The sequence below is a fragment of the Cygnus atratus genome, chromosome 1, assembly GCF_013377495.2.
Source record: "Cygnus atratus isolate AKBS03 ecotype Queensland, Australia chromosome 1, CAtr_DNAZoo_HiC_assembly, whole genome shotgun sequence".
Classification (NCBI taxonomy): Eukaryota; Metazoa; Chordata; class Aves; order Anseriformes; family Anatidae; genus Cygnus; species Cygnus atratus.
The window spans coordinates 109745288-109869008 of record NC_066362.1 but is presented as its reverse complement, the minus strand read 5'-3'; the positions used below and the strand labels follow the sequence as shown (position 1 = coordinate 109869008).

The window sequence follows — 123721 nt, the reverse complement described above, 5'->3', positions numbered from 1 at the left end:
TAGTTTATTTAAGCACTCACTTTTTCTTAGACTAACTGAAGTCATAATTTGCATGCAAAGTGAGGTAAAGTCCTTTGTATATCAGGGTTCAGTTTCTGCCATTTTCAAGGGGAAAAAAAAGGACTTATGAATTAACCAGATTTATAATAATAATCACTGGTTTAGGTTCAGAGCAGGGAACCTGCATGATTTTAGTGAATGTTGTCAGTCAGCATCGTATGACTATAATGAGATGTTGGGGGAAGAGTGATTCTGACCGTATCTTTTTCTGCTTCCCTATCACCTTCAAGATCATTATGGCAAAACCAGCAGGTGGCCCTAAACCTCCATCAGGAAAGAAAGACTGGGATGAAGACCAAAATGACTGAACAATTTAACTGTGCTTTTTAAGTTACGTGATTGAGAGTTTTGTAAGATTCCGGGTGGGGCCTGTCATGATGTTTTGGTCCCTTTAAGTTATGAACTGTCCACTAGGGTGAAGAACTTTGAACACTTCAATAAATGTACTTACTGTTAAAATGTTAACTCTCGTTTTATTTGGACTTGGTATAACATGTTTACTCCCAGTATGTGAATGTGCAGGGATGTGCTGCGTTGGGGTGAAAGTGTGTGGGTGTGGTGGGGTGACCTTGGCTGGCTGCTAGCCACCCACCCAGTTGCTCTCTCCTTCCCCCTTCCTCCACAAGATAGGGGGAGAAAAGATAAAAAGCTTGTGGGGACATCACTTACAGTTACAGTCGTGGGAATTATGTGATGCGGGGGGTGGTGAAAAACAAACTAAAACACCTTTCCCCTACCCTGTCTCTCTTCTTCCTGGGCTCAACTTCATATCATTCCCACCTCTTCTGCCTACCCTCAGTGGAGAGGATGAGGATGGGAGGCTGAGGTCATAGAATCATAGAATGGCTTGGGGTGGAAGGGATGTTAAAGCTCATCTAGTTTCAACCCCCGTGCCATAGGCAGGGATGCCACCCAGTGGATCAGGTTGGTCAAGGCCCCATTCAGCCTGGCCTTGACACCCCCAGGGATGGGGCATCCACAGCTTCTCTGGGCAGCCTGTGCCAGTGCCTCAGTACCCTCATGGTAAAGAATTTCCTCCTTGTATCTAATCTAAATCTACCCTTTTTTAGTTTAAGACCATTCTCCCTTGACCTCTCATTATCTACCACAGTAAAGAGTCCTCCATCTTTTTTTATAAGACCCTTTTAACTACCGAAAGGTTGCAATGAGGCTTCTCCAGAGCCTTCTCCAGGCTGAACAGCCCCAGCTCTCAGCCTTTCTTCACAGGAGAGGTGCTCCAGCCCTCCGATCATCTTTGTGGCCCTCCTCTGGACCTGTTCTAACAGCTCCACATCCTTCTTGTGCTGCGGGCTCCAGACCTGGACACAGTACTCCAAGTGGAGCCTCACAAGGGCAGAGCAGAGGCGGACAATCACCTCCCTTGACCTCGTGGCCTCTCCTCTGTTGATGCAGCCCAGGATGCAGTTGCCCTTCTGGGCTGCAAGCACGCACTGCTTGCTCATGTTGAGCTTTCTGTCCACCAGAGCCCCCAAGTCCTTCTCCACCAAGCTGCTCTCAGTGAGTTCTTCTCCCAGTCTGTGCTCATGTCTGGGATTGCCCTGACCCAGCTGCAGCACCTTGCACTTGGACTTGTTCAACCTCATTAGGTTCACATGGGCACACTTCTTCAGCCTGTCCAGGTCCCTTTGAATGGCATCTCTTCCTTGGGTCAGTTCCTAACATTTATTCTTCTGTTACTCCCCCTTTTGTACCCTTTTTCCCTGCTCTAAGATCCCTCCCATGGTTAACAGCTGTCCAGGAGCTGTTCCAGAGGTTATGGACCTTGGTGAAAAATTGCTCCAGCATAGGTTCCTCTCCATTGAGGGCAGTTCCTTCAGGGCACCTCCATCTGCTCTAGAGCCTGGGCACCTCCTTTCCCTGGGGTGTCCATAGGACTGCTCCTCACACTGCTCCCCTCACTGCCCCTGCTGTGCGGTGTTTGCCCTCCCTTCCCCAGGCTGCCCCCAAGGCACTGCCATCTTGGTGCCCTGTGGTGGGGCCCTTGGGGCCAGCGCGGGGCAGCCCTGGCATCACCTCACGCAGCGGCCCCTGCTACCTGAGCTGGGTACAAGAGGTGAGTGACCGTAAGCTTGTTGCAGGGAACAGGTAACTTCTGAAAGCATCATCTATAAACACTGTACCTCATTGGGGTCCTTACCAGTATTTGAGTGTAAAAAGTCAAATGAGGTTTGAGGTAATTAAGAACAGCAGCCAGTACGAGTCTGTAGTCTATACCTAAGTTCAGTGTTACATCATGCATCTGTTGCATCCTCACACTTTAAGAGGCTCCGTACTCTCAAAATTTTTGTCAGTCTGACAGTGGTGAAATGCTTCTCATCCTAATAGCCTTAAAAATAAGAGCAGAAAATGTTAGCTGTTGAGAACTGTCAAGCACACCACTTGCAGAGCACTAGAACTCTTGCGTGCACTTAAGGGGAAAAGCTGAAGCCCTGTGTTAAGATTCCTTGTGGAAAATAAACAGCTCACGTATCTCAGTCATTTTAAAGAAGAACTGTGCTTGAAATTCAAGCCACCTAATTAATCCTTTTATTACTTGCCAGTACTACTCTATTTCAGAGCCAGGAGGGAGTGGAAGGCTAAATCAAGTCTTGAAGTATCGTATGCCTAAATAAGGCTGCTGTACAACATCTACAATAGTGCTTGCTTTATGGCCTGTAGCTGGCATGGTTGAAAAACTCAGCAAGTTTTCTGAAGGATTGGCATACTGATTAGTCAGCTGCACAAGTGCTGCTGCTGCTGACTTTAAGGGTAACAAGAACACATAAGGATACTCATTTTCTTTGTAAGGGTGTTGTGAAAAATTCTTTGAATGAAAACAGCTGCTGCTTTAGCACAAGTAGCCAGAATTTTATTTATGTGAAGCATCGCGTGAAGCCTAGCCTGTGGAGAGGAGAACTTAAAAACCTCTAAGTCAGTGGAGGACCAGCTTTCTTAACTCTCCAGCACAAAAAGGCTGAACTGGAACACCTGTACTGAGAGGGAGAGAGAGACAAGTTCTTAGCCCCATCAAAATATCACAGTAAGATTCCTATGCCACAGAATTCCTAGAGTTTGCAAATTGAGGGTTTCCATATAGGAAATAAACCAAGAGCAGAAAGATGGCCGATACTGCATTTGTCTCAGCTCTGTGAGGTGAAGAAAGAAAGAAAGAAGTGGGGTCTAAGTGTAAGAGGCTCTAAAATACATACAGATGTAACTGAGATAACTAGTTCAAAATTATTGCTGGTCACTGTAAAGTGAAAGAATTGCTAAAACGTATGGCACTTGCAAGAGACTAGGAAAGCAGCAGTTGCTTGTCTGTAACAACACACACCTTACTCACTAGAAACTTGAAGCTGTAATTTTGAAAAAAAGACTTTTATTTAAAAGTAGTGAAAACACTGGAAAAAGTATAAGTTAACCATTTGTCAGTGTGTCTAAGAAGCACAAAGTATATTCTTGCAGTTGTATACAGTAGCTCCAACATGTTAACATGATTTGTAAGTTCCTGCCTTCTTTCAGGCTGCTTAAGATGGGTACAAGAAGGCTTCTCAGATGATTTACAGCAGTCGCTCATAGAACAGGAGATAGGCTTGTGAACTCAGCACTTTTGATACGGACACAGCTTGTACATGGGTATCACTGATGTGGAACCACTGTCCTTTTACTGGTTCAGTTTCTAAAGCTGTCAAAGTAAGAATTTAGGAGCTAAAGTTATTACAAAGTTATTACAAAGAACTGAAGTACTTAATCCTGTTACTGTTTGGCAGTAAGAAGTAATTGGTAAAGATACTTGTAATTATTTACCTTGAGGAGATTGTCCTTTAAGGACAAGATCAGAAAGACGTTTGTTCATATTTCTTGTTTTAGCATAAGCAGTGTAGTGCCCAGACCTCATTGTTCCACTGTGCTCAACAACTCCATAGAGAGAGTATAATACTTTTGTACTCCCTTCAGCCACATTCTGTAAAAGTGAAAGTTAAGGTATGTCAGTCAGGCACTGGATTTTAAACATCCTAGAATATAAACACTTCCATTTGTTTGCCAGTGAAAGGGAAGTTGTCATTACACCTTCATGCGAGGTGCTACAACTATGATCAGTGGAAATACACTGACAGGCTCAAGTACAAGTTGCACTTAGAAGTTAAATTGTATTATCACACAATAATGTGATAAGCATTCTACACAGATTCCGCTAAGCAGCTTAACTGTGAAAGCATATTAAAACACGGGAAAGGAAAATCTGACTGTTTTTCCACTTACTTTACATTTAACTGTACAGAAAGGAGCCAAGTCTATCACTTCTGGAAACTTGATATGCCTGTTAACCTTCCGTAGATTAAAGCCAGCCTTAAACAGACAAAGTAGAGGAAAAATCCATAATGTTAAGTGTAGCACATTAAAACCATTTTTGCTTAATAAATATTTCAGGTTAATTTTTTAACACTGCAAAGTTAGTTTTACATTAGTCAAAACTGCAAAGAAACAACACTGGTTTTTCCTCAAATGCCCGAGGTCTCCTGGCAATACCTCCTTGCCCCTAGATGCTGCCCCAGTTAAGATGGCTCTTCAACTCACTCTTAAGGTAACTTCATGGTAGCAGATTTGGAAGAAGAATCAGGTCTACATACTCATGTAATTATGAAGACATCTCTTGCTTTTCGGATACTGTAGTATGCGTGATCTAATTTTAGATTGTCAAAACTGACAAAACTTCTACTCCCACCTTATTCAAATAATCTTCCAGTAACAAACTGGAAAAGCAAAGTAAGAGATGACAAATGTTTTTCCTTAATTGTATTATAGTCTCTTGGAATATTCTACACATTTCCATTTTCCCTGTGGAATGCTTTTCATCTACTGAATTACCTCCCTTATTTATTTATTTTAAGCATTTCAGTCAAAATACTTAATGACTTTAAACTGAGAAACGGCAATGCTGTCTCCAACCTTATTTATTTCCTCTTTTTCTTCTTGAGGAGTTAAAGCCCTAAATTTAAAGTTTTCCAAGAACTTGAGGAAAAAGGTAAGTCACTTTACTTTGGTGTCTATAAACAGGACTTCAGTTGTATTGTTTTCCATTCAACTAGCCTATTTGTTAAATTCATTTAGTAACGAATCCTATTCTATCTGCATGGAAATATAAGAGGTTATGAACTGCTGTAGTTGCAGGAAACAATGCTAACATACTACTTAATACAATAAGTAGTAACCACGGTGAAGGAATACATTGCAAGTAAGCTCACAAAAACTGTTGCCTCAATTACTACTAGACTGTGTTTTTTCCTGGAAAAAAATCACCCCAGTCCCTCCCACCACAAAAACCCACCAAACAAAAACAACCCTGCACACAACTACCTCCCAAATGCTGAGAAAATAAACAAACAAACAAAAAAAACAGGTTATAGGAAAATGGAAATATACTAACATTAGATCTAAGTTAAGTTAGTACTACATGCATATATACATATTAAACACACACATTTTTGTAAAAACAACCTGTTTGTTACCTGTTGAAATCTCTTTAAGTGAAGAGTTAAAATTGGAGGAGCAAGAGAGATTAGCATTTGCTTCTTAGCATTAGTATAAACATACTTCTTTTCACCTGCAGAACAGAAAAACCATCAATTGATTAACATCTAAAGAAATGTTACAACAAGAATTTGATTATTTTCACTATTTATACTGTTACAATGCCATCCTCTACAACGAGTGTGAAACTGAACATTCCCCTTTAACATGATGAACTGTGAAACTGCCATCCTGCAGCTCCCATATCACAAAAGTAGCTGCTCACACTATGTCTAAGCATCATCAGCAAAAGCAGCATGAATTCTCGCATGCTCTCTACGATTCAGAAATTGCACATAGCTTTCATTGGTCTTCAACATGATTTCCCTATGACTGTTACAACAGAATTTTCATATTTGAGAAAGGAACAAAAGTCATCTGGTAAATAACCACTTCCTACTTTCATCCACATAATGAATTTCTAGATTGCAATGACCGTGCTACCCCAAAACCCAACCCAAACCCACTCCTCTTTGACCACTCTTCTTTTCTAGTCCTCCATTATTCTGTACGCAAGCTTGTGAGCCCATTATTCTGCTCAATTAAGAACTTGTATTAGTTTGTGTGAAAGAGGTTCTCACAATCTGCACAATAAATACTGATGCAAGCTAAGTTTGAAGTTACATAAATACTGTTTTAGGAACAGCCCCGCCAACCACCCAAGCACTAGACAGGAACCCATATAGGAGTCGATTATGAAATTTGTTAAAAATAAAAAATGATAATTTATCATACTTCTCATGTTCTTCGGTCCACAATGTCTTTGTGTACACACATCACAGAGTAGTTTATTCTTCTCACTAAGTTTCTCATTATGGGTAAATTGATACAAACAGTGATGTATTGAACCTTCTTCTGGGTTCAGGTCTTCCCTGTTTGCAAGAGTACAAAATGCCATTTCGGGATCTTCAGTCAGTACTTCACATGTCTTGGCTGGAACAGTTTGAAGGTCATCTAAGATGCTCGTATCAGATTCAACATTATCACTCAAGTGTATTTTTGAAAAGTCAGTAGCAAGCCCTTCCTCATCTTCATTTTCATCATCCTCATCTTTCAAAGATAGGTTGTCAAGGCCATTGACAAGCTTCATAGGAGAATCTAAAACTTCTGTAGGGAGATCCATGAGAGACTCCTTTTCTACACACTCTTGTTCTGGTTTTCCTGTATTTTCGAGCATGTTCTGAACTTCTCTTTCAGTTCCCTCTATACTTAAGTCTTCATGAGTTAAGCGGTGATCTTTGCAATCATTTGATGATTCCTCTTCTTGCTTCACATCAGGAGTTTCAGAGTTAATTTCTCCCTCTCTTTCCTGGTTATATTCTACAGCTTTTTCTGACTGTTCAGTAGCACAGATATCTCTCAACTGAAGTACCTTTCCTTGGAGCTTCTGCTGGCGGCGCTGGCTCTGCAAATTGGTAGAAATAATGTATAAGCATATAAAAAGTTTCAATGATATTTAGCATTTCTAGCCATTTCTTTATCAAATTCTGTGCTGTACGTCATAGGTGTCAAAGGGGGAAGTTATCTATGATTTAGTAATCTGAGGTCAACAGTTTAACTAATATTGAATTTATCCTATATCTAAACTAAGGAAGCAAAAAGAATTTTTTTTTTTTACCATAAGTTGCAAGTGCTTCATAAATAAAAGTGAAATATTTATCAAAACCAACCTTGGCTTGTTTTTTGGCCAGTTTCTTTGTTTTTTTCTGAAGGTGCTTACTTGTACCAAGGGGCTCATCTCTCTGTTTAATGTAACAGCCATCATTTTTATCTTCTTCTTCATCTTCAGATTCCTTTTCTTTGTTTTTTTTAGCATTTCTCTCATTTGTGTTTTTTATTTTCTACAAACAAACAAAAAACCAAATAACAATAATAAAAAAAATCAAAGAACACATAGCCACAGAAGTAGATATGTTACTGTCCTGAATAACACACAGAATTTCAGAGAAAACTGCAGGGATGTTATCTGAGTTTTCAGCTCAAAATATGACATTTCATTGACTCTAACATACGACTAACACATTGATGCCAGCCACCCTAATGCTTACAAAAGAGGCATCTCACTCCAGAAGGAGTCCATGTGAAACAAGGACTTGCAGAATGAAACAGTATCAAAAAGTACGTCTATCAAGGCTGAATTCTGAACATATAAAAGGACATTACCTTTGCCTCTAACAGACATAAATCTAATTAAATTCACTAAGGAGTAGTATTTCACTCAAGTGGAGACATTTTCAGTTGAACTGTGTGCCGCACTATTTGTAGTATTATCCTTTATTTGCTTCTGTTAAAGCAAAATTTGTTCACTGCAGACAACGTGAGGGGTTGAATTTGAGGGGATTTCATTTCAAAAAGCATTCCTTAGTTCTTGTGTGAGCAGTGCTACATGGCAAATCTGACACATTACATATGCAGATTGCCAGTATGAAACCCAGAGAAATCAATTTTTTTTTTGAGTGTCAGTTTTTGAGATCAATCATGTAAATCAAAACATGATCAACTTAAACAAATAACTCTCCTGAAAATCTTATTTTCTACCTTTTGGGGGCAAGTTTATTATTTTAACTTCTGAAACACACATTTAGAAAGCTGCATAAATTAATTCCCTCATGATTGTAGAGTAAAGGTAGTTTTGTTTGCTTATATGAAAAGAAGCCAGACAAAGCACGTACAGTTTCTTACCTGATCATCTGATACGGGAAGTGACAAATCAAGGAAAGATTCATGAACCAAGGACACCTTTAAATGAACATTAAACAGTCCAATTTAATTTTTTGGAATTGGCTGGCTTGCTGTCAATAGACTTATCTGTACATATCCTCGTTTGCATTCAAAGCATCCTTTTACTTGTGCATACAAATGTAAAACAAAGCTGTCGGTAAATGTAGATAACTACCTATGACCAAAATCTACCAGTTACATTACTCCAGAAATAAGAAATGCTTTCCCAAGTTTCGGTTGTCTTAAAGCCTAGCACATGGGAACCCAATTTAGTGCCTATGGGATTGATTTTGTGATCAGCTGGGATATGCATCTAGCCCACTCACTAATATCTGTAATTAGTTTGTTCTCAGGATGCATTATCCTCACAGTGCCTTCTTCCTTATCTATTTCCTCACAATCCCACAATCATTCCCATGTGAAAAAGGGAGACCTAATTGTCTGAGGGAAAAGGAGAAAGTTCCTAGTAGCATACTGCTGAAATAGAACAATTCATCCACTCTACAATTGGCACCACTGGAAGGTGTTCACCAGGAATCTGAGTAAATTTTTTTTGGCAGAGGCAGCTTGCTGATGCTGCTGCCCTCTTTTTTTTGGGAATGCTTTTGAAAGGAACTGGAAGATTTTCTTCCCTTATGCTATAAAGCTAGATTCCAGTCAAACCATGCCACTCTTCAAAAAGCATGTAGCTAGTCAACTCATAGAAACACATTAACTGAAGCAAATCTCTCTAACTCCACTTATTTCTACAAATAGTTACTCTGGAGTTCTGCAGATTACATAAAATCATGCTCTGGGGCATTTAAGGCAGGCAGTTTACTTACTGTTCTGCATTCCTCACACATAATTGTACTGGTTAATTCTCCACCAAAGATTCGATCTATGAAACTTTTTATTCCCTTTTTCTTCTCATATTCTGAAAATTGAGAAAGTATATAGTAAAGTTAGTAATATTGCATATAATATACTCAACCAATTTAACTATGACATACCAAATTAAAAATGCAGTACGTAAAATGTACATAGCATGCGTCAGCGCCTGTTCTAGTTTACTTAGGAAGTACAGAAGATTCTTAAATTAAGATTCTTTTATATATTAAAGGAATGGGTGTGAAAACATTTACAGAAGACACTTTGACTGAACTGACAACTTCGCTGTGTTCTCAAGTCAAATGCATTTTTTATTTTCTCGGAACTACCACATCCCAGTAGGAGCTCCTCTTTTCTCCCTGGATTTAACTCAGACAACTGTCTGAAGCTAAATTAAAAAAACAAGCAACAGCTTTCATCAGTATATGTGCTCTACGAACTAACACGATTTCCTCAAGTTATATCTCCAGTGTAGCGCATATTCTGAGCTTAAGCTTGGTCTTCATCTTCTAACCAAAACCCAAGTCACGTTGAAAAGTTTAAACATTCCTCTGTTCAGTGTTTTTTTTTTTTTTTTAAAACAGCAATAAAAATCCAACAAACTTGTTTTTGGTAACACTGATGACTAATAATGAACTATAAGGATTGAGTAAGTTTTTACATTCATGTGCTAATACCTTAGCTTCTTTCGTAATACTTGAAAAACTAAAAACTACCCAAACATCTTTTAATGTATATTGACTGTAGAATCAACTCTCTTTTACTCTGTTACAGAAGAAATGCCACTGAGGTCAGTAAAACCTTTAAATAGGCCATTTAACATTTTCAAGCCTTATGCTCTAGATACACACATATTCAAGATGTAGCATAAAGTTGTTTATTAAAAATGTATCTTTTAGTTGTAACTGTTAACATTAGTTTGCATACTTGAATGAAAAGAAAAATTTAGTTATCACATCATCAAAAACACGTATTTTACCTTTAATTTTCTTTTTCAGTTCCTCTTCATTTTGTTTGTTAGAGTCCGTCAGAGCCTTCAGTATTCCAACACTTACTCGCTGAAATTTTCAGAACAAATTGACACTGCACAATTTCTTAAACTAATTCAGTTAGCTTTACAAAATGATTTATATGGAGAAAAAAAATCTTTACTAATTAAGAAAATCAATACAAACAGCACAACTGCTTATAAAGACGCAAGTTCCCACATTTTGATATTAAAAAAGCCAACCAATCAATAAATACACCATAATATTGCAATTAGTACATAAGAAATATTTCAACATCCTTATGTTAAAAGACTTTCAACATCTTTGTTGGCAACATGGACAGTGGGATCAAGGGCACCCTCAGCAAGTTTGCTGATGACACCAAGCTGTGTGGTGCAGTCAACATGCAGGAGAGAAGGGATGCCAGCCAGAGGGATCTGCACAGGCTTGAGAGGTGGGCCTGTGAGAACCTCATGAGGTTCTACTAGGCCAAGTGCAAGGTCCTGCATTTGGGCTGGGGCAATCCCAAGCACAAATACTGGCTGGGTGGAGAATGGATTGAAAGCAGCCCTGAGAAGGACTTGGGGGTTCTGGTGGATGAGAAGCTTGACATGAGCCAGCAGTGCACAGCTGCAGCCCAGAAAGCCAGCCATATTCTGGGTATCCATCAAAAGCAGTGTGGCCAGCAGGGCGAGGGAAGTGATTCTTCCCCTCTGCTCTGCTCTTATGAGACCCCACCTGGAGCACTGTGGTTCAACACTGGGGCCACAGCAGAAGGAGGATATGGACCTGTTAGAATGAGTCCATAGGAGGGCCACGAGGATAATCAGAGGGCTGCCGCACCTCTCCTGTGAAGACAGGCTGAGGGAGTTGGGGTTGTTCAGCCTGGAGAAGAGAAGGCTCTGGGGAGACCTTACAGCAGCCTTCCTAATGGGGGCTTACGGGAAAGCTGGGGAAGGACTCTTGATCAGGGAGTGTAGTAATAAGACAAGGAGTAATGGATTTAAACTATTAAAAAATAGGTTTAGATATTAGGAAGTAGTTCTTTACTATGAGGGTGGGTGGTGAGGCATTGGACCAGGTTACCCAGAGAAGCTGTGGATGCCCCATCCCTGGAAGTGTTCAACACCTGCTTGGATGGGGCTTTGGGCAACCTGGTCTGGTGGGAGGTGTCTCTGCCCATGGCAGGAGGGTTGGAATTGGATGGTCTTTAAGGTCCCTTCCAACCCAAGCCATTCTATGACAAATTAACACGAGGATGAAATACTTTTCAAAATTAGAACTGGACAATTAAAAAAAAAAGAACACCATGGGATTCCCACAAGCATTCTTTCAGACTTTTCAGAAATGAACACAAAAGGACGTGATTTAGGATGACTGCACGTGCTCCAACTTATTATTTCTATGGTTTTGGACAAGTCAATCTACTTTCTGAAGGTCAACAGACATTTATATGAAAAATGTTAAATTAACCAAAGACCCTTTAGAGCAAGCGAAACTGAATCTTTCTACTTGATTTTACTGGAAGAGCATAGAGAAAAGCCAGTACATTGCTTTCCAGAAATGCAGAAAACACCATTGCCTTTGAAACTTATACAACAAGGGCAACCTTTAAGAGATACAGGCCATAAACAAATTTCTTTCTTTGAATATTCTTTTGTGAAATTAAAATAGCAATACTTGTGGTTGCTCCTTTGCAACTGTACTACTCAGAGGCTGCCAGGTTTTACACCTCTGTTGTAATACACTGCAAGTGCTTATGGGCAGCACAAACCACTCTACAAGGGGTTGACTTCTCTGAGAAAGAATGCTTTTTCTCCCCTCAGAAGGGGTTAAAGTCTTGGTCTGGGGTAGGAAGAAGAAAGTAGTATAGGCAACTGTGGAATTACCACTCACTTGGATTTCTTCTGCTCTCATGCCATCAAGTAAGTAACGAAGCAATTCTTGACTGTCTTGCTGCTGATAACCTTTAAATCGTATTGCTCTGTTAAATGAAGTGTAAATTGATAAATGAAAAGTATAATTGACCTTAGAGATACACAATTCATTCCAAACATACAGGACCAAAGTCTCAAGCATTCATGTATACAAGAGCAACAAATGTATTGTGGCAGTTTCCCAAAACATAAGGCTAGCCAATCTGAGCATATCACTGAGTATCTTTCATTTTACTTCTATTCACTTATATTTGGGCTCTTTATAATTTTTTTTCCAAAAGCTTTTTACGTATTATGGAAATTTTACATGTTGTGATGCGAGCTCAAGAAAAAGAAGAGAACTGACCTTTGTTTAAACAACTAACATTTTTTTTCCATACTCACTATACCAAGCAATTATACAGATACTCACTTTTTACAAACCTGAGCAAAAAGTTCCTTAGGGGTGACTACCCCTTTCTTTGTCTCTTGCATTTCTGTCAGGAACTGATGCATGGCTAATGTCAAAGGACCTGGCGGATCTAGTTTTATTAGCTGAGGCTCCTGTTTTAAACAAAAGCAACAGAATTGTTTCGCCTTAATTTGATGACAGATCCTTCTGGAATCAAGTTTTTCCTTGTCTGAAATTCCAAACTGATTAAATTCCAAAATTGCAGTATGTTAAACTGACAAAAACAAACAAGAAATGGTTTCTCATCGCACAATGTAGAAACACTGGGCTAAGAGTCCTTAACAATTTGTTGCTTAATTGCAACTCTGGATTTCTTGCTTTTATTCAGGAAAGTACTACAATTTCTTAAAATGCAAAACCCTTCTTTCCCAGCCAAATCTGTATTGTAATGATACGTGCATTATTTAAGTTAGGAAACTAGAGGATGTCTTCAGCACTATGTTGCATTTAGACAAATTACACTACATCAGAAGTTTCATGTTTTCATCACTTTAGAACTGAAAGGGCACTACTGACTTCAGTAGTAGCTCTATTAAATTCAATGGTGAAATTCCCACTGATTTTACATTTTAAATACTAACAATGTAAAACATTTTAAGTTAAATGGTTTTAAAATATAGAGTACTGTTTGTTTCTTTAACAGAATCGGGAAAAACAAACAAAAAAACACTATGGAGGCTGAAGCTTATATACCATAGATAACTCAGGTGACTCAATTTTAACTGTCGTGTCAGGCATTTTAGCTTCTTTAAGCAGCTCCTTCAGGACTGGAGTTTGTGACAAATTCTGTAGAAGGAAAAACACAGAAAAAGGATTGGTAGCCAGGGAACAAGACGAAGGGCAAAGGAGTTCCACTTGCCATGGAATTTGTGGCAACCAGATTAACAGCAAGTTATTTTTGCCAAACAGGACTAAAATGGTAACTTCTACCCTGGACACGACTCTGGAAATTCTAACAATGCTTAACAGCTAAAGATAAATTACATAGAGCTGATGGGACTTGCAACTCTTTATGTATTACTTTAGGTTACAGAAACCCTAAATGTATTATTTTTCTGAAGACATTCCTATTGACACAGTCTACTTACTAGTATCCGTTTTTAAGTCAAAAGGTAAAATGTAACTATTTCCTTGGTTTAAAACACGTTAACAAATAAAACCGAACTGCGTTTACTAAAACCTGGAAGTACAATAGGAAATTCGCTCAAGTAAAGCTTCAGTATCAAGAGCTAAAAAGCACAAGAATGCATTTTCTGAATGAATACATACAAAAAAAAGGAAGTTCATTTTATCCAAACACTTCTTGTCTCATATCCAAGACACACGAGATGGCAATGCAGTATGCTCATGCAGTTAATATTTACCTCTATTTGATTTCCTGTTGCTGAGAGAGAGTATTTTGTTTCAGTAAACACCCATAGTCTTTGGTTTTTAATCTCTCACATTCTAAGAGGTCAGTGAGGGTGATGAACCAGACTGCATTTTTATTTTTTTATTTTTATTTTTTTTACTAGATTAGGAATTTGGCATGCTTAATCTCTATAAAGAAAAGATGCTGTCCTTCAAAGACAAGGCAATTGATTAAATCTTCACTTAGTGCAAGTCTGAACCTGCAGCTCCATTCCTTCATACTGCTCTGAGCCAATACACTATTTTTAAAATGAACCCATCATTCTTGGCAGATAAAAATCATATTCTAGTTGTGCCATTGTACAATAGAGTAAAGAAGGTGCTTTTTTTTTTTTTTTTGGCCTTTTTTTGCAACTCCTTTTTTATTCTACTGAATTATTTTTAAAAGCAGCAGTAACTACTGTACCTGCATCACTGCATTAAAGAAACATGTATTCCCCAAGTTACTAAGTCCTTTAACAGTCACTTCTGAGTTAGTACTTGAATGAGAATTCTCTTCTTTGAGCAAGACTTCTTTTTCTTGCTCATTTCTGCTGTCTTTTTCTACCTTTTTATTTCCAAAGTCTTTATTCTCTTGCTGTTTTTCTGCTGGAACAAACAAACAAACATGTATTAACCCACAAACAAGGAATGGGCTAGGAAAAAGTTTTTACAGGCAGCAGCATCTATGATGTTTAAAGTTTAAACATTAAAATTAATTCTGTAATTCTATAGCTGCAACACTACTGGTTTAGCTTCCTAACTCCTAGCACTTGGTCTAAAACAAGCAAACAAACATTTGAAACCATTTCAGAGCAGCATAGAATTTAAACATGACATTTAGTTCGCAAGCCATTAATGCCAACAATTTCTGAAACTCAGCATGTGTTATCTGAAATTTCATTCTTGTTGCAACATCCTCTGTGTTAGGGGTTTCTACAATATCCAGTAAGATGACATCTGAGATAATATCCCTCTTGACATGGCCTTATTGTTTGAAATTAAACACACAGGTTTCCCACTGTCAAAGAACTCTTATGTTCACTACATTAAATAGATGAAACTGGGAGGTTCATGCTCTTCAGGACACATTAGGTATTTCCCCCCTTATTACCTTATTGTACAGCTCGGAAATTCAATGACCTGTTAAACAAAACCATAAACGAACTCTAGGTAGTTTTCAGAGTAACACCTGTAGTCGTTCTACCACTTTGACAGTCTAGTCTTGATAAGGTTTCCAATGTATGGGGCTGTGAGCCAAGACTGACTTAAGACAATGTAACAATAGCTCAGAGAAAACAAGGAGAATGGACAATACAATCTTTGCAGATGAACAAGAAAACAGCTGGAACACCTGAAGTAGACAACTGCATCCAGGTATTCATTATCACTCTAGTTCAAACCAAAGAAAAAAAATTATTCTGGCAACCAATTTAAGTTCAAATTTTAAATGTAGAGAAACCACCTATCTGGTAAAGGCTGATGGAACACACCCAAAGATTCTGATTCCTTGTGGTAAAATTCCACAAAAAAAAAAAAAAAACAAAAAAAAAATTCCTTGTGGTAAAACCTCAGCTGATTCCTGAACAAAATACTCAGAGATGACTACTAAGATGACTACTACTTGGATTGGATGTGATCTATTTCCCAAAGAGCCTAAATTTTGGTAGCCTCGAGTTAAAGTATTTATTTTGATATGCAAATACTTCCAAGTATTCCAGTGGAAGTGCCTTGTAGACAGAGAGTTTTGCAGAGCACAGCATGTTGTGGTAACTATGGGAGTTGTTTAAAAGAAAAAACAAAAACGATGAAAAAAACACAGCAACAAAAAACAACCACCATGTTTTGCAGACAGACTGCAGGCTGAAAACACCATTTTAGAGAGTTCTCAGTGCACTACAGCTAAATATACTAAAAAGAGAATTTGATTTTTGTGGCTACACATCACTCTTCTTCCATTAGGAAATAAGCTGCATCAGCTGGAGGCCTAACCATTCCAGCTGGCACATTCAAAGTGTTTACAGAAATACCTAAAAAATAAAAATCAAGTTATCCTTAAGCAACAGCTTTTTTCCCTCAAATCTCAAGAAAGACTGAGCAATATTGATGAATAAATATGACACTTCGGAATACTGAGAGTCAACTCCTAACTCACAGAACAGCCCAATGTCATACTTAATTTTTTTCCCTTCCTATTCCTGTATTTCTGGTTTGTAACAGATATGGGGACACAAAACAAAATCCTGGTCAGATTAAGTGGGCTAGGATGTTATGATTTCAGAATCATAAAAACACAAAAAAAAAATCACAAAGAAAAACATAAAGGAATAAATTTGCCTTTTAATTTACCATAAAGTGCTCCAGAAACTAATTCTTGCACATTCTCGATATACAGAACTGTATGTTGCACTAAAGGGACTTTCTGATTTACTGTCTATATACTATAGTTACTTACCTGAACGTGATGAGTCATGACAAACTTGTTTTTTAACATATTCCACAGTCTGGCCCAACCGTGTTGAAGTATTGTATGGAACTTCATTATCACATATGTAGCACCTGTATCAGCCCACCCACCCCCAAAAGAGAAAAACAATTAATCCTATTTTTTCTATTACAATTCCTCAACTATTTACTTGTTTGATTAAATTTATTACACAAAGTTATAAAATTACAAGGTTTGTTTTGTGTGTGGCTTTTTGTTTGTTTTTGTTTTGTTGAGATTTTGAATTCTTACAGAAGTGTTCAATTTACTTCTGATTAAGAAAGTAAGTTAAAAATCATATTCACTGAACAATTTCAGTGATTGGAAGTGATGACCTACAAACATAAATTAGACCCTTAAAAGATGTTCTTACAAACCTATGGTACATGCAAAACAAGTGCTGGGCAGATTTTGCCCACATAAAGAAACCGAGATATCAGCCCCATAGGAAGCGATGTACCAATTTTATGGCATGGAAAAAAAAATCTGTTTATTCTAGCCAATGAAGTGTTTCACTGTATTTAAACTGGATAAGCGTGCTCCATTAGTCCTGCATGCCTTTTTTAAAATTTTATTTTGCTTTTTTGTTGAGGATATAAACCTGTTCATCTTTTTAGGGAAAAAGAAAACATATGGTTAGACCGCTAATTTGTTTTAAACAAAATTGTGAGAGAAGCTGCAGTAATTAAGGCTTGAGTAAGAGTTAAATTCTGCCAGAACACATACAGCATAAGGAGAGTTGTATGTACCAATTTTGTAGTTCTGCCCAATTGAATCTGCCCTCTTTGAAGAGGTCACAAAAGGTTTTGAAGAGAACGCAAATACTTCTGCACTTTGAAACATGTCAATTACAGTTATTAGGCACAAATGCATTTAGCAGATCTCAGGATTACCTTAAGTCAGACTCGTTTCTGATCTTAAAAGCAGCAGAAGTCTGCAGTAAATTGCCTTCCTATATCTCTAGCATCCTCAGTATTCGCTGAGAATATTCCTGCTTTTTCATGTCTCAATGAGAGAGAAAAAAAAAAACAACAAAAAACTGGCAATACCCGTGGAATCCTTGAGTATGTATGTATGTATTTATTTAATAATTAACCAGACCGACATTCTCACTCCTGGAATAACATACAATAGTTATTTCCATGGGCAATTTTTAACAAAATAACCTTTCAACTGTCAACTATTTTTAAATTAAAGACTTGAAATTATTAAGGGATTGAAAAGATGATGGTAATGATGCCTGTTTGACCAATGGGTAAAAGGCACACTGAAAACACGTACAGTAGCACTTGTAACCCCAGAATAGCAGAACTTAATGAATTACTAAAACTCTCCTCTTTCTCTCCATGCTCAAAACCATTTCTTTAGCAATTTACAGGTATTATTCAAATACAATTTCAATCATGTATGCACGCACACTACAGACATTTACTCATACATTCGCAGAATTAATAAATTCTGATTAAAACTGCTTTTGGCTTTTGCTTTTATGTACTAATCCCAGGGTGAAATATAGTTCTGGATTGTAGTACTGATTTATAACAATAATTTACACCCAATATACCATCCTGTGAATAACCTCTTGGACAAGTCTGTACAAATGAAAAATTCTAGAAGGAAGCAAAATACCTTGCTTAAATAGCTTCCTCTCATTCACAAGGAGGCTGATTTAAAAACTACAGCCATTTTAGAACTGAGAAAATAAAGTGTTTAGAAACCGTATTTTTAACAGTGATTTAAAAAATCACAAAAATAAATTAATTAATTCATTAGCAATATATATTTCTGGCAATGTCCATTTCCATTCCAGAGTACAATGGAAACACTGGTCATCACACATACATGCGAAATATGATCAAGTAATGAGATAATGTTATATAAAATGAACAAACAGTAAATTTAGAAAAAGGTGACCTTAAGCAAAATCAAAACTATGTCATATACAATATTTCTGCATGGCACAGTTTAGAATATTAAGGTTCTCCCTTACATAGTAACACTCTATTCCTTTTAAGAGAAGGAAATACTACCAGGGAGATAGCATTTGTATTGACAGATCCACTGGCACCTTGTAATTCTACAGCTGTGCTTCTTAACTATACCTATGGTATGATGAGGTCATAATTATTGAGAAAAAAAAATGAGTCAAGTTTTTCATTAAGTGTGCATCAGGAAGAGTTTCCCCAGAGGACGGAAGTTAAGATTTAGAGCTACATAACATGCTTCCATTTGTCAGTATTCTGATCAAGCAAAAGCAGTAAGATACTAAACCAACAGTATTTACTACTTGCTCAATTCCAGGTTAAATTATAAAAATTTTCTAGTTACAATTTTGACAGAAGAGTAATATTTATTCAGCAGATCTTAACAAAGACTGCTGGCATTTTTGTGTGTGGAATGCTTTATATATTTCTAGAGATAACTCCCAGAAATTGCATCGAAAACACAAATTATACCCCAACCTCTGTTGCCTTCTATGTGTTACCTGTTGCCTGACAAACTCACCACACACTCCAGTTGTCCAAACTGAGAACCAAACAATGGGGATCTGATCTTGGCGTTGTGTAATGCTTTAAAGCATGCTGTTCTTGAGAATTTCTGCCACAGCCCTATAATGTTGATAACCAGAAGTGTCACAAAATCCAGTTGACTATCAATGAAACATATATAGTCAGTGTATAAAGAAAGTATTTAAATGAAAACTGTTTAATTATGTTCAATTAATTAGGATAAATAGATGGCTCTATTTCAGACATTTATTTCTGCAGAGAGAAAAGTACCTTACTGAGTGCAAAATAACCATAAAGTCGTCTGAGGACTGGAAATCTAATTTACAAATTTCAGTTTGAACCGCTTGAAGAATGCAACAGAAAAAAACAACAACAAAAATAAAAGCTCTTCAGCATGCAGTTCTAACTTTAATAAACTAGTGTTAGCACAAGATAACACGGGAAAATAAAAAATTAGGAGCATTAACAGAAATTTATATTTTCTTAGAGAAATAATTTGGACTTTCTAGGAAAGTAAGTCCTCAAGATTGTATTTTTGCCTTAAGTCTGCTAAATGCCTTTGTGCCAAGCTTCTAAGTACTGCATTTCTAAGTACTTCACTTGCAATTCAGAGCTGACATTTTTCATAACACTAAAGTATATCAAATCATTCACGTAACATCACCTTTAAAATAATAATAATCAAAACGTAGTTATAACAGTTTAAGTAGAAACTCTGTTGCTCCGCTATATTAGGAAGCACCGAAAGATCTGAATAGAAATTAACAAGAAAACAAGGAGATACCCTATGGCCACATTTTAGACATAACCATATTGAAGGGCTTTCGTCGGTCTCCTCCTCGGATTTCTCTTGTGTCTTATTGTCTGCCTTGCAGTCCTGGCAAACATGCCATTCGACGTTTAGCAGGGCCTTTTTCAGATGACCTTGTTCCAGTCCTTTACGAATATGTTTGCACATAGGTTCTACAAAATAAAAAGCACAAGAATACTCTAGGTACTGTAACAAATGTGTGTCTAGGCTTCAAAGACACGGGCTGTAACCCAGAAGCTATGATGACCTTTCCAGAGTCAAAGGAACATTGATAATTTAGCAGACACACAAGAAAACTTTTCAGAAAAATACTTTGTTACCCTCACTCACAATTGGAGGATATTGTTGCTGCATCCTAAGCTATTACATTACTTAAAAAAAACAACCAAACAAAAAAAGCCCAAGTATCAGTCATATCTACATCTGTCAGAGGAGCTGTCAAAGCTTTTGGATACCTACCTATTGTGCCCAGCCATGGGCTTCTACTATTGCGGTGTTATATTTCCCACACCTCTGAGGGAGCAGCCACAGCCCACTGCCATGGTTCCCAGTCTCCAAGGCAGCACCTGGCTGCCTACAGAGGTGGAGATTATGTTTCCAGCTGAGCTGTCTCTGTGAAATTATGCTGCGGACTATGGCAGAAAAGAATAGCAGAATCACCCTATCGATATCACTGTCACTTTGCATTACAATTCTACACCCTACTTAGAGCTGCATCTTCTGGTCCTGATGTGAACTCCATCTATTTAACCAAACTCTGCTGAGAATGGTTATGCTGAGAATAGGCATTTGCTGCTAGGACTGACAGTTGAGAATGAAGAATGAAGAAAAGCCATCTGTAAACTTTTCCTACGCAGAGAAATCAAGAGTGACAGACAATGCACATGGCAAGCTGATTCAAGTTCCTCAAAACAATTAACGAGGAACATATTTTAAAGATTTGATTTTTTTTTAATACAGCGTAGGTTCAAATGTTTATCATCAGCAGCCTACAATTCTTCACTATTTGCAGTTACAAATGTCTACACTTCCAAATACAAGGTCAAATATCTGACAGTATGAATAGTTATCTCAAAGTGAAAAAGCACAAAGTAAAAAGACACATGCTAAAGGAAAGTGTCATATGTACTTAAATATGTTAAAATCATATTTTTGTCAAACTTTTATTGAGAAGTTACTTAGCTGTTTACATAATTCAACAATCTTAAGCCTTAGGTCTACAGAGGTATTTTTATGGATTAGATCAGAGACTGCATAACAGCTCTGAATCTGTCTGTTGAGGACTGTATTCACAACTACAGCCTCAAGATGCTAAACTCTTCTTCACGTGAGCTAAAACAGGTATAAGTTTTGTACCTACCGTTCAATTTCTGACCAAGTGTACAGGATTTTATCTCAGTACAAACACTAGCCAGTAAGAGCCAAATGCAGACATTTAGATGCATTATTTAAGCTGTTAAAAACAAACAAACAAAAACCCACAGGCTTCATCTTCAATTTCAACACTGTATTTTTTAAACAAAGGTTTGTATCTTGGCTGCTGCTCTGCAGTGGAGTTACAATACTTTCCATTTCCAGCTTTCCAGGACTTTGTCAGGGTAAGCTAGCCTGTTATCAGCCAAAGAAGTGATAGGCCATCAGCAGTTGCACCATAACTGATTTTTTTTTTCTGGAGAAAGATGAGGAACAGTCATAGCAGACCATTTGTCTTTTTTTTTTTTTTCTGGTGTCAAGATCAAAGAAGTTAAAAAGCCATAGAACACAGAAGCTAACACAAGACCAGGACAAAAAGATCTATGTGTCAGTTAAGAACAGGGTAGCATCTGAGTAATAGTTTCCAAGGTCGTCTTATTATTTTACAGCACACTTAAAAAGCAGCAACACTAAAGATTCTTAAAAGACTTCAGTTTCATTTATACGAACCCACACTTTATAATCACGTCTTCAAAGCCAGTGAAGCTACCTAGTGTAAAGGCACTCTGATATTAAAGAGTTTGCAAGCCTTCTTTGAAGTCAAAACAAAAAAATTTTTTTTCCTCTGTTGGACTACAAGACTTCTCTGAAGAAACATACCCAGCATATCCAGAGACTCAGACTGTGTAGTTTTGCCTTTGGTGCGTTTCTTTCCCATATTTGTAGCCCGTGATTTTCTTTAAATAGAACAGTGACCTAGCAAGGAAAAATAGGAAATTGGAAATTACATTTTGGTTTTACTTAATAGTTGCTAAACAATAAATTATTTCCATGGCTGAGATGGCCCTTGAAGTGAATTAACTTGTTTGACATTTTCAAAAGAAATTAATTATACTTTAACATGGAACAACCGTAACTGTGGTAGAGACAACATGCCAGTGTGAATTACAAAAAAAAAAAAGGGTTAAGACCTTAAATCAAAAGCATCCACCTTGTTCCTCTTGTATACTAAGTTATATATTGAAAATCCTATACGCTTTTAGGACTTAGACTCTAAGTAACTGAAAACAGAGGGATTTTAGGAAATGGAATTGGGTTTGTCCTCATTAAATCCTCAAGTTTTTTCTTGCAATTACAATCATTCAGTTTTCTTTACTGCAAATTCCTTCCATCTTTTTAAAAGTCTGACACATGCAAGTACTCTTAACATATTTAAAAATCCAAAAACAATGTGAGTTCCAAATTTTAAATTTCCTATTTTGGGGGAAAATTTATCATTGCCTTCCCACTATAACAAGCAAATATGGGGGCTGGTATTGGGTATGACTGTAAACCTTTCTAGACAAGAGTGACATTCCAACAGAGCCCTATGCCAAGTGATTCCCTTCAAAAACTCGGCTACTACACACGCAGCAGGATATTCCGCCCCCCACCTCTGCCCTTGTGAGGCCCCACTTGGAGTCCTGCATCCAGGCCTGGGGCCCCCAGCACAAGAAGGACATGGACCTATTAGAACAGGTCCAGAGGAGGGCCACGAAGATCATCAAGGGGCTGGAGCACCTCTCCTGTGAAGACAGGCTGAGGGAGCTGGGGTTGTTCAGCCTGGAGAAGAGAAGGCTCCAGGGAGACCATATAGCCTGTATAATGGCCTTCCAGTCTAGCAGCCTCCCCTCTAAAGAAGGCCTACAGGAAAGCTGGGGAGGGGCTCTTTGTCAGGGATTATAGCAACAGAATGACGGGTAATGGTTTTAAACTAAAAAAGGGTAGAATTAGATTAGATATAAGGGGGAAATTCTTTACCATGAGGGTGGTGAGGCACTGGCGCAGGTTGCCCAGAGAAGCCGTGGATGCCCCATCCCCGGAGGTGTTCAAGGCCAGGCTGGATGGGGCTTTGAGCAACCTGGTCTGGTGGGAGGTGTCTCTGCCCATGGCAGGGGGGTTGGAATCAGATGATCTTTAAGGTCTCTTCCAATCCAAACCATTTGGTGATTCTGTGATTTTTATCTTTTAGTCCGTATTCTCTAAGGCTCTGTGACTTATTTCACAAACATTAAAATTGGCATTTGCAGTACACTGAAAACATGAAATCTAAAAAGGTTCCAAATTGAGTCTCTGCAGTTTTATGCAGCCTTTGCAGACCTGCTTAACTCTGTTCTCCACCCCTCAAGTCAGCTTCATGTAAATGTGTCAGCACGCCACTCAATCTGACTTGTAACATCCATCCTTTCAGAACCATTTCTTACCTTGAACTCAGCACCACACCTACCCCAGCTGAACAGCTGCCTGCTTGGAGCTGTCACAGCCAAAAACTGAAGCCAGCCCATGGGTATCAAAGAGCAAGTAAGCCTGTGAGAGTTTAGACATGATACCCACAAAGAACTTTTTGTAGGAAGAACCTTTTCAGAGGTGTGCTTTTAGAAGAGATGACCCAGTTGTTAAATGACAGGTAGGCAGCCACATCAAGAGCAGAAGTTACCACCTTTTACAACTGAGCATTCAACTGGTTTGGAGAGAGAAATGACAGCTCATCCAATAAACTCCCTCTACAGCCTGTCTTTCCACACAAGCTACAAAACTCAATCTTTTACAAGCAACTCTAAAGCATTAATCATAGAATGGTTTGGGTTGGAGAGGACATTAAAGATCATATAGGTCCAACCTCCTGCCATAGGCAGGGACACCTCCCACTAGATCAGGTTGCCCAGGGCCTCATCCAACCTGGCCTTGAACACCTCCAGGGATGGGGCATCCACAGCTTCTCTGGGCAGCCTGTGCCAGTGCCTCACCACCCTCACAGTGAAGAATTTCCTCCTAACCTCTAATCTAAATCTCCCTTCTTTTAGTTTAGAATTATTACCCCATGTCTTGTCATTAACAGATTGATCAGAGTCGCTCTCCATCTTTTTTTATAAGCCCCCTTCAAGTACTGAAAGGTTGCCATAAGGTCCCCCCGGAGCCTTCTGTTCTGTAGGCTGCCCAGCCCCAGCTCTCAGCCTTCCCGAGCTGCCTCACCCCTGGCAGCAAGACAGGACAGCACCAACACTCAGCGCCGTTCACTTAACCCACGCCGCGTGTGGACGGACTCGTCCGACAGGCTCCACTCCAGCTTTTCCCACCACACTGCTTACGCAGGGAAAAGCACGGCGGGGCTTAATTTCGGTACCAGTTTAATTGCTACCAGCGGGCGGCCTGACACATCACCCCCTCCCTCCTTCCCCCCCCCCCGCCAGCCCACGTGCTGCCCGGTCCCGCCGCGCAGCCGGCCCCGTCCCGCCCGCTTCCGATTGGCCCTCGCCCTCCTCAGCGCCTTTACTGACAGGCACCGCAGCCAATAGGAAAAGCCGAGCACCGGCCGTGAAGTGGCCCAGCCGTGAGCGGAGCGCCGCGGAAGCGAGCCGAGGGGGAACGGCTGCGCCGGGTGGAGCGCCGCGGGCACGGCCCGGCCCGGCACGGCACGGCCCGGCCCGGCACGGCACGGCCCGGCCCGGCACGGCACGGCCCGGCCCGGCACGGCACGGCCCGGCCCGGCACGGCACACCACGGCCCGTCGCCTCCCGCCCCTCACCTGCTGCCGGCGCGGCGGTGCCGGCGGCCGGGCGGCGCATGGCGGCTGGGGGCGACCCGGCTCGGCCACTTCACCTCAGCGCCGGGCAACGGTCACCGGCTGCCGCGCGTACTTCCGGCGCGCTGCATGGTGGAAGCGCGAGGGAACGGTAGGGCGGAGGGGAAGGCGGGGAAAAGGGCAGCGCATGCGCGGTGGCGTAGGGTGAAGCGGGGAGGCAGTGCTCTGAGGGGGCAGGGAGAGTGGGCAGAAATAGGCGGCGCATGCGCAGTTGCGGGCGGTGAAGCGGCGGTGCCCTAAGCATGGAGGCGGTGCTGGGGGGAGGGGAGGAGGAGGCAGGTTAATGGCGGAGTGTAATGGCAGCGTCCTGAGCTGCCACCCTGACCCCGAGCCTTTAACGCCTCCTAACGCGGCTGTAAGGCCCGGTGCGGTTTGTTGTAGGTACACGATGAACTCCTTCCCATAATAAAGCCACTCTTTTCTCCCTCTGCTTTCTTTTTCGCTTAGGAAGCCGCAGAAATGGCCAGCCGCGAGGAAGCCGAGGTGCAGGTGTCGGAGCTCGACTTGCTCTCCAGCATGTTTCCCCGTGAGGAGGAGTTCCTCATCACCGACCCGCTGGCTCTGGCAGAGCTAAAGCTTTCTGCTGAAAGTGAGGCCACAGAAGTGCCCTCTTCAAAAGTCCAGTTTATACTCAACGTAAAGCCCGAGGTCCCTGGTGCCTTGATGGTATCATAAAGATGTTCGTTCGGATACTTTGGGGGTTGGCTTTTTAATTCTTATCCTAAAAATAATATTGTGGGATTTTTAGGGTTTCCTTGAACTTAACATTTGATCGTTTTTAGGTGGAATTCTCTATGGTCTGTGCTTTACCGTTTAAATATCCAACTGTTCCACCAGAAATTACAGTGAGGTATGTTATGAAAAATACAGATATAATACCCAAATTAGTCTTTTTTGGTTAGTTTGCTGTTAAATTAAGCCAGATGGACAATGATGCTGAAGAAAAACCTACAAGGATATGATTTCTTCAGTTGCTTCAGCAAATAACTGAGAAAAATAGGAAAAGCAAGGAGTGCCATCTTCTGTACAAAGCGGTTACATGTAGCTGTTCATAGGTTTGATGCTCAGTAAGTCTGTTTGTCAGTTTTGACAAGGCTTAACACTACTTAAGAGTAACAAGTTACCCAGTAGTCGTATTCTTCCCTTGTGAAAATGCTGTTACTCCCAGACTATTTTTGGGGGAACTTTTCTGTTTAAAGAGGTACTTTCTATCATTCAACATTATATAAAATTAGTTCAGTCACTATGCTTACTTCTTATGTGCCTTTGTCTTGATTCTCATGTACAGATTGGTAGTACTATATGCGTACTCAAGAGTTAGCACAGTAAGTGTTATCTATGATCTTTTTGTAGCTAATTTGACTTAAGTATCAATAGTAAGTGCATGTGGCCTGATTTTACTTCAAGCTGCCAAAAAAAAAAACTGTTTGAATAACATGATAAATCATAAGCATATTACAACTATACTTTTTTTTTTTTTTTTTTTTTAGGTCACCATTATTAAGCCGCTCTCAGCAGATTCAGCTGAACTCAGATCTAAAAACATATTTGATGCAAAACTGCAGTGGTGAGCCTTGCATGTTGAGTGCAAGAGAATGGGTTAAAGACCATGCATCTGCTTACATTGACAGAGAGCTTTCAACCTCCTCAGTGATGACATCAAATACCACGCAGTCAGAGGACGTCGTTTTCACTAGATTGTGGATCTATAGTCACCACATTTACAACAAGCAAAAAAGAAAGAATATTATTGAATGGGCGAAGGAGCTCTCTCTGTCAGGGTTTTGTATGCCGGGGAAACCAGGCGTTGTTTGTGTAGAAGGTCTACAAAGTAATTGCGAAGAGTTCTGGTCAAGGTTAGTTTTTCTTTATGCTTAAATGCCATTACTAGTTTGAATGTTGTGTTTTTATGTGTTGCATGTGTGGCCACTGGTGGGATGCTCAACCACCTTCTAGCCTTTAAAGGTCTGCAAATAACTTTTTTTAAAATCATAATGTATTTGCAACTATGAATATTCACAGTACTGCTCGATACAGCAGTCAAAGTTACTAATTCTTGCACATTTGTTTCTGTTTTATCTTCCTCTGTATGTCAGTGGTATAGCAATGGACTACAGTAACCGAGGCTCGTTACATATTTATGTGTTTATATTGCCTTACATTCATATTTTATTCTACTCCCATCATTTATGTTTCTGTATGGCAGAGACTAACTAAACATTACTGTTTGATTGTAACAGTTAAGACAGTGTGACAACGCATGATGAGAACATGAGAATTAGCACAGGCAAGGCAGAAGTGAGCAATGAAATTGAAATTGCATCTTCATCAATTATTTTGTGACGAAAAGCGTTAATGTTTTTGACAGAGATAAAATGAAACAAGCTGCTGCTTATGGGAATATTTGCTTGTGGGTAGTATTCCTGTGACCAGCTAGGGAACCATGATCTGAACCATAATCTCTGTCCAGAAATTTGTGTACAAATTAATTGTATTGATTTCTGTGATAATAGCTATTTCATAGTGTTTTCTAAAACAGTCTGTATTCTATGGATAGACTTATATTTCTCCACTTGCTTTCAGAGTAAGAAGACTAACGTGGAAAAGAATACTAATTCGGCACAGAGAAGATGTTTCTTTGGAAGGTGGAGGACATGCTGAGATTCAGAAGCAAAGAAAGTTCTCCGCTTTGGAAGAAAAATGTTTTGATGCGCATGGTCCCAGAGGAAATCATATGGATTTGGGGCAGCTATATCAATTTTTAGAAAAAAAAAGGATGTGCTGACATTTTTCAAATGTACTTTGGGGTTGAAGGGCATTAGGTCACCATAGGTCCAAGTGCCTACATTTTTAAGTTAATCTTCATAACAGATTCCTTAGCTGTTCTGCAGCTGTTGATCAGAGAGGGAATTGATTATCCTTGCTTGATACGACAAATCCAGTTTTCTATGAAAACAAGTATTCAGTTCGATTTGAGTAATGAAAATGACTGAATGAATGCTTTATTGCAGGGAATATAATTTATATAAGGGAATTTAGGGGACGTAGCTAATTACGAGGAAAGAAAATAAGTTTGATAACCTACTGGGCAGAGTTACAGAACATGGGGTTTTTGTGAATGAGTATATGAGTAGGAATAGACAAAAATGAAGTGTGGACATCTGAGGAGAAGAGATGAGATGTTTACCTGACATTATTGTTTACATACACTACATGAAGACTTTTTGGTAACAATCTTCTTATTGTACTTTCTACCTGAAAGTATATTAAGTGATGAGATTAATATGTTTTATATAAAAATGAAATGGGAGCACCTTATTCATGCAAATAGGGTGAGGTAGGACGCCTTCTCTAAGTAAGGCACGAGGATTTTCCCTAGGTAAGCGTGTGTACAGGTGAGGGATGCTGCGGTGGCTCCGCTACCTCTGTCTGCACATGGTACAGTAGGGGCTGGGCTCCCTGGAAGTGCACTCCAACATAATAAAGGGTACCCTGTTGACTTCAGGAGTCTGCTGACTGTTTTTGTACCCGGTTTCACCAAATCCGCGTGAGAGATGCGAATGCCGATTTGCCGGCGTGTGCGATATCCGCTAATACCGCACGCAGCCCCGCCCCCCCGCGTGGCCCCGCCTCCCCTTCCCCCCTTGACGCAGCGGCGCTCCCCGTGCCGCCGGAAGCGCCGCCGCCATCATGGGGGGCAAGAACAAGCAGCGCACCAAGGGCAACCTGCGGGTGAGCGCCGGGACCGCGGCGGTCGCCGCCACGACATGGCGGCGCCGGTCGCACCGGGAGCGGCGGGGGCAGCGCGGCCGGGCCCCGGGGGTGCCCTCGCGCCGTGCCGGGCCCCGGGGGACTGCGGCCGCCCTGGGGGAGCCGTTCCGTAGTTTGGAGCTCGCCTAGGTGGGGGTGAGAGGGGTGTCCTCGGTGCTGGGGCTTCCCCCGCGGAAAAAAACGGGTTAAAAAGAAAATGGGCACGTAGTGAGCTTGAAAGGTGGCTTACGTGCCTCGAGGAAGTTGGAAAATGCGGTGAACTTCGGCAAGTTGGCGTTAATTAAAAAAAAAAAATCGAATCTATGGCTGTCATTAAGAATTAATGGGTATTTGGAGTGTAAGGGGTGACAGAGAACCTTAAAGCATCGTTCAGCCCTAGGACAGACTTCCAAAAAGGCTGCTTGTATGATGATCAAGGAGTCGACTTAACTGGGACAAACTGGATTACACGTTGAATTGCAAAGCACTCCCTGTAACGATGATGGGGTGGCATTACGCGGTGTTACACACATACCCTTTTGCTCCGTTCCTCAGAATTCTTCTTGGCCCTTTAGAATCACAGAATCATTAGGATTGGAAAAGACCTCCAAGATCATCTGGTCCAACTATCACCCTACTACCAATGTCACCCACTTTGTAGCATGCTATGAAGCATGTTTTAATTGTCCCCCATGACAACATGAGCATTCCTTGGAAGCTGTATTTCAATACACAGTAACACAAGAAGAACTGGAAAAGTAGTGAAGGAGGATAAATAGTTTCTTAATAAACTGTTAACTTATGGAAGGGCTTTTCTATTTTACGTTTTCTGAATGTGTGTAAAAGTAAAGTAGCTTCTTGTAAAGTATTCATGCATTAAAGTCATGACAAAGAAATGGAATGCTGATTCTACAGAGAAAACTAATTTTCTAGGTCAAACTTCTATCTTTAAAGTATGGATGGCCTTTTTTGTGAGGCTTTGTTTTAAATAGAAAGCTAATTATGTAACGTAATGATTTACATTATATATTCACTAATCATGATTTTGAATGCCTGATGCACACAAAAGTAAATAAAGTGACTGGCAAGTGTAACTGACGTGTGTCCGTTTTTTGTCAGCCTTCTAGCAGTGGCCGAGCCGCAGAGCTCCTCGCCAAAGAACGTGGAACAGTGCCTGGGTTTATTGGCTTTGGAACGTCTCAGAGTGATCTCGGATATGTTCCTGCAGTTCAAGGAGCAGAGGAAATAGACAGCCTGGTGGATGCTGATTTTCGAATGGTGTTGCGAAAACTCTCTAAAAGGGACATCATAACAAAATTAAAAGTAGGTGTATCCTTTGTCCCCCATAAAAAAGTATTTTTGTTGGAAGAGCATTCCTTTTTTCTTAAGGATGGCAGGGGAATCTAACGTGGTAGCCAGTTGTATGTTTGTACCAGTAAATTTACTAGAGTTGCAGTACAGAAGGTGCCTTGGAGGACTTAAAAGGTCTGTCAGGCACTGCTGACAGAGCATTCATAAAATTAACTCTATGGATAACCAATTGCTAGAAATGAATTGATTTTGGAAAATAGAGGCAGTGTCTAGTAGAAGCTGGTAAACTAGAGAATGTGTATATCTGACACTTCTTAAATCATGCTGTCGATATCTTGGTTTTAGGCTATGCAAGAGTTTGGGATGATGTGCAAAGAAAGAGAAGCCGAAGTGGTTAAAGGTGTCCTTCCGTATTGGCCAAGAATTTATTGTAAAATCTCACTAGTAAGTACTAAAGTATCTAAATTAAGAACTTTTCTGGATACTTCCTGTGAAAACCTGTAATGTGGTCCTACTGATATATCTAAGTTTGTTGGAATTGCTGGCTTATTCTAGAAGAAAATTAAAAAAAAAAAAAGACGAAGAAAAGTAGCATTCTTTGTTACTGAGATGTTTCCTTATAGGCAGTGAGTGGAACCTTGAACTGTTGATGCCTGGGCTGTATGTGCTGTTTATTGGGCCTTCATCTTAAAAGGATTATAAAATATTTCTTCTCTTGAAAAGTTCTTTTATGTAGATACCAGAACAGATAAAGAGAATGTGCTGTTTTATTAAGAAAATTGTATATCTTTTTGATCTAAGATTAATATATGGCCAGACTTATTATATTATTAAATATATATATATGTAGCCAGCTAATCCATAATTTTCTGATAGAATATTTAATACATCTGCAAACTGTCTGGACTGGATACTGTTCTAAACATGATAGTGGACAAAATGAATCACTATTCTGTTCGTTAAAGCAATTCCTAATGTTTCTTTTGGGAGCCAAGAGCTTAGACAGTTATGATGTTGTAAATGCATACACAAATAATGGATGGCTGCAAATAAGTGATACACAGTTTGTGTAGGCTTATGCTTGTTTTAATCCAAAAAGCGTCTTCAAGGCTTTCTGTTTTTTTCTTCCTTTTTTTTTTTTTTTCCTTTCTGTTAGATGGTTGTATAAAATGGAGATAGCAGCTGTAGTTATGGATATCAGGAAAAGGTAACAATTCTGGATGTGCAATATATTGGGAATATGTTGGTGCTAAGCTAGGACTCTTCCCTTTATGTAGGGATACTCGCGTATTTTCAAATCCGCATAGCTTGATTCATTGCAAAAATGGCTGAACTAAGAGACAGCTTTTTTGTTTTGTCATTTCTGCTTTGAACTACTTGGCATTGAAAATACACTTTTTGCTTTAACAGGATCATGATCGCCGTGTTCGAGAAGCAACGCAGCAGTCATTTGAGCAACTGATTCTTAAAGTAAAAAAACACTTGGCACCGTATTTAAAAAGTATCATGGGATACTGGCTGATTGCTCAGTGTGACACTTACTCCCCTGCTGCTTCTGCTGCAAAAGTAGCTTTTGAAAAAGCTTTTCCTTCAAGCAAACAACCCGAAGCCTTAGCATTCTGTAAAGATGAAATTCTTAATGTAAGTTAGTATGTCTTTAAAGCTTTGTGTGAGTATATGTCAACTTATAATAGGAGTTTAAAACTCATCCTGCCCCCACCTGTTCATGGTTAAATTTCAGTAAGGTAATTTTTTATTTCCGTGTAAGGATGCTTGGTCATCAGATAATGTTGCAGACAGATGGAATAACGATGCAAGAGTAGTTTGTCTGCAGTGGTAGGTGATTAAAGAACGCTGAACACAGTTTCAGAAAGCCTCTACAAGTGGTGTTCTTACCAGGGTTAATGCTCTTCTGCCAGTCATAAGTGAAACCGAATTTAAAAAGGTGAAAGTTTGCATTGCTGGCCCATCATACACAAACATAACCATCTTGTTTTGTCTCAGTTTGGCTTCTTTTTGCCAGAAGCATGTCACCACAGGACTGCAACTTACAAAGTATTATGAAGTTTTGATTCAACCAGTACAGTACCACAGGTACTGTGTTTAACAGAGGTCCATTAAATTGTGTCCTTTCTCAGTAGCATATCTAAAATATGTTTAAGAGACTTGACTCGGTTTCTGAAATTTTACTGTAGAGCTGTTTCTGAATAAACTTACAGACTATATTATTCACATGGAAGTATTAGGTTCTTTTGTATGTGTGTATATTTATATATTTTTTTTCTCCCCTCCAGGTTCTTCAAGATCACCTTCTGAAGGAAACACCTGATACACTCAGTGATCCTCAGTATGTTAACCTGCTTTAATGTGTGTGGTTTAGGTCTTGGTCTGTATTGGGTTCGTTCTTGTTCCTGGAGGCAGTGGATTTAGTTCTGTTTCAAAAGACGGAATAGTTACGTGAGTCCAGATCCCAGTAGCTTTCTGTGGGACTTAACATTTCCAAAAGCATTTATACTTATCAGTCATCCAATTCTGTTTTCGTATCTTTTAGAAATAGTATTTATGAATAGCTAGAAGACAGGATGACTTGAAACTCTTTCTAACACTTTATAAAGTACTTTGGTACCCTTAGAACCTATGGAATGCCTGTTGATTAATTTGCAATTTGCTTTTGTTTTGTTTTTCTTAGAACTGTACCAGAGGAAGAAAGAGAAGCCAAATTTTTCCGGATTTTGACCTGTTCGTTGTTAGCTTTAAAAAAGTTGCTTAGCATGCTGCCAAAGAAAGAGATGCAGTCATTGGAGGAAAAATTAATGTCACTTCTGTCTCAAAACAAATTTTGGAAATATGGCAAACACAGCACACCACAGGTAATTCTGTTTTAATTATTTATTTTGTTGGATTTTAGTTGAAGATAATGCATTGAACCTAAGCAGGTACTAATTCCTTCTGTTCTCTACGAATGATCTTTGTAGTTTGCTGGTTTATGTTTGAAACAGTCTTCAGATTTCTAGGTCTTAAGTAGACAACATTGTTTTAAAATTTGTCAAATAGGCTAATATATTATTTCAGTGTCACAATCATCTTCTTAGCAGTCTGCAGTCCTTTCATATTCATATAGAAGAAAAAAAATTAGTTTACTGCATGTGCTCATAATGCTTTTAGATTTTCATTTTTAACTGTTTTATCTTGCTACTGCCAAGACCAATGGCTACATAGTGTTGAATTTATTTTGGTAGTTATTTATTAAAATGTTTTAAGGTGCTTTTGGAAAAAATGTGCCTTTCCAGATATATATTATAAAATGAAATGTTTAACGTGTCTTATTCCTGAACAAATGAATTCAAAATTTTAAACAGGTTTATCAAATATTTATTTTTATTAATATTCAAACCTTTGCTGATGTGCTAAAATACAGGGCTGCCTGTTGTAAGTTACTCTAACTTTAAAAGGACTGTTATAAATCTATGTGTAGTGGCAATGTATTGTCATTTGCCTAACATTTTTATTTTTCTTTGGCCTGTCAGGTTCGTTCAGCTTTCTTTGAGCTGGCTTCTGCTTTTTGCCAGTACTTGCCTGAGCTGGTGAAAGGTGAAGCACCAAGAGTTTGTCCTGCTGTTCTTCTCAGCATTGACGACAGTGACGCAGTGGTGTGTCCTGCTCTTTGGGAAGCTGTGCTTTATGTTATTGCCACTGTTGAGGTAATATAATAAACCTGAGGGGCCGGTGTTTTATTGGAATGTCACACTTAACTTTTGAGTGAGCGCCAGAGTTCTTTGTGCAGGAAGAATAAGGAAGAACAGTTTGACTGTGTTTTCTTCATAATTATTAACATGAATTTATCAATGGGACACACTTCTTCCTTTCAAAATTCCATTGATTTTAAACAATACTGGAACAGTTTTATTGCACTAGCTTCTTAATATTCACAAGCTGAAATAGGGAGAAAGTAATTTTTAAAAATACCTGTATTCCTTAAATATTTGAAAGTCAATTGAAATTTTACAGTAACTTTCTTCAGCTACAATTTAGGGAGGTAGATTAAATGTCTAGGTAGGGAGTTCTTCTAAGTCAACGTACTCTCATTTAATTTATAATAAATATGTTTCTTTCCATAGGACTGTTGGAGTCATGTAAATGCCAAAAAGGGAGTTCTACCAAAGCTATGGACAGTGCTTCGTGAAGGTGGACGAGGCCTCGCTACTGTTATATACCCAAATCTCTTGCCGTTCATTAGCAAGGTACCTCCTGGCATCACAGAACCAAAGCTGGAATATTTCAGAACTTTTTTTCAGCTCTATAATTCAAGGGTATGAACCACAAACTGTATTTATTTGTTTAGTATAGGTCTCTTTCATGTTTGGGAACAGAACTAATCTTCTTTTAAGCATTTTTATCCTTTGACTTGGTATGTCAAGGATATTGACATATCTTGATATGTCAATCATTTGATATTAACTAAATATGCATCATTTATTTTTGTGACAAAAACTCTTTCCATTATGATATTTGAAAACTGTAGTTTCAAAATATTTTTATCCAAAGCTAGAGTCAATCCTTTGCAGCTGTCCCTGTCATCTTAAACCTTCAACCTTCTTTTTTTGTTATGTATCCCTTGCCAAAAACATAAAACTTTGACAAGGAAAGATAAGAATGTTTATTCCATAACTTTTAAAATGGAAAATGAATTTAAAGTTGAGTGACTTTTGAGATACCAGGCACCTCTCACCAGTGCAGAGGTCTCACTTTTTATTACAGAGGTTAGTGAAGATTAGCATGGTGGTTGTGAAATTTACTGTGTGCAGGAACTTGAATTCTCATTATATAGATTTTAAAGGATTTGAACTGCTATCATATTTTGCCTTTAAAATGTGAAAACCAACTGTCTATCAAATGTAATTTAAATATTACATATTTATGCATTATATACTCAAGCATATATGCATCATTTTCTGAAAGACTAAAATACAACTTATTTAAACAAAATTCAGTTCTTGATTTTTGGGATGGTCATTAACAGAGTTCTTGGAGAAAGTAGTTATGTAAGGATTGGTTTTGAAGAGCAGATAGAAAATTGCAGATGAGTTTTAACAAGTAGCTGAAAGAGTAGACAGTATACTTAACTGTGTAAGTTTCCTCAAGTTACATAGTTCCCTTCCTGCACTGAATGCTAAAACAAATGAAAAAGTTATCTTAATATAGTTTATATTACATGCTTGGATTTACTGTTTTTAACTCTTCGAACACGTCCTGTTGCATTTGTTTCAGTCTGACACGCTTTTTAATATTGATGTTGTCTGGATAAAAGCAACATACTCAAGGTTACCTTGTGCATTGAAGTGCACATGTACTGGGCTTCTCAGAAGCACAGGTAACTGAGTGTCTTCCCTCAACCAATGTTACCTTTCAACAGGTTGTCAAGTGAGCGAGCAATAGCCAGTCCTTCAGAAAGTTCAGCAATTATAACTGCATTTATGGAATGTTTGCGCTTTGCCATACTACAGAAAGTAGACGAAGAAGATGACCAAAGACAAATCCATCAAATGCTAATAAATGACCAGGTATTTATTAAATATTTGTGTGTATACATTTAATAAAACAAAGTTAAAGAAAGGTAAACTTACATTTCTGTGAAGACTTACTTCTCTGTTGAAAACCTCACTGGATTTTATGGAAAAAAATAATACTGAAGTTGTTCGATGTTTTTCTTGCTATAAAATCAGCCATACCTCTGCACAGTTTAAATTACATGAAAAAAGGAAAAAAAATTGAGCATCCTGTATATTTTTATTCTGTATATAAGCACGATTCTTTCTGAGGTTTTTGACACTGGTTCCAGAATGTTTTTCAAATTGTTAGTATATCCTGGTATTACAAAGAACAAAATACTTATCTAGTTGGATCAATGCTCTTTTTTTTTTTCTTTTATGTCTTTATAGCTAATTCCTATAATCAATGCTGTACTTCAGGAGCCCAGGTTACAAAATGGACCATTATTTTATCAAATAGCAGAAACACTGAGCTCCTGGGAAACTAAAGCTGAAGTCTCCAGTGATGATGGTACAGAAGAAGTTTTCCAGAAACTATTGTCAAATTTTTGGGACCGTCTTTTAAAATTGTGTGTGCTTCATGTTGATAAGTTGGATGCTGATGAGAAACCATTGTTTGCCTTGTCTGGTATGCTAGAAGTTCTTCAGAATCCAAAGACTGCTACAAAACCAAACAACAGAAAATCTGTGAAAATCAAATTTAAAGATGAGGATGAATCTGAAAGGAACACAGAGAATGGAAAGCTCACAGAAGTGAGAAAGAATAGTGACTCTGAAATTCAGGCTGACCTACAGCATAGTTCACTTCTAAGGAAAGAACCACTAGAAAATTTAGTCTGTAACCTTTCTGAATTGAGTATTGTGTATGTCAATGAACAGAAGTCAGAGCAGCATTTGAAATTCCTTTCTGCCCTGCTCAGTTCTTTTTCTTCAGACAGAGTTTTTCAAGTACTTTTAGAGCAGGGACATGACACAAGCTCTACTCCTGCTGAATCCCAGAAAGAAACAAAAGTTCATCATGAAAATCCATCTGTACAATTTCTTTATATGAATTTAATAACTTGGCTGAAAGAAGACTGGAGGAAAGACACACAGTTTCTGGTTGATATTTTGTACAGTGTGCTTAATTGTTGCAGCAGTAATGATGAAAGGAAGGTCATTCTTGATGATTTAACAAAGGTATTGTAAATTTTCTTACTAGATTTTATTGAAGTTACTACTCTTCATGGACCGTGGTTGATGAATCTTTATTTTGGGGATGTGGAATGGAAGGTATTCTACATGAATTTGGACATAAGTTCAGCCTAATGAAGGTAGACTTAGAAAAGGTTGACATTACAGTGTTGGAGTGAAAGCTTATGAGATATGTCTCATATATACATATATTTACAAATATATAAATAACATCAGAAATTCTCTATTCTTATCTGCTTCTTTATACAGTGTGCTTTTATATCGGTCGTCAGCAACCCTTCTCTTAAATACCGTCCTTTATTGGTCTATGTGGTGGAGAGAGACTTGAGAGGCAAAATAACTAATCAACTAATCGTTCTAGTGGGAGGTGTTCCTGCCCGTGGCAAGGGGGTTGAAATTAGATGGACTTTAAGGCCCCTTCCAACCCAAACCATTCTGTGATTCAATAACTTTGTTCCTGCAACTTAGTAACTCGTGCTTATCTTGTGCAGAAAGTGAAGTTGTAAAACAAGCAAACAAAAATAAAAATATTAAATGCTTCCAATTCAGCAAAGAATTTCTGTTAAATTTTATGCAATTTGTTTTCCTTCCAGATGGATCTGAAATGGATTATTTTTCTTCAGATAATTCAGAAGGTACCTCTTCTTTATTGTTTTGCATGGTTTGGAATATTTCCCTGGTTTTAGCTTTGCATATATGAGTTAGAGTGACTTTTTTTTTTTTTTTTTTTAAAGTAATGATAAAATCATGTAATAATAGTTTCAGTGTGTTGTTTTAACCCCATTTACGTCTGGGGTTAGTCTTTGAAATTAAATGATTTTATATATATATACATATAACAATGTATTTACATATAAATATATACTTAAAAAGCATCTTTTACCTTCTGTTTTTGATTGATTTGCACTTTGAACCAGATTTCTGATTCATTTCTGGTCATTCCTTTGAAGCTAGAGAAAATGGGGTTGGGTATTAGACTGATAATTTTAGATATATCATCTATATTAGTCATCTAATCATCATTCTCCATTGACTATCACTGTGTGCATGTTTGCTTTGAAAATGGGTATGTATGCTCATGTATGTTTTTTAGAAAGCCATAAAATAGTGGCGGATTAGGTATCCATCACTATTTTAGGGGGGGAGGGAATTATCACAGACACATGCACTTAGAGACAAGACTTTTTGTGACGTGATACAATTCCCACTGCTTTTGTAGGTTTTATGTATTATTTCTGATGCCTGAATATTAATCCTATGCTTAGTAATAGAAGTTAATAACCTCAAAAGATTATTAGAATGACTTTCCTGTGATTCAGGCATGTTCAAGTACAACAAAACTTTCCTTAGTCTCTGACTGGCTGAAAGGAAGTACGCTTGGAGAAAGACTTGTAATGCTGGCAGATGATCTGTGTCACCTGGGTTTAAAACCCGTACCAGCCTCAACACAATCAGCCTCTTCAGAAAGGTGGACCGTCCTGAGCTTGGTGTTGTCACAACACTTTAAAAATGGTAAGCATATTTATTCTTTGGACTTCATGAAATGTAAATGCTGCACTTACATTTTGTAGAACATCGTAAGGAACTTGAGATCTTCCAGAGTACTTAATTTGTAACATCTAGTCCTCCTTCTATTTTTTTTTTTATCTTGAGCCAAACATCATGCCCAGTTTAGTTTCATAAGCACCGTGTGCATCATGATCATCACATTTTTTTTTGTTTTTGTAGGTAAACGAAGGTCAATGTATAAAGAACAGATTCAGATTTGCAAGTCTGAAAAATTGAGGAGAACTTCAGTAGATGGATTTATTAGCTGATGTGCTGTAAAATAATACTGGCTTTTAAACCATACTATCTAAAATTTACCATCAAAAATAGGATATAAAAATTGGTGGTTATGGACCCATGTGTGCATTGGTTTGCTTGTTAAAATGGATTGCCAGAAATTAGGAAGACATAAAAGGGATAGAGGTATCACTCTGTATGTACTCTATTGACATGCCTTTTGTTTAAGTTGGTTTAGAGTAAGGATATTTGGTTATTTGGACCTTTGGCTATGTGATCTGAAATGGCTGTTGAATAAGAACGAGAGTTTAGGCATACTTTAGACTGAAACTACTTTGTTGCTTGATTTTTACATTCAATATTAGTAAATAAAAAACAAGTGCATATTAATATGATGTCTTTGAGTGATTATGTTTGTCAGGTTATCAAAGCACACTGTCCTTTTCTTATTTCTACTAGAATCTTTGATTGGGGAAACTTATGTTGAAAAGATTATTGATAAACTTCAAGCGGCTCTGTCTAAAGCTAGAGACCTTTCAGAAGCTGGAAATACTGAACCTTCAGTGTCTTTCATCTGCGATGTAGCCTCAAGCTTTTTCAGCTCAGTTAAAGGGTGTTTACTGATGCCGTCCTCAGAAGACTTGCTGCTTACCATCTTCCAGCTGTGCGCTCAGAGGCAGGATGCTGCACACTTAACAGGTAATTTGAAAAAAAAAATTATATTTCTGACCACCATGAGTTTAAAATTGTTCCACAACTGGAAACCTACGTATTTGCCTGTATGACAGTTACCATACGTAATCGTACAGAAAAGAGAATTCTCTTCTTGCTCTAGTACCTTTAGACATGTGATTATTGCTGTAGGATATAATTTCTTACGTTTTTTCTATAATAGATTTACTTGTATGTAAGTTAAAACACACTTGGATGTCTGGTGTAAAGTCACTTGTCCATCAGCTTCGGAGTATGCAGAAACAGAGCAGCACCTTTTTGCTTAAATCTGCACTGTGGATCAAGAATCAAATTCAAACTTCCACTTTGGATGTTAAAAGGTAATTGTAATATACATGTCCATTTCATAATACACAAGATGTAATACATCTGCATTGTTTACTTTTTTCAGCCTGTCAGAGGTGGGAACTGTGGCTTATACCATAATTAAAACAGCATGTAAATAGTATTGTATATAAGGTATAAAAGAGCTGGATTTTACTGCATAGTGCCAAACTTGTTTGCACCGTTTTCCCTTTTTGTCAGCCTTCAGGTTCTGATCTCTGCAGTTAGTGATTTATTGTCTACACTTCTGGAAGCTGACAGACAGTCGGGATGTCTGGTGGGATCTTATGTTGAGCATGTTACACCCAACAGAACTGAGTGGGTGAAATTGCGCGAGTCTCTTTCTGCTGAGGTATGAAAGTGATAATTGACTTTCACACTGTAGTCAATCTTACCTGTTTCTAAGTCTCTGTCCTTGACATAGCACTGCAGTTATGATAATACATGTATCTGTCAAGTGGTTCTTTTCAGCCTCTACCCATGCTGGAGGACAAAATCTGTATTCTTATGGGCCCATTTCTCCCACTACTGGAGAAAATCAAAATCTGTGAAATTATCTTTGTCTGCATGGAATACCAGCAACTTGCTTTACAACTCAGAAATCTTGTCTGAGAGAATATACCCCAGGAGGATGTTCTTATCTTAATTATTCTGTAAGATTCTTTTTTGCAAGACACTAATATCTGCAGAAGAACATGATGTGCTGACCTTAAACAAAATGCTGACATGAACAGATTGGGAGAAAGAAATAGTTTCCTGACCAACTACCAATCTTTAGTAACCCTGCTACTTTTTGAAATGTTGTAGAGAGTTCTAAGGGTATACACTTATTTCTGAGGCAATGATGCAGTTTTAAGTTACTGCTGTATTTTTTTATATACTGGAGTGGGTGATCCTCGTCATTATGCTTTCGGTGTAAATTTGTATCTTTCATGGTTATTTTTTTTTGTATAATTCTGAATTTTTAACTACTACTTCTATGTATTGTTAAAATGTCAATTATCTGTTCACACGCTTTTTATGTACATATTACAGTGGATGCACAAACCTCTTTTGGAAGGAAGGCTGAGTATGAATTGTGAGCATTTGGGATCCCGTGTTAAGCTATGTGGCACAACTAAACTTCCAGGGCATCTGTGTACTTCAGCCTTATTAAGTAAAATGGCGTTGCTTTTATTGGAAAATGGTATGGACCATGGAAATGATGATGCTGAAAGAAAGAAAATTGACAATATAAGTAAGTTATAGTGATAAAACTTAAAGAAATTTTGATTTTATACTAGTTCTAAATCAACATTAATTGATAATTAAAAACGAATAGGTAAAGTTTGGCATTTAACTATCAGAAATCATTCTTTTTCCCTTTACGTATTTTTTTCTTAAGTTCTCCTTTAAAAGTATGAGTATGTGTAGTGCTTACATTTAAATTTAGAGCCTTTTGCTAGTATATACATGCTGTCTCAACACAACTTTGAAGTTCGTTGTAGATTCAAGCGTCTCTAAAATTTAAGTTGTTCATTGCCAAAGCCTGTGTGGTGCATTGGAATGAATGGGCAACAGGAACTGTGTCCATGCCATCAAATAATAGCCTTGAGTGTTTAGCTGTAACATAAAGATATTTTGAGGCAGCCATTTTTCTTAATTCAACGAGGTGGAATTTAATTTCTTTTTGTTTGAGAATGCTAAGATTAGAGCCAGCATCTTCAAATTAACAATTCTACCTCCAGAAGTCTCACTGTGAAGAAGAGTAATTGTTCAGTGTAGGCCTGTGTAAGCTGATGGAAAAGAAAAAAAAACCCTATGCTAGGTCTTAGCATCAGATTTTTTTTTTTTGATTTAGATCTTGATTGCCTTGTCTGCAAGAAATGTATATTAAAAAAATAAAAAGAGAGGATTTAGGGTTTAAAATTTCCTGAACTTCTAGAATAGATTATTGTAACTTTTTCTTTGTATTTTATGATGCAATTGCAGATACCCAGTTCATGCTCTGAAGTACCTGAAGTTGTGTGTAAATGTCATCTTCTTAATGCATTAAAAATATATTAAAAACAAAACATAACCAAAAAAAAAGCTGAAACTTCTTGCATATTCACTGAGTATATTCAGTAGTTATTTTTGCTGTTTAATTAGTTGCAGAGCTGTTGTATTCATTACAATGGATTGAAGAGTTGGAGAATCCTCCTTACCTGCTTCTTGAATATCTTCATATGTTAGAAGAAATGCATATCACATATGAGAAGTTCAGTACGCTTAGTAATACAGCTGACCTTCAGCAAACAATATTTGATAGGTATGTAAGAGCAAGTAAAACCTCAACTGAAATACAACCCTGAATTGAAACACAATTCTGTCTTTGTATTTTGCCTTGTATAGAGTATTAAGTGCTACCATATTTCCTTTTGTATATTGATGCTTCATAAAACACTGTTGTGAAACATCGTTCATCTGCAGTTATTAACCAGGGTCTTTCTTCTTTTGAAGGTCAGAGGAGCATGGAAGACTCTGGTCCTTAACCATGGCCAAACTGATTCGTGCAGAAAACACGGTGTCCTGTGAAATGAAACATCTTTTTAAGACAAGTGAAGGGTATCTAAATGCTGTTGCCTGTGACCTTTTTGCAAAGTTTACATTGCAAATATTGATGATGATAAATGATACTGATTCTAATGAATGACATGTGAAGACCAAAAACATGGTAGTATATGTATGTGTTGTGTAAAAGTGAAACACTAATGTATGGAATTAGTTACATCACAGGATATTACGTGGTTGTGTGTTCATTATGAACCAGTTAACGTTTTGTTTACTAGTTAAACTTTTGGGTTTGTTTATTTTTGATATTCTGCTTGCATGAATAGGTTTCTGCCATTAACAGAGGGCAGATTGCATACACTTCAGTGCTTATCAGCCTTTTTAACTGAGGAAGAAAAGAAAGAACTGGTCTTCCACTGCGTGGCCAAACTTATGACATGTGCACAGACAGAGCTCTCCAGTACTGATGGTCAGTATGTTTTCTACCTCAGCCCACTTCGTTAGAATTTAAGAATGTCACCTTGTAATAATGTTTGCTTTTAGCTAAGATGTGTTAATTATAATTGTATCAATTTTACTAGAAAGAAGTATCTTTTCATTTTGCATATTTCTTTTAGACTGTTTGGCATAGCGGTTTTCTGTCTAACTAAGGAAGTACAGGCTATGCTGCCTGGTCCAAAATTAGAACTTAAAAGATAGATCAAACAAGGAGTGAGGCAGTATCAAAATACTTTTAGCAATATTAGTCTTTCTGATTTAGACACATTTGTAAATATCAAAGTTTTCAATTAATCATTTAGGCTTTACATAGCATGCAAATTATTTCTGCTGCCTACTGGTAGTGTTGTGATTGATTTTAGATGCTTCAGCATCCAAACTCTTTCGAAGTTCTTGTATAATTTTTGAACAGTTCATCCAGTGCATGGGATGATATAGTATGCTCAGTCAGAGCTCCTGTGCATGCACTTTTAACAGCTTTTGAAAAATTACTTAATGAGGTGATTGAGATGTGTTACAATATTGCTTTGAATGTCCCTTAGAAAAAATGCTAATTTTCACAAACTCACTGCTTTTCAAGAGTAGTCTTTGGAAATAATTATACAAAGTCCTTCTACATTCTTATTATGCAGTTAAAACAAACAAAAACATGCACACCTTATATTCTCTCTCTCAGTACTGCTTTCATGGTTTCGTGAACATACTTCATAAGTCTTATAAAAACCTGAAAATTTGCTTGTTTTCTTAACAGAACCATACTTAAATTGAAGAAACTGGTCATTTTAAACTGTTGTCATCTGTCCCTTTGCAGTGTCTTCGTGTTTTCAGATGAGCTCTTTCAAATGAATGTCCTCAGAATGTGAAACTTTTAAGTATTCGTTTCATGCAGCAGTTGAGAGGAATCTTGAATCTTACTGCAGTTATAATTTCCCTAACACTTGTTCTTCAGACTTAGTTTGTTAAGCTGTCCTGGCTCTATGTGTGAACCAGTGAACCAACCAAATGGGGCCTTGAAACTTTTAACAGAAAATAGGAAGAAGAACCCTCACTGTTCCCTTGCTACTCTGTTCCTTGTACTCTTGTTTGTAACTCTGGTCTGCATTTTCCTTTCTGCTGCTTCTCATTTTCCTAGGGGTTCCTGAACAGACAATATATTCGCAATTTTTCCCATTAAGTGTGACGTAGGATGTGGGCTCACCATTCAAGGTTTAGTTTTTTTTCAGATCAGGAAAGTGCTGGTAAATTTCTTGTAAATCATTGCTGCTTAAGTGAAGTGTGTGGTTTTTTGCTATGCATATGTGGTACTTTACCTCAGTTCCGTGTTATCGTGCCTGTAAGAAACGTTCTTGTTCTCCAAGAGATCTGGGTGCATGCGGTTTTCCTTAAAAATGGAAAACGGTGCTAATACGACGGTAGTATTTTACTGCGAAACTAAAAGCTATCACTCTTGCAATAGTATTGGAATTCATACCTTGTGTTTACATTTACTTAATTATCTGTCCAAATTATTGTTTGGGATACTACATTTTTAATAGCACAATTAAATTTAAATCTTACCAGGTATTTTTCCGTTTTAATTGTGTAAACCAAGTATGACTCTTATAGGAGTTTTTGGTTTAGTGGTTTGAGGGTTTTTTTGTTTGTTTGTTTGTTTGTTTTTTTAGTTTCGGTTGGATGCAGTAATTTTGATTTAACAAGGGCATCTGTGGGCTAAGTATTGAAAGAAAAAAGCTTAGCTATTATCCAAACTATGTCATGATATTAATATTAAAGTATCCAATCAATTGACACACATTCTAATGTTTGTCTGCCCTGATAATTAAGACCTACTGAGGATGTTTTTATTATGTCATAGGAGCATTTGGGTGTCTTTCCATTTTGAACTCCTGCTTGAATGACACTAGTATTGATTGTGATCATCTATTACCTGGGATACTAAAAATCATAATGTCTTGGAAAAACGATAATGAGGACAGCTTTCTCTTTAGCTGGTGGGTGCAACTTTGAGACAATTTGATAATTTTATTTTATATTTTTTCAATTTCTGAAGAGTTTAAAAACACAGGGTGGTTATTAACTCAAAATCAAATTGTAAGTTAAAACTGTCATCTGCTGCATTAATACTACATTTTCAAGCCTTTGTAGAACTGAACTGCATCCCTCAGTTTAATATACCTGTCTCTAAGTATCTAATTAGTTTACTGAAGGGAATTATATGAAGATAAATAGGTGTAAAAAAGTTGGTCTGACATTAAACCTGTAATCAAGGGTGGGAAACCAGGAGCTTGTTTATGCATCCAGATGATAACTCTTTTCCAAAGCATGCAGAACTGACCAGCTTTGCATGTGCGGCTGGATATTCAGTTCAAAATTCTGATTCCTTATTTAGCTAGCAGAAACAAAACTTGGGTACCAAACTTAAGTGTCTGTTTTTAAAATTTTGCACCTGAAAATGTAACTTGGAAAGCTAAACTTTCAATAAGGAGTAAAAATACACCGATGTTTGTTTGTTTGAGTGAAGTGAGAAAAACCCAAGCAACACAATCTGAAAATAATATACAGTACTGGGGCATTTGAGAGCTTTTATTTTAAGTCAATTTTTAATTAAAAAAAAAAAAAGATTTTTTTTGTTGTTGCAATGATTAAGTTAAAATTGCTAATTTTCACAGTTCATGTAAGTGTTACAATTTTAGGAATCTATTAATATAACATGCAAATGAGCTAGTACCTCTGATTATCTGTTTTGTACCTGTTGACTGACTTATTTAGGATTGGTAGCTAAGGTGGGATCCTAGCTCTGAAATACAGTGTCAGAAGCACCTAGGTCAAAGCCTGGTACAAGACTAATTTGTCCAAAGAGAAGCAAAGGCAAGAAAATAAATACTTGTGGTTATAATATGACGATACGTTAGCTTCAGCTGTATTTTTATTTCAGCAATCTGAAAGAAACAAGTGCTCAGTTGCTGGGTTTCAACATAGAGATGATCCGTTACCTTCCATTGTTGCTGAAGTATTCCACAGCTCCTTTGGCTGATAATGAATGGGACTTTATCATGTGCTCCATGCTGGCTTGGTTAGAGGTAAGATGAAAGAGACTGTTACTAACCATTGCATTGCAGTTCCTAATACAATCCCCTAATGCCCTCTGAAGGTTCTAGACTAATTTTGGCTAGGGCTAGTGGTAAGGAAAGAGGAATTTCAAAAGAAAAAAATAGGCTAGGAAATAACTCCATTTTTATTATCTTAGTGGGCTCTGTGATCAACATTTTATCCTCAGACTTTGAAAGCTGTATGTTAAACGTTCACCTGTTCATGTGAACATCTGTACAAAATGGGAAGGTGGATATCTGGATGATGCAGTGAAACATTGTAGAAGCTACGACATATAGCAGTTAGGTTTGAACAAAGGTACATAAGGATTGCCAAGAAGAATGGAAATCAGAATGTCTTAATGACAATTGTCTTAACAGTTGTAACTTTTGGCAACCTGGTCTGGTGGAAGGTGTCCGTGCCCACAGCAGAGGGGTTGGAACCAGGTGATCCTGGAGGGTCCCTTCCAACCCAAACCATTCTGTGATACTATGAATTTTGTTTCGTCTAGGGTGTGTTAATTTCCTAGTACTTTTAAGTAAGGATCATTTCAAAGATAACTTGTATCTCAACCCCAGAGTGAAACTGAGAATATAAACTTTACATGCCAGGAGTGCTTATGTTGCATTTTCAGTATTGATACAGCTAATTTTTTAGATTATTCCCTGGATGTGGCAGGAACGTAGTCATCTCAGTTTAGCAAATATTTGACATAATGTTTAAAAGAATTTTTAAGAAATTCACAGAATGCACAGAATTCTTTTTTTTTTTTTCCATTGAGCTTTGGCAAAGCTCATGTGTGGTTTAAAAGCACAAACAATACTAGTTTGAGGTTTGCTGCTATAGAGAAGGATGAAATAAGGCTCTAGTTGTAAGACAGCCAGATCTTCTGTTTCCAAAATCAAATCAGCAAGACAGTGGAAGATACCACCAGGGCTTGGAAACTTTCATGTGGTCTTTCTTGGTCTCAGGATTAATCTTACCTGTGCAGTATGTGCCTCAAAACTTTATTTTTGTAAAAGAACTTCTACGAAAAAGTTGTTGCATAGATCAAGTGCTTAGGAATATTTTTAAGATTTAATGATACTCCTGTTTTTTTTCAGGGGGTGGGGGATGAATTTAGTAAGTATAAAAATTAAAAGGAGCTGCTTTAGGATAAACAAAATATTCTCCTGATAATCACTTCCATAACTTCCAGTTTCCAATAATGCATTGTCAGTTTCTTTCTACAGTTTGGAAATACAGGCATAATATGGATTGTTTTATATTTGGGAGAGAAAAGTGAGCTCACTTCATGTGCAGTTTTGGCTCACTTGGCTCTACAAGTGCAACAGATTGTCTACAGTTGCATACATTTCTATTCAAATCCACTTGGTGGCAGTTTCTGTCTGTCATTATAAAGAAGGTCACATAAGGGAAGCAATCTAGAATTTGAAACATTGGTGGGACTTAGAAATTCGTTTCAGCATGTTTTATTAAAGTACAAATTACATTTTCAAACTTTTTTTTCAAATAGTTATAAAACAGTCTTTGCAGCTGAATCTTCTGTGAAATTACTCTTGGATATAGATGGGGAATGTGAAAAAACTATTTCAAAGCAGATTTGTGATTAAGAAATGTTCCTCTTATTTTTTTTCCTCCTAGACAACCTGTGAAAACCATTTGCTCTATCATATCCCACTTGTGCAGATTTTTGCTTGTGTCAGTTGTGACTTGGCATCTGCCCTTAGTGCTTACTTTGAATCTGCAGCTCCTGAGACTACTGAAAACCTTCCTGTGAACTTGATCAGTGAATGGAAAGAATTCTTTTCTGAAGGAATTCACAATTTGCTGTTACCTTTGTTGGTGAAAGTCACAGGCGAGTATATGGTAACTGGCAAGGAGGCTGTTAGTTAGTGATACATATCAGCCTATTCTGAAATAGAACTTGCTGGGCCATATTTTTCAATTTCTAGGAATATTATTTTAACATAGTTCATTAAAAAATAGTGCTTTCCTGAACACATGTTAATTAGTAAAGGAATTATATTCTTTGGCTCTTAATATTAGATGAATTCTTCTAAACACAATGTGAGTTGTTTCTAATTATTATTGTTTATGATATCATATGCATCATTCTGCATCACAGCTTACCTGTCTCTGTTTTAAATAGGAGAAACCAAAACTGCAGCTGAAGGCTCCTTTCAGAACTCTGTATTAACATCTTTGGGTGAAGCTCTAACTTACATCTCAAAGGACCAGTTGTTAAACCATAAATTGCCAGCGAAGTTTGTTGCAGGCCAGAAAACAAATCTTCCAGATAAACTACAGACTCTGTTAAACACACTGTCTCCATTGTTGCTTTTCTGGGCTAGACCTGTACAGATTTCTGTCTACCACATGTTGTATAAGTAAGAATCAACAAATTTCTCACTCCTCACCTCCTTCCCCTGCTTTTTTTTTTTCACTTTTTTATTTTTTTCTCCAGTATACCGTAGAACACGCACTTACGTTTAGTAAAGTTTTGTGTCATTATGGGAGAAAATGCTTAACTGGGCAGCTTGTATTCTGGATCAGAGTATAGGCTCTAAAGCTACAAATGCTAAATTTAATTATAAAAGCAGATTAAATATACACTGAGAAATTTTACTGCGGTACATGAAAATAAAATTTTATTTTCTGTACCATAGTTACAGATAGATATCAGTGTTGTAACTAGCAGGCTATTTCTTTAGCACCTATTTTAGTGCTCATAAGTCCTGAAATGTAAACTGAAACATTCCAAGTTTGATCTGGTAACCACAATCTCATTAAACAGCATGACCATTTTATTTTCACTAATTTAGGTAAGAAAGTGAAAAAAAATATGTGGTATTCTTGTGAACTTTTTTGTATATCTTTAATTACGGAAAGAATACAGAATTTGAAAAACAGTATGCATTTGACTTCTTAAAATGCAGGCTGCAGAGCAGCAGACTTGAGCAGAAGAAGCAACCATTATACTTGTTACAACTTAATCCCTCAGTATAGCTTTGTTCTGAGATAGGGAAATTTATTTTAGCATGACTCGGGATGTTTAAAAGGTTTGGAGAAGAGCTGAGCAGGGCTACAAGCTCTGGATCTGTAACCAACTTTGCATGACATGTCTCTTAAAGATTCTTTACTTAACAAAAAGGTGTTAATAAGTATTTGCCTGATTATATTGATTATCAGTAATGTTGACATTGATAATCAAAGAACTGTACATTACACCCATACTATGAACATAGTAAAAATTAAATTTCATTTCTTTTCTGTGTTTCTGTAGATTAATGCCTGAATTGCCTAAATTTGATGATGAAGATCTCAAATCTTATGGTGACGAAGAGGAAGAATCAGCATTGTATGTATTTTTTCCTCATTTTTTTTACTACCGTTTTCCCTGTTTTTATTATCTGTTAGAAACGTTGATTTGCAGCAGAGTAGTGTCTGTCAGAAGATGTTAAAATAAAAAATTAAGATGGTTATGACCGTAGGGGTATAAATATTGAATATATAAAATAAAATTTATTAAATCTGCCTTTGTGCTAAAATTGGAAATAACATTTTTAATGTTTAATAGTTTTGTGGGTACAGTTACTAGAGTAACTGGAGCATATATGTTCCATTGTACAATCTCAAGAGTTTTTATATGGGACTGCTGTATTGAGAATATTTCAAGTTGCACAAGTAACTTCAGTTTCCTGGATTATTCCTTTTAGACAAACTTATCCATGAATTAAATTAAACGTGAAGACCTCCAAAACTGACCTGGGTGTTTTATACATCTTGAATCTGATAAAGTCAACAGTTTGAAGAGGGAATACAATAATTGATTTAAACAAAAACAAATAAAAAAAAACTTCAGCCCAGCAATTAATAGCATGTTTTACTACAGAGCTGCAAAAGATGTTATAATGCATTGCTAAAATCCACACCCAGCACATTCAATGGTTAGGAGATCCATTGTTCAATTGCTCTTTTGTTGGTGGCTTGACAAAGAAGAAATTGAAGCATTCCCTGACATGGGTTAAATCAGCTCAGCCATAGACCAAATTCACATTTTCAGATTGGGATCAGCATTCAGTTTATATTCTTCTTCTGAAAGGTAAAGAGACCAACGGTCTGTTTCAGGAAAAAGAACTGGTAAAATCTAGCACTAGTGTGCCAATCTGCAAGTAAATTTTTCCTGTAATAAAAGACCTCCTTAGATGTTCTACATACATGCTTTTACTAAAAGGTTGCTAGGAAGGCTGTGAATATAAATTCAGTTAATGCTCTACTGAAGTTTTGAGTTTACAATGCCAGATAACGTCTTTCCATAGATCGCCTCCAGCTGCTCTTATGTCTGTCCTTGCCACTCAAGAGGTCTTACTAGAAAACATCCTAGAATGCATTCCAGTTGGAGAATTTGCAGTTATTCAGCCCTTGAGTGATGAGTTCTGCCTTGTTCTTGGATATCTTCTCACTTGGAAGTTAACGTTAACTTTCTTCAAAGCGGCTTCTTCTCAGGTATATACTCAGAGCATTTTCCTTTAAAGTGAATTTCTTAATATGCTCACGTGGTTTGAGCCTTGAGGTTTCATTCAGCCTGTTTATTCATTTAATTGTGCATCTTCCTACCTCCGTTTTTTTGGAATTAGTGGGATTCTGAAAGCATCAACAGATCTATATTTCTGTATGCTACAGTTAGGGATGGCAATATTAGCGTTGATAAAAATTTAACATTCATTAATAGATGTTTCTTTTTGCCATTTTCAAACAAGTTTGCTACATTTATGCTTTTCTAGTTGTTTAGAAGTTTGCAGAGAGCTAAATTGTTCTTAGCACAAATTCCAAATCTCAGGATTGCTCTTCCTCCCTACAGAAACGTATTTGTATTATTTGCAGAGAAAACTATTTTTATTAAGTCTCATCTGCTTTTTGTGTTTTTCTTGTTTTTGTTTTTGTTTTTTTTTAACACTATCAGCTACGAGTTCTCTATTCACAATACCTTAGAAGAACAAAAAGCTTGAATAAACTGCTTTATCACTTGTTCAGGCTTATGCCTGAAAATCCTGTCTTTTCTGGGCCAACTTTAGAAGTTCCGAATAAGGATACAAAGACCTTCTTTACTGAAGAGCTTCATTTAGATGTCAAAGGTTAGTAAAAAATGGCATTTGTGCATTTGAACGAGTTTTGATACTGTTGAGGCTTAAATATACTTTTCTGTTTAAAAAAAATAAATTGAAAATGCTTCATTGAAAATGCTATTTTATGTACCCTTATAAATGTTCATACACCTCTTTATGTACCTGCAAAGATACTGAATTTTCATTTTTTATTTTTGTGCTTGAATATCATTGTATGTTGCAGAACTGTTTATCTGGATGACAGTAAGAAAGGTAGAAATAGGGTAGTTTGGGGAATTACTAACACAGCTTCCCAAGAGAAGGATGTTCCTTATCTGTTTACATACTTCCATAGAACACTGCAAACCTCAAATGTGCTCCAAACATCTTACTGCTTGATCACTCCAAAGTGAGTAATTTGTAATTTCTAGAATGTAAAATTATTCTTGATTTCTGGTAGTCCACCTAGAGTTCATCTCTAAATTAGAAGATGCATTTCCAGCTGTGAAGTGTTAATCTAAGAAACTAGAGTCATAGAGAAAGGTGGAGTCAAACAACCAGTTATAGTAACAAAGTTAGAAGGAGCAGGTAAATTAATTTCTTATTACCACAGTTTTTTATATATATATATATATATATATATATATATATATATTTGTATATGTTGTGAATGAAGCAACATTTGTGACTAATTTGTTAATAGTATTTCAACGTCCTTTTATTTCTCTCACAGGAACAGGAGCCCTGTCATCCCAAATTCCACACTTGGCTTGTACTGTGTATCATATAACTTTGAAAGACTTGCCAGCCATGGTTAGGCTTTGGTGGAATAGCTGTGAGAAACGTGTCTTCAATGTTGTAGATAAATTTACAAGCAAGTATGTCAGCAGCGTGCTTTCTTCACAGGAAATATCTTCTGTTCAAACTAGCACACAGTTATTTAATGGCATGACGGTTAGTGAGACTTCTTGTTATTTTTTTTATTTTTTGCACATCTATAGAGAAATGTTGCTTCTCAGAACAAGACTCTATGACAGTATTTTATATGATTTCTTTTTTGTTGTTCTATATGACTGATGAGAACGTAATTTAGCTTGCTATCTATATAGTAAGTTGTTGTATATTAGAATAAGTTGGAAAAAATTTTATGAATGTTTTCATTTTTCATTCAAAAAAAAGTTTTATGAATGTTGGAAAAGTGGAGGACTCCGGTAAATGCAAGATAGTTTGGTTCATTAAAAAATATAATCAGCCACTAGATTGGAAAAAGGGCTGTTAATTTCTTTTCAGATTGCCAAGATATGAGAACATTTCTACTTTCTTTGAGAAAAGTGTTTTTGTAGTCTAAGAGAATTATTTAATGTAAGGCTAGAAATGGTGTGTAAATCTCTCTGGTTGTGGAGATTTTTAATACTTGCATTTTTTTCATAGGTAAAAGCTCGGTCTGCTGCACGGGAAGTCATTGCTACCTATTCAGTTGATGATATATTTATTGAACTAATAATACAGCTTCCAACAAATTACCCACTGGGGTCCATAACAGTTGAGAGTGGAAAGAGAGTTGGTGTGGCTGTTCAGCAATGGCGCAATTGGATGCTACAGTTAAGCACATATCTAACGCATCAAGTGAGTTTAGAGAAAGCCCCTAGTTTTGAAAACGTAGTCCTGATAATAGAAAAATGTTCCTAATAATATAGTATTTAGATTTATATAACGACTCTCGTCACATTTCAAATGTGACTTTATAGATTTGATCACTCTTATCATCTGCTTTCCTCCAGATGCTAAAACAAAGAGGTAGGTAAAATTACCTGCCTAGTAAGTCCTGATAAATCCACAGCCAAAGATGAGAATCTAGATCTCATAAGGGATGGGCCAGTGTTCACCTTATGCCATTCCAACTATACTTTGGAAAAGAAACACAGTACGTGAAATTCTAAAAGTTTGGTGGTTGTTAAGTTGCACATCTTTGGCTAGAACAAAACAAAGAAAATGTTGAATGAAATTTTTGAAATTAGAAGTGCATTCCTTTTGTTGTGAGAATTACTTGCATTTCTAAAGGTTAAACTACTATCTGTCGTTCATGAGCTGGCTTTATAAATTACTGCATGTAATTTCAGATTTTAAAGTATAGAGGCTTTGTTTCCTTTATGTGCTTGTGAATAACAGTAAGAATACTCTGAAGGAATGCTATAGTATATTAATAACTGTTTTTTCTCTGTTAGAATGGAAGTATTATGGAAGGCTTATCTTTGTGGAAAAATAATGTGGATAAACGTTTTGAGGGTGTAGAAGATTGCATGATCTGTTTTTCAGTCATTCATGGTTCCAACTATTCTCTTCCCAAAAAAGCTTGCAGAACATGTAAGAAAAAGTTTCATTCAGCTTGCTTGGTAAGTACCTACACTAAGTCCTTCTAAATAGGCAAACTATTTATTAATAGTTTGAACTAGATACTTCTAGTGAAATACCATCAGTTTCCCATTTTGTTGTTGGATTATCTGGGATTAAGTGAACTCCTAAAAATTTGCATGGATTTTGTACTAAGCTGCAAAGGCATGCAATGAGAGAGGAGTTTCTACACTAAACAGATAATAACTATTTTGTGTTCTAAGATTCAGCCATTACATCTATGTAGGGTGTAGCAACAGCATTTTGATGTTAGCAGCTCAGATATGGGAACAGAAAAGTTTAAGTTTAGTTTACACAGCATGCTCTTCAGTAAATCCTGCTGATCTGGATAATTTACAGTTAACTATATCCAAGTCATCATAGGCACTGGTTGTGTGGTTACTGAGTATGCTGGTACAGGCTGGCATCTGTATTGCCATACAATAGAGGAATTCATGCTGCTTTGAAAACATTACTTCTGTCTGAAATTAGACTGGACAAGAATTTCTTTGTTTTTCTTTCGTTTGTTTGTTCAGTATAAAACTTTTGTGCTTTGTGTACACACACACACACAAATACATAAGAGGAAAGGATTTTTAACTGTTCTTTGTTTTGTTTTTGTTTTTTTTTAAGCAAAATGAATATTTTGATAGTTAACTTTATTGGCAAGTAATGCTTGTTACCAGTGATAAATCGATGTTCTTGTTAGTCAACTTGCATTCATATATTAAGCACTAATACTTCTCTTTCAGTACAAATGGTTCACATCCAGCAACAAATCCACCTGTCCGCTTTGTCGAGAGACATTCTTCTGAAATAAAACGGTCTGCCTTATTTCTGTGAGCTATGTCATGAATGAAGAGGGGACAATAAACAGTATGTTAAAAGAAGCAAACTACTTGGAAATAATGTCAGTTACTTTAAATTCTTGACTAGTGGGATATGACACATATTTACCTCCGGACTGTTTTTTGTAAAAGTTTGAAGATTCTTCTTTGATATAAAGAAATATATAAGAATAATTTATTTTAATTTGTATATTTTTAAGGTATTAAGGTATGTTAAAAATTCAAAAGTAATGTAGAGTTATGTCTAAAAAGTGGTGTTTAAGCCACAACATAGTTGATTAAAACCTCTTATTTTAGGTATATTCTAACATGGTGGTATGTGCTTAAGCCAGATCATGCCTCCTAATGTAACAGGTGAATTTAACATAGGTGGTATAAAGACTTGAATTTTTGCTGTTATATGTTAAGGCATGGAATTAGGGTGACGACTTTCTGTTAGAATATAAAATTTAAACATAGCATGCTCTAAATCAATGTTTATAAATTGAGCTTTCACCTTTAACCATCTTATATTCTCAAAAAACCTGAGCCATCCAGCACCCTAAAAACTTGAGTACTCTGAAGCATAAGTGAGTAGAGGGCCCAATCATTCCTGCATGACAATGAAAACCACTACCTATGTAGTGCAGACTGGCCTTTAAGAAGACATACAATTCTTGTGTTCAGTTGTGATCAATTCTTGTGTTGCCATTATTGCAGTTAATGTCTTCATTAGCTGGCACATGAAATACCACTGAATTTACCCTCTACTTCCAGTGTCCTGTAATAAGGGTTCTAAGCAAATATGACAGATATATCAGAATTTAACATTGTCTTCATTCCACTAGTCTTTTTTTTTTTTTTTTTTTTTTAAGCAGCAGTAGCGTACTAATATGTTCTAACTCGGATAGTATTGTTCTGTGGTGGATTTCTTTGAAAAGTCAATAAAAGGGAAGGAATAAATGAATTTTGTCAGTCTTTGTAGTCTCTGGATTGTTTTCTCTTCCTCTGTGTGGCAAATTACAGAAATTAATAGTACAAATCAAACTACATCTTAAAATTGTCTTTTGATGTTGTGACCTTTGCACAGCACCCTAACTTCAGTTATCCTTCTAGAATTGTCTTAAGGAGGAGCAGCAGTACAGATATAACACCAAAACCATAATTCTTCATAAAAGCAAAATCAGTGAGCAGAAAACCTCCTTTCCTTATAGTAAGGGAGAATTGAACAAAACCAGAAGTGTTGCTTAGCAAAGGGTCTGCTGTCAACTATAAAAGATTCTAGAGTTAGGGGGCTGTTGAACTGAAATGTAACTTATAATTGACCAGTTGGTAAGTTGCAAGAACACAAACTGCTTAAATTCTTCACTGGAAGTAGACTATGGAAACATTTCATTCACAGATGGCCACAAGGTTTCATCTCTGTTTCTCACCTTTGGCAGTCCTTGGACAAGGTATTCTGAAGTTAAGAATCAAAGACTTGAGCCTAGCCTCACTTTGGTCAATAAAACTCACTTTGTTAGACTTAGTTCCAAGTAGCAGGGAGTCTGGTATGTAACAAATATCAAGCAACAGCCTATATATGACTGAAACTGCTTTCTAAACCCTCCTCCTGGGTGTACGTATTCACGTTCATATGCATCTATATAAAAACATACTGCCAAAAAAAGTTACTGAAAGGGATGTACCAGCTCTGCTTGAATTGCTGAATTGTCGTGTTTGGCAGTGATCTGAGCTGGAAAATGGTGACCTTAGGCTGTAAAACAATAACGAGTGCACACTTTCTGCTGTCCAATGCTTTTTTGTATGTTCTTCAGGCTAGTGTAAGGAATAACCTTTATGCCAGAAAAGCATCAACTTTTGACCTGTATCAGTCAAAAGCAGCTTCTTGTGTTACTTTGCAGTATGGTATCTCAAATCCTCAGATGATCCAGCTATGCTTGCAGTCATGTGTTTCTTCTAACAGGCCCTACACTTAAATTTCTTGTGTGTTGGTCTGCCTGTCTATAACCTCCTTTTTTCAGTCTCCCAGATGAGTTTTTTGGGTGGTCAGTTCCAAACGTGGAAAAACTTTTAATGTTTGTGCAGGCTGGGCAAGTAGACAGTCATATGTTTAGTTCTGAAGTCCTATATGGAATAGTCTTTCCAGTGCCCCAGCATCCTACACAAAAACTTGTGACTTTAGTTCACATGAAAAGAGAGAGCTAATCATTTAAAGTTCTGTTGCCACAAAACGTTAACGAAGAGTTTCTTTGAAAATATTCTCCAAGACAGTGTTAGCACTGCTGTGTGCCTACGCTGGCTCTAGCTTTGTGTTGCACGTGAGCAGTGTCTTCCTCCTAGGACTGTGCCCACCTCACATCATAATGCCCCTGGGAGAATGCTGAACCTTTTGTGGGCACTTCACAGGGAGAAAGCTGCAGAGGAAAGCTCTTTGTAAAGATCTCATGTTCAGGAAATAGCTTCCTGTTTTGTATAATGATTTTCAGAGAGGACTCGTTCTACTTCTCTCCGTATATTCATTGTTTTCAGGTACGCAGTAACTAGCCTTCTTAATAGCATCTCATATGTTTGGTTTTTTTCCTCAATGCCTTCTCACAGATGAGAACTCTGCATCTTTACAGTGGTACGTACCCTCCTTGTAAAATGGCATAGAAGGGAGCACAATCAACCCATACAAAACAGCAGGAGAGCGGTAGCTTTTTTTTTCAGCTCTTGAGACGCACTTCCTGCATCTTTCTGTTCAGACGTATGTGGTTTTCCTACTACAGAAACAAACTCAGTAACTGTGCTTTAGACTTGCAAAAGTGCTTCATACTACACCAAAATGAGTCACACCAAATATTTAAACCCAGCACAGGTACAGAGTAACTATTAAAACAGGAAGCATTATATCAAGTACATTCTTTTAATAAGCAACAAAGACAAATATACAAATTCTTATTTACAGAGGGAAAAAGTGGTGAAGTGCAAAATGTGATGGGGTAGGGTATTTCACAGTTCACCTGCAACTGTCCTGTGGAAAGCCAGAGGACAGCTGTACCTCTGACAGCAGATAAAAGCTGGTTGACCTCTAGAATAAAAACAGTCTTGATCAGTTTCACTGCAGTAGTCAGGAAGTGAGGATACACCTTAAGAGTGTGAGAAATGATTTGACAGCTTCAATGGTCTGTATTCAACTTCCTGTACGCCTGGTATATGTAGTAAGAACAGTTATCCAGGTTTCCTAAATTTGAGGATGGTAAGCATCTCTTGTCCTGCTTGTCTGGAAAGTGCTCGTGTGCCTTCTAAGCCGTGTTTCTTCATTGTTTCCAGAATTTCATCTGTAATTGAAAGCACAGTGTTACAATAAAGTTCATATAGCTATAAAAGGCAATGCTAAAGTGTCTGCAAAATATACAGTGCAAAGATTATAATTTGTCATTTTACTCTTTCAGACAGTAATTTTTTATGCAAAGCAGTCTTCCATCTGGAAGAAATAAAGTTTATGTTACACTAACTGTGGTTCAGTATTTTGGTATTATAACAACGAAAAGTTCATTTATGAAGCTAATTTGTAGGAAAAAAATGAAATTCATAGCACCTTCTCCCAAAAGCTGCCTAATCAATCAAAACAGTGAAAGAATAATCACTGTCAACCTATTAAGCATTAGATCAGGAGGCGCAATTCCGAATCTCTTCTCTACGCAGGTCAGAAATAAATGACATTTCCAACTGAAGGCTTTTTTTTACCTATAAGTTTACAACACTATTCTCTTTTGTAAGAAAGGGTTGGACAGGCTTCATTACCTAGTTCAGAAGATTTCAGACTTTGAAACTGTCAATCTTAAGTAATACAGTATTGCCACATTAGATTAAAATTACATTGGGTACTTGTTTGCTCATGTTTACTGAGGTCTGATAACCTCCAGAACATTGCTGTGATCAACAATTTGATGAATAGTGTTAAATCTAGTTTGGCACAGAAGGGTCAAAGGAGAGCGATGACCTGGATTATTTTCTTTAATTGTGACCAAGTAGAATAATCCTCTTGGTGAAAGCAAGTCTGCCACTAGTGGAAAAACGCGATCCATTACTTCTCTGCCCCTTTTGCCACCAGCCCAGGATGCCTCTATTCCATGGCTTTTCACCTAGGAAGAATGAAAGCAAAGACCATCTTACTCAATACAGAATAATACGAGTGTTGGTAGAAGAGAAACATCATCGTGATCTCTGCCTTTGGGCATCTGCCATTAGAACTCTGATAACTTTGATTCAGCAGATTGGTTTATAAAGCAAAATTCCTTCAGAACTACTCCTTGCAAGATGAATGCATTGGTTTTGTTTCAAGTTCTATTTATAACGTTTAATTGAAAGAGATGCATTTTGTCACATGCTTTACATGTATTTTCTTGTAATCTCGTATGATCTCATTTGCCAAGTGAAAGGTGGCCAGTGAACCCTTTGACTCTTTCAGAATCAGACTCATAAACACAGAGTCTGAGGAAGCAGAGGAAAAACAAAAATGCTAAGATATTTTTATAGAAGGTTTTCAATGGAAAATGCATGTCTAACAAGTCTTGATGGAGAAACTACCTCCAGCAATCTTTATTCCCATGTAGTGTTACTATCAGTTCTAATAAATCATTTTCACTAAAACAGTTGTTACAACTTGTACAGTTATTGACTGGTTCCACAAAACCATTTACTATTTTGAAACAAACAAAGAGCCTACACTACAAATTAAGAAAAGGTAATTGAACAACTACAAGCTGAGTTTTTGTACCACAGCTTATTTGATTTGCCATCTCCTCTGACAGCAGAACTATTCTTATTGTGGATTTTAAATCTATTTTTTCTTACCTCTTCAGAGGGTGTTACCACATATGGCGGATTAAAGAGCAGTAGATCAACCTTCCCATTTAATCTTGGTGACAATCCGTTGACCTACAGATGAAATTAATAACAAGGAATCATTATTTACATTTTTTTAAAAATAGTTACATAGTCCTGGATATCTTTCTATTAATTTAAATTGCCACACAGACCAACCTAAAAAAAACCAACAACAACAAAAAAAAAGTGTGGCATTAAGTTGCAAAACACTTAAGCATTCATCAGGTAATAATGGAAATCAGACCTACAGATGACCTGGGAGTAACCAGAAAGTATTTAAGAAGTTTCTTTAAATTCTGAATAGTTAGTTTTATATAAGACAGTAATCTAAATTTGAAGCCTACCTTCTGTTATGCAGCTACATCACCATTCTAGAAAACAAGCTATTTGTCCATCTGTCTGTGCTGCATGAGTCCAGTAATACTGGATTAGTTAAAAGTACATGTAGATCCTTGTCTACTTTTTTTTCTTCTTGAGTGCAATGCACTGTCAACTTTGGTTTGGTTCCAAACACTTCAGCCTGACTCAGGAACTTTCTAAGCGCAAGAGAAACTGAACAATTTAAACAGTCTTAAGACAACGTTACATGAAATGTAGAAGAGCGAGAGAGACATATTGCAGACACAAAGGTATTATTTTATTCTTGCCCTTTGGTCTTTCATCATTTTTTTCATCTGTCCTTATCAAGAGAATATTTGTTTTGGACTTTATGGTTACTTTTCAGTATCTCTAAAAAGCAAAATGAAAATTATGAAGAAGGTATTACTGAAACATCTGTCTTACCAAGTCAGTAATGACTGGCTGAAGGTGAACATTGTTGAGCAGAGCTGTCTCCAGGGTGCAGTAAGCTGCCATCGGATTGATATCTGTACATCTTAAATAAAAATATTAGAAAATGTAAGTTAACGGCTACTCATTCTGGAAGTTTAACACTGCAAACTATATGCTAGCTAACACAATCTCAGTGAATACCCTTTACTTTGCAAGTAATAGCAAAAAACAGCCAGGAAAATACAATGTATCAGCAGTTATACCACTCAACACTGCCCTGGAAATTCTTTAATGACTGTCTGAAACCTGAAGTATGTGAAAATAAACATTTAACAGGATGTTTACCTTTTCAATGCCAGCTCTGTGTAAGTAGATATGCATACAGTCACAAACAAAATTCAGTTACTGCCAACAATCAGGTAAGTAATATGTCATCAAAACTCAGTCAGATTACTCAGTGGCTAAAATTTAGGATTCAACATGGAAACACAAGTGTAAGCTCAGCAATTTGTCTAAGAAGTGGAAAAATTGAGTTTAACCACACCACTGCTTACTTGTTACAGAACCTGAAGTAAATAGTTTAGGCTCCTTTCACTTTGATTTTTTTGTATCTGTAGAACTGAGCTAGCATTTCTTTGTGAAAAGTATAACTTTTGACTGTAAAATGGAAAAAATATGTATTTTGAGGACAAAGTGTTCTTTATTATTGCATGCAACAGTTTAAGTAAGTGTTGTTATACTTACATGTAGAGTGCACTGGATCCAATAATGGAAGCTAGAAATGTTGAAACCACACCGGATCCAGACCCTATTTCAAGGCAGATGTCAATTCTAAAGACAGAAAATTCTGGGTGAGTTTTTTTGCACCATATAAAAGCATCTACAACACACAGAGAATTATTCTTGACAGCGTGATGAAACCTGCTGCCAAAGTGCCCTTCTCCCAAACATGCTGAAATACTCGCTGATCACAAGGCCCTCAAAGCCCACCTCGTGTGGTCTGCTTCATAATGACTGCCAGCTCTACTTGTGCCTATATAACTAATTCCTGTTTATCACAGGGCAATTTGGGAAACATGCAAGTTTCCCTGTGCCTAATATTAAAGTTTCCATTAACTACACCATGTCAACAGCACAGGCTGCATTTCTACAGCACCTATTACAGATTTACTGCAGCACAGAACCACAGAATGGGCAGGGTTGGAAAGGAAGGACCTCTGAAGATCACCTGGTCCAACCCCTCTGCTGGGCAGGGTCACCTAGAGCACGTTGCGCAGGATGGCATCCAGGAGGGCTTTGAACGTCTCCAGAGAAGGAGACTCCACGGCCTCTTTGGGCAGCCTGTGCCGGCGCCCCATCACCCTCACAGCAAAGAAGTGCCCCCCCCACCGCCATGACTGAACTCCAGGCCCCGCCCCCTCCATCAGCCCCGCCCCCTCCATCAGCCCCGCCCCCTCCATCAGCCCCGCCCCCTCTCTCAGGCCCCTCCCTCAGGCTCCGCCCCCTCCCTCCCATTGGCTGCCCCCCCCCCAGCGCTTCCCGCCGCGGCTACCCGGCGTCCCGCAGGCGCGCCGCGTCGCGCTCCAGCGCGTCGAGCAGCAGGAAGGTGTCCTCGGCCGGCGCGTACACCTCCCCGAACCGCCCCACGTGCTCGTACCGCGGCGTGGGGAGCGCGGGGCCCGCCATCGGCGCGCATGCGCCGACCCGCCCGGACGGCCCTGAGGAGGCGGATGGGAGAGGGGGCGGGGAGCCACCCGGAGCGCCGCCGGAACAGCCAATGGGAGGGCGGCGGCGGCTTCGTCCCGCCCCTAGCGCGGGGGCGGTGGCCGTTGGGCACGCCTCAACGGCCGGGGTGGTCACGTGGCCTCGGCACCTCAGGGGGCGCGGGGGAGGAGCAGTGCCTGCTTCTCGGAGCCGTGGCTGCGGGTCAGGCGTGTGGGGTACCTCAGTAACGTTACAGTGTTCTGTGGCCCGCCTTCAGCACCGCAAAATCAGCAGCCTGCTCGTTACCCTCAGACTCAGTGCTTTCTCAGGCAGCCAACGGAACTTATGGGGAGTCATAATTAGTATATTAGCAGTACACACAGAGCAGCGTGGTCAGATGGTACTGGGCATCTCTCCTGTGTGTCCCCTCTGTGGGGGTAAATCAATGCAATCAGCCAGAAATCCATAACCAGAGATCCAATGTTGAGTTTATAATTCAAGGATCATTTTTGTCCTAGCACAGAAATGAAATCATCAGGCTTTATCTTAGACTTTAGATTCCTTACACCACTGCCTAGCACAAAATGCCAGGTCTGAAAATTCAAAAGTTCAAGCAACTTCAGTTTTCAGAGTAAATTTATTCCCGGACCTGACCTTTTAGTTTAAAATGTTCTTTTCACTTTATTACTGAAAGGGATGTTAGGCATTGGAATAGGCTACCCAGGGAAGTGGTTGAGTCACCATCCCTGGAGGTCTTTAAAAGACGTTTGGATGTAGAGCTTAGTGATATGGTTTGGTGGAGGACTTGTTAGTGTTAGGTCAGAGGTTGGACTGGGTGATCTTGGAGGTCTCTTCCAACCTAGATGATTCTGTGATTCTTTGATTCATTCCCCCTAAAAATACATTTATGAAATATTGTCATAACCCATCCCAACCTTCATTTTGCCAACAAAATTAACTGTTGTTGCCTCCTAGTTTATCTCCCAGTCGTGCTCTGTCCCAAATTCATTCTGGTAAATTATTCCTTCTTTCAACATGGTGTCTGCAGATAGGCTAAATAAGATCCTATCCTACAAGGACATACTAATAGCTTCCTTTCAGTGGAAAGTCCTGGACTGATGCACAGTAAAATTATCATATTTGTGTCAAAATGGAACATTTTAACAGAGATTAACGCTGACCTGTTTCTTCTTTTTAATTTCTCTTCATCAGCAGAGAAAGGCGGACTGCTTCAAGGAGCAGTAATGAGTAGGAGCCTGACTGGAGACAATATTGGGGTTTTTAATGCAACAGGAAATTCGGTAGATACTCTTTTTTTTCATCCGTCTTCCCAACGATTTGCTTCTGCTCCAGAAGAACAACTAGTTATAAAACATATTAAGTTTGCATAAAATTCCGTTACTTTGACAAAATCATGTTAAGCAACAGAATTTTGCACTCTGTCCTTATTAGGGAAATTAGTTCTTTGGATATATATCTTTTTTAATCTCTACAGGTGGTCAGGCTTTGGAGTGCAGTAGAAGGAATGACTTCACCATCTTCAGCTGTACGAATTGTTGGTTTTGGCTGTTTCATAGTTCATGAAAACTGGTTAATTATTATTGTTTGTTTTAATACTTATAAGTCCTTCTGGGTGAATTTTATAAAACATTTATTTTTATTGCTTATATAACTACCTAAAATGTTTTTCTTGGTAGACAACTATACTGTTTTTGCCAAAACAGATTCTATTTCAATTTGGGGAAATTGTTGGAAAGTTAATAGCCCCATTTTCAATGGTGTCCGTGCCATGTTATTAAACTAAGCTTTATGGAGATGAAAAATTGTTCTTGACAGGAATCATAACCATTTGTTTACCCTAACTGAGCTGTATGGCCCTGTCCCATTTGGAATTCAGTGCTGATTCTCTCACGTAGCGAGGTTTAACCCATAACTTCCTGGCTGCCTGTCAGCCCTCAGAGACCTCCGTCATAAACTTCTCAAACATTTCATGGCTGCTTCTGGCCCTCTGTGTCCTGGAAAAAGATGTAGAGCGGTGCCGGACCTGTGAATACTCTTTTTTTTCTGTGCACATGAGGCAGTGGTGCCAGCAGGAACACTGCAATGAGAGAGCTGCTAAGAGTGATCTGGAAGAAACCGCTTTACCTATGGAGTTACCTATGGAGTCCAGCAGGCAACTACATCATAAAACCTCTTTTGTAAACTGAGCAAATGCCTTCATAGAAGAAGTAGCCAGGTTTCTTACGGTCAATATTCCTAGTGAAAGGCTGTTACAACACTTCAGTGCCATAATGATTAGAAACCTTGTAATTTTCAGCCTTAATGTGGTGGTGATAGGCTTTATACTCATTTTTCTGGCAACTGTGTCAGCTTAAACAGGTCCTTTCACAGTTTTTGTTTGATGGATTAGTAGATGAAGAAAGGCTCTGATCAGCTTTTGTTTCGCTTCACTATGTAAGACGTGCTCTTAAAAGTTTCCTGTCATAAGACATTCTCTTCATTTCTCTTACCATGTTTTCAGTCTTTCTGCCTGTGGATTCAAGTCTGACTTAACCCTGAATGTGACTTCTACAAAACATTCCCAGTAATGCCCTAGTGGTGCTTTGCAAAACGCACTGGTTTCTTTATCTGTCCCAGAACACCACAGGATCATGTTTGCATTCTCCTCACAAAAGTGGTTTCTTACCATTTTGTGCTCATCTGTTTTTCCTTAGGCTTTTCCTCAATGGTTTCCAAATATAAAGTTGACTATAAAGTGAGAATTCTGTAGCATTTTATTATTTTTACTAGTCCGCTCTGCATGTCTGTTGCTCATGTTCTGGTCATCTTGCTCCTGGGGGCGTTGTCTCCTGACTTCATGCCCTTATCAGAGTGGTGGCAAGGATAACAATAAAAACACTAAGTAAATTCAGCCCCAAGACCGATCTTTCAGGAAGCCACCTTTAGCGACTTCTTTTTAACTTGATACTGCCCCTTTTCAATATGATGTATAAGTAGCTCATCTGTATTCAGTTCCTTGTTCACTTCAAGTTTCCTCTGCCAATGCCATCATCTCCAGCTTAGTGTATACTTTTCCACATAACACCACATCAAAAGTTGAATGGAAGTCTGAGTAGCTTCATTGTGTTTCATTTTTATTACTTAAAAATGGAGACAGACACTGCAGTAATGTAGCAAGATGTACTGCCATTGCCATCATAGCCAAAATCATCACCTGTCCTCTTGTTTTTAATCTCTATCCCAGCTTAGTGGTACAGAGGTCCCGCTTCTTTCTTTCTTGTCTTTTTGAAGATGTGTGCAAAACTTTTTTGCTCTATTTTTTAATATCTTCATTAAGACTATTTCAAATTGATTTTAACAATTATTGTACATGGTATTTTCTAGCTTTTAAGGCGTAGCTTTTTACTTATCAATCTTTTTTTTTCTTTTTATTTTCTCTTACTTTTTGACACTGCATATTAATAATATCTTACTTGAGACAATTATTTAACTAATTAAGCATATTCCTACACATATACATTCCCAAGACTTGGGATAATTATTGTTTTTTCCCCCCCAAATTACATTTGCCTTTCTAATTGCATTACTGAGTTCCCTGGCCATACCAAAGGCCAAACTCTGGAGTTTATACTCCAAGTGATCTTCTCCACAGATACTGTTACATGAGTCAGTGTTGTTTTTCACATACTGCTCTTTCTTTTGTATTTCTGCAGTGAGTAGATTGAATCTTTGTTCACGTCCTTGCTTCCCTACTGACTGATGAAAATTCTTGCCCTTACATCATGACATTGCTTCCATACACCGTGGCATGGTAATGTTTAATCACAGCTGTGGAATTTCTAAACGTGCTAAGAAAGGTCCAGAGATGACATACTAGAGAGTAAGAATGATGGATACTTGTTTGTAGCCCTTCCTGAAAAAAATCCCAGAGTGCATACTAAACTTAACAAACCAATTACAAACTATTATATTGAAGGAATTACATCACTCATCATTGAAATGCAGCTACCTCAGGGAGAAGGCAGAAAATATTTTAATAGTGTACAGAAGTATTTCAACACTTCAGGAGAGAAAATGAATAATACCATAATCAACTGAGCAGAAAGAGAAGGTTTAGGTAAGTAGTCATATATAATTATTTTAACTGGATTTAAGCCAGAAATCAAGGAAAAACCTTCTGCTAATGCAAAACAAACAAACAAACAAAACCTCGGGATTTTGAAGTCACAAATTATCAAGTCCTTTGATTTACATTACATCTTAAAATACAACACTTCAAGCAGTAGAGTTGCAGTGGAGCTTTCTTTTATAACTGAGTTACCAGCATTGCCTCCTTTAGATGTTAGGAATGATGTTTGATCTCCCCAGGAGACAGATTGGCTACTTCAGCTATTTTAAGCGCATTTTTGCCCCTGCCCCCCCCCCCCTTTTTTTTTTTCTCCTTTTTAGATTGTTAGTTTTGAAAGAAAAACAAGACTAAAAATGTTTTGTAGAACTGGTATCTAAAAAACAAACCAGCAAGATAAGAAATTCACTTGCTTCCTGCCTGCCAAATAGTAAGGTGCTTGATCATGATTGGCAATTTAGCCATTGCCTTCTTATTGTGTCTCTCAGGACCCTGAATGGAGAATTCAGAAAGAAAATGGGGAAATAATGTGCAGTTACATGTCAATACATTCATATTCCTCCATGATTATTATAAAAGAATGGGAGTCTTTTTAAAACAGTTAAAAATAACATGGGTTACTCTAGCCCCCATGTTAGTCTGTCAGTAGTAATCATGGTAGTCTAAAAAGCAACTAGTATTCCTTGTACATTTTTATCTAGAATCACCACCTACAGGAAGATTAAGAGGTTCATTTAGCATCTCTTGCAAATAGCAAAACTGTAATGCGGTCATGCTCAGTAGGCAAGGAATTTATCAAAGAAATAGCAGTTTTGAATGTATGCATACATAAAACAGACTTTTTAATTACATTATAAATGAAATGTGTACATCCGTAAGGACCAATGTGACACGGGAGAAAAACATACCTGCTAGAAGGTTATTTCTTCTAAGGCTGTATACAATAGAAAAAAATCTTTTAGGCTACATATTCAGCAAGCACATTTCAGAGTGAATTAGTTGTCACTCTTCAGATCAGTTGCTGTCATGGAGAAATCAGTGAAAATCTGTTTAACAAATGCAAGAGATTAGCAGTTAACAAAGCTAATATATGTGCATAAGAATAGCTTAGGTTAGAATAGGACAGAAAAGAAAATCAGAAATACTGTTATACTATTATATATTGGTGTTTGTATATATGCACACATATATAGTATGTAATTATATATATACACATGTATGTTATCTGATGTATATCTATACATATATAACATTGTGTATTTTTGTAAAGAAGCTCATAAATTGATGGAAAGCTGTTGAAGCTAGGGAAGAACTGACTTTCTGAAGAATAGATTAGGATGCGTGAGAAGGGAAGAGTAAGAATAAAATGTGATTGAAGCTTATAAAACTGGATGCTGAAAATACATTGCAGAGACTGAAGAAATAGGAACTTTATGTGAGTTCTCAGGAACCCATAAAACTCATAAGAAAGACTTTTTTCCATGTAATTAAATAATAGAACTAATTTTCAAAATATGTACTTGAAGCCAATATTTGGAAGCAATTTATTTAACGAACAGGTATTTAAGACACCAACCCTTTTGCTTCAAGGCTTGCAGCCATCCACAAATGGTTATTTAGAATAAGATATATTAAACAGCCAGGTTATTAGAAAAATATGCACAATTATGCACTTAGCTTTGATTCTGATGGGGTTATTCTACATTAAGAATGACTACTGAGAGTTGTTTATAGAGAACGAACATTTTCTGATGATTTGACGAAGGAGGTTGCACCAGAAATGTTGGGAGAAACTCACTGGGCAAGGTGATTCAATTTGAACTGAGTTATCTTAGCTATCCTAAATTATTCTTGGTTATCCAAAGGACATCCAAACATTGCGAGAAAGTTTGAAGTGATATTTTTTAATCTTGCTCTTTTTGTTAAAAGGCTTTTGATTACCAGATGAAGGAGTGACTTTAGTTCGGGAGGAGGTCTCTGGTCCCACCTCCTGCCCTGAGCTGACCCAGCTCTGGAAGCAGACCGGGCTGCTCAGGGTGTTCACCAGGCCAGTCTTGAAACCCTCTGAAGATGGAGCCTGGACAACCTCACTGGCAACCTGCTCCACTACTTGACTCTCCTCAGGGTGAGAGCTTTTTTCCTTATACCCAGCTCAAGCCTCTCTTGTTTCAACCTGTGGCCATTGCTTTTCATCCTCCCAGCACAGAACTAGTCCCCCCAGTTAGCTGTCATCTAAAAACTTGCTTGGGTGTCCTTTATTATACAACACACTTGTTAAAACATAAGGGAAATACCCACCCTGTAGAAGATTGTACTTTCCTCTGGCTGATACTGATTACATTGACACTGATCTTAGATTAACAGGCTGCAATTGTTGTATTTCTGAATGTCATGTGTCTTTTTATCTTTTTGTTTGGATACATTATGAACATTCTGCCAGCACGGTCTTATCCATATTATTTTCTGTACAATGTTAATGTGTTCAGATAGTCAGCACGACTGTTATGAAACAACACAAAATCTGCATGTAATTACGTTTTGGGTGGTAGTTTTCCCTGTGTGTATTTTAATATGAAAATCTAATAAAGAGATATTAAAAAGGATTTTCATTTCAAAACAACCTTGAAATGTCTTTCATAATGACTCCATTAGACTAATGATTCAAAAGGGGGAGTTTAGGCAGCTGTCTACTAAAATTCTGAGTGTTGATATAGCAAGCTTAATAGGTACTAGATAGAACATTTCATCAGGCACATCAGAGGAAAGATTTTCTTGAGGGTTATGTAAATAAAACATCTTGACAGACCATAGGAAAAAAAAATTAATGTGCAAAATATATGTTGTCTCTATAGCTGTACATACTGTAGACAGTTGATGAGTATTCATATAAAGCTATTTTAGTAGAAACATTTGTGAAGTCACATGTTCAGTCAAAAAAAGAATCAGAATTTGGCCCATAATGAAGGACTTCATCACAGCACAATGCAATCAAGACAAGATTGCCACTAAAATATTCTAACTTAATGCTAAGGGCTATGGATTTGACTCCACACTTGCGATAGCTTTCTATAGAAACAAACATCTGCTAACACTTTATAAGTTATGACACAATCCTGTATTTCATGGATTTTGCAGGTTTTCAATTAACCTTACATTTATTTAAACACATTTCCTTTTTTTTTTTTTTAAATTATTATTATTTTTAAGGAAAAGTAAAAGGATAAGACAAAAAAAATGACAGAAAGAAGAAACTAATATATATTGTGGGAAGGAGCCTGAAGATTAGCTTCCTTCTGGCTGAAAGAGCCTGATCTGCAGTCAAAATGTGAGATATGAGGAATGTGGGTGTTTTTTTTTTTTTTTGGGGGGGGGGGGGGGGGGGGGGGGGGTGGCTTGTAAGGTTGTATAATGTAATATTTTCATTGGACTGCACTCAAATTGGGTCTTCATCCAGCAACAGTCTCCTTAAGCTGTCCTTTTTTTTTCCACATGCACACCTGTTAATATATTTTAAAGGAAATGCTAAAAATATGTTACTGACATGTTATGTCTCTACTTGTAAGAATAAATGAGGTGATTTAGAATTGTATTAAAAATCTTCAAGGTGCCTGGCTGGTAAGCCACGCTCTAAAGCATTGCATATTGACCTCATCTGGAAACTGGATGTAGCCGAGCAAGAAAAATGGCTGCAACTGATCCTTGTCACTCCTGCTCTCTTTGTGTAGCACGTTACACCTTGGCTTTGGTCTTTCACTGTGTAGCTAACATTTGTAAGAAATGTTGGAAAGCATTTTGTGGTCTATGGTGAGTTGGGTCAAATGCAGTCAAAGCTCTGCAGCTCTGTGCCTATTGCACAGTTGCTTGTAAACTTGAGGGACTAAACTCAAAGCCCCATTTGGTCCCTTTCAACAGGGAATCTCCAACTGGGAGAAAAGAGGAAAATAAGAGTGGGGATTTAAAATTGCAAAGGCTGAGAAGTTGAAAAGGAACTTACAGGGACAAATTTTCTAGCAAGAGGAAACATTTTAAAACGCTAGGCAAACTCCACATTGAAACAGGGAAATAATTATTTGCTTTAGAAAGATCCAAATATTTTTTTGTATGGTAGAAGATAAATGACAGTTTGTTTTCTTTTTGCAGAGTCTTTGTGTGTGTTCTTCAACTGCCACCTATATCGTTAATAAATCAGAATGTGCCAGGAGAGAGGCATTTAGGCACATTTGATCTCCTAGGGTACCTTTGTTGCCTAAAGACAAGGACTGGCAACATCTGCTTTTTGGAGACTTATTTCCAGAAAGCATGGGGAAAGTTTGCACTCCTGAAACAGGACACTGAGGCCAACAACAGAGCTGATGGCTGCATCCTACCTAATCGAGGGGAATTTAAAGACTTTTAAGCCCACCAGATGTGCACAGACATACAAATTAGATGAGTATCTATAAAGATGATACAGAAAATGATACAGAAATAGCAGTGTTAATTTATATGCTAGGCTACCATAAATGCAAATGTGAATAGTAGTTGTACATCAAAATTGCCATTACTTTTTTCACCTAAAGGGAGTAGTGCACATCTTGAAGTAAATGTTCCCTAGATTATAGACACTCTGTAGTTATCTATAATACCCTCACTTTACAAAGAACAGTTTTTTGAAACATCACTTTCAAAACTCTAATAAATTTAAACAGATGTTCAATCAAACAAAAATTTCGAGAGATGTTAATAAGCTCTATGAGATAAAATTAGGGATGGGAAACAAAACCTGTAAATGGATACATAAACAAGCTCACTATTTAATAGGTCTACAACAATTGCACATCGAAGAAAAAGCGTTATAAATCCTTTCTGCCTGTCATAGCTCAGTACGTATGTTAAAGAAGCCAAGACTAATCAAACTCTGAAAGATGGGCCGGTGGTCTGATTACCTAATTCACCTGACTATAATTAATTTTTCTAAAATATCCTAGACATTACAGTTAAAACTATCAAATAAAAATCCACTTGGCCACATTTTTTTCATTCACAGCTTAGAATAACAATACTGACCTTGGTGTGAGGTAAATTCTTGAGATTAATGACCAGCTTGGGTTAATGATCCTTGGCTGTTCTGCTGACCTTCCTCTCCTCCCAGCCAGTCATTAATTCTCAGGAAATTTACTGCACCTTGATTGTTATTACTTACATAGCCCATGTGTAAACCTCAGGAACTGTGAGTGAAGTACCACTTACATATTTGCCATGGAACTCTTACAGCAGAAAACAGAGCAAAAACAGCTTCCAAACTTCTAAGAAGCAGAATGGCAAAGCATATGACTTTGGTCAAAGTGTTAATAAGAACCTTGCATTCATTGTGTGCTGTTTTCTCTGTATGAGTCCTGGAGCAATTATTGAAAAATACTAGTGTAGCGTTTGGCATCGACTGTTTAGTTCAGGCATTTTTAAAACAGCTATCAAGTTTGTATTTAGAGGCTAATGTAGTTCTTCAAAGTACCATTGATTCTTCTTTCACTGGAAATAGTGCAAACCAGAACGATGCATTTATAAGCGTATAAAATGAGTAAGAAGGATTTCAGGTATTTGCTCCTCACTTATTTTTCCCTGTCCACCTGTTGCATAGTTAACACCTGCACTTAGCTACAGTTTATAGGTGGAGGTTTTGAGGCAGAGAGAAGATGTGATTTGCCTAAGACCTTACAAATATCCCCATATGGAGTTATAATTGGAAGATTAGATTTTTTCTAGTTAATGCTGAAGCAAGTGTTCATTCCTGATGACCATTTTGCCCTTTCTCTCTGTGCTAAGGATTGTGTTCCTAATGACAGCATGAAAAACTGAGATGCCTTTCCTAGCATGAAGGACATCAGAGTTCCAGGTTTAGTAACAAACAGGAAGAAAAAAAAAGTGATACAACATTCCTTTCTAGAGCTTCTTGAATGGGCGGTTCTGGAAAACAAGGAAACAAGCAAAACCCAAAACCATTGCAGCTGAACTTGAAGACATAAATACTTCATGATGTCAAAAGCCTTCCCCTTAGATTTGGATCTAGCTATGCTTCCTTTTCCCCCAAGGAATGAACCCACTGCTCCTGCGGTGGAGGTGACACAGCCAAGCCCAGTGGTGTCACAAGCCTGATGACTGTGCCCAGGGAGCCCAAGCACGGCCCCTGCCACTGCATCCTTCTGCTGCTGGCACAGAGATATAGTTGGGAAAGAAGTGAAGTAGCCCCAGGCTGTGCGCCTCCTGCTGAAACAGCTTGTAAATAGATACCTGTGTGCAATGCAGTGTGGCAGGTAAGGATAAACATGAAATTTATCCTGCTGCTAATGCCACAGTAAGAAGTCATACCTGGGGAGGGAGGCTTGTTCTCCATCTACAAGCATCTCTGTGGCAGGAAAAGCAGGAAAAAAACAAATTCCACAGTCATCAGCTGGCTGTGAACGCATGTATCTGGTAGCAGTCAGGGGCCAGATGTGGTATGGGCCACTGCAGCTGGGATAGTTATGGGCTCCCTGCAGGCCTTTTGAAGCTGGCTACTCTGCACTGGGAGCCAATGAGGCAGCCATTGGAATAGGAAAAACAACAACAACAAACACCTGTGTTCTTAACCCTTAGGTATTACTGGTATGTTTGTAAATGGTTTTGCAAAGGAGACAGAATCTTATTCAATTTGTAATGGCATATCAACTTACATTATCTTCCATTCTTTTTGCCTTTCTTGTTTCATTTGTCTACCTAACTAGGCCCTGCATTGCTTACCAGCAGTGTTCTGGCTAAAGAAAACTGGATGAGAAGATGTGGAGAACAGTGGTACTTTAACCAGCTAGAAAGATAACCTTTGAAAGACATTTTTTTCCCACATAAGCAATTGATTTCAGTGTCTTCCCAGCACTCCTAGGTCTGCCAGTCTGAAAACAAAACAAAAAACCAAAGCTAGGAGTAGAAATAAACCAGCTACTAAATGTTTTATTTCCACTGCAGTTTCTGGCTCTGTGCAGATGTGAACTTAGCAAGCAAAGGAGTGGTTTTCCCAAGAGAAGCAAAAGCATCAAAATGCAGTTACTTTATAAGGACTGTTGTTACAGCAAAAATATTTTTTAATGAGAAGGAGAAGTCTTACTTCTTCACACACTATATATAACTTTATAAACCCTTCCTTTGAACTATTTGCATGCAACATAAGCTGCATCCAAAGTTAACATTTTATTAAAAGTTTCCCTTCCATGTTTTCATAATACACAACTTAAAACCATATGATTTTTCTCAAGGTCTAGGAGAACTTTACTGAGATAAAATGAGAAGAACTTCAGAAGTTAGTCAAAAGTCTGATTTTAGTGCAGATGTAGTTCCTTGTAATGGAGTGGAAGAAAGAAGGGAAAAGATCAAGAACTGACAGAGTTTATTTCTGCAGGCCCTGTGACCTGATGAGGTAAGGACAAAAATCTTCTGTCAGTGGCAAGATGTTCAGAAAAAGAGATGGATTCTACTAAGGATGTGTTTTCTGAGGACAGCAGTGGATGCTGGTGGGTCAGCTATGTGGCAGCTGGTTGCCGTAGCAAGGGATGAGAGGCTGAAGATCTGCAGGAGTCAGACAGCCTGGCTGCTGGAAAAAGGAGGAGTGAGTGGATGAATGAAGGAAGGAATAGACAAATAGATACACTCCATCTCAAATAAACTGCAGCACCATTACAGTATACCAAACAGCTTGATGCACATACTGGATTACCAGCTAAAATGCAGATTTTCTTTCAGGGAGACTGGAATAACTTACTTAAGAAAACATGCAAGTAGCAAACCTTAGTTGTCTCATCTGTTCCATAACATAAAGAGAAATGTTTTTTCTCCATATCTTTTTTTTGACCTTATGACATTTCACTAACATAAAGTTTATCTAAAAATTCTTTTTATTTTCAAATATTTTTTCTGATGTCACACTGAGATTGTAATATGAATAACATTTTTAGAAATGTCAGTGATACAGACAATAAACATTAGTGACTTCTCTAAAAGTCAAAATTATGCATGACTTGTCACCTTTTCAATGCTTTTCCATCTCTGTCCCAATATCCCATATCTGAAGCAAACGTACTCAAATATTTGGTCATTAATTAATAGCAGCTAGCTTGAAAAGACTTCTAGAAATGAAGAGCTATTTAGACAAGCAGACGATGTACTATATACTTTTGGTTTCACAACAAAGATTTCTTTCTTTCGTCCTTGCAGAAAAGGAATATATGAATGAAGAGCTTTGGTTACTAAATACATGCAACATAGATACATTTATTACTGGCAGAAGTAGCTCAGTGCCAACTGACATTCTCCAAAGTCCTTACTTACAAAGTCTTACTTAAAGGACTGTTTTGTGTAATTATGCATTAATGGCAGCAATTTGATGATGTTTATTAAAAGTACATTAAAGGAAGAAGATGCAGAAGATAGAATAACTGTGGTTTTAATAGACTAAAAAACAAACAATCCAATATATTTTCCCACGAGAAAATACAGTAAATGATCATGCAATTAGACAACAAATATACATAGTGTTAGGACATTGAATTAAAATTGCCTAGATGAAATTAAATTTTATATACCTTAACTTTTGAATGCTTCACTTCATAACCTTAATTTTATTTTAGTGTAGTTAAATTGCATAATGCAAATTATAAGGAAGAGAAGAAATTTAAAGGAAGAAGGAGGTGTGTGTATATAAGTTACTATTTGTGTGTGTGTGTGTGTATATATATATATATGTAAATTACAAAGATCACCAAAAACCTGCCATAAAGGTAATGGATATCCCTGCACTAGCAGTAGTTAGTCTGAAGATCTTCATGTTGATATTTTTCTTCTTTGTTACTGGTAATGTTTTACCGCTTCTGAAAGCCTGCTCCAAACAGTACAGATAGATTTCATATTCTCCCTATTATCATCTTGTTTATTATGCTTTGCTGGTGAGGAATTCACAGAATGAGAAAGCAAAAATATGGCAGGAAAGAAGATACAAAGGAATAAAAGAGAATCTCCCCTGACATCTGAGCGTTAAAGCTGCATTAACACTAGCAATTTATTCTGGAACTGTAGTGTGTTTTTACAATGATCTGATTGCCTCGATTTTACCATGCATTGATGCAGCTTGTGGAGAGGTTTCAGTATGTATGAATGGGCATTACTTTAGAGGAATCTAAACTGGAAGCTCCTCATCAGCATCATGCCAGTCCTTGATGGGGATACCGAAAGTTGGGGTGTAGGCTGCATCCATTTGGGAGATCCTCCAGGATTCCTGCTCCCTGCTCATGTCCACTACTGTCCTGTGCCAGTGCTCCTGGGAAACGTGCAGATTTCTGTACATTTCATACCTTTCACTTGCTAAGGTGATGGGGTGGCAGGGGAGCACTTGAGGGTTATGGAGAAGGGCATTAGGCTAATAGTTCTGGAGAAGTGATGCACATTGCAAGTCTGGCTGCAAGGACTGCCTTGCCTTTAGAAATAGTCCCCCTGGGGAGGACTGAACTGATGTGGCCCTACCAGGTATCTCTTTGCAGATGCTGCTCTGGGGCCTCCTCCTTGCCCTGAACACTCTGGGTGATGGCTAGGGCAATGGTGCCATGCCCAGAAGTGCAGTGCAGCTCCATTCCTGCCAAGGCATGTGAAAGGCATGCTCGGGCTGAAGGGTCTCTGAGTGTTCAGTAGTCATCAGCTGAGGAAGGGCAGCCAATCATGGCAATGCTCTTCTCCACCATCACCTGCATTCCCACAAGCACAAGTTACATGGCCACCCACCTTCAGTGCCAAGCACAGCAGGGGTGCAGGCCTGCCCCTGGATATCTTTGGCCCAGGCCCTCCATGGAGACCTAGCATGGCACTGAGCTCACCCCTTGACTTTGAGGGACTGGAGGCTTGCAAGAGCACAGCAGTCCATGTGTAGGATTGCTGTCATTCCTGGTTTCAGCAGGCAACCCTTGGATAAGACCTGGCAAGGGTTATGTCTTCCCTTGCTTTTTTGGGCCATCGATGTTGGGCTGTCACTGCCTGTTGGGCCCTGGGCCCACCATGCTGTCTCCTCCACTGCTGTGGTGAGATGGGTGGGAAGCAGCTGCCGGCAGGTGCTGCATGTTATCCTGTGGGAGGCAGCCCGTGGTGGTCAGCGCCACCCTGATAGCACATAAGCTCAGACCATGCCTTGGTCTGGATGGGCAGTAGCATGGCACAGCTATCCAATAAGATGCCCCCACTTTGTCTGAAGGCACTGTCAATTCACTGGATCAAATCCCTGTCTCCAGCTGGGGACAAGAGAAGATGCCTGGACAAGAGCATAAGAACAGGACAAACATGAAGAGACATTGCTAATACATCTTCTCATCTTCCCATACCTACAAGTGATGAAAGGAACTGTAGTTTTCTGACTGACTCCCATTGCCCAAAATTACCTGCCTGAGCAGCATCCGTCCAGAATACCTAAACCAGCCTTTCCCTTCTGATGGTGGGAGAGGAGGACTGTTGCAGCTCTGGCACAGGGAAGGGCAGCTTTGGGCTCTCTCTGGATGACCATCTGCAAATGTTGGTGCACGGGAGCTGTGGAGTGGGGAGGGAGAAGTAAGGGGAGGGTTGCACATACTGCTGAAGACATCCAAAGATGTGTGGAGTATTTGACACAGTCTTGGAGAGGCCTGTAGCATTATGGCCTGTACAAGGGCCTGACTCACTTTCTGGTGAAGCAGTAGCAAAGATGCGTAAACCTACCATTACTCCCACTTCCATCAATATGAGGGGATTAGGCAGTCCATTCCCTCATCTACAGCAGGATCAACAGCATCATGGTTGTTCTTGACAGATACCTATGTGGTGTGTCCTTAAAACATCAGTGATGTAGACTCTGTAATGTTCTAGGCAATCTATTACACTTCCACGTTGTCCTTAAAATTAGGAAGCACTTTTCAAAATGCCTACCCTGTTTCATTTCAGTTTAAGCTTGTGACTCCTTGTTGTCTTCACCAAAGACACCAAGAAAAAAGATTACTCCTTGCAATCAAAGATCATTATGTTTGTCACTTACATTACCTACCTTTGAGTTATCTGTTAAGGGTTACATATATATATATTTAAATATATTGTCTTTAAATAAACACTGAAAAGCATTTTACTCAAAGGGTACGTGTTAAAATCTACAGCAAGAGCTGTACAAAAGCTCCTTTGCAAGTAAAACTATTATTTAGCGCTTAATTACTTGCTACCAGTTTGAATAGATGCTGCAGTAAAATATGGTCACACCCGATTCACAACATATGTGCCAGAACAAGAGAAAAACAATTAGTCCTTCTGTTCTATTCAAATCACATTTACTGTGGAGAAAAAAAGTTTCTTTCTCCATGCAGGAAGAGTCCTAAAAGGGATTCTTTTTCTCTCTAGCTATGCCAACATTCCTTTCACATTAGGAAACTTGAACAGATTTAAGCCCTCATTCAAAGCACAGTTTGTAGTACAAACATGCTACAGTTGTCAACACACAATGCACAAACACACAGGGGCAAAAATAGACAGAGTGGAGCGGACACGAGCCCTTATTGCTAAACTGCTTGTGGGAGGGGGGAATAAAACTATTTTTATAAACAGCCAGCCAAGCTCTTCGAATTCTCAAAAAGTCTATATTTGGAGTAATTATATGACTATGTTACATCTTGGCTAATTGTAGCAGTCATGTTAAATGACTAAATTATTCAGCCATTTCCCTTTGTGTGAGAAATGGCCCCAGATGGTCACCCTCATCCATTTCATACCAGCACAGTGCAGCAGCACTGCTTATTAAGAGCATATGGGGGAAATATTTTAAGTGCAGTGTAAGTAGTTTTATACTATAGTTCATTTTAAAGAAATAAACAAACTGCAGTAATGCCTTGAATTTTTTATTCCACAAAAGTTCTATAAAATTCTTGTTATATCCGGGCCCTTACAAAATAATTTGAGAAGCTGGCAAAAGAAAGAAGTGTTATAAAAACAAATCACTGTTCTGTATGATTCACAACATAAAAAGTGGTTAAACTAATGTTGCCTATAGGATTTAAGGTATACACTCAATAAAAAAGTTCAATCTCTATAAAATACAGTTTACCTCAGCACACTTTTGCTTCATCTGCTTGGATTCCACAGGTTAGATTTATAACACAACCAAGGAGACAAGAGTTATTATTGAAATTCCACCTGTCCCCAGTGGTATGTACCCGAAAATGATGCCAAGTCTAGCATGATGTCAAAATGAATTCCCTCACACAAGAGCAGAATTAGCCTAAGTGCAACCATTTGATATTATCCAGACACTCTTAGAAAAGGGAGAACAACTAAACTGGCTGAATTTTGATCAGGGAAAATATTATGTAAAAATGAGGTGCTAAGTTTTCTGCTGAATATTTATCTCTGACAAATATTTAATCAGACTTCCCATTTAGTGCTTAGGTGCAATGGTGCACTGTTTGTGGGTGACAGTAATATATATACAAAGCTATCTTATTGCATCCTAATCAAACAGTACAATAACCTCTAGATGGTTATGCAAAGCATTAAAGACAATATTCATGGAAGAGCTCCTGGAAGTCTTAACATCAAAAAATGACAGAATAAAGCCATACGCACACAGTATTATTGCAATACCAGTCCCAAGCTGGTATTCAAAGAAAACAAAAGTCTCTTTTCTTTACTCATCGATTGGTGGCCATGTGTACTACAGTATTCATGTATGCTATTTTTTCCATAGCATGCCTGAAATAGGAACCATTTGGAACACAGTTCTGGATTAGATTTTTCAAGTTGCCTTACATTTATCCTTAAAAAAAAAAAATAATAATAATTAAAAAAAAACAAAAAACGTTATCTACATATAGTAGAGGGGAGTTTGAGTGTTTTTTTTGAAGAAATATTTGGAATTTGGTGTCTTTAAAAGTATTATTTCCTGTAACTGGATGTTTAATTTCAAGAAGATGATCCGTAAAGACTACAGACTTAGAAAGTCATCCCCTAAGGCCCCCTGGGGAGGTGAAACTAGCTTTCCCTGGAAGAGGTCTCTCTGCATGGGTGAAAGGACACTGAAGGAATTAATTACAAGGGCAACGTGGGTGTATATGGTGAAACTGCTTTGTGTGTGTGAGAGACCTTGCAGAGGGAATATCAAGAGCAGGAATGGAAATACATCAGGATGAGATTTGAGTTAGGAGGTTCAGTAGAAAGTGTGAACAGATCTTGAAGAGGATACAGCCTCTCTAATGGTAATTAAGGGAACAGCAAGGGTGCCAACCATTAGCACAAGAGTCTACAGTACTCTTTAGTGGCAGTTGTTCCCGATATTAATGGAGAAACAGGTAACTAATTCATCGAAAAGCTGTAAATAGCATGGTGCGCACAAATCTTTTGCAAGACACAAAAGACTGTCACCACTAAGTGATTTAATGGATGACTTCTGTAGCCTATTGTTTTGTATTCAATTGCTGAATCATCGCTTTTAGTGTCCATGAGGCTTATTAAGGTCAGTGTTTCTTTCTGGTGTCTTATTGCAATCGAATTAGTTAATATAATCCTTAATATACAGCTTTTGAATGGCTATTTTTTTGCCCTGAAAAAGACATTTAGGTGAGGATTCTTAGTATCAGCTTGGGCAGATTTGTCAAAAAGACACAGAACATAAATAGAAAAAAAAAAAAAAAGGAAGAAAAAGCTCCAGTATTCCTTGGCAGATGAATCTATAAAGGCAAAGTGTATCTGATGGTTGTAAACAACTTTTAGTGTTCTTTTAATGCACAGATTGGCAGAACACTGTTGTTCCTTGAGAACATAGAATACACATGTGTAAATATTGGAAACATATTGTAATTAAAAATGATGCTTTATTAATAGGTGGTTTGTGGGCTATGTGATTCTCCACCCCAGCAAATTACAAATAGTACAAACAGCCATGCTTCATGAACTGAAACGGTACCAAGAAATTCAACATAAGTACAATCCATGACATATTCAAATTGGGAAAAAACATCTGTGTGGATAAGTGTACAAACATGAAAATATATGAGATTTTGAACTGAAGTTCCAAGAACCTTTATTTCTAAAAATGCAAGTTTTAGACTGAAATCTACATAATTTCCTTTGTAACATTGTACATGCAATTGTACTTTAAAACTTCTTAGGAAGGCTCTGGTGAGACTTAATGTTCTGAGGGACCTGCCTTTGTAAGATTTAGCATTCCTAACACAATGCCATTACCCAGGCAGTAGAAGGTGCTCTTGTAACAGCAAAAGAGGTTCCTTCATTTGACCAGTTAGAGCTTAAAATTATTCTGCCCCCCATGTAGCCCAGTATTTCAAAAGCAATGGAGCCAAATGATTGCACAACCTAATTGTTTTTAATCAAGCAAGATCAGCTGAAGTTTTAGAAATTTTATATATATTATATATACACACACACACATACATTCTTTTCAAACAGTTTCAGTTGGTCACTTGGGTGTCTCAAGGCAAAGATTTCTAAATTGTATGAATATATCCAATTATTGTTAGGATTGCATGTGTTTTTATGTATGAGCAATGGTGTGAGGGATTTGGCTCAGAACAAGTAAATAAATGTCAGTATCACACATGTACTTCATGCAATACTAGTGTTGACATAGACCCTATGGTCTCAGTACATAACGGAGGCAAGTTTGCAGGATTTCGTCACTTTGCCTGGGAGAACAAGTAATTGGATAATAGTTTTCCACACATTTATTCCAGGTCTTACCCTCAGATAAATCTTTCCATAGAATTTAAGCACTGGCTCAGTCCTTTTCCTTAAGCACTACCCAATATTCTGGTACAGTCTGGCTCTACCACTTCCATCACTTCCACCATTCCCTGACTCTCCTGAGAGTTCAAGTATTCAATAAATTCTTACCCCACTGCATTTGCTCACTTTCTCAAGTCCTGTATCTCCAGCATCTGGCTTGTCCCACATGCCAGGAAGTTCTGGCAACTCTGATGGTGAAGAATAATTCACTTTTAAATAGAGAAGAAAAAGTAACTTCTACTATGTTTAGTTCTTCTGTGTATCCATAGGAGTGATCAGTGTGAAATAACTCACTGTTTTACAGGGTCAGCTGTAACAACTGCTTTAAAATCTGTGTCTGCAGTCTTCAAGAGTAAGAGCTGTGTTTTGGTGGTTAACAATAATGGAGGAAAACTCAACCATTTTTTAGTTGTTTTAATACCATATCTGGTTGCTGAGAGCATATTTATATCCAAGCATTGCTTCAGCTCTACAAAATAGCCACAGCTTTCCAAGCAATTTATATCTCTAGGTAAAAGGAAGCAGGCAATTGTGAAAAGAGCTTGTGACTGAACAGTTGTTGAAGCTTTCTGGTTCTGGTAGTTGGGACATGGTTTCTGACACTCAGAGAATGATGTTTGTGGAGGAGAAACAGCTAAGTAACACATCTTAAGTTAGCCAGAACATTTAAAAAATGTTAACATTTTCTTTAGACTTTAATGGAAGAATTTCAGTTCACTCCTACAAGATCTAAAACAACTTACAGCTGTTACTTTCTGGAGGAAGATGCCTCCGGTATTCCAATTCCTACTACGCACAGGAAATACTCATATATTTTCATTCACATCTTAGTTCCAGTACACCAAAACTACCATTATTATTTGTCTCCCCCCGTTTTTTTTTTTTTCCTTTTTTTTTTTTTTTTTTGGGGGGGGGTGGATTTTAATAGTTCATGATGTTTCCCTGTGTGAAGAAAGTACAGTGACATTTTATTAAGTTTCAGTCTGCCAGAAGGTTTTAGTGTTAACTTGATACACGTGAAATTCAGGCTAAAATGAATCCTTCTAATTTTGTACCAGAAAGAAAATGCTGTGAACTGCAATTTTATGGGCTTAGCAGGTAATCAGAGCACCCTGAGTATTAGGTCTAGGACGTACTAGTTGGGGTGACTACGTTTGTATTCACCTGTGTAGCTAAATGCAGCCTCATTTTCAGGGGGTGTTCAGGCACCTGTAATGAGGTAGACCTGCAAGGGGTCAGGGAAGTGTGAAAGCCTGAACATTTTATGGTGACTGCAGATGCTTATGAAAAATTTGGCAGTGACATTTCATTTTTGGCCTGAGGTGTTTATTTGATTACAATTAATTAGAAACATAGTTTTGTTAAAAAAAATATTTACACAAGTTTTTAAGTAATACCAGTACCTACCTGCAGAATAGAGCTAGCTTTCTGGTCTACTTGTGGCCTTTCCCATTAAATGTATTTTAAAAGGAAGAGTAATCTACTTACCAAGTTTTAACAATCTTGAATAAAGTCTCTTAAATTTCTTGTAATATGAGCAAGTGCTAGTGAGACTACATTAACTGCATGATCCTATATTGGCTTGTTATCTTGTTCCATTGTAAATTAAGGCATTTGAATGCAGTAGATGTGGAAATAGGCCACCAAAAGGAGTCACACAATTAGAGGCACAGATATGTCAAAGCAGTTCAGAAAAAAAAAAAGAGTAAGGAAATCAGCAGCAGGTAAATTTTGTTGTATGCAGTGAAATCCCACACCCTGAACTGGTGGCCACTGCCAGCTGGAAGAGTGTTGTACTAGTGACTTGCATCATATATGCTGCGGTGATGAATTTGGCCTGGAAATATGTGGTAGACCGTCAGCCTCTTGCCCAAGCTCTCTGTGCCTCTACTACTGTCTATTTTCCTGCATGCTTACCTTGCTTTCTTTTCTTTTTTGTTTCTTAGTGAATATGAGAGGAGTAATAAAGCTGTCTTTTCTTGCAACTTCAAAGTAACCTTACAAACCTTGTAAAAGTGACAGAGGAGTCAATGAAGAAGCTATTTCTGGTCTATTTTTTCCCTGAAATTTAAGAACTTCATATTCTTAGAATCAAAATCAAACTTTAGCTTGCCCCAAATTACACTTCTTAAACTGATACTCTTTCCTGTTTGAGTAGCACCATCACAAAATCTATTTCAAGATCACTTATTTAATCAGGAATAGTCTTGCTTTTATAGCTGTCCTTTAAAATGGAGATCAAAGTATCTTAAGTATCTTTTACAGCTGTCTCCTGATTGATTACAGTGTTAGCAGCATGACAATTCAAATGGATATGTTCTTTAAAAAAGCCCAAACACTGCAAATATTAAGTGAAATACATGAACTTGTTAATGACCTTTCAGAAGAAAAAAGAAACTGATATTCTGAAGTCAAGACCTCCAAAAATAATCATCCATTTCAGTGTTGCAGTTTCTGCATATAATCAACTAGAGACAGTTTAAATACAGAGTATTTTCATGGAGTGTCTAATAAACACTCTTGAAAGTGTCACAATTTGTCCATTCAAACCTGACAACATCTTAGAATCCAGGTTTACTAATGGAATCATGTCTGCATATAATGAAAGAGACTCTATACATTTCTATCATCCTTTTCTTTCTGATTTTCAGAGGGATTTAATTTCAAATAGTAAATGTAACAAAAAACAATTAAATAAAAAATATTAACTTGGTTTTTGGTATTGACATTATTTCATTTGGAAAGGAAGTCTTCAGTATAGAGCTATTTCATGCAATGAAAAAGTATCCTGAGGGGTATTATCCTTTTGCACTGCAGGGTAAAACATTCAAGGCATACTTTCTTTTTATGCAGGGGAATTTGGTACAGTAATTCTAAGCATTCAAAGTACTTTCATTTTCTTAAGCACTTGCACAGTCTTCATAAATATAGTACTTGACCTCTCCTAGTCTGTAGTGTATAAATGATATCAATTTATTTAGGCAGGGAAGGACTATTGCTCATTTATAATGATAGGGAAATTCAGGCTCAAAGAGATGGACAGCCTTTGTTCAGGTTGCTGAAGAGATCTGTGACAGAGCAGGGAAATTAAATGACTTCAGATCAAAGATTATGACATAGATGTACTTCCTCTCTAAACTCACTGGTTTTGTTTCCTGGTTTGGGCTTCATATGCACTCCTGCTACATATCTCTTACATAAAGAAAGCAATTTACAGAAGAAGACACCAAACAAAAAAAATATTGTAGATTTTAAATTACTTTTATGAAAGAACTTTTTAACAATGGAGAAAATGTTACCTACCTTCTTACTGCTGTAAAATAACTGAATTTTCATCAGGCATAGGAATAAAGGAAAAACAAACAAACAAACAAAAAAACCCCGAAAACCTTAGCCCATTAAAGTGAAAACTACAAAAACTACAAAACTATAAAAAGTTCTGATGAAGAACATGAAAGTCATTGCTGCTGACAAATGCAGAATCAGTAACATTTAAAAAGTAACCTACAGTGATTTCATGTTATAGCTACACGATAAAACATCATTTCCTAAGCAACTTATAGCTAAAGCATCCATTGCTATCAAACAGAAAGCAGTTACATTTTCTTCAATATTGTATTTTTAGGGAGATATTGCCAGCTGTGCTGTGAAAGTAATGAATAGTGCCTTGCCAAAAAACAAAAAGTATCAGCTCATTGAAACCATTGCTCCTTCATGCCTGACATTATTCCTATTTGAATTAACAGGAATAATAGAAGGTCCTGATTTCAGACCCTGTTTTAAGTCTTATGTTTGCAACAGTGTTTAGTTTTAAACACTGAAAATTCAGCTCATCTAAATTAAATAGGATTCTCTATTCAGGTGGTCAGATCAGTCTGTTAAAAATGGCTTTCAACTTCTTAGCTCATCAGTGCAGATCCACCTAATTTTCTGTCCAAGAATCCCCAGTCTAAAGAGTTTTTTTTTTTTTTTTTTTTTGTCTCCTATAGGAGGTTTTCACAAGGAAAATTCTGTCTCTGGGTCAGGAGACCCAATTCTGTCTCCTGTAAGTTGCAAGAAAGGTGAACGAAACATCAGCTCCATTGTCAGTTTGGCACAGCAGCAGACGTCTCTTTGGGATCACAAAAGAATGCTGCAGCTCTTGAAAGGTGCAGGTCCATTGCCATGGCTAAGGGGGAGGACGCTGTCATGGCAGTTAGACATGACAAAGAGAAACCTAAGAGAGTCTAATGTGCCCTGGGAGAAAAGCTGCCAGCCAAAAGCATGCCTGCTCTGGTTTGTGATGTGTTGAGAGCAGCCGCTTCATTTAATATGCATGCTTTCTTCCCCATCCACTGCTGTCATGCTTATTGCTATCCATGCAAAGCCACTTGGAGATGAATCAATGGAAGTGGCAGAGTTCTGGGGGTCGAGTCCTGCTCTGCGGTTTTGAGGGAGGAAGAGCCAGTCTGTTAGCATTTATATTCTAAATGGGATTCTCTATTTACAGCCTACTGCAGTTGTCCTCATTAGCAATGGTATGCGTTACAGACTAAAAAGATGTGCCAACAAGTTTTCATAGAAGACTTTTAATGAAAAGGAAAAAAAACAGAAAGGAAATTTAAAATGATATGATCACATGTCTAGTCAGTTGCTTCTTTACTGGAGCAAAGATCACTACATGGCAATGCAAAAGGATTCCAGATTCTACAGGTATTTCCCCCAAAGAGCTACCGTGTTCTTCTGCATAATGCAGACATTTTCCTTTTAATGTCTCTGGTCTTTAAAATAATGCAGTAACCCACACATCATCAAAGAGCAGCACCAGACACCCTCAGATGCTTGGCTTGGCAAAATGTTCAAACAGAGGAAATATGACAGGTAAAATAATAAATTCACCTGAAAAATTATTCCTGTCTCCTAAACTCATTACAACCCCACTCATTACAAGTATAGACATTACACTAACATCTTACAGTGCTTGAAGTTATGTTCATGCTTAATTTAACATGAGATTATGCAAATGATTCACTTCTGTATGAACACAGCCTCTGCTGCTTTTGATGCAGGATGGGCAGGGACCCGTGCGTCCCCAAGCTCATAGCACAGTTTCCCTTTGTCCTTTCCCACATGTACTGTTTGCACAATTCACTCCTTACATGGCCCTCACAGCCCATCAGCTGTCCCTCTCCCCACAACAGATACCCGTCAGAGGACAGGTCATCATGAATGGAAAATAGCCAGTGTGGTCTTTTTTCTTAGATGGATTTTTGGCAAACGAGCAGGCACTCTGGAGAATACACGAAGTTATGAAGTGCAACTGCCAAGTCACAAGGCATTTTCATTTTCCTGATCAGCTCCTCTCAGCCCACTTTGATACAGAGGTTTCAGGGCAGCTGCCTCATGATGTCTGTGTCCTCTGGAGCCATGTCACTTACACCATCTTTGCTGTGTTGTAGCTGACAGGTTTTGCTTGTGTTTCCAGCATCCTCTTCCTATTTTGGAAAATGTTTTTTCATCTTGGTATCAGAGTGACCAGTGTATTTCTGGTGCTTCAAGTCTGCAGCCTGTTCTAGCAAGAGGGAGGGGAAGGAGCACCAGGCTGAGGTTTAATGAAAATTCATTACCCTTTGTAAACCAAGCACAATGTTTTATATGAACAGACATAATGAATATCACGGTCAGGGGCAGACAGGAGCAAGGAGTGGTGCAGGCATTGTGTAAGTTCCACACACATTGATGTCATAGTCAGATTCTCATCTCCACTGTTGATCTCATATTCAATTTTCTTTTGAATACAACCTGCCAGTCATGCTCTATTGGGCATTGCCTTTGCAGTGTGCAGAATGATCTCTGAGGACGTGGATGATATCTGTAAGATATCTCAGAAACCAGGCATCAGACCTTCCCATCTGGAAGTGCTGGATGTATACTTTAAAGTCCTCTGATGTCTTGCGGAGTTCCAGGTTCACCATATCCCAGATCTCCTTTCCAAACCTTGCTTTAAAGTGGACAGAGCATAAGAAACTTTATTTTTTTGCTGGACATGGGTATGAGTTTATTTCAGGGCTTTGTAATCAGTTAGCTTGTTTCACAGAACACTGCATATGGCATGCAGCGATTGCAAAACGAATAATAAATTAACTTGTAAAAAATGTGAAGCTTTGGCTCGTGACAGATTTCCAAAGGAAAGTGTTGGAAGTAAGATATTATTTTGATTTCTAACACTCGTGAGAGAAGAACGATGTATTTCTCCACCATGCTTCTAACCTGATGCCACAGTTATATTTTGCTCACATTGCAAACATGCTTATCTAGAGTTTAGGGTTTAACTTCTGATTAAGCTTTCAGGTGTCAATGCGATAACAACAATTTTAAGATGGGTGGTTGTACCTACTACAGTTATTCTGTGCTGCTTCAACAGATTTTTAATTTTCATATTGTGTTTCAGTTTATCATGTCCGCACAAGAAACATTCTTCATGATTGTCTTAAAATCCTATGAGAATGCATGTATGTCCTTTACATATATATGTCCATACAAATACACGTATGTCCATTCAAATAGGAAAGAGATTCTGACAGTACGCAACAAGTGTGGAACCTTTATTACTGACTGGGATGCTAAAGTTTGTGCAAGCGTACTGAGATACTTTTCCTCATTTCCCTACTCATTTTCATCAAAACAATCAGCTTGTGGAAAACATCATGTAACTACCACATATAATATCTGAATTTAGGACTCCCATGATGCTGCATAGACAGTGAATTAGTGGACTAATCTCTCTGCAAGAATACAGTAGATTTTCGTTTGTAATATATTAAATTATGCTTTTTATTTTAATATATATTTGTTGTCTCACATTCAAACTATTCCCAGAAAAAAGAGCAGAACGTTGTAAATTCTCTTCTGATTTATGGAGCTTTAAATAATTTTCTTCTGTGGAACTTACCCTGTTGGTTGCATGGTCAACACATGTTAAACACTTGCTCTGTAAAAGCACTGTTAAGCTCACTGAACTCAGAAGAAAAATCCACGAATTTAAAAGAGGCTAAAATAATAAGTTTAAAACAAAGTGAGCCCTTCTCTTTGTCTTAGAAATGATTTGTTAAATCAGAATGGATAACTTAAAAACATGTACTTTTTGGTATATTCTCATTTAATTTTTTAAACTCTGAATTGTGATTACTATAAATTAAAAACTTTCTTGCACACATGCATTTAACTAAATGTGACAAAGCCTTCAGAATCATTCTGTGGTGAATGCGAAGACACCAGGGGAGTCAGAAAAGATGTAGAGCACTGCTCTCTTATGGAGATGGCTTCCCTGTCAAAGTCTCCACCTGAAAAGCAGACCTGAGGATGATTCCCTTCTTCCTGTCATATCTACCCATGTTGGATGCCTACAGTGCATGATATGAACACCATATTTGACTCACATCCTTCGTTTATGTACGTTTTCCTAGTTCAGTCAAAGCATTTGTGAGTGCTGTGAGATTACACAGGCTCAAAGAGAGACTGGACAGGTTCATGGAGTCTCCATGAAACTAAATACAGTTGCTGTCTGAAGAGGTTTCTGAGAAGCAAATCACAGCAGGCTGGGAATGTCTATCTATCTCTTCAGAGAGAAGAACATCTCTGTGTGCTGCTGTTTTCTTGTGCTTTTTGCTAAACCTCTGGTTTTGCCTGCCATGGGGGACAGGATGCCAGGGCAGAGGAACCCAGCACTGCCACTGTGTCTTTATAAATGCAGGCACTCAGACCTGCTTTTTAGGCGTCATTTAGGAAACATAATTTGCAGTCTTCATGGCCACAGGGACAGTAATCTGAAGATATTTTGGTCTCTCCTTGAAACAAAGTCATCAGAGATACTGGGAACTCTATCAGATAAATTTCAGCATGTAATCTATAATAAACGAGACATGACTTTTTTGGGAGAGACAGAAATGGCATCCACAGTCTTTGAAATCACATTAAATACGTATTGCTGTAAAGACACTTAGGTTTGATATTTCCTTAAGTTTAATACATATTTCTAGGTCCCAAAGAAGTGCATGTAACTCCTGATAGTTGTCATCTATTTATGTGAAAGAATTTGGTGGTGTTACTGGTGTCACTCTAGTCCTTGGGGGACGTCATGTGTTTACGTCATCACCTTCCCCTCATGTCTGTGATCATATGTCACAGTTTTGGGAGATGTCAGATTGGCCAAATAGGCAGCAAATGTTGTGCCAGGGTGTGCTCATGAACTGGGAACCGGTGGAGTTACTGGTCCTTACCCATGGTTATGGTGAGAGCCTTTCTCCCCAAGGGTCTCTGTCACTATCACTAATCTTAAACTGTGGCACAGTCAGGTAAACTCAGCCCAAGGTAAGGATCCAGGCTATTCTGGGTGTCTACTTTGGCTTTTATGGATCTATTTGAATTTTTGAATTTAAATATTGCTGACTTGTGCATTATAGTTTTCATCTGCAAAATAGAGGTAGAATTATGTTACCTTGCCTGCTCCAGAGGAGATGGTGAAATAATGTTTTCCTTCTTTTTTGGACTAAATGCTTTATTGCCAGGATTGTGCTTGTTATTTTAATTACCGTATTTAGTTAAAGCAGGGACTTTCCTGTCCATGTACAGGCCTTTTTTTCCCCCATAAAACAAATCTATTTATTTTCTCATCTTAAATTCTGTTTAAAAATGCCATTCATGTTTGTTAACTGTTGATTGCTTATCTTGGAAAACAAGCTTCAAAGACATCCAAAACAAATGTTTTTGTGCAACTCTTTAGACTGGTGATACAAAGTGAGTGACTTGTAGTCTTTAATTAATATACAGAAAATCACTATTTATTGAATTACAAATTTAATTGGCAGTGCAGTCAGAATTCCAGAAATAACTGAAGATTTAAATTCCTACAGAAATATGTTACTAAGTTGTCCTGTCTCAAATCAGCAGGAAGAATGCTTTTGTTTATACAGCCTTTACAGTGATTCATCTACATATTTCTAAATAGAGCTGATCTGGGTCTCTGCTGAGAGGAAAGGTTCTCTTCAGACCTTGTCAAAATCTGAACCTTCTCAGTCTATCTCAGTACAGATGCACAGTAGGCAAATCACAGCCTCCTGAAGCAAGCAGAGAAGAACAACTAGTACTGTTCATTTCACTGCAGTGTGAACTTGCCTCCATGAATAGACACAAGGGTGACCATACAACAGAGAGTACTAGCCTTGCTCTAAGACGGTTTCACACCATGTTCGAGGGATTGTGTCAGTGTACAGTTCAGCCAGCCAAACAAAAGTCAGAAGTGAGCCTCATTTGGGTTGTACTGAACATTAGGTTCTTCAATTTGTTTTTCAACCTAAAATAATTTTGAAAGGGTTTTGTATGAAATTCAGCAGAATTGCAGCAGTGTGTTCCTGTCTGGAACACCTCTAGCAGGAACTAAGGAAACAAAGGAGCTGGCTTGAGGAACTGGTGGAGATGGGCTTGAAGACAATGCTGTCCTCACATCTGATACCCAGGGCACATGGAAGCTTGGTCCCACCTCTGCCTCACAGGATTTGAACTTAGAACCTCTGCACGAGTAAGGTGATAAGTGTCACAGGCAAACTCTTCTCTGGGTCATGCTGTTTGAGAAATGAATTCCTTAGTTAGCAAAACTCAGCTGTCTCGCCATCCTTTTTGAGTCCTTAATACCTCACTAAAGGACAGCCTCAGAATCAACTGCTCTGACCTACTGATCTGCTCCTCTGGTGCTGCTTTTCTTGCTAATGGCTGCAATTGCACATGCCCTGTTATTTAGATTGGCCTATGTTTTATTCTAATTAGTTTTTCCCTAAATAGTTCTGCTCCCTTTCTTCTTCGTTTAATTCTTGTCCTCTTTTGCTTTTGTCACTCCACCAAAACATGGGGATGACATCCTGTGAACAGCAGATCATGAAGTCACAACAGAAATTACACGGACTGGGATTTTCTAACATAAAATACTTCACCCCTGTGCATCCACACTCAGCTAAAAGACTTTTACTCATTCTTGTTTCTGCTATTTCTTCTGGGAAATACTGAACTTACATTTGGGTTTTTCAGTTATTCCTAGTGCTGTCTTTGAGAAACTGCTTGTTTGTCTCAGCGTTCGTATACTGGGTGTTCTCCTCCTTCCTTCTACCTGCAGGTTGTGCTGCATTTACTCCTACACTGTGCTAGCAGAGCTGTGTCAGATGGAGTGCACCAGTGTATAACAAAAGACAGAGAGCAGTGGGGATGTGGTGAGAAGTCTTAAGATTTCTGAAGACATTTTGAACATGCACTGGAGATGCCTGAAATGGTGTTTTACTCTTGTAGCTGCCCTGTGAGGGTGCTGCAGCACCCAAGGCCCAGTCCAAGATTCAGTGCAAAGAGGCACCAATGGTGTCAGTTGGTTGATAAGCGTAACAAATTTGAAACCAGGTTATGCCTAGGTACCAGTAGAATTTAGTAGTGGCACAGGCAAGAATTTGTGCAGGGATACAAGAAAGCAGCCTATAGAAATATTTCTCATGACAAAGGCAAAAAGTCCAAATCAACTAAATAAACTCCCTAAGCCATTTCCTGTTATTTGCAAAAGTCCTATGACATCAGGTTGAAAATTAAGCACCTGCCAGGAAGTGCCAGTAATAAGATTTTCAGGCCAACCTCAATGCCTCTGAATTATGATTCAATTCTGCAAGTATGCTGGTCCCTGTCTCATTTACAGTGCAGACTGCAGAACAATTTTGTATTTGACTTATGTGTATAAAAGAGGATTTGTTTTTGCAAATTAAGTGTTCATCTGACATAGATTAAATAAAAATCATGCAATCCTACAGATGTAATAGAAGAGATTAATAGAGAGATTTTGCCTGCAGTTTATTACAATGTCTCCTGCTGAAGAGACGGTTTATTGCCTGTCCCAGTCTAGTAGCTTTCCCTTGCGTTGCACAAAGGATCCAGTTCAGCAAACACGTTAACCACAGGCATAAATTATTTTACTGATTTGGGGCCTTGGCAGACGATGCCCACCACAGTGTTTTTTCTGTTAAAAATATTTTCTGCTGGTGATTTTGATTTAGAGAGGCCTGAGATTCACATTAAATAGAAGACATCTATAAATTTTAATTAAATCTCTTTCCATACACCATTTTCAATGTTAATTTTTAATATCTTCTCACAGCTCCTTTTCCATTGCATTTAAACTGCACATTTTTAAGGCAAAGTACACCATCCTAAATATTTCCTTGACAACTGCAGCTAGCTGCTCTCAGAGAGAACAGAAGAGATACCCAGCACTGTGCTTAGAAAGCTTGTTTGCACTGACCTGCTAATGATGTGCAAGAAGCATTGCAGCAGGCATTGCTGAAACCCCCAGCTGCAAATCAATGGAAACAGGTATGTGTACCAATAACTGTTAAGATATCCAGTTATGTCTGCTACCAAACAGGTGAAGAGTTTTATCATGGTGTCATATCTAATAGAAACCAAAATAGATTAAAAGTCAGGATCCACAAGTGATTAAAATTTATCACATTGTTTCCATGAAACTCTCTTACAGGTGTCTGCTTGATGCTTCATCAGGAATGTTAAGATTGAAGATTTTAGTACCATTCCTCACTGTCTGTATCTTATTTCATGGAATTTAATAAAATTCAGATCATCAAGGCAAGATGGCAGAGCTGAATTTGAACCTTGTGCCCAGTTGTGCCAGACACTGCAGACAGACCCAGCTGGTTTGCACCACTAGCTGCAGAAGGGTATTTTATTTTCCCAGAACAGTCATGGCAAAAGTAATAGAGTTATACCAAAGGTGGAGCTGTCTCAGGTTTTCTTCCTGACAGGGCCTAAACCAGATGCCTGGAGAAGAGTAGGAGAGCAGGCTACACACATATGGTACTTTTACCTAATATTTCCCCAGCCTCCAGATTTCTGTATCAAATGCAGTTTCCATGTATTTACAAATCCTTTACTGTGGCTTTCTGTTCTGTGTGTTTGCTGTATCCACCCTTTGGTTCACGTAAAACTTTAGTATCCACAGAATTCTGCAGAAAGCATGCACACAGAATGACAAAACATGTCCTTTGGTTTGTCCAGAACTTGGATCCTACAAGGTTCATTAAATACTTTATATTTTCTATACTGGTAGAGGAAGCAACCCCTCCACGTCATAATGTGATTTTGTAGACTTCACTTTCAGACATCTCTTTTCCAGACAGAAGAGTCCCAGCTGACTGTAATGGAAGGTGTTCCTTCCTTTGATCATCCTTTACTGTGCTTTTCTGGTCAAGGATGGCCATGTGTGACCCTAAGCCCTATCATCTGTGGATGCACTGTTGGCTGTGGAAATTGGCATCCCTAGCCTCTGCAAAACTACTCCAACTTGTTTGGCTCTAGGTTGCAGGAGAGATCCCTTGTTTCCAGTCACAAAACACTGCATTTATCAGCTGTGCTGGTAGGTCTCTAGTCTCTCAGCTGTCTTTACCATAGCTACAGGGTTCAGCTCCTGTGCTGGAAGGAAAAAATTAAACCATATATGCTTAATCTTCATAGGTCACTTATGCGGGCATAAATTATTCAGAGCTGGAATTTGTCCAGGACAGCTGACTTTAGCAGAGCTTGTCTCACAACAACAGTAAAAAAAAAAAACAAAACATAATCTTTATCGGCCTTGAGGACTCAAAAACCTATGTCTTTGCTAACTCATGTACCAGAGTGGTGCATCCTAGGACCAAGGTAAGACACCCTGAACTTGGCCTGGTGAGTCACCAACACCCAGGAACAGTTTGAGAACTCCAAACGAAATGTTGACTGTCCTTGACCCCATGTAGTTTGTACTAGATGAAATCCTGGTTTTGTGTGGCTAGAACAGATGAGTAACATTCTTCATTAGTTTACTGGCGCCTCCTTGAATTTGGAATTGTGCCCAGATGTATCAAGTCCCTAGAACTATTTGTTCAAATTGGCGAAGGTTTTGTCTTTTTTAACCATTAATCACTAAATTGTGAAAAATAAAGAGTGGGAGAAAGAGTGAGACCAGCGTATAGCCACAGACATAATAAATATTTTACCAAGAATATTAGATGAAGTCACATGTATCATTTGATAGTTATTTATTTTTAATGCACACCAGCTAAGAGAGTATTAAAGAATATTTGGTGGCAAGATTTGTCTACCATCAAGAAAACATTTTATAGAGCTACTACAACAGTCCAGATGCTACACTAGGAATAATAATGACAGTGCTAATGCAGTACCTGAAAGAACTCTCAGTCAGACAATGGTTTTAGGTGCGTGGATGGAAAAGATAACAAATTTGCCACATCAGAAAACGTTTGAAAGCCAATTAAAATGTTTCTCTTTTTCAAATAGTTTCAAATTTGGCAGTTAATTTTGTAAATGTACCTTAACGCAAACAAAAATGTTTTCCATAAAAAACAAAACAAAACAAAACATTATTCTTTTGCTCTTTGGTTGCATAAGACAAAACCAAAACATCAATTTTATTGCTGAAATCTGTTTGAAATTATCTTGTGACTAATTGGACTTTGATTAAAGTACAATAAAGTATTAAGTGTCTGTCAGCTGAGTCCACTGGTTGCTTTTTCTTCTCAAAAGATGACTTTAAAGCCTATATGACCCAATATTTCAGGGTTCTTTAGTCTGAGGAACTACTGATACTGTAAATACCTGCAGCAGCTCTTACAATTTGTAGTTGCTTGCAATGTGTGGCAATCTGTGGTTATGCACAGAAGAAAACCACCACATAATGTACCACTTTGCTGTGATATCTTTATAAAAAATACCATGACTTGATTAGCTCGCAGAAATCTGAACTCTTGGGATGGGAGCAGGGAATTCCATGTCCCCAAGACCATTTGTGAAGTATTCAAAATGTTTCTTTCTCTGATCACCTGCCGTAACATCTTGTGACTAAGCCCCTAATTTATCACTGATGGCAATTTATATTGTGCTTGCAATTACCATGAGCTGAAGTGTGTGTACTCTGGTTTCCTACCATTTGAGTAAGCATCCAAGTGAGCATAAAAGAAAAAGGATATAAATATAATTGACATACTATGTCTGTTAATACAAATAAATATTTATCTGTTCCACCCCTCCCCTGCCCTCAATGACATAAAACTGAAGTGCTCCTATTGGAGGAGCTGGCGTCAGGGTCAATACAGATTTGGGGGTAAAGCTTGTGCTTTATTTTATCATTTTATATATTTTTTAAACATTATGGTTTGTTTTCCTGACTGTCTCATGGGTCTGCTGTTGTGCCAGTAGGAAAACTGTACATGACCTATTCAAATGCAGTTGTCACCACCTCTGTCTGCTATTGCTTTCCATCTTTGCTGGGTTTTCAGATGTGCTGCTGTCCTAAAAGCTCAGCCATGCAGAAAAACAAAAACCAAACCAAACCAACCAACCAACCAAACAAAAACTCTGGCCCCAAACTTGCAGCTGTGAAAGTGTGAATGTATCCTGTAACATTGAAAGAACAAATTGAACATTTATATGTGCAATCACAATTTTTCTTACTTTGTTTCTTTACCAGAGGAGAGAGAAAAAATAAAAGTGAATGCAAAATACACACTGGAAGACTTTCTACACTACTGAGGTCATATTCTGAAAAATAACACAGAAAAGATGGCAAGATATGGCCTCATGTCTATGTAACAGCAGCTTTTATGGAATTTTGTTGAGTTTACAAGGCATATTTGTCCACCTGCCAGCTCAGCAGCCTTCTGATGTTCTTGAAATCCAAGCTGAATTCTCCTTGACTTCTTCATTATCACCATAAATTTCCAGCAGCCAAACCATGTCTTGTTTTGCATTTATGCAAGCACACGTTCTTCAGTTTCTGTTTCTAGTTAATCTTTTTCACTCTCTGTCTTCCAGAGGCTGTCTGGAGAGACAGGGGATTATAGGCTTGCATTTGGTATGTATTGATTCATGATACAGAACAGAAAATTGTTAATACATGATGGAGAACAGAAAAACATGTCGATACATGATGCAAAGCAGAATCTAACTCATACTTTCTTAATAGATGTGGCTTTGCAGCACTTACAAAGGGTAGAAATTAGAATAAGTATCTACTTCAGGAAAAAGAAAAATGTCATGACTAAATATAAGTAGAAATATATTCATTTTACAGATTAGCTTTCTAACTCCTGTTATATGCTGGAGGTGACACCATGTGTATTTTAGAGTGTAAGGTAGGATAGTCCAGTGGTTAATGTAGCACTCAAGAAGGTTCAAGGCTCTCCTTTGCTTTAATTTCACTGTAAGCAAATCACTTAAGTTCTTTATGATTCACTTCCCTGTTTCTCAGAAATGTTATGAAAATAAAAACTAGCAATATTTTGAGTAAACACATCTAAAATGGACTGCAATAACTAGGGTTGCTGATCTTCTTATATGGCTATATAATAGCAAATAATCTTTATTCTTTTTAGTTTTCCAGAAGGATCTACTAAAAGCATGATGATGATCATGTACAAATTGCTAAACTCATTAATACAGTGTCATGAACTTGTTTGTCCGGGAAGTGTTTTCTTCCAGTTAGCAGTGTTTTCTTCCTGTGTGTCTGTTTTGATTTTTTCTAAACCTGCAGATGTTGCTTCTAAGAAAACACAGATAATTTTGAGGCCATGTGTACAGTTGTTCACTTGGTCATTCATTTAAAATGTGTTCCTAACAGCAAAGGAGATTACACAGTATCTCAAGTGACGTGCTTCCTGAAACTTCGTGTTTCTGAAAATACCTCAGAGGTGAACAATTTATGCTGTTCAGTGTTGGTGGAAGTTGCGTGGTTGTTTCAGATGACCTGTTGCACAGCAATAAACTTTTTTTGGATTTAAGAAACGCTGACTTGCGCTAACTGTGCCATTAAGCCTTCTGCCAACATTGGCAGAAGTTTTTGTAGCACATGTGAAGGTGGATCCTGCAGCTCCTCCTTGAGGGATATGAGTTGTCCTTAGCAGCAGAAACTGAGCAGTCTTGTCAGAAAAATGGGTATGGGATGAGCCTACATCTTGTCAAGCACCTTGCTAACTGTCCCCTGCACTTTGCACTCCCTGTGTTTCAGCACAATGATTTTGGCACAGACCTAGTCCTCTTCAGCCAGAAATTTGAAATCTCTTGATGCAACCGTCACTTTTGTAGACTTACAAAAGAAAGTAACTTGTAAAAGTAATTCATTGAACGTCTGTGGTGAAGCATAAAGAGTGGTGTAGTGCCTGTGGCATATGCTGAGACATCACTGTGCAACATTAAATGCAATCTCCCTTTTCCCCTAATTTGCAGCCTGACTTTTCTGCTGGTTCATAGATAGACCTCAGACCTTCCAGGAATTAGGGAAAAAAAAATAATAACATTTCACACAATTTGAACACTTGCATACATTTCTCAGATAGGATTCCCGCCCTACCCCTCCCCCCCCCCCCACTGCCTTGCTGCTATGGAGGTTTCAGTAAATGGCCCATCCTAACCCACACCCATGTATTATCTGCAAGATGCCTTTGGAGGCTGTAAGGTGGTAGGGATGTTTCAGGGCCACCATAGATGACGCATTAGGCCTTCATCAGCACATGCTCCAGAAACTTTTCAGCAGCACGATGAGAGCTGCAAGGCTGTTGGCCGCTCAGCTCACAGTGAGTGCAAAGGCTTCAGTTTGCATCTAGTGCTACTTGCTGCTGACTGAAGCTTCACACCCTGACCATCAACTGTTCAGCTGCTGTCTCCCAGAGCTGTTTCCCAACCAATGCTGTCATGTTGACTAATACTATGTCTCTGGCACTCTCCATGGAGTCTGTATGTTTCATTTGCCTCTTGGCTTACACTGTCTTATACATGAACAAATTCTTTCAGATAGCAACCATCTCTTGTTCTCTGGGCAATATCTAACCCTGCAGTGTGTTGCTCCATGGCTGAACTTCCTGGGCACTGTGGTGAGGTGAAAAACAATTCATCCATTTCTCAATTATTCCTGTCAGAGGTAAGCCCTGAGTTCATCAGGGAGGAGAACCTAGAGAGATCATTGTTCTTCAAGTGTACTAAGTTATCTACTTTCACCTACTTTCATCTACTGAACATTTCCTATGTCTATTTTATCACCTGCCTGCCTTGGCTTCTAAGCCTCATTCTAAGGAGACATCCAGAATCTGATACGTGTCTGTTCCTTGATGCCTTCACAGAATAGCCTAGACTGGAAGGAATCCCTGGACATCATCTAGACCAACCCTCTTTTGAAAACAGGACCTTAGGTTTGGTTATGAAGGGCCCTGTCAAGCCAAGTCTGGAGCAGTGATTCCACCACTTCTTTGAGCAACCTTTTTTAATGTGCAGTTGTTCTCATAGTGAATATATATATATATATATATATATATATTTTATCTAGATGGCATTTTTCCTGTAGTAACTTGTTCCCATTGCATCTTGCCTTGTTGTGCATCCATGTGAAGTGCATACTTCTCTGTACCTCTCCCTACCTCTCTAAAATTACCTTTTAGAATCATAGAGTCACAGAATCATCTAGGTTGGAAAAGACCTTCAAGATCATCGAGAACAGCCCTCAACCTGACCTACTGAGTCCCATCACTAAAACAAGTCCCTTAGCGCCCATATCTCTAAGTGTCCTTAGGCGTTAGAAGACTGTGATTATATTCCCCATGGACTTCAGGCTTGAAAGCACAACTCCTTCAATCTTTCCTTTTGCATCAAGTTCTCCAGCATTCTAATTATCAGTGATTGTTATCTACCAGGTTGTTTCAGATTTTTCAATGTCTCTTTTGAGAGGGGAGAAAGCAAAACTGGGTGAAGTATTCCAGGTGTGGCCTGATGAATGTCAAGCAAGAAGAATAATTGCATCCCTTGGCTTGCTGGATGTACTCTTGCTGATATAGCTTGGGACACAGTTTGCCTTCTTTGCTGAGACTGCAGACTGCAATCTTTGCCTACACTCAGATTGCAGTCTGCCCGGACCCCCATAGCTTTTTCTACAGAGCTACTCTGCATGCAGCAACTCACCAGCTTGGACTGCTGCTTGGGATTATTTCATCCCAGCTGCAAGACTTCACATTTGTCTTCATTAAACCTCAGGCATTTATCATTTTAACCTCATGTTATACAACAGTCTTGTTGGCTCATTCTTCCAGCCAGTTAAAGTCTCTCTGTGTGGTGGCTCATCTCCTTCCAGCGTATCTACCTCTGTTCTCAGTATGGTGTCATCCACAAACTTGGTGTGTGCACTTAATCCCATCATTCAGATCATTTATAATTGTGTTAAATAACATTGATCCCCACATAAACCCCCAAGGAATGCCACTTGTGACTGGCTGTCAGTCCAGTTTTCAGCCATTAATTAGCCATCATGCTTTGAGCTTGGAATTTTAGCTGGGTTTCCATCCAACTTGTTTTGACCTACCCTTTGGATTTCAAAAGAGATCAATGCTGTCAATACAATTTATGGGCTGCAGAGTCTGCTAGAAAAAGAAGACTGAACTTCCATGTCAGGAAAAGAAATTGTGGAAAAACAATACATTTAGGTGGGACATTTTGAAGTGCTAAGGAAGAGGAATAAAATCTGAATCAATAAAATGGAGGAGTGATACAAGTGGGAATTAGGAGCAGCATGCATATGTTGGTCCTGAAGGACAGAAGCTGGCAATTGGCAGAAAAAGTTTTTCAGGTGTGAAGAGCTGAGTGGCAGTAAGTGGCTAAGTTTCCTTTGTAACAGAGAGAGGGGCCTTTGAGAGGCAGCAAACACAGAAGGAAAGTGGTGAGCACAGGAGTATAAAAATGAAGGAAAAAAGGGTGATAAGGCTAGGGAAAAGAAGGAAAGAAATGAACACTAAAGAAATAAACAAAGGGGCTCAGTGGGTGAAACTAAAAGTGATAGGGCAGTACTGAGATTCACCAGATGAAGAGGATTGATGAAATGGTAAAAATAGTATTCCCAAGCTGTAAACTAATGGGGTAGTTTGAGTATTGAATTGCTTTACCACAGCGCAGCATTATCAGCTAATTCTTGAAGTTCAAAACTGTCATATAAACCCACATAACTCCCCTGAGTTGTTCTAAAAACAGTTAGAGATTTTCTTTTTTCTTTTTTTTTTTTTTTTTGGTATGTCTGAAGATCTTTTTTGGCACCCACCATTTCCATGTTCCAATGATAAATGGAACAGCTTGCCAAGTAAATACACCTATTTATCATCAACAACTCTGTAAGAGTCCCCTATGTTTCCCATACTGTAATGAGCTAAAATTTTCATCTGGAGCCCACAGCACTGTTAGTATAAAACAAAACAGGGTGTGATCATGGATTTTTGGCTTAATTGAGATCCCACTGAAGTTATTGGAAGATTTGCCATTGACGTCAATGGGAAGAGAATTGGGCCCATGATAGGAGCTGCAGTAGTAATAACAATGCATTTGACTTATATAGCTCGCTCTCTGCTTGCCAGAGGCCTTTGGGCACTGCATGTAAATGAATACAAAACAATAAAAGAGATTAAAATGTCTCTGATTCCTGCAGGATTAGAACAGACAAACAGTGAAAATCAAAGTATGCCTATATATGGGCCATTTCTTATGCAATGGCTCTGACTGTGTCATCACACAGTTTATGGCAGGTCATCACGTACTTGATCTCCACAGTGCTGTTGTGGACTGATCCATGAAACCACTGCCTGCTTAGAATTTTCTTAGCATGCAAATAAGCACAAAAATGGATATTGATAAAAGAGAATATTTTTAGGCTTGCAAATCAGCCAGAATCAGTCAAATTCTTGGCCCCAACCATGTGTTGCTGAGTAGTGTCAGATGCTCACACATACACGAATTGACATTTACAAGGCATGCTGTGCCGAGTGCCAAGTTCAGAAATAAATTGCCTCTTTTGATAGGTTCACCAGAGCCTCCTAAGTACACCAGAGCCTCCTAAGATTCATTTATTGTTTGCTACTGGAGGAACTGGAATGCTGCTGGACACAGAATGAAAATCCATTCAGTGCAGCGTAAAGGAAACTGCACAAACTGAAGTACAATAACTCTGAAGCTGCAGTTTCATAGGGTAATGTTTTCAGCCTGCTGCATGTGGAGGATTAGGTGCTTGGCTGTCATTAACGTCAACGTGGGCTGCATTAATTAACTCCATGTGTATTCAGCTGAAAACCTACTCCAATAAATACCAATGCCACTTACCTGGGGAGCACAGAGGAGGCTGGATCTGACCCCTGGGGCTTTGCTTGTAATGGATACAGCCCTAAAAGGGCTGCACAGAGGTGATGCTGACTGCTGGTGGATCTTCCCAGTAACACTTTGTACTTTGGTGCTGAGGGAAGCTGAAGATCTTCATTTTGCCTCTTCCTTTATCCAGGGCCAATCTGAGCTTAACTTCTGCAAGTCCATGTGAGGGAAAGTCTGTACACATTTATAGTACAAGAAATAGGATATCTTCACTTGGTCAGATGATTCATTGATCAAAAAAAACACCATGCTGTCCCTTAGCCTGACCAGTATAATTCATGGTATCTCAAAGGAAGCATATAATTATTCCCCTATGCAATACTCTATACAATAATAACATATGACAAGTACTAGACACCACAGCCATGAGCTTACTTCTTAGAGCCTGCAAAGCCTATCTAAACATCTTCATGAGGCTCTAAGAGACAGTGTTTGACAAATTCAGATTTATCAGGCTTTGTTCTCTTCCCCAGACTGTATTACCTCATGGAGGTACAGACACTGACTTTGCTGACAGGACCAGATCTCAACAGCATTGTCATTTCACAGATAAGTACAATATGGGTCTGGACATTTAAAAATTATGTCCTCTACCATGTGGTGCTGTAATATTTATCAACAGAGCTGAAGGAAAAGCTTTGCCACATAGTGGTCTAGTTAGGTAAGATGGGGACTGTGGTGAAAAGCAGATAGAGCAGAAGCTTTTTTCATAGCAATCATTCTGAAAAAGAGCTTGTGTGTCTCCATCTTGTCTGTTGTTTCAGAGCAGAAGATGACCTTGAATTGTTGTGGTGCTACCACAAACAGTAATCATGTTGCTGTGATGATCTCCCATAAGTGAGAGAAGGTTTCTGTGGAGAAGCATGTTCCTCTGCTAGACTGATGGGAAAAACTGTACACACTTTGGGGCACATAAGTCCCTTTTGGCTCAGAAGAATCTCGGCTAGGGTGCCTCACAACTTACCTGTTTATTCCAGTTTTATCAGTATGTCTAATAAAAGGTATTGCTTCATCCTGAAAACCCTGCTGTAGCTACATCCATAGTTCCTAGCAGCTTCAGTAATATTTCAGAAGAATTTATTCCATTTAAAAATGACCTCTGCAGCTTCAAGCCCTACTATGAAGAAGTGTTGAGTGTGTGACTTGATCTGGGCTTCTGCAGTGACAGTGCTGACAGTTGTGGCTGGCATGGTTGCTCAGATTTTGAGAAGTTTAGGGATCTCAATACAGACCTGTTGCTAAATGTCTCAAGAATTTCTTGCAACCATAGTGAATGATAAGCTGATGCCATCTACCATCATTTGACACCTCTAGATATGGTGAGTGCTGAAAGCCTGCAGGGAGGGTTGCTGTAATCACATACCTGTGTGCCAGCTGCCACTATTGGAACAAAGTGGTCCTGAAATTAGTTATCAGTTACACTGTCACTGCTCATAATTACTCCCTGTGGTTGTTACCAGCCATAAAATGTGTTGACCTGACAAACTGGAAGGCTGAGCACTTCGCATCTATGTAGGCGTCTGTATTGCAAACATTGCCCGCTGCCTAGCAATAAAGTCAGGCGAATCTCTCAGTCTTTAGATAATGCGTATATTTTAAGGGACTATCAAGACAAATGGGAAATAAGCAATGGAATGACCTTGCCTTCTTCCCTCTATTATACTTGGTTTTAAAGGTAGGAGAAAACAAGTGCCTAGCAGGCACGGTTTCAGATATGTTATTGAGGTGGCTGCAGAAACTCCAAAAGCAGAGCCGGCAGACCTCACACAGACAAGGTATCCCCTCACCCCAAGACCCTACACCACTGTTTTTAAATAATCTAGTTTTATATAATTCCACTCTTTCAGAATCACCCTGTGGGAAAAAGAAGTATGTTTGCTGAGGGAACATCTTTCCCACCCTTTTTCATGCGAGAGGACTTTGGATGTTTTAGAGTCAGAGGCTGGTGGAAATTTGTTTAAAGTGCAAGGAAGCTTGGAGGAGAGATGGCTTGAGAGCAGCGTGTCGGGGATGATGGGAACAGCCTGAGGCTGCGAGATGTAAACTCCCACTCTTGCCTATTGGTGCCTTAGTAACCATAACCAAATAGTTCCCAGTCCGTTTTTATTAGCAGGCTTTATGTGTTTGGGGATAAATGTTAAACTCTACAATTTGGTGTGAATGTCAGCTGTTGATGAAAAGCAGATCCCATCTGTGACAGAAAGGACATTGCATCCAGCCTGTGTTTGAGGTACATGAGTGGAGCTGTGTGGGAGAGATTCAACTAAGTTTATTGCTCAAGTTCTGCTCGGGCCGCTTCTTCTTTGTAACTTCAGCCGAAGTCATTCGAGCTACTTGGGCACGTGGCTCCATTCTGCCCTCAGAAATACCTCTCTCAGCACAGTGACATTAATTCCTCCCTTTCTATTCTCTCATGTTAAAAATAAATGGGGGGAAAAAAAAGTCCAGCTTTTATTAGCAGAGCATTCTGCTTGTGCTGGTGCCACTTGTCATCGGGGACTACGCCCACACTCAGCTCCTGTGTGGGGGAGCCTGCAAGCTCTTGTGAGCACTTTTAGGACATCTATCCTTAACTTCAGGGACTGTCACCCAAGTGTCCTGGGTCAGGAGACAGGTCTCTTGGCTCCTTCTGCATCCTCCAAGGAGAGAGAGGGAGATGACAGTTCTGTCTATTTCACAGCTTTAGGTATGCTGTTGCTTTGAATTGTTCTCTGGAGGAGCCTTTTCCTAAGGTACAGGGTATTTATTGTATTAGGAGTTCTGACAGGGGACATTCAGTGCTGTATCAAGTGTCAGTGTAGAGCTTTAACTCAATGCTGCAGGCCTGAGAGCTGCTTTTTTCTCCATGGAGCCATGGAAAACAGGGAGGAGAGGATTACTGGTTTTCCTATGGCAGGTTTTGTCTTTCTTACTTTCCATTTTCATTTTCACCTTGTTTTATTATTTATGCTTGCTAACTCTTCCTTGCCCTTGAATATTACTGGGCTTGATGCTCAAGACCTGGTGCAATGGCAATGACAGCTTGGAGCAAGCCTGTACAGCTAAGTGGACCATGGTGCAAAGATCACAGAGCTCATCTTGAGCCCTTGTGGCACTGAGCGGCCCAAAGGAGATGGAATAATTCAATGCCCAGAGCTGAGTAGCTGAGCTCCCCAGCCCTGAATTCAGCAGGGGCAGGAGGCTGCACATGCTGCTGACTTGGCTGCTGTTAGCTTGAGGATCTGCTGTGCTGGCTACCATGGCACAGTGAAGATGTGTCTTCTGACCCTCTCAGTACACACTCTTTTATCCAGCCTTTCTTGGACGGAACTCCATCCTTGTCCTTCCTTGCACTTGCTCCAACACCATCCTTGAAAAGAAAAATCCTAAAATTGTCCTAAGAAAAATCTTACGCTCTTGGCAGTCAGAGTGGATTATAAGTGGTATGAGGATGATGTCTCATTAAGACTGTAGAAGTTAAGATCTGTCAGATCTTCCAATTTTATTTGGGCAGAACCATATTCTGTAAGCAGTTACTGCTGGACACTAGAAACTGATGTAAGGACACCTGTCAGCTGACCAAAAAGGGCTGGTTTAGTGTTTCATTAACTTTAATCCTGAAATTAAAAAAGAAAAAAAGTAACAAGGATCCACAGTTACGTGTAATCTTCAAAATGGCATGAGTGCCGAGCCATTTTTACTTCTAGATCCATCTTTTGAGTGACCGAGTTTAAATACAGCTCTACCATTAGACTGAGATTTGCAAATGGAGACCAGGTTAACAGAGCAGGTTCTGCTTGCAAAAGCAGAAACTGAAACGAGAGTTAGTTTATCTATCACCTTAAATATTGGAACGTCTAATGTCTTGGGGGAGCCATATACTATTCTGCTGAAAAAAAAAATAAATCTCACCATGCCATAATAACTTACAAGTTAATTCTCAGGTGCATAGTTAAATGTTCTGCACAAGCCACAAGATGTCAGTGTGGCTACATGAAAATTGAGCCACAGCAGGGCACACTGATTCGTATGGTATGATTCTTAACTATAATGTCTCTGGTAACATAATCTCTTCATTTACCTGAGCAATTTGTCCTGCATTTTTTCCATATGCACATTTATGTACATAACCATAAACCTCCTTTTTTTTTGCAATGACTCCTTCAGATAGGGCAATATATTGAAGATAAAAAATGATGTCAGGGAATGTAATTTACCTCTTTTTAAAGCAGTGTTTAATATTGGTGTGTCCTTGATCTTTACTTTTTGGCTACTGTTTTGCTGTGCTAACAGTTGCAAAGACACATACTGGCAGCAGGGATTAGATGTACTATTACGTACCATTTCCTTGAAGCAGCCAGTGCAATAAAAACATTATGTATTAGACAAGCCATGGGTCACTTTCTCTCCCCATTTCCCTATTTGATCCCTATGCTAGTGTTTAAATTTTCCAGAGACCTTTGCTCCAACAATTAAATGTATATTTTTTTGTTGCCATTGATACCTGGGGACCTGCAAGTGTTCAGGCTAGGGTTCCTGACCCCATCAGTTGTGCGGCTGGATCCCAGTTTTGCAATCCTTCTTGATGATTTTCTTGATGTGATGTTTTTTCTGTTCACATGCCTGTGTCAGATATGCCTCTAGGTCAACCCATGCCTTTTAATAGACTCCTGGAACTAGTATTAGACGCTGTGATTTGACCAGACACCAGAAGAAGCATTTGGCTCTTGAGATAAAGCTGACCCCAGCTGCATCAAGACGGCTATAGCTGCAAGTGTCTGGAAGACAGGATCTGGCCCATACACTGCAAGCGAGACAGTGCTCAATCTTTCAGAAAATGCTAATCATCCTGAATGAGTGTCTTCAAATTATGGATCTTTTCAGGCTCATTCTTTGCTTCAGACCAAAGCCTACCAAGTCCTTATACTGTACTAGAAACACTGAAACAATTTACTTTGAATATTTGCTGTACAGCAGGGGTTAGTGCCAGAAGCAAGAGTCCCCAGGAGGGTGCGTGGGTGGATTTTAAACACGAAGCAGCAGGGCAGAGACAGGAGCATGGTGCTACAGTAGCTCAAGAAAAGCATCTGTACAGGACAGCAGGTCACAGCTCTCTCCCTGCTGCCTTCTGAACACAGCAGGAGCCAAGAGCTGCTGCCTTATGGGGAGGGGTTATACCACTGATTTGGGAAAGGCTGGTCTGGTCAGGCAGCTGTATACCACAGCAGCTTGGTGTTCCCAGCTCTGCTACTCACTTTTCAGAAGCAACAGCTTATCTTGCAGTGGGCACATACACTGTGTTCAGTATCTACAGACTGACTGTCACCTCTGAGCAACAGAGGTACAAGACGTGCAGAAACAAGGTTAAGCCACTCATCAGTCACTCAGTTTCTGGCAGGTATGACTTACACTTGAGCTACAATAGGTCTTAGAGACATTAATGTAAATGGTGCAGCTGAGCTTGAGCTTCTCCCTTCAAGGCAGAACCTGGTGTTCTGAAGTGCCGTATTTGCTCTTTGACTAGCAGTGAATATTCTCCATTTAGTTTATTACTATTATTCTCAGTTTAGTTTATTACTATAAAACAGCCTATTCTTTCCAAAACCACATTTTCATGTCTATTTTCTCTTCTTAACCCTGGACCTTTTCTTTGGCTAGGAAAAGTCATTATGGTTGTCCTAGAGCATTCCTGGTCTAGCCATGATTCTGACCCTGCAAACCCTGTTAATTCTCTGCTTTACAATCCTCAGCCATGATAGATTGACTCTAAATGAGCTGAATGGATTGACCACATGAACTAGTTGCCACGGCTTACTAAATTATTCTCAGTCTGAGGAGATGCAGTGCATGGCCAAAAGGTATTACCTGCAACACACCTGGGTTAGACTCATTTGTTTCAATGACCATTCAGGCAGTGGTTTTACCTCACAGAATGGGAGAAGTTTCATGGAAGATCATGGTTTGTTGTGGTTGCTCACCACTGGTAGGTGGTGGCTTGCTAAGCTGACAACCTTTGTACACTCTGTATGTTCTGTACCCTGATGGGTAAATAACTCAATGAAGTTTTAGCTGATATGTTTCCATAACACAGAGCAGAACAAAGTTAGAGATGGGCATCACCACTGAAAAAGTGTATTATAACATGCTTTTAGAGTCCAAGAAACTTTTGCATACAAGAAAAGATGTTTGTATTTTTTTAGTAATAGATATTAAGGGATATATTCTATTAGAACTCATTTTCAATGCTGTAACTATAATGACGCATAACTATAAAAAAAATCAGCATGTAAAAAAGACACATTCGGTATGTAGCAATTTCTAAACCACTCTCTTTTATCAGCATATTAAACATTTTCTGGCGTATCAAATCGCTTTGGGTCCGACATGCATCTTCTATTAGCAAAGACAACAGAGAGGTGAGACAGAAAGCACAATAGGCTGGAAAAAGCGTGAACATTAGACTCAAAAGGAGTAATATTTTGATCTTTTTTCTTATGAGATTCTTCATGGAAAAGATATCTGATGGCCACAGAACACTCCTAACATTTAAGGGGATCGTGCCTTTACTAAGATACACGTGTCTACTGGTTTGGAAACCCTACTGTTATCAGAAGACTGTAGATGGCAGTAAAGGACCGTGAATAGCTCTTTAGAGGCTCGATGTAAAAATTAATCTTAGAAATTGCTCGGTTTTAATCCAGTTTGCCGTTTTGCAGGTAAATTATTCTCTCTTCGTTATTTATGGTGAAACTTGGTGCTGTAATCAAGGTTTGTTGCTGCTGTGTGCTCACTCTGTTGACTGAATTGCAGTTAATTTGCCCTCACGTGACCATCCTCCTTCTAAGTTTATTCCAGCAAGCATAACTAGTGATAACAACTGAAAAGAGCGACATAGTTTAGTACCACTTTGTGATATCGCTGATCATACGTCTGTGTTTCTTGTCACCCATTTCAGTGGAGCTAATACACATTGCTTTAATAGAGCTTGTTGGGAGACTTTGAAAAGAACAGAGGACAGATATGTGCTCAGGTTCTGGCAAACCTTTAGGTTTCCTCCTAAAGCCTTCCGAGATGTGGCTTAGCTGTTCTGAACCTAAATCATACCTTACAAGAATGACTGAAAACAAGTCTAGGCCCTGATCTTGCAGACATGTGTTTTAGTAGTCTGACTTGAGACACTGCGTAGGATTAGTCCCATGCAGACAGTATTTATGGAGCTGATGCTTATGATGAACTATAAAAATCAGAAGGCCCTACTTCCAAATAATAAAATAAGATGCATAACATTTTTTGCTACATAGAATAAATTAATTACAGAGTTATAGTCATTTTGGGATTTGAGCGAGCTGAATTTGAATTCCTGTTCTTTTACAGACTTCCCCCTGTGACCTTTGAACAAGGCAGTTCACTTGATCTGTAACAGAAAACAAGGCTCTCTGAGGAGGGCTGCAGGAGATGCAGAAGCCTTGGAATACCTATTATTTGTTTCTAATGAGATGGGCCACAAGAGATAAATTCACTTTTTGTGCAAGAATCTGTGTGTGGTTTCAGATGTTTTGCCACTGCAAGCAGGATGATATACCATAGCTTCCATGCTTGAAATGAAAGACTGAGAAACTACAAAGGAGAACCTACACCCTCTATAAATGCTTTTGTGTCTGTGTGCATGTGTGTCTTCCTCTGTCAGTGAGGTCACATCATTAATACCAGGTGCTCTCCATTTCCTGAGGTGCTTACTGCAAACGCTTAGGAAGACCAGAAACCTTGTGTGCTGAGCCAAGCACTGACTGTGCCTCCACCTACAAGAAACCGCATAGTTTTTGACTGTAAATGGTGCTTGGAGAAGACTCGCTTTCACTGGGCTGGAAGATTGTTGTGAAGTGGAAGCCAGTATTGTGTGGTTTGGATGAGGCTCTTCTAAGATTAGCAGCAGATCAGTAGGTTTCTCCTTTGCCTCTTTCTGCTACGAGCAGAAGGAGGAACATCAGCCTGGGATGTAGGAGAGCTGGGCTTACGTCCAGTGCTCCTCCACGTTCTCCTCTCTGAACCTGGGGCAGGGAGCTGGAGTGAGGTGAAGCACTTGGGCTGGGGCATCCTAGGAGCAGGACAGAGGACGAAGACGATGCCCTTGCCCAGGCAGGTTTGCTGTGGGTGTTACAGTAGCATCTTTGCCCACAGACCTCAAAGATGTTTCTCAGTAGAGCTCTGGGCAGGTAGCCGGAGGCAGTAGTGCTCAGCAAAACCCCTTTCAAGTGCCCCATGTCCCCTCCGTCACCTCAACTCACGCTCTCAGTTGATTTCCTTGATCATGAGACAGCAAGTCTGGGCTAGCCCATACCACTTTCCTTGAACTGTATGAGGGGGAAGTTACATGTACAGTTATTTGGGTAGACCCGGGCAGGTGTTAGCTTTTGGCAAGGGGAAAAGGAGAGCAGCTGGGGACAGGAGTACTTTCACCTCACACAGATACAGCCAGGGTGGGAGATGTGGAAAAAGCCTCAGGCTAGCTTTTCACAAGCAGAAGGCACTTAACATCCATTTATTTTTGAGTCCCTGTAGGTCCATGTCTTAATTTCTTCCTCTTGATAATGTGCAGATAGAGGAGTCTGCCTGTCTCTCCAGGAGTGGTTGACAGTGTCGATGTAAACTTTACTGAGGCAGTCAAACGGCACATGCATGTGTCCTTGGATGTGTGACAGGCTGAAATGCACGTCTGTTTCGTTATTTTAGTCTAATTCAGAAGCCAAGTCAGAGTCAGAGTTACACTCAGCTCTGGGATAGAGCTGGGAAGGCTGTGCTGTGGGTGGGTCATGGGTGTGCCTTTAAACTCACCCTGATCCATATGCTAGATAACAAAGAGAAGTGTAATGTTTAGACATTAGTCATTGTTAGACAATAGACAAGGTAAAAGCAAACAAACAAACAAAAACAAAAACAAAAACAAAAAAACAAATATTGACATTGACTACTACATCTGAAAAAATGCCTGCTTGTGAGAAGATCCAAACTTAAGTCTGTGAGTGCGAAGTCCGCTGTTTACCCACAGAGCTGGTCCAGCCCAGGCAGCAGCTGAACAAGCTTCTCATGTTTCCCCATCAATGTGCCATCACTTTGTCCTTCAGGGACCACCGGTTAGCGATGCCTAATCAGTGCCTGGCAGGTGGCCACTAATTCATGACACACAGATTTCGACATAGCTACTAGATGGCCTTGGATTACTGCTGCCCATACCTGGACTCAGACCAACGACTGGGCGGGTGAAAAAGATCATGTTTTCCTTCCCACTATTCAGGCTATTCAATCTCCACTTCTCCCAGGGTTGCTGTTTTTAATGTTGGAACAAAAAGCAAATGAGCACCGAATCTTTGCACAGTGTCAGCTTTCCATTGTGAAGAAAGGACAACTTCTTAATTATACCTGTATAGTAATGTGTTGTCTTCAGGTTTTTACAGGTTGGAAAGCACACATACAGCTATGCTTACAGACACTCTAGATAAACAGCTTTTTTCTTTAAGAAACAGCTCAAGAAAATGTGTTTGGCAAGGCATAGATGGTCTTTATATAAGAGAGAGTTTACAGTAAAAATATACACATAGGGTTAGGAAAATGAGCTTTTATGTAAATAGTATATATAGTACATGAAAGAAATAGGTAAGATACAAGCAGATGGTCCAAGTGATAAAACACACCAGCAAAAATACTACAAATTTTGGACTGATTACAAGACGCAGATGCCTTTGATTGTCTTTAGCATTGCAAACTAATTAAAAATTTGAACTGAAACTGGAAAGAATCTATGAAAGGTACTCTATTCATTTGGTATAAAATGGTCTTCTGTTCCCTCTGCCTGTATGGGTTTGAACCAAACATTTTTCCGGTTCCACTCATCTCTTGGAAAACATGGGGTATTGAAATGTAGACTTTAAGCACCTCACCTAATCTCTGGCGAGGCATGTGCATATGTGACTTGTGTGTGGTTTAGCTACTACCCTGCTCCCTTTTCCCAAAATGCTTTTTCTTCCTTGTGCCAGAAGGCTCTTCACTTTCTATCAAAATTGTCACTAAAACTTTTGTGTGTGTGTGTGTGTCTTGGATAGCAGGTAGTGACTGGCTTTCTTTCTTCTCAGTACAAATGAATGGTACCTGGTTCAGCTCAGATTTTGGAAGCAGTTAGACCGATTTAACAGATTTTAGAAAAGAGGAAAACTCTAATTGATCTGCTTGACATGAAGCCACTAGTCCCACCACCTTAGGATAGCAGATATGAGCTAGATATGGAGTCCGGTAGTTAACATGAGGAGTCAGGCAAAGTCTGACAGGAATTTGTGTTGGAACTGTTCTATTCAGTCATCACATGCAAACACCTTAAGTCAAATATCAGAAAGCTGTTAAATAAAGAACAGGTCAGGGAACTTGATTTCTCCACTACCAATGCTGTCATTACTCTTTATGCTCAAGTAGAAATAGTGAAATGGCTTTCCAGTGGTGATAACTTCATTAAATTCGTATTCTAAATCACTTTAGAATGGGAACAACTGGTTATGTTTTTCTCCTGGAGTGCTTGGAAACATTTGTAATTAAAATATGATCAGAGGCAATTCCAACAATTATAATGTTATTTTTCAACTCTAATAAGCTACCAGAGTCACCTCTCTTTCTGATGCAAATTAAGATACTTCTATAAGGATGTTTGCATTTTTCCACAGAGAATTTATCACAGAATCATTGAATGGCTTGGGTTGGAATGGACCTTAAAGACCATCCCGTTCCAAGCTCCCTGCTATGGGCAGGGGACACCTCCCACTACACCAGGCTGCCCAAAGCCTCATCCAGCCTGGCCTTGAACACTGTCGTGGATGGGGCATCCATAATTTCTTTGGGCCACCTGTTCCAGTGTCTTGCCACCCTCTGAGTAAAGCATTTTCTACTAACATCTAATCGAAATCTCTCCTCTTTTAGTTTAAAACCATTCCCCCTTGTTCTATCATTATCTGCCTTCATCCTTTTTATAAGCCCCCTTTAAGTATTGAAAAGTTGCAGTGAGGTCTTCCCAGAGTCTTCCCTTCTCCAGGATGAACAACCCCAGCTCTCTCAGCCTGTCTTCATGGGAGAAGTGATCCAGCACTGTGATCACCTTTGTAGCCCTCCTCTGGACGCTCTCTAACAGCTCCACATCCTTCTTGTGCTGGGGGACCCAGACCTGGATGCAGCACTCCAGGTGGGGCCTCACAAAGGCAGAGCAGAGGGGGACAATCACTTCCTTCAACCTGCTGGCCACTTCTCTGTTGATATAGCCTAGGACGCAGTTGGCCTTCTGGGCTGCAAGCATGCACTGCTGGCTCATGTTGAGCTTTTTGTCCATCAGAACCCCCGAGTCCTTCTCCACAGGGCTGCTCTCACTGAGTTCTTCTCCCAGTCTGTGCTCATGTCTGGGATTGCCCCGACCCAGGTGCAGCACCTTGCACTTGGACTTGTTGAACCTCAGTAGGTTCACACGGGCCCACTTCTCAAGCTTGTCCAGGTATTTAATTACCCTGAGTCACCACTGTTGAACTACTTTCTGTGAGTTCCAGCTGTAGAATAGCATTACACTCCCAGAGTCATGTAACATTTCATAATCTTAATTTCCTCTTTAAATACTGGAGCTGCTCTGATAATAGTATTAAAAGAGATCTCCTCAGACAATTAACAAAAAATCCAAAACCACCCTCAACACTACAAAACAACTTCTGCAAGTACATAATTATGTTAAGCTGGAAAATGATCTGCCGCTCATACAGTTTAACCAACACAAATAACCATATAACCACTACCATCCTCTTTGGCTCAGTACGTATTTACTTGTGCTTTCCTTTTGCCCTTATCCACTACATTGCTCTCTGTAGTCACATGGGTGTACATAATGACTAGCAGCATGGACATCCACAGAGAGGCACAGGCTCCCTTTTGGCACATATGTTAAGGGCATAGGGCATATAGTACATGTGGGAGTGATAAGTGTGTACTTAAAGGTGAAAAAGTGTACTTAAAGTTGAAAAATACTACTTGCTTTAGATTGGAATTTCCTATCAGTTGTGAGATAGTCTTTTTGAATCATAATATGAAATATTTTGTAACTTTTGTTAAGAGAGGGTGAGAAAAACAATCCACTTTGTAATGACACTAGAACAGTGGTTTAAAATTACCAGGTGTTAACCAAGCTCTCCAAACCTACACATGATCCACTTTCCTATTAAATTTTGTATGAGGATTTAAGTAGTTTTTTTTTAGTTAGCAGTATAAAATAGGTTCTCCAAACACAAATTCCATCTGGAGCTCTAAATAAAGAACCTCCTCTGAGAACTTTATGAAGAGAAACCAAGTAGAAATGATTCAGAAAACTCATGGCCATCAAAAGCTAACACCGTGTGAAATTTTCCAGCTAGTGACCACTTGCCTATGACCCCTTCTAAACCTATTTTTGAATGTACCATCTGCTTTGGACTCCTTTCTAGTTACTACCACCATTCAAAATGAAGGAGTCTGTGGCACATGGAAAGCCTCTGCAGGAGCAGGCCCCGGGCCAGAGCTGCAGCCCATGGAGAGGAGCCCACGCAGGAGCAGGGGGTTTGGGGGGAGCTGCCGCCCGTGGGGGATCCGTGCTGGAGCAGTTTTCTCCTGGGGGATGGACCCCGTGGTACGGAGCTGTGTGGGAGCAGTTCTTGAAGAGCTGCTGCCTGTGGGAAGCCCCCGCAGGCTCAGTTCGGGAAGGATGGCATCCCGTGGGAGGGACCCCACGTGGAGCAGGGGCAGAGAGTGACTGTGAAGGGGTGGCGGAGACAAAATATCATGTTCCCAGAATTTCCTCTGACAAATAATTTTTGGCTGATAATTTTCTTGTTTGGATTTCTCTGCGTGCCTTCCTGATCCTCTGAAAGTGCAGGTGCTGGTCCACTTGCTCAGGGCTTCCACACTTGTGGTACATGTCTCTGCACAGTGTGCATCACTCTGATGACTTAGTTGGGTGGTGCACTGGATGAGCTGTGGAGATTTGGGTTTATTTTCTATCCAGTGAGAAAGGCACAGGGCAACGTGAACAAGCAGAGCATGACAGCACCAGGGCAGCCCTTGAAGTGGTCAATGTGTCTGCTCTGCTTGTCTGTCTTTCAAGGGGACTACCACCACCTGCTAGTACAAAAAACAGTGCTTCCATCTGAACAGGGAATGTTCATCACTTTTTTTTTTTGTTGTTGTTGTTACTGCTGTTATTCTTATATTCTTGTATTCTTACATATTTGTGTTATTTTTAATTTTTGTGTAATTTTTTATAAAACTCCACTTACCAGGCACTTGTAAAGCACCTTTAACAAAAGTGCCCCAAATGGTCTGATCTTTTGATTGTCTTTGTGATTAGCACCAATAATAGTTTGGGGTCAAGAAAACCATTCTTGCTTTACTTCCTTAAGGACTTAACCAATAGGCATCAGGCCAAGATTTTTGCTTGCATTAAACTAAGGGAAATATTTCTTCCAAACTATATTCAACTGTATATTGAATTGTGACTTGGGCTTTGACAGATGTAACATAATTTTTAATTATACTTGCATAGTATATAATATATGTTGTATATACTTGTATACTACAACAGATTTTTTTCTTTTTCTTAGGCTGTTCATTTGTCTCAGTGACAATATATGGTTTTCATCATGGCTGTGTTTATCTGACAACAAGAAGCACTCGGGGCAGCTCACAGGTATCAGTAATATAATAATATGAGGTCAGTAATGAGCAGGATGCAACTTATCTCCATATTGGAGCAGTCTACCTGTAATTTAAACGACCTTTCATATTTGATGGAAAGGCTTGTTTTGTCTCAATACACAGTAATGTTTTTTGCGACATATTGTATCATCAGTAGCAGAGACTGATTATTTTCACTATTTTTTTTTTTTAATCTTAGAAAATGCTCAAAAATGAAACTCTTTGTCCAGAGATATGCTAATTTTGACAAAGGATCTGCTGAAAAGTTTTTGGGGCCTGTGATGAAATTCCTTTTTATCCTATGAAGAAACAAGAAAAGTACTTTCACTTTTTGTGCCTAGGAAGTTGTATTTCTTTCTTTTCTTTCTTTCTTTCTTTCTTTCTTTCTTTCTTTCTTTCTTTCTTTCTTTCTTTCTTTCTTTCTCTCTCTCTCTCTCTCTCTCTTTCTTTCTTTCTTTTTCTTTTTTCTTCCTTTTCCTTCCTTCCTTCCTTCCTTCCTTCCTTCCTTCCTTCCTTCCTCTCAATCGAGAGCTACTATGGTGAAAGAATGGAATGTTTTCCTTCTTGTTTTCTCCTGAAAATTCACTGAACAAAATGTAGCATGGCAGTGACAGTTATACTTTCTGTCAGGCTGGCTCCAGCAGCTGCCATTGCATGCTGCTCTTAAAGCCTGGAATACAGCTATACAGGGGGAAATAAGGCATCTTGCAAGATTTGGGAGCTCTTAATATTATTAAGGGAGTAGGAGAATTTCTACAGCACTGACAAAAAGCAGCTAGCAGCTTGTAGCCTGATTTGTGAGGCTAGTCAGCACAGGTACTGTTCATCTCTAAAACAAAGTTACTCTTCCTATGAACTTATCATCATAAGCTTCTTGTGCCAGTAGCTGCCTGGCAGGACCAAATTAAAGGACAAAAAATGCATAAGCGAGAGTTTTACATGATGGGCATCTGGAAATTTGTCTTCTCAATGGCTTCATGGCCTCTGTGGTTGTATGTCAGCCATGGAAGGGATAACAGGTTTTTGGAGGCAGGATGTTTCCAGGCTGCTTGCTGCCCCTTTTGAAAGGGGCACATGAAAGCAGAAGGGAGCAAGGACTGGTGGAACTAGAAATAGACACAGAAAAGAGAAATCTCTCAATGTTTATGTTTGCATTCTGGTAGGAGGGCACATCTCTGTAAAGCTGACCCTGAGTAGTCCTGGAAAAGACAATTCTTTTCTTCCCCCTGACCCCACATCTATGGCTGCTTGCATTATCACCCTGCTTCTTAAACCTCTCTCTGGGCACACCATCTGATTCCTAGAGAATGGCAATGGCTGTAGGCTGAGCCCTGCAGGATCATCTAATTTCAAGTCACTTCTCTGGATGAAGGTGCAGGCACTGACTGCCAGAGAAAGCGATAAGCCCCCAAATCCTGCAACCTTTAAGCTGTGCCTTTAACAATGTTATAAGACATAACAGATCTATCTGTTTTAGGAGCATAGTGTTACTTACAACTGTGGTCTTCAAGAAAAAAGTTGCTTCAGATTTAATCTGATAAAGTAAAAAGAGATCCTGATAAGACTTTAAGATTTTAGGGTTAAGGAATTAGATGACATCTGATCTCTAAATGTATTGCAGCAAAAATTCTTAACAAAAGCAGTTCTTGTTAGCCAAGCACAGCAGATGAACAACAAATACAAAAAGAAATAATCCCAACAACCTGCATCTGGTTTAAATACAGTCGAATAGTATAATGGTCAGAACAAATTAGCAAGTAAAAGGGAAAATCTCATGTTGCCTAAAAGATGATAAAATAGATTTGGTGGTGTTCATTACTTGCTTTTGGAGCTGCATGACCAGTATGTTAATGTATCACACCTTCTATGTATTTTCTAGGCAGCAATTTGGTTGATTGAATTGCCCAGTGTCTAAAGGTTTCTTTCATGTTCTATCCCATTCTCCTTTAACGTTTACTTCAAGTAAATAAATTAAAGGTGAAAACAGTGATATAAAGTATAACAGCTAGTGACTGCAGTTCACAGTTTTTTTTTTTTTTTTTTTTTTTTTAACTAAAAGTGTTCCTAAGCTAGCTGGACTTGCAAAGGGACTGCTCAGCTGTGTTGCCTGGCTTGGATCAACAGTAGCACTGCCTGTCCAACCCTGCTGCATAGTATGAACAGGTTAATCTGCACTTCTCAGTGTGGGCTTCAGCATGGTCTTTCTCTGGAGTTGGAGGAGCAGGGCACTGATGGCTGCTGACAAAAGGCCAGGATCATCGCGGTTAACCGATGTTGTATACCCAGCTATTTCTCCCTCCCTAAGCAGTTGAGGATGGTGATCTGTTTTGATCTCAGTAGCTTAGGTTTGGAAAGAGCTGAATAAATCATGTATATTATTATTAATGGTCCTATTGTATCAGCATCTCCCTCCATTTCACGCAATGTGGAGAGCACTGGGGAAGGCACAGCGGTTCATGTGGGTGTCTTTGGTGCTCCCTTGGGGGGTGAAGAAGATATGTGATGCCCCTGATAGAAATGACCAAATCCTGGAAACACAGTCTGTATGGCTGTGATCCCTTAGAACCATGTCACCCTTAAAGATCAGGGAAGTTTTGGTAAAATGCCTTATCATCCTTTCTGTTGATTTCACATCCACATCAACATGTAGAGACCCAGCTCCAGAAGGACATAAAAGGGCAAGTCAATACAGGAGGAGATAGTCCCTTGGGGACTTATGAACATATGATGGACACATGATCTGTTTCCCAGCAGGATGACTGGAATAGCTCTCTACTCAAGTTGGTGGAGGGTTCTTTGGCTTGCCAAAGCAATCCTCTGTGGACAACACAACATCTTTAAAGAATGGAGAAAAATGCTTGGCTAAGGGAGGGAAATGTGTTATTTGTGACATATGTGCTCCTCTGGTTCTTTCTGTGGGCCTATTCTGAGGTTGTTCTTGTTAAGGGTAGGAATGTAACATTTGCCATGGATAAAGCTGTATGCAGTAATGAACCTCCTGAGGCTATTTTTCTTTTAAATGCATGAATTATAGGTAAGTAATTTTAAATTCTTATCATGGGGTGCAGGGATCATTAACATACCAGTAAAGTAAATAAAAGTTCTCTCAGTTCTGAAATGCCCATTTCAATATGAGTCTCTGATTGCTGAACATACAAAATTGGTGAGATCTTGGCTTAGGAGTGCACCCAATGTTTGATTTTCTGTTGAAATCGTGATTTAACACAGCAAAAGTATATATGTATATTTTTAATTTTATATAGTGCTTTTTCACATTAGTGGCAGTAAAATACAGTTCTGATAAGACAGCAAGCATGATACACTCAATCATGCTGACTTTCAGCTTTTTTAGGTTAAAAAAATGACATTTGCTGACATCTAGCCTTGCCATATGACTGTTTTCAATGTTTTCCATGACTTTTTTTCCTGGATCTCGTTTGTTTTTAAGTGATGTATTTCCTAGCCAGGAATTTTAGCAGTGCTCTCCATCCAGTTGAGCAGCACATCGTGAGATTCCGTCAGAGCTGCTTCAGCTTTTAGAGAGCTTCTTGGCTGGTTTTCAGTTCAGACACATATGGAGAAGTTATCAGCTGGAGAAATTGTACAGGCCCTCATTTTTTTTTTTTCACTCAAGACCTGTTTGAAAACTCCCGTCAATTTTGTTTTTAAATGTATTTATGGAAATGGTCTAAATCCTCTACATGTTGATTCAGTTTGCTTTCTGAGACCGCAACAGATCACTTACTGGTTAGTTACACTCTTCAGATTGAGAAACCTGTAAAAAGTCGGTAAAACCTGGAAATCTAATTATTAGTTGCTTACAGCTTCCAAGGGTGAAGCCTTGCTCTTGGGTTCTCAACTACATATGGGTGATCTTAAAAATAATTTACTTATGGATACATATATATATATATATGTATGTATGTATATAGTGTGTGTGTCAATAACCAACGTCGCTTGATTTGAACAGTTTTATCTGGGGACTGATGCTGGCAAGTGCTTCTGTACTTCAAGAAGATTTAGGGGACTGTCATCTTGCAGCAGTATCATCTACCACACTTGAGGATTGGGCACCCAAGACACAAATGCAGTAGAATTGTTCTGTTAGTGGATTTTTTTTTTTCCTCAGTATTTCAGTTACTCTCCTATGTTGGAAGGGGACCCTCTGGAACATGGTAGTACTGCCATGGGTGGAGCAGTGATTTGTGTTGTGGGACCTAGACAGGTGAAGGAAATGACACATTTTTCATGCAAGTCATCATTTCTTTTAACTCAGTGTACAACCCCTCTCAAGATGATGTATAGATTCCTGTCAGGTACATGCACTAATATCACATATTTAATAATATAGCTTTTGGATATATTCTGATGTCAGCAGGAAATATACCAGCAAGATGTCTACGTAACTGGCTCTCAGCAAACAGTTAATGCAAAGTTACAGAGTAAAGGCAGCCTTCTGCTGGCCTCCAATTGCTTTTGCAGTTTACTATCAGTTGGTGCATAATTTAGTAGTAGACAGTTCTGAGATTTGTGTGAGAAAATTCTTCCAAATAATTGATTTTCTGGATATGCACTAGTAACTGGGTAAGATGCCGTTAGTGCTTTGTCTAGGGAGTCAACACCGTTTCTGTAAAGACTTCTCACAGATATGATCCAACATCATTGAATTCAGAAATATCTTGCTTTTTGAATTTGAACTACCTAGAATCAAGCTAAGTGGAAAAATGACTGATTAAAAAATTATTTTTTTTCCCCTCCTAATAAAGCTTTATTATTCCAGTCAGTAAATATTTTTATTATTCATAAAAATAAAGTATCCCCTTGCAAAATAATCATTTCCTGAACATGGTAAATGATGATGATAGCACAGTTATTAAGTAGGAAGCTGGAGTTCTCTTTTAAGCTATCTGAAAGTGCTTGAATAGATTTTTACATTGAGCCAGAGAGAATTTAACAGACAATGGAAGGTTGTTAAACTTGTTATGTATTTTACACCCACTTGGGGAACACTTTAATTTCAGTCCAAAGATGCTGAAAATGCCTCACTCAGCAGGATAGCTATTACTGATTCCTTGTATTAAAAAAATTAGTTTCAGTATTAATTTATCAGTAGAACAAGGTGCATAAAGATTTATGGGTGGAATTACTCCCTTGCAAGGATCCAGAGCTAGCTCTCAGAACTACTTAAATTTCACTTTACCTCTGCTTAGCAATTTCCAGTGACTTTTAAATGTTGAATAGGCCTCAGACTGGCCTTCATATGGAAGAGTTTCATGGTGGGTGAAAGAAAAAGGACATCTGTCTTTGGAATTTGTTTTCAGCTTAGTGCACACAAATCTAACCACCAGGGAGACGATTTAATCAAGAGAGAATTAGAACTGAGAAGAAATTGCCCACTCAAACAATAAAATTCAAAAAGTGTAATTGCCAACTGTTCAGGAAATATGAAATCGGGATTTCTCTTTTACCTCCTCTGGATTCATAATCATTTACTGACTGGAGATTGAAATGTTCACCTATTCCTGTTTAAAATTAAATGGGCACCTGTTGACAGTAAGAATTCTAAGAGCATGTTTATTACTTACCAAGATTTCAGAAGTCCTTTAAGTATATGTTCTCCTTTCTGATCATTGACGTGGTTCCTGTCTCTGGAGTTAGCTGATTCAAGAATGGAATAAAGATAGAGAAAAGTGATGGAAGACTGCAGCAAAGGGATCGAGCAGATAATACATATGCTTCTTTTATGTAAAAGTATATTTGTATACATAATATTTATTTTATCCTTTACAGCTGAACTCTATTTTCTATTGAGAACAGATTTAAAATCTCCAGTTATTGCAATCAGTAGACATACTTGTGTAGTGAGATGCTACTCCAAATGAGCAGAGAAAAGTGTGAGAACCTGGATTTAAGTTAATAATGCATAAACATTAGTTCTAACTTATTCATGGTCTATCATGTACACAAGTGTGTCTTTACTATGCTGTAGTGCCTTATTGTCCAGTGTCTCAGTGACCAGGTGTTGGTCAAAAAGGAAGATTGACCCAATAATTATTAAACAGTAATTTCTAAGATAATAGGCAGATGAATCAACACTTTATCTAGCTAATTTACTTTAACACTTTTTGAGCGAGACAAAGATTAGTCTTAGGAAAGAATATGAAGAATAATAGTGAGAATCATGTATTTTCGCACATATTCAGCTTTGAAACCATAAACTCTTCACAAGCCTGCATGAAAGCATGAAGCACTACATTGAAACAATTTATCCTTATGTTTCTTCTGGTTCTTTCATTTGTGACTGTGGCTGTGTTCATTCTTTAGATGTGGAGGTGGGAGTCTTGGATTTATATATTGCAGAAGGCCAAATACTCTTGATTTTTTGTAAAAACAAACAAACAAACAAAAAACTGTAGTGAAATGTAAAGAGAAGTCTTTTTCTATTGCAGGGTATGAGTAACTTCTCCTGAATTAAATGAGAATTATTTATGTGCGGGGCCTTGGCGGGTTTACATAAGTAATAGATGCAATTAGGCACAATTATAGAGAGTTCATGAACAAAAATTACATAGCGTTATATTCAATATATTCAAGGAACTCAATTTATTATAATTAATGCACCATGTATTTTTAAACTGTATTCTGAAGGCACATCCTGAAATATTATTTCTGAAGTAAAATGCAATTATAGGTAGAGAATGTGAGAAATTAATATTTATATTCCTAAGTATTGTGGAAAAACACAGTTGAAAAGAGCTCTTTTATTAAACAAGCCAGGACTGAAAATGAAGGGGAGGATTGCACAATGCACAACTGCACACAATCTTTTAGAGATGAGATCATCAGAGCAGCTAGGAGTTAAGACATGTGGTTTGAATTAGGGGTACTTACTGTCTAGGCACTTAATGTATTTGATCGAAGATGTCTCAGAAGCATATGAAAACAGCTCTAAGGAGAGTAGCATCTTTAGAGATCTTAGAGTACCAATGTACTACAAATAACTGTATTTTCATATGAGCATCTTTCCCATTCTCAAAAAATAAAAATGTTCTAGGTATAAAGAATAACATGAAAATCCAAACTGGATCTTAATGTATCACGAGATGCTAGGAGAATATTTGTTTCTTCACATAGACAGTGAAAAAAATAAACAGGTGAGTTTAGAAACATAGCAGCTTAGGTATTCAATACTATTTAGGCATACAGAATTGTCAGACAGCTGAACCTCTGAAAGAGAACAAAAAATGCAGAATATCTGTTTCCATGCTCAAAAGTATAATATCATCACACAGATGTCATGGATGTTTAAAGTAATGTTTTTGCAATTGCATACCCTATTTGAACAAGTACCATTGATAATAGGTATATAATATAATAATTTATGATATTCTTTAGTTCTCTGTATACTTGCACTCAGAAGCACACAACAAGGAGACTTTTTTGAATGTCAAGGAGGGTAATTTTACCAACAGTAAAATGAACACAGAAGGAGAAAACATTATTTTTTGACTTCACTCAGTAATTTGCTTGGACCAATAAAGTTTAGATTCATGCTGATGTGAGCTCAAGGGTCTAAAAGTGACCAATTTGCCTGCTGCTAACTAAAAAGAAACTAACATAAAACCAAGGATTATTCTAACCTTCCATACTAGAAGCCTGTTCTGCAGGGAGCTAACTTGGGTGCATTCATACTACACTCCTCCAACATGAGCTCTTCAGAAAGTAATGCCTGTCAGTGCCAGACCCTTGTGCATTCAGCAGGGCAATTTTATTCAACCTCAGCAGCCAGCCTGCCTAAATCTTTTTATTGTGGGGCCTGATTCTGCATCGAAGTGAGCTCTTCTGCATTGTAGCCTACTAAGAAATCTCCAATTCCAGTCACCTGAGGGTGTTTTTTTAATGGTAGCACAACACCTGATGACAATTGGGATTGCCACAAGAGTATTCCCTATCTGGCCACTTTTGAGCTATTTCTGCTTCTGTTAATGTTGATAACATAAATCCAATCAATTTCAGTGAAGGCAAGGTATGCCTGCGACGGCCTGCTCTTATCTGTATGCTTAGACTGAAAAAACCCAGAACTGGTTTCCATCACAAGAAGATGAGAAGGTACACTATAATTATAACTCTAGCAGTGTTCCCTGAAATGATACCACTGTTTTTTCCTCTCACGTTACAAAAATATTGTCATCCTATTTAGTCTTTCTTCTTATACAGTAAGAGCTTATAGAACTTATTATAGCACACGTTTACTACATCTCCACTAAAAAGTTAATATTGCTTGATGAATACATTTATTTATTCATTTATTTTTGCAGAAAAGACAAAGATCCACGAGCTATTGAAAGGCTATGAAATAGTTTCAAACAGAAACAAAAACAACTGCCCCACATAAAACAACTGTAACATACTAGGACATCTATGGTTGTCATAAAACATCTGGATCTCTAGGGAACATTTTGACAGCTTTAGTAGTGACCTGATTTTAGTTTTTAATAATATTACTCTTATTACATTTCCAAATGGAATGCGAGTAGGACAAGGCATCAGGTGCACAGGAAAGTAATATGGCATGGCTACCAGACCCTTTGCACGTAGGTCCTGTGGAACAGAGATTACTAAACCAACAGGTGAGATTTGCCAGCTGTCTTGATCAGGTCAGTGGTGCAATAAATCCCGGGCTGCTGACTATTTGTGCTAAGAAAGAGTTGCTTAACAGGCTCTATAGTGCCATCAGGGAAGGAAAGCTCTCAGATGAGAAACTAATTGAACATTTGGTTCTTTCAATGCTACAATGGAACAGATACCCGGGTTTTCCTCTACCAGAAATGTATTTCATCTGGAGTTAGAAGCATCTTTTTTTTTTTTTTTTTTTTTTCCCTCTAAACCTGTGCTCTAACTGTGTGCTCTGTTTAGGAAAGGGATTTCATTTCCCTTGTGGTGGTTTTCTCTTGTTTTTCAGTGGTGCCCAGTACCGGGACAACAGGCAATGGGCACAAACTAGAACACAGAAGGCTCTGTCTGAACATCAGGAAACACTTTTTCACTGTACATGTGACTAATCACTGGCACAAGTTGTCCAGAGAGGCAATGATGTCTCTGTCCTTGGAGATCTCGTAAAGCAACCTGGACATGGTCTTGAGCAACCTGTTGTAGGTGTCCCTGCTTGAGCAGGGGAGTCAAACCAGGTGACCTCCAGAGGTCCCTTCCAACCCTAACTGTGGTGTGGTTTTGTGATTCTCTATTTCTTTTTTGTTGCTGTGCTATGCTGGGCTCACAGACTGTTTATTTATGATGTCTGGGTAAAATTATTGTAAACATTTTGAATGATCTATTCCACAGTGCTTTTGGGGGTCATCACTTATTTTATGTTTTCCAATTTCTCTGTTTCAGACCAGAAATTCTCTCGGTTGTAGTCTCTTCATTTGCTTTGTCCAGTGTCAGCAAATCTGCTGAGCTATACATTAGATACAGAATCATTCGAGTACCCAGAGAAAAAAATTGTAGAGCAATCACTTGCTCCTCCTAGCACTGTGATTGTGTTCACATATGTACAAGAGATTTGCATGCAAATC

At 38.6% G+C, this 123721-nt stretch overlaps 5 protein-coding genes across 10 annotated transcripts in view; 3 read left to right on the top strand and 2 right to left on the bottom strand.

Moving 5' to 3' along the window:
• Positions 1-519, top strand: part of CCT8 (chaperonin containing TCP1 subunit 8) — a 10001-nt gene extending 9482 nt beyond the window's left edge. For all 3 annotated transcript variants that reach the window (XM_035546074.2, XM_035546073.2, XM_035546072.2), the window contains one exon: positions 291-519. In XM_035546074.2, the coding sequence (XP_035401967.1) occupies positions 291-368 (78 nt within the window). In that variant the 3' untranslated portion in view covers positions 369-519. The remainder of the gene's footprint in view (positions 1-290) is intronic.
• A 2903-nt stretch (positions 520-3422) lies between these two features.
• Positions 3423-24934, bottom strand: USP16 (ubiquitin specific peptidase 16). 3 transcript variants are annotated; one of them, XM_035546067.2, is made up of 18 exons: positions 24773-24934; positions 21868-21963; positions 19768-19946; positions 18979-19082; positions 16444-16547; positions 14416-14594; positions 13293-13385; positions 12561-12691; positions 12108-12195; positions 10202-10280; positions 9177-9268; positions 8314-8370; positions 7302-7472; positions 6367-7036; positions 5571-5665; positions 4324-4410; positions 3868-4024; positions 3423-3745 (listed from the first exon to the last, which is right to left on the bottom strand). In XM_035546067.2, exons 2-18 carry the CDS (start codon positions 21923-21925, stop codon positions 3621-3623), a joined length of 2469 nt encoding a protein of 822 aa, XP_035401960.1. In that variant the 5' UTR covers positions 21926-21963; positions 24773-24934; the 3' UTR covers positions 3423-3620. The 3 variants fall into 3 exon arrangements, with proteins under 3 accessions (XP_035401960.1, XP_035401959.1, XP_035401961.1); XM_035546066.2 differs by having other exon boundaries at positions 14416-14597; positions 24773-24927; XM_035546068.2 differs by lacking the exons at positions 21868-21963; positions 24773-24934 and having other exon boundaries at positions 14416-14597; positions 19793-19942.
• A 137-nt stretch (positions 24935-25071) lies between these two features.
• On the top strand, positions 25072-28333 carry RWDD2B (RWD domain containing 2B). The gene is made up of 5 exons (XM_035546070.2): positions 25072-25184; positions 25277-25495; positions 25612-25679; positions 26320-26685; positions 27413-28333. Exons 1-5 carry the CDS (start codon positions 25113-25115, stop codon positions 27612-27614), a joined length of 927 nt encoding a protein of 308 aa, XP_035401963.1. The 5' UTR covers positions 25072-25112; the 3' UTR covers positions 27615-28333.
• Positions 28334-28489: 156 nt separating this feature from the next.
• Positions 28490-54899, top strand: LTN1 (listerin E3 ubiquitin protein ligase 1). Its single transcript, XM_035545921.2, is given in 31 exon segments — positions 28490-28561; positions 29699-29902; positions 30236-30334; positions 31301-31531; positions 32185-32237; positions 32580-32760; positions 33418-33591; positions 34009-34176; positions 34178-34200; positions 35304-35451; positions 35830-36618; positions 37227-37268; positions 37953-38145; positions 38878-39117; positions 39314-39470; positions 39676-39826; positions 40510-40711; positions 41605-41764; positions 41956-42060; positions 42333-42475; positions 44360-44495; positions 45440-45584; positions 47239-47452; positions 47747-47984; positions 48881-48955; positions 49917-50103; positions 50561-50732; positions 51436-51656; positions 52134-52328; positions 52928-53095; positions 53846-54899. Coding segments are annotated over 31 exon segments (5319 nt in total). The 5' UTR covers positions 28490-28519; the 3' UTR covers positions 53909-54899.
• A 1910-nt stretch (positions 54900-56809) lies between these two features.
• Positions 56810-61335, bottom strand: N6AMT1 (N-6 adenine-specific DNA methyltransferase 1). Of its 2 annotated transcripts, none has more exons than XM_035545920.1 (6): positions 61119-61335; positions 60311-60397; positions 59579-59669; positions 58763-58846; positions 57909-58050; positions 56810-57243 (listed from the first exon to the last, which is right to left on the bottom strand). In XM_035545920.1, exons 1-6 carry the CDS (start codon positions 61250-61252, stop codon positions 57134-57136), a joined length of 648 nt encoding a protein of 215 aa, XP_035401813.1. In that variant the 5' UTR covers positions 61253-61335; the 3' UTR covers positions 56810-57133. The 2 variants fall into 2 exon arrangements, with proteins under 2 accessions (XP_035401813.1, XP_050570478.1); XM_050714521.1 differs by lacking the exon at positions 61119-61335 and adding an exon at positions 60795-60966.
• Positions 61336-123721: the final 62386 nt, after the last annotated feature.

Bases quoted from the DNA above. Each gene is read 5' to 3' on its own strand.
- USP16 (XM_035546066.2), bottom strand. From the start codon at position 21,925: ATGGGAAAGAAACGCACCAAAGGCAAAACTACACAGTCTGAGTCTCTG. The intron at 4,411-5,570 runs GTAACAAACAGG...TGTCTGTTTAAG, and splicing joins ACTTAAAGAGATTTCAACAG to GCTGGCTTTAATCTACGGAA. The intron at 4,025-4,323 runs GTAAGTGGAAAA...TCACTTTTACAG, and splicing joins TCTGTACAGTTAAATGTAAA to AATGTGGCTGAAGGGAGTAC.
- RWDD2B (XM_035546070.2), top strand. From the start codon at position 25,113: ATGGCGGAGTGTAATGGCAGCGTCCTGAGCTGCCACCCTGACCCCGAG. The intron at 25,185-25,276 runs GTAAGGCCCGGT...TTTTTCGCTTAG, and splicing joins TAACGCCTCCTAACGCGGCT to GAAGCCGCAGAAATGGCCAG. The intron at 25,496-25,611 runs GTATCATAAAGA...GATCGTTTTTAG, and splicing joins AGGTCCCTGGTGCCTTGATG to GTGGAATTCTCTATGGTCTG.
- N6AMT1 (XM_050714521.1), bottom strand. From the start codon at position 60,961: ATGGCGGTGGGGGGGGCACTTCTTTGCTGTGAGGGTGATGGGGCGCCG. The intron at 59,670-60,310 runs GTAAGTATAACA...TTTTTATTTAAG, and splicing joins GGATCCAGTGCACTCTACAT to ATGTACAGATATCAATCCGA. The intron at 57,244-57,908 runs GTCATCGCTCTC...TTTCAATTACAG, and splicing joins AATTAAAGAAAATAATCCAG to ATGAAATTCTGGAAACAATG.